The sequence below is a fragment of the Pleurodeles waltl genome, chromosome 2_2 (genome assembly GCF_031143425.1).
Source record: "Pleurodeles waltl isolate 20211129_DDA chromosome 2_2, aPleWal1.hap1.20221129, whole genome shotgun sequence".
In the NCBI taxonomy this organism is placed as follows: Eukaryota; Metazoa; Chordata; class Amphibia; order Caudata; family Salamandridae; genus Pleurodeles; species Pleurodeles waltl.
Genome location: NC_090439.1, coordinates 577683396 through 577805291, shown reverse-complemented (window position 1 = coordinate 577805291; position 121896 = coordinate 577683396). Strand labels below are relative to the sequence as shown.

Below are 121896 nucleotides of genomic sequence, written 5' to 3'. Positions count from 1 at the left end.
GGCTCCACTGGTAACTGCAGGGGGTTAATGTTTGCAACAAGTGTTAAAAGTAGGCATAACATTCCTTGCAAACCCAGAGGGGTTTACTTAGAGTGAATAAACTCCCCCTCCTCCCCCCATTGACTGAGAAGTAAGGTATGTTGTAGTAATAAATTAAACCTTTATTAAGCAAAAATCCACAATTAAGATATAAAGAAGATGAGACAAATTTAACACATATAAAAATAACTTACAGGTTGAGATTAAGAGGAGAAACCAGATGCAAGTGCTGTTCTAGAGCCCAGCACCTACAACTTGTTCCAAACACAATTACTTTAAACAATGCTACTTGTGTTACACATCTTAGCTGACAAAATACAAATTAATACAAAGATGCTTTGGCTTTATCCCACTTGAATGTGGCACCGACTTTCCAGGAACAACCCTATAACACGACACCCCTTCTTTTCTCAGTTCACACTGCTCATTACACATGGGCATTTCACGATCCATTTTTGTTTCCAAAGGAGAAGTAATTGCATATCTCAAAGGTAAAAAATAATAAGCCATGGACCCACCGAGTAATGGCAAATAGTTTCTGATGTCCGAGCATTCCCACAGCCAAACCCATTTATCCACCAGGCTCAGTACTCCTTAGGAGAGTTTCCTCCTGTGGAATTCCAAACACCGACTGCAAGACTTGTGGGTCAAAATCTTAGCTGCGCTGTGATTAAGGAAAACTGGTTTATTGACCCGGAAAATCAATGTCTTATCTATAATGGGGCGTGTCAGCTTTATGGAGCCTGTGTCTGCGGATAGCGTGATTATTAAAACTAACTGTGACCAAGGACCATTGATGCATCACAAGTATATTAAAAAATTCCAGTACATATAATCCGGACTACGTGTGGCCCTTGAAGTTGTTACACGTTTATGTTCGTAAAGTTCCTATGATTTCCTTTTCTTCAAGTAGATTCCCCCCGCGCCCAGGTTTCAATGTCAACTGCAAAGCCGAAGGACAACAAGCCACTTCAGAAGTTGGTCAAGTAGGACTCTGCCAAAGCAGCCTCAAACTGGGCATCTTCATCCAGATGGGGGCTCTAAGAAAGGGTAAAACACAAAACCATGGTTTATCCAGCTGTTCACTGATACAGCAACATGGCTGCCAAGCGCCGATTAGAACAGATTTCGCAATACTCCCCAATTTCAGCGCAGGAAGGTGCACTGGAGGTAGATGTTCTATAGGACTGGCCTATCAAGCTACTAAAATCCCCAGTTACCTCAATCCTACAATATTACCATAACGCAGCATTTGATGTACTTACATTTCACTGTAAATTCATCACAGTTATACTCTCGAAAACTGTTGGCCAAGAGAAAGATCCACAGAGTAAACATTTCTTAACAAATTAGAAGTTATTTCTTGAACTTAATTATCCCTGAGATAGTCACATTTCGCTGCACCGCCATGCATCAGCCTATTCGATGCAATAATGTGGTTGTCAAGTTGCATTTTACCTCTTCACTATAATTCTGAACACTCATCACGAAAGAAAAATTAAACTCAGTGTTGCACTTTCGAGTATTGTTTTCATTCCAGAATTACTATGTATTGAATTAGCAAGTTTGAACAACCACGCCTAAACAATGAAAACATTACTACATTAGCTTTGTGCCATTATTTAGTGGCACTCAATGATCATGTGAAAATAATACACAGTGATAATCAAGCATGGTCCGAAATGCTATTTACTATTCTACCTGCAATTGTGCATCTCGAGGAGGCTGGTTGTTGTACCTTTCTCAACCTGTGGTCATTGATAACATCAACAAGTAGTAGATTTAAACCTATTTAGAAATCGGAAAAACCTAAGCCTCGGAAAACTAACTGTAGAACATTAGCTGTGTTTGTGCACGTTTGTATAAACTATTTCAACACTCGTCATTACCAAAGCATTATCTAAGCACGTTCTAATTCTAAGAAGTGTTTAAATTACACAAAAAGTCAAAAAGATTTGGCGTTTAACTCATATCGGTTACAATGTGCGAGACGTCAGAAAACACTTGGTACGCACACATCTCATGAAAGCAAATACTTTTGTTTTATTTTCTTAAACTCTATTTCAGTTGGCACTTCTTCCTCTAGCTCTAGAAGGGTTTGCTAGAATCTTGTGTCATCCCAATTAATGTGCAGCATGCAAAACAAGCATTTGCAAAGGCAAACGTCAGACCTTGAAGAACACAGACTTTGCCAATGCTGATTTTGTGCCCAACAGATGGCCATCTTTGAATAGGTTTATTGACTCAAAGCAAAATCCATTTAAAGATGGCCTACAGGAATGTGCAGGAATTTGGCCTGCATGTTCACCATTTAGAGCGGATGAAAAATACACAGTCTTGGAAAGCAGGACAGGATGTATTTGTGCCCATCCGACCTTTGAACAAGGAAGAAAAGGAAAGGAGTCTATCATCCATTCTTTTGTCTAACAGAAACCACTGTTTTTTTTCCTTCTTGGAACCTTTTCGCTTGTGGGTATCCTGAGGAGAAAGCATCATATATGCTCTTATGACCAAGATCAGAAACAGAGGCTTCACACTGGAGAAATTTTAGGTGCAATAGTCCTGCATTTGAAAGAGGAGGATCGGGGGAGGGACCAGTTTTTATAACTAGGAGGCTCTAAGCCCCTGGTCTCCTGCACCAAAATGGCAACAATATCCTTTTAGGGCCAAAGCAGAGCTTGGTAGAAAAGAACAATTTTTTACAAAAAATAATTTTGCCAACAAGTATGTACTTGCTTGGACGACCTCAGGATCAGGCTTAGGAACTGGAGTATAAATAGTTTAATTTGCGAGTAACACGCTTTTGTGCAGTCAGCTTTCTAGAAATTCACTGAAGGGCTGTAGATTGCCACAGGAGGTGGCTAATGATACCACTCCCCACTGCTGAAGTATGCTCTGTTGCACTTTTTATTCAGGAGTATAGAATAGATTCAAACTTTGTCCCATGATTAGCCTGTGCCAGAAGTATTCCCAACAGCGACTGGACCGTGTAAGTGGCATAAATGTTAAAGAAGATGGCAAACTTCATTACAGAGAACAACTCTTGCTGGCACTTCTACTAGACACCTGCAGCTTCTCGAGAAGCCTCCTCTGAGATAAATAAACCACCTTCAAGGAGTCTACCATGAACATCATCACAAAATCTCTTTCAGGGGAGCTACTGAGTAGTATCCAATTCCACATCTTGTAAACCTGCTACCCTTATTTTGGGCACTGTATGCATCACCGCATTAATGGAGGGGAATTCGGTGCATTTTCACAAGCCATGAACTGTCCCCCTCACAGGGAGTATTATCCACCTACAGTGGATGGAGAATGAAGCACTGGTGCATGAATGAGTTGCAAGATCTGTGAAAGCAGACCCCACGCTCCCAGCAAGAAAGCAGTTTTTGACAGCAAATAATTCCCCATGCAGTCTGCAGCACAACCAGAAGCCTTTCAGCCGTACCCCTTTCTGTAAAGATTTTCTATTGCCGCAGACCTGTACAAAAAACCCAACCTGATATAAATAAGAGTAGCGGGAGGATTTCAAAGACTCTTCAAACTCCACATGATCCCGTCAGTTGTTTCCAAACGTTTACTGGAATCTCGTTCCGTAAGCGTCCAGCTTGGGTAGAAAGCACTGTAGCGCCGAGGTACGAGAGCGGTGGCAACAGTGGGAAACGGTTTTGTGAAGCGAGCATAAAAACTTTCAAGTTGATCTGCTTAGAGACCAGAAGCCAATGCAGTGTGGCAATGGCAGGGGACATCTAATTTATCCTCTCCCAAAGTAGATAGAGGGTGGTTGCATGTTCAAACAAATGTGGTTTTTGAAGCAAAACTTTGGAGCAACATAGTGCCCATAACAAAAGGCAAGCAGAGCTAAAAATCCAATTGCCGACAGGCATTTTTTTTTAGGAAAAGGGGGAACAACATTAAAAACTTTCCGGGACTCATGAGGGTGTCAGAGTCAGTTTTGAATCGAATTTAAGCCACAGATCTTAACCTCCGAGATGAGAATAGGTAGGGATACCAAGGGTGTATGCCAGAAATGAGAAGACATTAGTACATAAAAACACGAGGCTCTTATGAAAGAAAAGTACTCGTTTTGTTCATTGGGGCAATTGTACAGTGGTCCCGTTTCAGAGGTCAGACTCCGATGACAAAGAGGAGCCTTTATGAATGCAGAATAAGAAACACATTCAACAGGGGTTAAAGAATAAGGGGGAAGTGTGGGGAAGACAAAGCTATATGTCCAGGAGTTTCTCTTTCAAAAAGCTTGAAGAAGGTAGATCAGCCTGAGATGAGGCTTTATTGCCTCATCCAGGGACAAGAAAGAGGTGAGTTTTTAATCTAGCCCTATAGCCCGCTGACAAGGGGGCTATACCAGTTGTTAAAATCCCTGAAGCAGAGTTATAGGCCCGAGCCACAAGCAGAGCCTTTAACGAGGGAGGGCCTTTAACAACGGTATAGCTCAAGGCAGAAGGGCTATCAGGCTAATAAAACATTTCAGCCACTAAGGATAGAATGTTGTAAATTAAAAAAGAAGAAACAAATAGAAAAATAGTAATTATAAGCCCAGAGCCACTCCATCGCCTTCAAATGGAGGTCACAACGTTCCAGTGTTCGAAAGGGCAGCATTTCCAACTTCGGTGTCGCAAAACACAAGATGGGATTCATTCATTTGCACTTTGTGATTCTCTGGCACAGATACAAGCAAATCAAACAGCAAAAGAAATCGTAATAAAAACATATTTACCATAAAGTCATCATAGTCGAACCGGTGTCTTCTGTTTAGATGGTCCAGAAGATTGCTCCTTTCCATACTGTGCTCTGCCCAGGGCAGAGACGCACAAATAGGGCATTCCTACGTGGACAGGTTAAAGATCAGCATCTGAACTGTGCAGGAGTATTAATTTGACTTTTTGTTAAAGCAATTTACATAGCTTATGAAATATGTTATGGAGAAAATGGTGAAAAAAACCGCCCATAAAGTTGCTGCAATTGACATCCTTTGTGGTATGTGGAACAATAGTCTATTTTTTGCAGTTTTATATACACAGGACAATAATTTCTTTTTGTTTGTTGTTTTTAACCTTTTTTGCAGTATATTCGCCAAAAGACACCAGAGCATTTACAGGAGTACCAAATGACTTTACACAAGGTTATTTAAGGCACGAGGATATTAAGTAATTTGCCCACAATCGCAGAAAGTCGAGTTAGGCTCATCATCGTTTGAGTGTTTCTCATAAAAACAAAATCATACACACTGTATTATGGCAAATATGGTCTTCAAATGTGTTTTGTAGGACGCTGTAAATGTATGGTCTTCAAACACGTGTCTAAAAAGCAAAAAGTCTTTGCAAAAAGTAAAATGATATAGATGTATAGAATTATGCAAAGTAAACTATTAAAGTTGTCTTATAGAACACCCAAGTTAAATACCGGCCACTTTCAGGACTTTTTTCCCCCCAATAAATAAAATTTTGCGATCGTACTCCGTGTTCATGGGGATTTGTTCTAGTCCGTGCTTATGCAAGTCAACATACTTTTCGCTCCTACAGGCACCATCATAGGTGCTTCATTGGAGGGGGTACAGATTATGTACGTGGCACATCGATTACATATCGAAATAGCTAGCAAAACAGTTTGATGTTGACGCTCGCATGCTGTTTAAAACTGTTTTCTATATTCTTAACTTTCTTGACCAAAAATATATCTTAAAATGATCTTTAAGCAGTTCCAGGAGATGTGACGTGCATTTGTGATGGGTTTGTCCTGGCGAATGATCTCTAATTTAAGGGACTAAAACATACATTGATCAGCGTAAACAGAAATTACCTGTAGCATCACCCTTGCTCAAATAATGCTTGCAAGCAGAGCGATTTAAATATCTGTTGAATATCTGCACTATGGTAGTATCGATATCTTTCAATACGCCATGCACATACCTTGGAATATGAAACGCTATCTACATTACCACTTATATTTTATGTGTATTTGTTGATAAACTTTTTCATCCAACACTTTATTTTAACTCGTTTGCAAATCTCTGATACAACCAATAAAGTGGAGATGAGAAGGGTGGTCTAAACAGAATGTGTGAAAATATGAAAATAATGGTTGGATAATTTTCCATAGGGCACCCTTTCCAATTGTCTTACTGTTAATAGAAGAAATAAAACAGAAATCCTCAGATGAATTATATTTTATCACAATACAAATGTTGCTCAAAACACTATAATAGATGGTTTCCAGTTCAATGTACAGCAATTTTATTTCACACATGAGTTTGGAATGAACAATAAGAAGCAACATTCATTATTTTCACATGAAACCAGTCGGGGGCAGATAAAATAATAAAATCATAAGATAGTACACGTGAACTTACCAATGTAGCTGCTTCGTAACTGTGTTCTCGGTTGAAATGAGCCACAAAACTTTTCCTGTCCAAGTTGCGTCGCTTGCAAACTGGGCATTCAAACAACTGACTGCAAATAAGAGTGAAGAGATCAAGTTAATGGAATAGACGTCAAAATTCAGACATAAAACCAAGCACTATAACACTGGTTAAGTCATGAATGAATAAAAAAATAAGACTCTTTAGCACATTCATTATGTACACAGCATTAATAAATACACTGAGCACAGTGGTCGGCACCAGCATTTAATGGTCAACTACGACACTTATCACAGTGTACCACATGGTGGCGCTGTCTGTTAAACTTGGAGATGAGCAAAACAGTTGTTTATTAATTCAAGGGGCCCGAAATACTTTGAATTGTCACACTTGTAAGAGTGTGATGTTCAGTCTAGGGTGACCACCCGTCCCTAAATTTCACGGTCTGCCCGTAATTTCGCCCTGCTGTCCATTGTCCATGATGAAAGCTTTAAAGGACGGCATTTGTCCGTAATTTTAGCCTTTCACTTAAAGGGCAAGGGAGGCAGGGCGAAATTACACGGAGAGGAGTTTCCCCAACTGGGCTGGATGGCAGGGGGTCTCCTGTTCTCTGAGGGAGGGAGGGGTAGACAGATAAGAAAAGGCCTTCTTGCCAGGGGGTCTCCTTCCCTAAAGACATGCAAATGTGGGCAACTGGGAAATCTGCAAATACAAAGGGGCTTGAAAACCTGCATTGACTTTACTAAAGGAGTCACTTGAAGTTTTCTGGTGGCAAAGATGTTTCTTTCAGAGAGGTATTGTAATGGTGTTCCAAGGTGAGCTGTTGAGTGTGTGGTTTTAATGGAGTGTTATACATTTTTTTATCACTAGGTATAAACTGTATATTATTCAAATCTGTATTTGAGAAGCACTTTTTATTTAACCAAAATGTATTTGCGCATTTTGTAGCAGCCTTTAATATGATGTAATTGGATTTTTCACAGTTCTTTCAGGTACCTCGGTACCTCATAGTACTAACAAACATTGGCAAAGCCAATAGGTCTCATCTACGAAAGAGTTATTGGCTTTGCTAATGTGCTTTAGCCATTAGCCATGTTATACACCAGAGTAGCTGCTGTTCAGCATGGCTTAAAGCTAGTGGCATAGTGGTGTGGAGTAGAGTGGCATAGGAGCAGTGGCGTAGAGCCCAGTGGTACAAAGTACAGTGGGGTACAGTGCAGTTGTTTAGAGTGAGTTAGCGTAGAGTGCAGTGGTTTAGAGTGCAGTGGCATGGGACAGAGTAGAGTGGCATAGAGTGCAGTGGAGTAGAGTGGCATACAATAGAGTAGCAGAGAGAGCAGTAGTGTAGAGTGGTGCAGTGGCATAGATTGCAGAGTAGACTCACATTGCAGGGAGTGCAGTGGTGTAGTGTAGAGTGGTGCAGAATAGGGCAAAGTGCTGTAGAGTGGAGTGATGCAGAGTAGAGTGGCATAGAGTGCAGTGGCATAGAATGCAGTAGTAAATAGTACATTGGTGTATAGTACGGTGGTGGAGAGTGCAACACTGCAGAGTAGAGTGTCAGTGCAGTGATGTAGAGTGGAGTAGAGTGGCACAGAGCAGTGGCGTAGAGTACAGTGGTACAGAGTAGAGGGCATTGGCGTACAGTACAGTTGTTTAGAGTGCATTGGCGCAGAGTGCAGTGGCATAGTGGCATGGGGTAGAGTTACATAGAGTGCAGTGGAGTAGAGTGGCATAAAATAGAGTAGCAGAGAGTGCAGTAATGCAGAGGGGTGCAGTGTCAGAGTGCAGAGTAGACTCATATGGCATAGAGTGTAGTGGTGTAGAGTAGAGTATAGTGCCTAGAGTGCAGTGGCATAGCGTAGAGTGGTGTAGAGTGCCAGTGCAGTGGTGTAGAGTGGTACAGAGAACAGTGGCATAGAGTACAGTGGTGCAGAGTAAAGGGCAGTGCAGTTGTTTAGAGTGCACTGGTGTATAGTGCAGTTGCATAGAGTGGAATTGGGCAGAGTAGAGTGGCATAGAATGCAGTGGAATAGAGTATATTGGTGCAAAATGCAGTAGTACAGGGCAGAGTGGTGTAGAGTATGGTGGCGGCCAGAGCAGTGTTGAAGAGTGTCAGCTTGCAGTGGTGTCGAGTGCATTGAATTAGAGTGCAGTGGTCAGAGTGGTATAGAGTACAGTGGCGTAGAATAGATTGTTTCAGAGTAGAGTGCAGTTGCATAGAGTGGAGAGGTGCAGGGTAGAGTGCAGTGGCATAGAATGCAGTGGCACAGAGTGCAGTGGCATAAAGTAGATTATTTCACAGTAGAGTGAGGTGGCTTAGAGTGGAGAAGTGCAGGTTAGAGTGGAGTTGTATAAAGTAGCATAGAGTGTGATGTCATAGAGTAAAGTAGTGTAGAGTGCCGTGGCATAGAGTGCAGAGGTGCAGAGTAGATTAGAATGATGTACAGTGTATTGATGTAGAGTGCAGGGGCATAGAGTTGAGTGCTACAGCGTAAAGTGCATTAGCATAGTGTATTAGCTTAGAGTTCAGTGGCGTACAGTGCAGCGTTGCAGAATGGCAGAGAGTGGAGTTGTGCGGATTAGATTGGTGTTGCCTAGACTAGAGTGGTATGGCGTGCAGACGAGCAGAGCGCAGTGGTGTAGAGAGGCGCAAAGTGCACTGGCTCAGAGTAGAGTAGTACATAGAAGAGTAGAGAGTCATAGTGCGAAGAAGCATAGAGAGCAGTGGCATAATGTGGAGTGGTTCCAAATGGAGAAGAGAACAGTGGCATGGAGTGGCGTAAAGTGGAGTGATACAGAGTAGGGTGCAAGTCTGATATATTCTGAAGTCTATTTAAATGTTGTCATGTGATAGAAAAAACTCTTTCCTAATCCCAGTATCCAGCAAGATTGTTGCATAAATCCTCTCACTTTGAAGTCGGAGAAAGGAAAGTAAACACTAAGTTCCCACCGAAGACAGAGCCTGACATTTGACTTTGTTCTTTGAATGCACAGCAAATATGATAAGATAAGAACAAGATTTACAGGCCTTTTTACAGAAAGGGAGCACTCTACAGGATACTGTAAATAAGGTTTTGGCAAGGGAAGGGACGAATTCAAGCTGCATAGCCTAAAACAAATAAAGCCAGCAAATTGAAAGCAACAAATTGTGAGTTACAAACCACAAGGCCAATATTAAGCAACGGGCAGAATGCATTCACAAGGAAGCACTATGAATTTACTTAAAGTGACAGCTGTGGGATACTTTGTGGGGAAAGTCCAGTATTTTATTTCTATATCTTGCAGAGGTTTGACTTCATCAATCACCCAGGTAGTATGACAAGAAGACCTGGAGTGGTTTCCATGTTGCAGGATAGGTCTGTACACCCATTCTATCAGTTTGCCACCATTCCCTATGGTACAGAGCTTCTGGCACACCTCTTGTAGGGTTAGTGCTAGGTAGCAGACATGAAATAGGGCATTTAATGATTATTTAAGGTGGTTGTAAATAATGAGTTGAACGGGGTGAAGATGGTAGTCTGCCACAAGGGTTTGGAAATTTAGTAGCTCACTGTTCAGAAACAAAGTCCCCAATTTTAAGACACCTGCAACATGCCACTGATGGAGTTGGTCTGAGCAAAGCCATCCTGTGCGAGTGGGAAGGCTTAGCAAAGGTAGTGCAGGAGATTAGGGTTTCTTCGTGTCAGTGAGTTTACAGGTTCTGACAAGGCAAGAGAAAGCCATACATGATAACCCCGGATGGTGATCCATAGAATGGTCAGTAGGAAACAATGAGCAGTGCATTAAGCCTTCCTTAAAAGTCTTTACTGATAAACCCCATCTCATGCAGGGAGGTGGGCAGAAAGCCAGTGAGCCACCCATTGGACATCCGCAGCTGAATAAAAGCATTCTAAGTCCAGAAGATCTAATCCACCGCAGTCACAGTTAGCTTTAGAGTGGAAAGAGCTCCCGATTGCGCCGCAGCGACCAAATCAGATGTGTGGCCTGTCTGAAGAAGGATTGAAGGATGAGCAGGGGAAGGTTTGCAAAATAATACTATCATTGGGGTAGCACACCATCTTCGCTAGTGCAACATGGCCTCTACAGAAAGCAGAAGAGAAGACCAAAAAGCAAACTGGGCTTGGAGAGACCGTTCGCTCTGCCGAGATTTTCATCGTGGAAATCAGTGTAAGAATGGTAGATATTAATCACTAGGTATCAAAAGGTAACTGGTTCCCAGTTCAATCTGAGATCTAATTGTATATTAAGGCGAAAACAGTGACATATGTTAAAGAAACACTAATTACATTTTAAAATGTGTAAATTTTGTTTGTGCAATTTACATCCCAAATATTTTGAAGATTCTATGTGTACTTGACACTTAGGGATAACCCAGATCTCTAGTTTGGCTTTTGCTCAATTTCAAAACCATATAAAGACATGGACTAAGCGGGCAATTGCCTTGCACAACCTTGCAAGGGGTCTGGCCCCTGCTCACCCCTCACAAGCACTAACAGCGAACCATTGCACCAGAAGAGTTTGCCAAGGTGGATGGGTGTTGATTGTTCAACCACTTGACAGTGCCCCTTCTGTTTCGCTCCTGTGTGCAGACAACTCCCCAGGTACCCAATACCTTCAAATAGTCTTGGTGGACCCATCTTGTCTGATTTTAGGAATTGTCCCACCTTGTTCTTTTCTTCTTTATTTATCCAGTTGTTAGCAACAACCCTTTGAATTAATTGCCGTGGATCTCCCATTTGATCTCGATTTCATCCTACTCTTTTATTATCTTTGATTGGTAGTCCGGGCTCCCATTTCTGAGATAAATGTAGAGTCCCAAACATACACTCTAGCGCAGTGAGACTACAGACAATTTATGGGTACATCACATCCTGTCATTAGGTGTGAGACTGTCACCCACACCATCTGCCCTGCCTCTTTAAAAAAAAATTAGGTTGAAAGTCCATGGGCGGTTGGGGTAAGCCAGATGTTTTTGTTCAATTTGTTTAAACTAGCATAAGATTAATTACCTTAATGTTTCCCAAACTGTTTGCCAGAGGTTTTGAAATGTTTAGAAACATAATCAAAATGTTGCTGTTACTTTCTCTTCAGGAAAGATCGGGTAGATTTGGGTAGGGGTGATGGCCTTGCCGTGAAGGGCATTAATTTACTACTGAACAAGGACGTAATGTGACACCTGAATGTAGCACACCAGGAGGCAATCACAAAAGGTCCACAGTGAATAAATAGTGCTACGTTAAAAAAGAGTACATAAATGCACTGACAACATAGTGAGGCATGGCCTCTCTTGCGTATGTCTGTAAAACTGACGTTTGTTCTTGAATTTTTGTCCTGAATTTTTACCCTTTGTCCTGAATTTTTGTCCTGAATTTTGACCCATTGTCCTGAATTTTTTACAGTCCTGTCCAGAATTTGCCTCAATGCCAGGTGGTCACCCTATGTTCAGTAGTTGTGTTGGTAGTGGCATTGGCAGCGCTGGAAGGGACAACATGTAGTGCAAGATGCAGTGACCTCCGGAGGAGGGCCCTGGCACTTTTTATTTTTATTTTGTTTACATATTAAGCACGGACTAAGGAGGGGGATCTTGGGAACCCTTCCACTCGGTGCTTCAGGAACCACAGTCCTCACTTGGAGCAGATTAGATAGGCCTTGTCTGAAGCAGGGCAGATGCAAAGTGACATATTTGGAAAGGCAAACATCCCTACAAGCATAGGCGGTACAGAGGAGACTCAGTTGAGTAAAATGGCTTATACTGCTTTTCCTTAATGGAGTGCCCATACTTCCCATGTGCACCCACTCCCTCAAGTAGGGGTAAACATGGGAAGACTTGGAGGTAGCTGGAACTGCCATAGAAGACATTATCCAGAAGCGACCGCAACCTCTCCATTCCAAGTAGGCAGAAACAAAACTCCTGGAGTGATTTCATCCCAGGAAGAGTTGCATAAAAAGCATACTTTGCTACGTTCTGTTTATACTCTTACATACTAAAGTTGTCAGTAAAGCCCAATCGTCTTCCACCAGGTACAGTGCGCTACTCCGACAAGTAGAAACCTGTCTTCCTTCATTGCTTCTCCGTCCAACAACGCCAAACACAATCATGCTCTGAAGGCACATCAGTAGGATGGTAGCCTGTTACAATCCCAGCATATCACTTAAGCTGCTTCACTATCACCTGTTCACGGTCAAACCAGGATCAGGACTCGGCAGAGCCACTCAGACATCTTAATCAGTATTCAGGTAGCCCAGAAGAGCATATTTTAGGAATAGAGGTTTGTTGTTGGTGAAGACAGTTATGGAACTCAGTAGCATTTATTTACTCCAGACTAGGTATCTCGAGTATGTTGTTCCATGAGATAACTGATTGAACATCTATTACTCCTACCTATTATGCAGTCTTAGCTAGGACTATATATTTTTATGCCACTAGAGAACAAGAGAAGCATGGACCTCTTTCGGAAAAGCTCCCCCAAGAAGGGGTAGTCTTAGATCCCGCATCAGCGGATTGTGGACCAAGCATATCCTCCTTTGATTTAATGGGAATTCCAAAGATCGTGTAATGTTTGATGAGTTACCCCTATTACTGTAAATTTCAAATAACTGGGATATTTGGAAATCAACTGTTTTGTCTAGTCAATAGTGTTATACAGAGTACACACTCCTTTTGATGTCACAGCTGGACTTTCTGATTAACAATTAAAAAAAATATAGGTCATACAATTCAAGTTACTTGTAAAATGTTCTCACCTCCTGCCCAATGAAAGTGTGCGTGGGTGAGCTTGTGACAGCTTTGTAGGAGAGCCGTATTCCTCCTGGTATTTCCAACATGTTGTGTAATGCTGCCGCATTCGGTAATACTTCACCTGCAAATAGAAAATCAAAAATATATAAAAAGTATGGGTGTACACCAAAGACAATTCCCTTTGCTGCTTATCAAACCAGTGGTCTTTCAAGACAGCATTTTGTAGTACTTGCATCTTATACAGTCTCAAACAAATTGGAAGTTAATCTACTCAAAACCAAAGTGTCTCCTTTGGCAGGAAAAGGCATCTGGGAATCAGCTGGTACTAGAAGAGTAGTAAACTTGTTTCAGACCAGTCTCATAAATATCTAGGGATGCATCTTGATTCCAGGGGTAGTTTTGTTAGGCACAGGAAGTAGATTTAAGTTAAAGCTGTGGCTCTGCAGGTGGCTTTTTCTAAATTATTTAAAGCTCTTAAGGGGCCGAATCGGCTCCCATTAATGGAAGTTATGAGAGAAAAGATTATTCCTTCATTGTCCTATGGTGAATAAATTTTGCTGGGTAAAGGCTCCATGCTGTTAAACAGGCTGGTCAACAATATTTACAAGAGGGTTTTTGATGTACCGCAACCTGCTTCTCCTGCGCAGGTCCGGTTGGAATTTGGGCTTTTGGATCAGCAGGCAGTAGTTGCTGGTGCCTTCTTGAAGCTTCGTCATAAGTTGCACCGGGCCAAGGTATGTAGTTTAGAGAAAGTTGTGTGACTGGAAATTAGTGAGTCTGAAGTGAAGGGGTCTCATTAACCACTTTCTGCCTGATAGTAAACAGCAATTGATAGCGAGGATCTCTGAGCCAGTAACCTCCCCCATCCTCTTTTTAAACTGGGTGTTAAAAAGACTATACAGCCTTGCTCTTATCACTCTGATCGATCTCTCCTTGCCAGATGTAAGCATGCCTGGTCAGTAATGAACTCATTTCAGCCAGGTGCTCCAGTTGGCTATCTTTCCTGCTCATACGGCATCCATCTGAAAGAGGCATTTATGGCTTTAAGGATGGGCAATTGGGTTTTTCTGAAGCATTTACCCACATGACGGTCAACTCCGGAGGAGGGTGTGATGTGTAGGGGTTGTGGCAGTTGGGAAGAAACCCTTGAACACTTTGTTTGTTTGTGTCCAGCTTGTGGAGGCCTGGTCATATCTCAAATGTAGGTCATGCAATACTACTATGGGAATGTTTTTTATTGATGTTAACCTATACAAATTATTTAGTATTTTAGTATTCATTTAATGTCTGATTTTATTAGGTCATACGTGCAGCTGGGGCTTTTTTTATTCTGTATAAACGTATTATTGATTGTTTTTCACTTTAATTGTATTGGATTTTATTATCTGTGCAATAAGCTATTCAAAACTACATGTAGTAGAATAGCTTAAAGTGGCCCTTACCCACTAAACAAAAAATGCACCGTTAGGATTCAAACTGTATGGATAACAATAGCTGTTCTGGTCAAACACATGTTAATTTGTTGTATGTTATTTCACCCTGTCACTAGGACAAGGACACAATACTGTACTAATACACTCCAGAAGGGAACCCTCCCAGTGTCACAAAATGTTAGCGAATAGAGTCTTTTATTGCAGGCAGTAATACCTTCATAGAATAATCACGTGGAACTAGACAAGCAAATCCTGCATACAGTGACACTACAAGCGAGTACCTGATAAGACGTCAGGTGTTTGTAATTAGGCACGGATATCACTAACATTCCTACCAATGATAGCGAGAGGCCTAGCTTTGTCAGTAAGAATTGGGGGGGGGGGGGGGGGGGGAGGGCAGGGGGTCAGCAGAATAACACAGGCATATAATGTCAATGTGTAACTTTTACGACAAGTTAGGCACATGAGAGGGACTTAAGGGGCAGTGGAAAGCAAGAGGGACACATATGTGTAAGAGTATTAAGTGAGAGAAAAAAGTATTTTATAAATTACACATTGTTTAAAACGTTCAACACAGAGAGAGGGAGAGAGTGTGTATGCGTTTGTGTGTGTGATTGTAAAACTTCCTGGTGAAACCCGGCAGACCTTAACATATCTGACTGAAAGCACCTGTACTCAATTGTTTACCAGAGACTACATTAGGTGGGTGTAACACCTCCATTTCCCCTCCCCCTCCGAAGCTCCACCCTGGATAACAGCGGCTTACGTGCACATACATCCTGTTATTTGTTTTTCCCCTCCAAACAGCAAGCCATACTACAAACCTACACTCTTTCAGCGAGGAGCAACCAATAGCAGCGTGCAAGCATTCTGCAATTCACTATGGCACCTCGCCACGTTTATAAAACACTATATAAAATGCAACTACAATTCCATCAACACCAGTTAAGCACGGCCTAAGTGCAACAACATGATATTACTTTTATGGGCTGCTGCTGGCTCCAAAAAGGTCCCCTAAACACGTTTTTTCTATTTTTAGGACTAATGACCTTGAAATAGAATCTTTTAGCTGAAAGACTTAAGTTTTCGTCAGCTTGCACGTTTCTTGACCATACCTGTTGCCCACAGCACTTGCAGCGGCCGTAGCACTTCCTCATATCTTCATCAATGCTGGCGGCTCTCTGAGGGGTGGCAATCTCTCGGTGAGAGATTTTACCACGGCAAAGCGGACAAACGGCCCCGGCTTTCATGGCCGTCTGGAAGCACTTCTTGCAAAACCTAGCAGCAACAGCGTAAACCAATGGCTCCATGTTAACAATGATTAAATATTGATAGACATTAGCCCCTACAACCCAACAAAATTTAGAGTGCATGTTACATTACACATACTGCAATTAAGAGCATTGGATGCCAAATTAACCTTAAAAAAAAGTTAATAAAATATAAATAAATAAAAAAACAGGGGACTGTGACAGCTGAGATCCGTTGGCATAGGTGTAATGAGGAGTTAGGGGAAGTGCTACATAGGTTGCTCCCATGTTTTTTTAACCTAATATACTCCTCCTCCCCCCTCAGAAATTAAGAGTTGTTTCCACTGGGTGCCCACGACTGAAAAAATATGTATTTTGCTGGGTTAACCTAAATATGTCAGCAGATTTCACCGTAGTTACGCTTCGGGCTCCTCATGCCCAGTCTCAACCAAGTAAGCAAACTGTGAACTTCTTTCTGACTGACTGTCAACGGTTGTTAGCTGTTTGAGATACATGACTGACAACAATTATTAATGATAAATAATTAAAATTCAAACTTTCAATCCTGAAATTGTGAGCCTGAATTAAATATTATTGAGGCCTAAGGAAAGAGTATGGCCTTCAGTAATGTGTGCTTTACGTTAGATGTGTATGTCCTTTTTCTCTTCACATCTCATCCATCTGCACATTTTCAACCTTCTTTTTCCTCTTCAGCACCTTCTTTTTCCTCTCCCCTGAATGTGAATGCACTCTCTTGCATCTCCCTCATTTTACCACCTCAAACATACTCTGTACTCATTCACATATAAGCACTTTATTTCACTTTGCTTTTGCCTTCTAAATATTTTGACTTCTATGCACCCCTTCACACACATTTACACTGAATTTAATTTGCAACTGAAATTCATGACCATTGTTCTGTGTGCTCTGCAGAGAGACCAACCCACTGTCAGGCACTTTGCTTTACCTTCAGCCACAGCACAGTGCTCTCAATCAATGCCCCTCATAAACACCTGGCACGAGTCAAAGTATGCACTATGCAAGAGTAATACAATGCCCAGAAACACAGCATGATGAAATAGCTAACTCTTGGGAAATGTGACATTCAGTAAAACGTGAAGTAAGAGGAACTAAATAGCTAACACATTACACATTTAAACATTCATTGTCCCATATGAATCCACGTTTGTGCGTTAATGTGATGAAAATGAAGATGGGGCCAGTTTTAACACCATACAGGAGATAAGTGCCTTTAATGTGAGCACATATTTCTCCACCTGCACTTGACTCGGATATTTGGATCCATTTCGCAAGGGAGCAAGAACCCTGCACATCTTTAGGAACAATGTCACGAGGAATAAATACAGCAGCTTCACTTCCAAAGGAGCCAGCGATCTGCAGCCACAGTCTGGGGTGTCACATAGGGGGATGGTGTAGCGTGACAAGGGGACTCCATACAATAAAAAGAACACAAGATTAGCATTATAACACTTATAGTTACCGAAAACAAGGCACTAAATCACACGTGCTTGCATCCACTCCTACTGCATGACGAATGAGGAAAGGTTGGGATCTATGCCTATGAATGACCGATGGCAGCCTTCACACAGGGATGAAGACTCAGACGTCCAAAATCATGGTGCTAAAAGCGACACTGGCCTATGGTGGATACTTTTATAGACCACAATGGAAATTAAGGGCTTTAGAGCAGTCAGCCCTGCGTCACAGTGTAGACGTTTATTTACTGCCTGGCTTCAGTCTCGTGGTTCAAAGTGGGGAGGACGGGGCAGGCAGCCCAGACTTAAATGCATCGATTTGTTTGGAGATATGATCAGATCTCTAAAGAAATCACTCTATTTAATATTTTTTAATATGACTGTGTAGGAATTTCAGAGGGGTGCAGCCCCTCCACCCTAAAAGAGAAACTGCCCCTGCTGGAGGGAGCCCTCCCCCCCTACCTGGGCCCATTCAGGAGTCTGCAGCCCATGCACAGTATACTGTACTTAGGGAGCCCCTGGAGCTCACCCCACACACTGTAGGGACTGCAGGGGCTTTGTTACGCCACTGGACAAAGCGAGCCTCTGGCTAAATTTAGGCTGTAAGCAGATGCACCATTGCAGCACACCTAGCGACAGCATCAATTACACAGTTTAGTGAAGAACATGGGTAATGTTCTGCTCCTACTCCCGGGGAGGAAGTCTCCTTGTCCTAAGTTTCCCACCCTGGCCCTTTTTTAATAAGAACTTACAAGAAACTAGGAAGTACATTTCAAGGCACAAAGAACAATTCGGCTTAGAGAAAGAAACCAATAATCAGTGCTACTTTATAGCATAGGCAAAACCATGTGCTTTGATGACCACCCAGGCAACTGAGGTGGGCAAGCCAACAAATTAACAGGGGGAACAGAGTCATAGCCAGGTCATGCCAGGGCCTGACTTGGGTCTTGGAGTCAGTTATACAAGCCGAGCTCATAAAATGTTTGCTATGTAAATCATACAACAAACATGTAAAAGGTCACAGTAAGTACAAAATTCAGTAAAGTGCATTTCTTTAACATGTGGAAGATTTGACAATATCACTGTGTAGCACTGCACTGAGAAGTACTAATCAAAAATGATCGTTTTTAACATGGACTTTTAAACATTAATCATTCCAGCCCCCGTCCATACACTGGGGCAACAGTGCCATTAGTGAACCAAGAGGCATGACAGTTGGCATGTAAACCCTGTTTATGGTTCATATTATAGAGCAACTTTGTAGTCTATTAGATCAAAACAATAGGTTTTTGTATTTTGAGTTCATGTATTTAAAATTGCGTTCATATGTGATAAGGGCTAAAGGAATGTTTGTAAAATATGTGTCTAGGATCACTTGATTTAGACGGATTAAGCCAGAAAGCTTGGATCTATACACATTTTCTGGTTTCACTTTAAAAATAAATAAAAAAACAGCCACTAAGTGGGTATTTGTCTCTTATGTTAATGTTTTGTTTTAATATCTTTGTGAATTTTCCTGTAGTTTTTCTAAAGAGCAATCTTGGCCTGACTGTATTGCATCGCTTTCATAAGCGCCAGCTACATTACAGCTACATTACCCAAAGTCGCATCCAAGTTTTTTTTTTGGGGGGCACAGGAAAGGTCAAGTGACTTTCCCAGATTCACAGGATGTTAAGCAGGCACCGAGACTCTAATCTGGTTCCACAGTTCCAAGGCGGCAGCTCTGGCAGTAATGCCACATTTGGGTAGAGTGAGGAAGATAGGCTTAAGCCACATGAAGGCTCAGCTCGTTATGAGCTCAAAAGGACCTGGAGCTGAGCCAGAGCCAGTCTTCAGGCTCAAACCTTAATTGAGCTTCCAGCGGCTCGCGCACCTCTAGTAGGGAAATCCTCATCAACAAGTTCGAACGCAGGATTCGGGCAAATGTATTTAGGCCTTACAAATAACCCTTTTCCATCTTCTCTCTAGCCACCCCCCTCACCGCCAGTCTCCAGGAACCGCGAAGGAATAAGTTAGCTTAGCTCAGACTGAAAAGTGCACCATTGGACCAGTATAAATATTTATAATTGATAATAATATATCCAGCTTTTAACTATTGTCATCTACCAAACCTACTAGTTTCTATATGGCACCTCCAATGCAACACCCGGCTCACAAAAGGAGCAGCTATATCTAGCTGCAATGCTGCGCCACTCAAAACCAAAAACTTAAAATAAATAAATCTGCTTTCACAGAGCAGTGGATGACTAACTGGGTGACACCTATGCAGAACTGTAGCGTACTGCAGTCTAGGCTACACATCTTAAAAATAACACCATAAAGACGTCCAAAATCAACAGGCAGCATTGGTGGACCACTCGCTGACCCTAGAATGAGTGTCGGCAGCTTACTGCAACTACAAGTCGCAGTCACACGCATTTAACTTCAGCAAGTCACTATCGTTACATGCAGGATTCCAAATATATGCCTGTCTGTTGAGAAAGAGTGATAATCCACTTACTCTAGGATGGTTTACTGAGATGGGAATCATAAGGTTTTAGAGACTTCCTGCTGAAGAAGGAATTAGTCAGGAAACTTTTCTGAGGAGACAGTTCTTGTCAAAGTCAGAGGACTTGGACAAATAAGACATCTGCATCCGTCAACAAAATCTGACCTTTGGAGCAAGATTGGAGGAGAGTCTAGTTGTGCTAGTCCTTAACTGTAGATCCATGGGTATGTCCCTGGTAGGTATTGGTATACAAGATACAGTATTTGGAACTAAACTTTGCCTTCCAGTTGAGCTTCAGCAGTACCTTGGTCATTTACTGATTCCCTCCCCCTCCCTTTCTTTTGTAAACACTCACGAAATACTCCTGGAGACTGGGAGCTGGCAAAGACAAAGGGAGGCCTCTGAGTGCGCCTAACTGGAAGAAAACTACTTTGCTCACAGCAACCATTTTTTATAAAGAAGCTAAGATCTCCTAAGTGGTATGTTCCCAAGTACTCTTCCAATGCGGTCAAGGAAGCAAGGGCTAAGTGTTAGGAATGGAGTCTAAACGTTCAGACCATGCGATTCAGGCTTCAGTGGGTGCTCACTGAGAGCAGTTTTATTGTATTGCAAATTATATGTTATGCCCCTATTTGGGGCTCTGAATGGTTTACCAACATGGGCATCATACTAACTTGTGTTAGGTGCATGGTTGGATGTGTGCAGTCTATCTTTTGCTCCACATGGGAAGTGTTTTGGTCCTACATGATATCCACCAATGTGCAGCTATCCTGTTATGTAGCACTGCACTTTTCAGAGTTATGGATTAAGTAGTATGAGTGGCACATGCACTTCATGGTTCTCAGTAAGCTGACACAATTGAACAACTCTGCAGGTCTCTTTATAGTATTTCTTAAGATCATGGTCCATTTAGCTTGTTACTGCTCTAGGATGTTCCTTCTTAGAAGTTCTGTATAAAGATTATGGTCCTGAGAAGGCAGAGAATGGAGGAAGGTATGGAGGTCACTCCTGTACATCCATTCATTTTATGACACCAAGTATTTGCACAATGCCAGTAAATAGTGTTGAAGCGTGCAGACTGTTGGGTAGATCTACGGATACAGGATAGGAGGAAAGATTCATGAGTGGCATTGTATAAAACTCCACTGGTATAGTGGAGGATCTATGGAGGAAATGCACAGGTGGCTTCTATTGTTGCAGACACGAAGGCTGTAGGTCTGACTGCCTGACACAAGGGAATACAGTTCAGTGTAAGCTCTCATGATTTTCCGCTGCAGCGTGTAGTTGCTCACTTTAGCAAGTATAATCACTTCCAAGCTCTTCCACATTTGCTTCAAATGGTACCCATTTTCTAACGTCTAGTGATAGGCCCCAACAGAAGAGGCTACTCTATCTTACATTAATGAGCCTGACAATAACCGTTCGGGGGAAACATCCTCAGAACTTTGACTCTCTGGACATTAAGACATTCATTGCAGAGGCTTTCTGAAAACACAATACTCCAGCAAGAAAAATGAATGGACTCACAGAGTGTGCTGTTCTGCAGGAAACACAAGAGACTGCAACTCTCCATAACCCAGTAAGAACAAAGATGGCCGCAGTCACTTTGCCTTGCTACAGAGTCCAGAGACCCAGACAGTGAGGATATGGGATATTAAGGGAATGGGGATGGGCTGTGCCAGTTACCATAATGCGAAGGGGTACATGCTCAGTGGCCATATGGGGGCGGAAGAGTAAAGCGGGATGGTCCCAAGTGGGTGCTGCAGCACCTTCTACCAACCTGTGGACCTATATGTTGGCGGATACGTGTTACAAGACCAAGGAGTTTAACACAACAGAGGAATAGTAAATCCAATCAAGACGACAACTGGAAAAGACATTCAGCAGTCTGTGTGGGATCCGCCACCCTGACAGATGAGGAACAGGGATTTGGGAGAAAAAAAAAAATGTGGGCTTATTCCCAGCACCTGAAAGGTGCCGACTGATACTTCTGCAGTTATCATGCAGAAAACAACATGAAACTCAACATCCAAACAAGCGAATTGCACTATGATCATTTTCTCCAGTAGGGCTACCCACACTGCAAATGAACAACCCGCCGAGAATAGCAGGTCTTAAGCCTGACGGATGGTCGACCGGTGCTCCTAGAACATACATGATGAGCTGGATCCCACAGGTCGGAGGTTGCCCTCCTTTTAGGCGAACTCAGTAGAGCAATGGAGCATGACAAGTACTAACTGAAGATAATGCGGTATAAAGAGAGGAAATGATCAACACTGCCAGCTATATAGAAGCTGAAAGATGCTTGGGTGAAAATGGTCACCTTCCAGGATTATGCATTGTCTTAGATTACCTGCTTGGAAGATCAGGTGAAGGCTACTGGGATGGTGGTGATTAATCGGACCATGGGGATTTGTGTAATCCTTCATCTGAAGGGAGAGAGAGTCACGGGGTCTGCTGTAGAAGTGATAAAGACAACAAGAACACTGACCAGATGATATGGGACTGGGGCTCAATGTAGGAGAAATATCCTGTTGACACTGAATGAAAATGCATCTAAAAAAACATCACTTTGAAAGCAGCAGGGAAAAAGATTTTTCACAAGGGACATAGGGCCCAAGAGAAATGTCCTTATCAGAGTACAGTCATGTAACTTCATGTTTTGCGCCATTCAAATTATATTACGCTACATCGTGAAAACAGGCACCATTCACATTGCAAGCTTTGTGCAAGCGCACAGGAGCCATGCGAAAGACCAGAACGCAAGTGGTTATTTGCAGCGCTTGTTTTTTCGTCACTCTTATTAGCATCAAATGCATACTCGGGTCCACAGTGAATTCAAGGATGCATTTCGTGATAAAAATACAGGAACAAATGCCGGGTTTGCATTTCGATTAATTATGCATAATTTACGCAACTGCACACAAGTAAATTACGGATGGTTCGCACACATAAATTCTCTTCTCTGATCCAAGTGTGATCACAATCTGATGCTGGCAGAAGACGCAGGACCTTTTAAATTTAAAAAAAATAAAAATAAAGACTTAGATGGGAAGCTGTAGTTCAGTTCCCTGTATGTCAGAGGGTGGTCGGTAAGGGTAAGATGTTGATGCTTACACAAGTAGAGGCAGTAGTGTTCATTAAACACCTAAGCCCTACTTGGGAGAGATCCGTGCTTAATTTGAACCAGTGGATTGCGGTGCGGGACACCGGCACTTCTGAGGTCCCGCCACTTATTTTTCTACCGCAAGCATTTACTGCGAGCAAAAGACACATATGGGAAAGACAGAGGTAGAGAAAAGCTAAAACGTTTCACAAAGGGAGAAAGCAAAAAGCTGCAAGTGTGAGCTGAATGGGCAGGGAGTGGTTGTAAACGGATTAACGAGGTCCGAGATGACTTCAGGATCACGCTGCCTCAGTATTCCGTGTTTGCACATTTAATTGCTGCAGCCGCGTGTTTCAGAGGAGACCTTTGGGCACCGGCTCGTTTTTATTTACAATTTAAGCACTGGGAGAGATGAGGGAAGACTTCTGGAAGAAATGTCGTGTTTAACATGGCTGTTAACCCTGGTGGAGTTTAGGCGTCTACAAACGTCACGGCATACAAATTACAAGCCGATATCACAGTTTGGTAATGGGGTCGCACCAAAATTGCTCTCAGAAAGCGGGAGGAGTACACAAACTAAAAATCACGCTGTTACATGGGCCACATGTGAATAGAGAGCACCTCCTCACATACTTGGCTTGCCCTTGGCAATAAAGTTAATGGCTCTTTTAAAAGGTAAAATTCTAAATATTGAAGGATGTCTAAGTTTTCCCCACATCCCCTCCACATTATGTGACCATTCCCTAAGAACAACTGTAGGCTTTGCCTCTATTCACACCCCCAACGAGGCCTTTACGGTCCTTGAATTAATCCTGCATTTAATTCCTGCCCCTACTTGTTCGGCCTCCCAGTTTAAGTCCAGGAATGGGTGCTAGAACCAGCCTATCTTTAACAGAAGGCTTAGGGTTCGGAAATAGCAGCACCACGTTATAAGCGGTTCTTTCAATTAAGTCTGAAGAGATCTTTTGTAGAGTATGACTATTATGTTCTTTTTTCTTTCCACGTAAAGAGCAAAATAGTTCATTACTATTCTAATGTCGAAGTACTGCCCCACTACTTAATACGTCCCCCCCAGGCCCCCCTTTCTCCTTGGTGTCCTATGACGTTACTGACCTTCGCTTATCCCCTCAGGCTTCATCTACCCACTTCTGCCACACTAAGGGTTTCCCACCTTGAAGAGCAGGAAGGAAAATGTAAAGCAGAGAGGGAGCAACAACACCGAGTTCACTTAATACGAATCACCATTCAAACATCTTCTGCTACCCTCAATATATACCAACTAAATAGCTAGCTTGCCCGGACTTTCCAAGGATCAAAAAGTGTTTCAAAGTTTGGTCACACACCATCCAGAGACATAGCGGTATATTTTGTGCATCATAGGAAGTTGAGACCATCATACATTAGAACCCAAGTGCCTGTAGGCCCAGCAGATACAATCAAGTCATTGTTGTTCCAGGGTCTAAACACTTCCCCTGACGCCCCCTCCACCGGGGAATGGTTGGCCAGACTCAATAGGAGTTCCTTTGGTAGACCAAAATTAACTAATTTAAGTTAAGAAACCTTAGTAATAGGTGGCGATACCGACTTTCAGAGACAATTCTTAAGGGAAGAATGCTAGTCTGAGTACTGCAAGTTGGGGTGTAGAGTCACAGTATGAGGGACCAGAAAATAGTAAAGGTCCTAGGGTAGAAACTATGGTAGAGGGCATGAGTTGAGGGGTGGGAGGAGAGAGGAGAGGCACAAGGTGTAGCAGGAATAGTAGTGGTAGTGGGTGTGAGCTGAAGTGCTAGGGCACAGAATAAGGTACAATGGTATGGGTAGGGATGGAGAAACACTAGAGGCACTGGGACATAGGCAGAAATGGAGGTGGTTGGGAAACAATACAAATATATAAGTAGGACTATGGGGATAGACGAGGACTGAGGTACTAGGATATAGGCTGGAGGAAGAGGTTTTAAGTAAAGGTAACAAAAGAATTGCTAGAAACTGGTACAAGGGTATAGGCAGACTGTATATCAGCCAGCGACAGGTACAAAGCTACAGGTGCGTATAGAGCAAGGGTCTTCAAACTGGGGGGCCTCAAGTGATCCCTGGGGATGGAGGGGCACCAGGCCCTGGCCAAAAGAAGCATTATGCCGACAACAGTGCTTTGCTTGAAGCAGAAAAAACAGTTATTGCATTTTAAAAAGGTAACAGAACTTAACTGCAATGTTTAAATATGTCTAGACATATTTAAACACTATCGAAAATACAATAACAATGAAAAATTCTGGAGGGGGTGCACGATTTGTTTTCCCCACTGGCAGGGGCGTAGCATAACATTTTTTGAAAACCACTGGTGCAGAAGGTGTTGGGGGACGAGAATGTCCCCTCCATGGCATTCAGTTGTTTCCACGGCCCTGCGTGCCCATCTGAAAGTATATGGTATGGTTTTTTTTTGTAGGATTTTGCCCCACCCTAACGCTAATTTAAAGCTGTCTGACACGTTACTAGTGCTAGACTATTCCTGGACACACTGGGGACACACTAAGAACTACTGTCCCCGTCATGGTTTTGTCCCTGTGGTGCAGCAATGGCAGGATACCCTGTTTTCTAGTAATCATAACATGACTATACCTTATTAAATCATCATTACCAAAGTGAAACCTTACTGGCTTGCGTGTAAATTTTCACTATTAACTATGAACCAATATCCTAGCGCTGAGATCCAGGGCACATGGTTCAATGTATGTGATGAGTGAATTACATATTGCATGATGATATGGGTAAACCAGAGTAGCACAGGCCTGGGGGGTTCCATTTTGGAAACCCTTCCTGTTGCTATGCACAGGATGGTGGTGAAGCTTCTTTCCAAAGCAGTGGAAGTGTGTTGCTGACTGTAAAGCGAGCCTAGACACTGATGTTGGCAAAGATGAGGCAGGCTCCCCCTTAGAAATTCAATTAGATCCTTTGATATAGAGAGCTGTCGATTAGTCTTCCTGGAGATTGCCATATGAAGGATGGTAGAAGTTAAGGGTGGGACTGGAGTGAAGGGAGTTTTGAATAAAGTGCCAGCCATTTGTGTCTCTGCTTGATCAGTCAGGTGTGACTAGGATAGTGCACTACAGACTGCTCACACCTCTTTGTGCCTCTACTGCAGGTGCCCCAACATGGAGACTATGCTGCTGTGAGAAGAAGCACTAAAAACAGAGGCTGAGTTTGGAATACCGCAGAAACAGGTGCCTAAAACCGGTTCTGAAAATACCAACTGCAAACACTTCCCATGTCTGCTGTACCTCTTAGAGAGCAGGTGCTCTGACTCATGTTCCAGGTCCAAGATCCATTTAAGCAAGGAGGGAGTGCTCCACAGAGTATCCAAATGACTACTGAACAACTGGAGCTGGTGTCTGCCTGATAGCCCACTCACCAAAACCAGTGGTGGTGAGTAATCCGACCCGTGGGATGGTGGGGGGGGGGTACACCTACATGCACACTCACTCAACCATGCATTCATTAGCGTGCACATATACAACCACCATTCACAAGCACACACAAATACATATACATTCATACATGCACACCAAACATAAAAAAATAAAATAAAAAAAACACCTTAGACTACAGCCATGATCTTGGGTGGAGAAAGGGAAGCATCCAAGGTTCCTGGAGGGTTGTGACTGCTACCAGAGTCAGCCAATGAGGGGAGGCAGCAGTTGCTTACTTGTCACAGAGTGGTATGGGGCCAGTGAGAGTTGCTAACCCCACTCTGTGATGAGGTGGCACTGACTGGCCCCAGCCCTCGTCCCTTCAAGGACTAAAAATGTCATGAGGTGCGGGCCTTTTTGCACTTTGCCAGAATGAGGAGTTACGCCCACAAGGGTGTGAAATTCTCAGGCAGCAAAGTCCATTCTGGCAGACGGTTGGTTGCCTGTGCATTTAGTATATGTATAGTGTCTGGGTGCCTGACCTAAACATAGAGTGTCAGGCTCCCTTTTGCACAGCCTGACAGACACTCTTTGTTTATGCAAAAAGGTGTTTGGGGGGGGGGGGGCGGGCTTAGGAGGCCCGTCTGCCCTTAAGGATAGGCCCCTGCTGCCCAGAGGCGAGCAGAACTGAAGTAAGCCCTGCTTTTCTCGGTCCTGTAATGATTAAAGAATCCTACCTCAATGAACAGGGAAGGAGTGAGCTAGTGCTGCAGGGGAGCAGACTACTGGTGTGGACAAAAGTAGCTGGCCCCACTCCGATGGTCCATGCACCACAGAATGAAGAAGTCCGAATGGTGTGTTCCTGAATCAGAATCAGTCACTGATTCAAAGTTGAGGACCCATTGCAGTGGTGGAGTAAGCCAGAGGGAATCCAGTTGTCATCCCTGCAGTCGCAGTGATGGCATTGACGAAAGGAGTGGCATTGAACAGCAGCACTAGTTTGTATGCCAATAGCGATTGCGGTTGTTGGTGTAACTGTAGCACTTGCCAACAGACTAAACAGGTGTTTATTCTTCATTCACACCACGCGCACGCCGCATTTCGGTTCTCCCTGCCTCTCGGGACCGGGAGAGGTCAGGTGTTTGGGCTTATCAGGGCCCCGCAACACACCATTCTTAAGACTTCGGATGGTTGGTATATACAGTCCTCTCATCATATAGGACCCCCGCTTCCTGCTCATTAAGAGACATCATTGGACATATTAATTTAAGCCATCTATATGCCTTGAAAAAGTCCTGCTGGACGAAACACGTGTTGGCTGTCTCTGAACATTGATGTGTTTATGTTTCTCAACATAAGGAAATAAATAATTCTGTATTTTTCTTCACTGTGGACTCATTACTCGGAGTGCCCTGGTTTTTTTTGCTTTCATATCGTTTATACAGCACGGCACAGAGGAGGCATATTCGTAGCCTTCCTTGTTCTGTGCACTTTAGTACCCGTGGTGGTTGGGTATTTATACCAGGCTGGCACCCTTCTCATGACTTTGCCTCTTCTACATGGACATTGTTGTTTCTGTTTCAGATGTGCAATCTGCAAGCATCAACAACTTTTTCAGTAATCTTCACCAGACTAAACATGTGGTCAGGCTGAACACTTACCAATTGTGTGCAGCACAGACTACACCACACTGTAGAATTTGCTACCTTGAGGCACTTCATTTGGCAACGATCTGACCCATGTACTACTGCAAAAAGTGCCTCAAAGCTGCCACGTCGCTGCCTGGGTACATGTGCTTAGAACAAAGGCTGCATCATTGCTTCAACCCAGGGAGGCCCAGTGACTCAGCATGATCCACCATTCCAGAAGAAGTAGGCCAGCTGTAACTGCAGTGCCCACCTGCTGCCAACACAGTCCGGTCTGGAAGAGAGCCTTCTTCCAAAGACAGATGCCACTGCCTCCAGGACAGTGTTGCGATTAGTACCTGTCCATCCTGAAGAGGGTAGCAATGGGACTCTACCAAGTGCCGGCAAGCCTCCAACGAACATGGATCAAGCAGGAGGCCGAGCAGAGGCGTGTAGCAGTTCAAAGACCATGAGACAGATTAAATGCTAATGCAGCGCTAAACAGACCAATAACTAAAGAGGGAAAAACACTGCACTTGCATTTCTACATCTGAAAGCTCCTGGTACACGAGTGTGGCAGACGGGAGGGGTAGTGTCTTTCCAGCTGTATTAGCCTACATCTGCATATCTAGCATTTGAAACATTCTTGGTGAATGTGTAGAATTGGGACTTCGAGTATAAAGTACTTATCCTGTTGTGCTGCTGGGGGGTCTGTTGAGCTCTGAGCTGACTGAACCCCCACACTAGCCTTCCAGAGAAGCCTGCAATTGTTTACCATTACAGTCACTGAAAGTCAACTGCTGAAGGGGCTCTACTTGGCCCAGTTAGCAGAGCTATAGTAGAACAGACCCATGGAAGGATGTTGCCCAGAAGCCCCTACCTGCTCCGTGGACCCCTGAATGGGGTCTGAACGAAGATAAAAAGTAAAGACAGCATTACCTGGATGTAATCAAGGATAAGGGGTAGAGTTGAGGAACACAGAATAGGCAGTTCAGTTCTAGAGGTATAGGTACAGAGGTGTAAGTGGTGAAGTAGGAAGAGGGTATAGGCAGTGGTAGATGTAATAGGGTGTATATAGTGCAGAGGTAGGTGGGTATAGGCAGATGAAGAGGACAAGGGTAGAGGGGAAAAAAATGCAGGAGAGAAGTATGTCCAGTGTAGGAAAGTAACCTCTTTTTGGCATGGTTATCCCCACTTTTCATCTGTTATCAGTATGTTTTGACTGTGTTCAATGGGGTCCTGCTAACCAGGACGCCAGTGACTGTGCTCTCTCCCTTAGAGTTTGGTTGTGGCCCAAGCAAACACCCCACATTTGGCATACTGGTGCACCCTTATAACTAGTATATGGTACCCACGTACCCAGTGCATTGGTGCATGAGGGTTTCCCCATGGGCTGCAGCATGTATTATGTAAAACGGGTCTGCAGGCCTGCCATTGTAGCCTGCTTGGAACGGTGCATGCACCCTTTCACTTCAGGTCACTAAGTCATCCCTATGGTAGGCCCTCCTCACCCAGAGGGCAGGGTGCAGGTACCGGCGTGTGAAGGCACCCCTGCATGAGCAGAGGTACCCCGACAAACTCAACCTCCATTTTCCTGGACTGCGTGAGTGCGGGACACCATTTTACACGTGTACAGGACATAGGTCACTCCCTATGTTAAACTACGTAAAGTTAACTCCGAACCTGGGCACGTTTGGTATCAAACATTTCAGAATCTTACCCCAATACTGTTGCCAGTATTAGCTATATGATTTCACGCACTCTGAGGGCTCCTTAAAGGATTCCCAGCAATGCTCCTTTCCAGCTTTCTGGTATTTCCAGACAGCACACGCTGCAGCAGCCCCTCAGAGGGTTTCTGCCCTCCTGCTGCTTGACCAGCTCAAGCCCAGGAGTGCAGATGAAAGTATTTTCATTGGGGGAATTGGGGGGGGGGGGGGGGGGGGGGGAGAGAGACAATCTCTATCTCTTCCTTCGGAAATAGGTGTTACATGACTTGGGTGGGGTAGCCTCCCCAACCCACTGGTATGCTTTGAAGGGCACATCTGGTGCCCTCCGTGCATAAACCAGTCTGCACCAGTCCCTGAATCGGTGCGAACCTGGACAATGGGAAAGGGAGTAACCACTCCCCTGTCCATCACCACCCCAGGGTGGTGCCCAGAACACCTCTAGATGGCCCCTTGATTCTGCCATCTTGAATCCAAAGTGGGCAGAGGCCTCTGACAGCATCTGAGTGGCCAGGTCAGGCAGGTGACCTCATAGCCTCCTCCTGATAGGGGGTCACATGGCTAGGTGACCAATCCCCTTTCTAGGGCTATTTAGGGTCACTCTCTTGGGTGGGTCCTAGATTCGACATGCAGGACTCCAGGACTCCTCAGCAACATTTACTTTAACTTCTGGCCATTGGTACCGCAAATGGACGCCATAGGAACCTACGATCTGCTGCTACAGCGACGACTCTGCTCTGAAACATTGTTTCTCTGGCTCCTTCCAGCAACTTCAACATTTCCCTGGCTGTGCATCCTCTGAGGGAAGCAAGTCTTCAGTCTGCACAAGAAGCAAGAAGGAATCTCCCTTGGAGTAAAGTGCAACAACGACTGGCTGCTTGGATCTCCTCTCTTCCTGGGCTGTGTGGATCCTGCATCACAGTTGGTGGTCTGGTGTGGTCCCATTAGTCCTCGGACAGCAGTCCAACTTTGGTGAAGGTAAGCCCTTGCCTTCCCACTCAGGATAGTAACCCTATGCACTGTGTCTCTTGCATCAACCAAGGCTTGTTGGTATCTCCTCTGAGGAATCTTCAGGCTCTGTGTAACCCCAGCCCCCAGCAACATCCCCTGCAACGCACAGCCCCGCGTGCTTCTCCTGCGATGTGGGACCCCTCCTTAGGTGTGCTGCATGGGCCTCTCTGCGACTCCTGGTCTCCTTGTCTGTGGGGGGCGGGGGGCTCTTCTTTGGACTCTCTGCACTGCTGAGGGTCACCTGGCACTCCATGTGTTGAGTTCCCCTGGACCTTGCTGGTCGCCTGCAGCTCCACTTTTCCAAAAACCACAACATTTGCTTTTGCCAAGGCTTGTTGGTGTTTTTTGTCCGCACCACAGACTGACTGCAATCCTTCATCCGGCATGGGACGTCAACTGCATCACCCAGGACTCTTCATCTGCTCCAGTGCTGTATTTCCGACTGTCTTCTTCTGACCGTCAACCAACTCCTGCATCCACAGACAGGTGGGTAGTGGCTCCCACCACCACCAGATTCTCCAACGTAAACTGAACTTGGTCGCCTTCTTTTCCAAGGTCTTCCTTTTTCAGGATCTACCTTTGTTTTCTTGCAGTCTTATCTGGGTCTTGAATATCCTTTTCTGAAGTCCTTTGGGTGGGTTTGGGTAGAACCACTAACTTACCCCTTCTCTCCTTGTCGCTGGGAGGCACACTGGTACTTACCTTGTGGGTTTCCTAGGCCCTCCAGCTCCCCTCTACCAATTCCACTTCCTTGGGTGAGGGCCTGACTTTCACATTCCACGTTCTTAGCATTTGGTTTGGCCCCCCAGGCCTTCAGTATTGCCTATTGCTTTTCACTGTTTTCTGCTGCTTTCTATGCCAATTTCAGATTGCTACTGTACATACAATAGTGTGTTTAGTTACCTCCTATTGGAGGATTGCCTATCCAGCCCGGCTTCTAGACAATCCCTACACTTCACTAGTAAGGGACAGGTGGACCTGGTAAAAGGTGATAATACCATAGGTACTCAACACACACCAGGCCAGCTTCCTTCATTGGTGGTGCAGCAGTAGGATAAGCACTTGCAATTGCCTTACCACTCTGTCACTTGGTACTTTCCACAGGAAAGACCACTTGCTAACCAGGGGTACCCACTGTACTTAGTATCAGGGATCAAGTCCTCTAAAGGTTAGGTAAGCTAGGGGTTTGGCAAAGCCCTTGCTCCAAACTTCTGTAGGGAGACTAAGTTAGAGTAGCTAGGAACACCTACACCACTCTAACTACACACGATGTCTTCAGTAGAGAACACATATCAGGTTCTTGACTCACAATATTTGGCTCTCATATTTCAAGAGTGGAGGGAGTCGTGTTCAGATAGAAAACTGAAGACAGGTAGGAACCCTAACAAGAACCTGCCTCTGGGCCTGCTTCTATAGGCTGACCGGGACAATGCTAGCAGCCAGGAGGAGGAGGAAGATGATGCAGGGTCTGACCACCCCGTGCTAAAAAGAAGAGTGTCCCAAGGAGGATCAGATAGCACCTACGAAACCCCCCAGCCCTGTTGGAAGCACTACTGGTAGTGGAAGAGGAATCCATACAAGTAGGCCCTCCTTTGTGTCCAGTGGGTTGGCTGACAAGGTGACTAAGAATAGGGACAGATCCTCCTCTGCCCACTCTCATATCGCCTCAGTATCCGAGGGGACACACTGATCAACTTCAGGTGAGGACTCCCTAGATAGAAAACTCAGACAACTGAGACTGGAGGAGGCCAGGCTGAGGCAGCAACAGCTAGCCCTAGATAGGGAGGCCTTGGCAGTGGGGAGAAGAGAAAGAGAGCGAGAGGAGAAAGAGAGCAAGAGAAAAGAAAGAGGAGAAAGAGAGCAAGAGGAAAAGAAAGAGGAAAAGAAAGAAAGAGAGAAAGAAAGAGAGAGAGAAAGAAAAAGAGAGAAAGAGAGAGAAAGAAAGAAAAAAGAGAAAGAAAGAGAAAAAAGAGAAAGAAAGAAAAAGAGAAAGAAAAGAGAGAAAGAAAGAAATAAAAGAGAGAAATAAAAGAGAGAAAGAAAGAGAAAGAGAATGAGAAAGAGAATGAATGGTGGCAGCAGTGTTATGGAGCCTAGGGTCAGGGAGGGCTCTGGACTCCAGAAACTTAAACAAGATGGTCCCCCTTACAAGGCAGGGGATGACATGTACAAGAGGGCCACTGCTTTGGAGAGGGCCTGTAAGGTACAGAGGTTCCCCCACAGGCATTGGGCTGCTACCTTGAGGCTCTCCTTCTCCAACATGGGTAGGGACAGACTCCTAACTGTCAGAGAAGAGGATGCAGACAACCATGCAGTTCTCAAAACAGCACTTTTAGATGGGTTTGGTCTAACCACTGAAAAATACAGAATAAAGGACCTGGAAGGCTGGTTGCATGGAAGCAAAGTCAGTGATTATCAGGGCTTGTGCAACCTCATCTTGAGAGAACAAATTTTGAATAACAGAGTGTCTGATTTGTTGCATCAGTACCTGGTGTACTCTGATCTGACCTCGCCCCAAGAATTGTTAAAGAAGGCAGACAAATGGGTCCAAACCAGGGTTAACAGAAGGGCTCACATGGGGGAACACAAGAAAAAGGAATCAGGTAAGTACCAGGACAAGGGTGTGGACAAAGACAAATTCAAGGAGTCTTCATCAGGCCCACAAAACGCTTCTGGGGGTGGGACTAAATCCTCTTTCTCCAATTTAAAAAATCCATGGTGCTATTTATGTAAAAAAATGTCCACAAGACACCTCCTGCCTTAAGAAAGGCACCAAGCCAACCACCACTACAAACCCCACTTCTACTTCTGGTGTCCCTAGCAATAGCAGTAGTGGTGGGACTACTAACAGCAGTCAGTCTAAGGGTGTAGCTGGGCTCACTGTTGGGACTGTAGTGGGGTCTGGTTTAGTGAGAGAGATCACTGAGGTAGTTTTAGTCTCTGAGGGGGCATTGACCTTGCCACCCTTGCTGCCGGTCCCCTTAACACGGGTAAGTACGGGTAGCAGCCCTTAAACAAAATGGTGCTGAGGCAGAGGACTACAGGGACACATGTACCAGCATCCCCATGGTGACTGAAAAACATGGTGTCTCCTGAGCAACACCTACTTGGTCATCAGTACCAAGTGACTGATGCTCATAACACTGTGTGCCACCCCAAGGCAGTTGTTGATTTCAGCTGGTCCTAAATATGTTGTAGTGTACACAGACCTACCTATAGAGTGTCTACAAGGGAACGACTTGGAGACTTCAGCTTGGGCTGAAGTGGAGTTGGAGGTCCATGCAACAATGCTGGGCATCCCAGGGCATGTTTGCCATTAGAAGAGCACAGGCCAAAAAGCAGACCGATCAGAGATACTTGGAGCTTAGAATAATGGCCAAAGACCTTCCCAAACCCAAGAGTAGAAAGAGCAAGAAAGTGCCCACTACTCCAGCCTCCAGAGAGGATTCAACCCCAGAGGAGAAAGAATCCACTCCCTTGGTAGCACCTACACCAGAGGAGCTCTGCAGTACAGAGAATTTCTGTTAACCCTAGCACATGACGTTCCCCTGGCAGGTCACTTGGGGCAAAATAAAACTTGGGAGAGGCTGGTCCCTCACTTTCACTGGCCCCACATGTCATAAGACACAAAGTAGTTTTGTCGTTCATGTGCCACCTGTCAAGCCAGTAGCAAGACGGGTGGCACCCCAAGGGCCCCTTTAATTTCACTTCCAGTGGTTTGGGTACCCTTTGATAGGGTTGGGGTGGATATTGTTGGCCCCCTAGACCCTCCCACATCCTCTGGGAACAGACTCATACTGGTGGTGGTGGACAATGCCACCAGGTACCCAGAAGCTATTCCCTCTTAGGACAGCTCCTGCAGTGGCCAAAGGCCTTCTTGGAATCTTTTCAAGGGTGGACTACAGCCCATTTGAACTTCTGTTTGGGCACCCTGTTAGGGGTCCTCTTGCACTTGTAAGAGAAGGCTGGAAGCAACCTCTCAAGCAAAACAATAGTGGACTATGTGCTCGGTCTCAGATCAAGGATGGCTGAGTATATGAATAATGACACTAAAAACCTTCAGGCCAGCCAAGAGTTGTAAATACAATGGCATGGCCAGAAGGCTGTACTGACTGTATACCAGCCAGGACAGAATGTGTGGGTCCTAGATCCTGTGGCTGCCAGGGCACTCCAGGCCAAGTGGAGTGGTCCCCACGCAGTAGTAGAGAAAAAGGGTGCGGTTACCTACCTGGTAGACCTGGGAACTCCCAGAAGCCCCCTCAGGGTGCTTCATGAGAACCACCTAAAACCCTTCTCTGAAATGACTGATATGACTCTGCTCATGGCCACTGATGAGGGACAGGAAGAGGAAAGTGACCTTCTCCCTGACCTCTTCTCCCACACTGCCGCTAATGGCTCAGTTGATGGGGTATCCTTTCAGACTGCCTCTCCGAGTCACAAAAAGAAGAGTGCAGGAATACCATGGGACAGTTCTTAGAACTGTTCTCATGTACACCTGGTCAAACCACTTGGTGTGAGCAAACTACTGACACAGGGGACAGTTTACCAATCAAATGTAGAATTTACAGGCAACCTGACCATGTCAGAGACTGCATCAGGTCTAAACTTCAGAAGATGCTAGATCTGGGAGTCACTGAGCCCTCAGACAGCCCTTGGGCTAGTCCTATGGTTCTGGTCCCAAAACCTAATTCTCAGAATGGCAAGAGAGAAATTAGGTTTTGTTTTGATTATAGAGGGCTCGATACTTACAAAAACAGATGCTCATTCTATCCCTAGGGTAGATGAGCTAATAGATACACTGGCATCTGCCAAGTATATAAGCACCCTTGATTTAACTGCTGGCTATTAGCAGATTAAATTATCAAAGGACGCAAAGCAAAAAACAGCATTTTCAACCATTGGTGGGCACGATCACTTTGTAATGATGCCCTATGGGCTGACAAATGCACCTGCCACATTTCAGAGGCTCTTAAATATAGTTCTCCAATGATTAGAAGACTATATTGCAGCTTATCTTGATTATATAGCTGCCTTTAGGTCCATTCTGGAGGATCCCACGATCCACCTGTGGAATGTTTTGGAGGCTCTGCAGAAAACAGGCCTCACTATCAAGGCCTCCAAGTGCCAGATAGGGCAGGGGAAGATTGTATATCTGTTCCACCTGGTAGGTGGTGGCCAGATTCAGCCACTGCAGGGGAAGATCCAAATCATTTTGGATTGGACTACCCCCTACTAACCAGACCCAGGTTAGAGCCTTTTTTAGGCCTCACTGGGTACTACAGGAGGTTTATTAAGAACTATGGCTCCATTGTAGCCCTTCTTAATGACCTCACCTCAAAAAGGATGCCCAAGAAGGTTTTATGGACAGCTAGCTGCCAAAAAGCTTTTGAGGATCTGAAACAGGCCATATGCTCTGCACCTGTTGTAAGAAGCCCCACCACTCCAAGAAGTTCATAGTTCAGACTGCCGCTTCAGAGGTAGGGGTTGGGGGAGTCTTATCACAACTTAATACAGAGGGGCAGGGTCAACCTGTAGCTTTTAGAAGCAGAAGGCTGAGCCCCAGGGAAAACTGTTTATCAGCCATAGAAAGGGAGGCCTTTGCTCTGGTTTGGGTTGTGAAGAGGCTGATGCCATACTTGTTTGGCACTCACTCACTTGTTCAAACAGACCACAAGCTCCTTCTATGGTTAAAACAAATGAAAGGTGAAAATCCCAAACTTTTGTTGTGGTCCATTTCCCCACATGGAATGGAACATACAGTGGAACATAGACCTGGGAGTAACCACTCCAATGCAGATGGACTCTCCCGATATTTCCACTTAGATAATGAAGACTCATCTGGACAGCGTTCACCTTATTGTTCTTTGTCGGGGTGGGGGGGGGGTATGTAGGAAAGGACCCCTTTTTGGCATGGTTACCCCCCGCCCCCCACTTATTGCCTGCTGTCAGTATGGTTTGACAGTGTTCACTGTGATCCTGCTAATCATGACTCCAGTGACTGTGCTCTCTCCCTTTAAATTTGGTTACTTGGACCACAAACCCCACAGTTGGCATACTGGAGCCCCCATACAAGTCCTTAGTGGGTTCCCCCAAGGGCTGCATCATGTATTATGCCACCCACGGGAGCCCATTTAAAATGTGTCTGCAGGCCTGCCATTGCCTCCTTCATGAAAGGGTGCATGCACCCTTTCACTTCAGGTCACTGCACCAGGCCACTGTAAGACACCCCTATGGTAGGCCCTCCTAGCCCAGAGGGCAGGGTGCAGGTACTCCAGCTCCATTTTCCTGGACTTCCTGAGTGCAGGACGCCATTTTAGACATGTACTGGACATAGGTCACTACATAATGGTAACTCAGAACCTGGGCATGTTTGGTATCAAACATGTTGGAATCATTCCCAAATACTGTTTCCAGTATTGGTTGTATGATTCCATGCACTCTGAGGGCTCCTTAGAGGACCCCCAGTATTGTTCCTAACAGCTTCCTGGGATTTCCAGGCAGCCCATGCTGCTACCACCCCTCAGATGGGCCTCCTGCTGTTTGACCGGCCCAGGAAGGCAGAACAAAGGATTTCCTTTGGGAGGGGAGGAGAAGGGAGGGGGGGGGCACCCTCGCACCCTCCCCCTTTGGAAATAGGTGTTACATAGCTTGGGAAGGGTAGCCTCCCCAAGCCACCGTTATGCTTTGAAGGGCACATTTGGTGCCCTCCTTCCATAAACCAGTCTGCACCGGTTCAGGGAACTCCAGCCCTTGCTCTGGCGCGAAATCAGACAATGGAAAGGGGAGCAACCACTCTCCTGTCCATCATCACCCCAGGGGTGGTACTCAGAGCTCTTTCAGAGGGCCCCTTGATTCTGCCATCTTGAATCCAAGGTGGGCAGAGGCCTCTTGGAGCATCTGAGTGGCCAGGTCAGGCAGGTGTGGTTATAGCCCCCTCCTGATAGGTGGTCACCTGGATAGGTGACGAGTTCCCCTTCCAGGCCCATTTTGGGTCTCCCTCTTGGGTGGGCCCTTAGCTTCAACATGCAAGACTCCAGCAGAACTTCTCTGAAATGTTTACTTCGACTTCTGCCCACTGGAACCGCAACTGGACTCCACAGGAACAGCTACAGCGACTACTCTGCTCTGCAACATTGTTCCGCCAGGTTCCTTCCAGCAACTGCAACATTTCTCCAGCAGTGCATCCTCCAAGGGCAGCAAGTCTTCTGTCTGCACCAAGAGGGAAGAAGGAATCTCCCTTGGAGTGAAGGAGTAACTGCCCTGCATCCGCAGGCACAAACTGCAACGACGACCAGCTGTGTGGATCTCCTCTCATCCTGAGTTGCGTAGACCCTGCATCACTGGTGGTCTGGAGTGGTCCCATTGGTCCTCTCTTCCAGCTGTCCAACTTTGGTGAAGGTAGGACCTTGCTTTCCCACGCAGGACAGTACCCCTATGGACTGCGTCTCCTGCAGCTACCCAGGGGATGTTGGCATCTCCTCCAAGGGATCTTCAGGCTCCGCGTAGCCCCAGCCCCCAGCACTCTCCCCAGCCCCAACACTCTCCCCTGTGACACAGCCCCCTGCGTGCTTCTCCTGCGACGTGGGACCTCTCCTCTGATGTGCTGTGTGGGCCTTTCTGCGACTCCTGGGCTCCTTGTTTTTGGGTCTTCTGTGGAGGCCACCTCTTCTTCTTTGGACTCTGCACTTCTGAGAATCCCCTGGGACTCACCCCGTGGGTTGAGTCCCCCTGGACCTTGCTGGTCCCCGGCAGCTCTACTTTTCCACCAACCGCAACATTTGCCTTTGCCAAGGCTTTTTGGTGGTTTTTCCACACCACAGTCTGACTACAATCCTTCATCCGATGTGAGACGTCGACTGCATCACCCAGAACTCTTCATCTGCTCCAGGGCTGCATTGCTTACTGTCTTCTTTTCACCATTAACCAACTCCTGCATCCACAGATGGGTGGGTAGTGGCTCCTGCCACCACCAGAAACTCCAACGTAAACTAGACTTGACCCCCCCTCCTTTTTCAGGTCTTCCTCTTCCAGGATCCACCTTTGGTTTCTTGCAGTCTTGTCTGGGTCTTGCAATATCCTTCTCTGAAGTCCTTTGGGTTCGTTCGGGTAGAACCAGTAACTTACCCCTTCTCTCCTAGTCGCTGGGAGGCACACTGGTACTTACCTTGTGGGTTTCCTAGTTACTCCAGCTCCCCTCTACCAATTCCACTTCCTTGGGTAGGGCTCAGACTTTTGCATTCAACTTTTAGTATATAGTTTGGTCCCCCCAGGCCTTCAGTATTGCCTACTCCTTTTCACTGTTTTTTATTGCTTTTTATGCCAATTTCTGATTGCTACTGTACATACAATGGTGTGCTGACTTACCTCCTATTGGAGGATTGCCTATCTAGTATTTTAGTATTTGTGTCACTAAAATAAAGTACCTTTATTTTTCTAAAACCATGTGGTTCTTTCATGTGTCTAAGTGCTGTGTGCCTACAGTGGTATTGTATAAGCTTTGCTTGTCTCCTAGATAAGTCTTGGCTGCTCATCCACAGCTACCTCTAGAGAGCCTGGCTTCTAGACACTGCCTACACTTCACTAATAGGTGAGACCTGGACCTGGTAAAAGGTGAAGCTACCATAGGTACCCACCACATTCCAGGCCAGCTTCCTACAACCAAGGTATAGAATGAGCCATGAAAAGTATTTAAAATAAAGGTAGATGGAGAAGAACAAGACAATAGGAAGAGATGTTAAAAGTGAAACTAGGGATCTATGTGATGGCGGGAGCAAGCTTTTCCCGAACAGATCTCTCTCTCTCTTTTTTTTCAGGATTACACAAAAACTGGCACTAAAATAAGATAAGTACTGGAAAGACTTATCTTAGCTCTTAAAAGCGTAGTTAAAAAAGCCAAGCTTAATTATTTTTTTTAAAAACCGATTAAGATTATCCCAAAAAATTAACAGACACATTTACTAGCAACTCTGTCACTGTCCTGTAGAGTCACTGATGCAGGGCTCTCGCAGCAGGTACTGAAGACATGTCAAAAGGATGTCCTTTCCTGTTTGCACTCTCTCACCTACTCCAGCTCTAGGCATTTTCTTAGTTCTCAAAATCCAGGCCTACCTGGCCAATGTGTGGTTGTGTAATCCTTTTCAGAAAATTGTTTGTGATCCACTTGTTTTGAGGAAGGCCTTTTTCATTAATCGAAAAAGCAGTGCTGCCTCGACTAATTTTGAAGTGCAAGCTGGTGGAGGGGATGTTGCAGCAGTTGATATTGCTCACTCAACACAGGCAATGTGGCGATTGGAATTGTTAACAGTTTTATAGTTCAGCAATACTGGCCTATTCATCTGTACAGCTGTAGGGGTGCTAATTTATGAACTACCTACTATCAGTCACTGTCAACGTATGCCTGGCCAATTGTCATGTGAGGAGCATGTTTGCAATAGAAGAGCTGCATGTGAATGCATAAACCGGGTCTGTCAAGGGATGCAAGCTCCTGTTCCTCACCCTCTACCTGTGTTGGTGGAGATCACTTGTTAATGTTGTTGGGGTTCTGTCTAGAACCAGTACATACCCATGCCTTTACCAATCCAAAATAGTCTGTAACTGGGGCTTTCTTCTATAGAAGGGGGAAAAAGAAAAAGGCACAACAAAGCAAGACGAAAAATCTGTTGAGAGAGGAAGAACTTACATAAGAAGCAGAATGCTTAGGCATCCAACTATGGACATAAAATTAGGGAAAATGTCAGCCCCATTGAGCAGTAACTGATACATCATCTGTTTGTTTTGGAAACTGCATCAGCCCAGGGCACATGCGGTGCCAGTCAAAGAACTTTGCTGGGATTCAATCTTCTCATCTAGATGGATAGAAACCCTGCATATCTTATGACTCTAGTTTCTGTGAATAATGGGAGAAGGAGGTGCTTAGCTGCCTATAATAAAATTCATTGTCCTGCACACTGGAAGATCCACGCATAACCCAACGTGTGTGTGTAGGCTAACTAGATTAACTGAGACTGCCAATGGGCCACAAAATCCCCTCTGCCATACTGGCCAGAAAGCAATGCAAAGACAAATCCAGCAGACAAGCATTGCCAGTATTGTGGACCTGTAGACAAGCAGCACCGCACTGGAATTGCTGCTTCATTACCAAAAAGGGTTCAGGACAGTCCCAGAAAGAAATCGATGCCTCTAGCCTTCACACCCTCATTCGGGTGGTAGAGCCCATTGGTAAGAACTGGCTGCCATAAATCCAGAACCATATGACCCATCTTCATAACAAATACTGCCGAGGAGAGGTCATTCGAATGCCAGGTTCGTCACCAAACTTACAATTGATTGCCGTAGGCTCCAATATGTGCCCTAAATCCCATCAATTCCTACACCACAGAAAAATCTTGAACATAATCGGCCAGCTGAAACTCTGGTCTATAAAAATGTCTCATTACATCAATGCCCCACAAGTTCAAACACAGATCTTTACTAGTTTTAAAAACATATACTGTGTCCTTTCTAAACAGAATTTACATGACCAGCACTCTTGGCACCACGAAAGTCTTCCTTTGACCCCAGTGCTTGACTCAGCTCGATGGATATTTAAGGTCCAGTGTGAGAGATGGTAGCTCACGAAGAAGAGCAAAATCTTCACTACCCATTCGTCATGCAAGTGTAACCTTTTCAGAAGTTGCTACGAGCACTGCACTAACGCTAACAGTCTTCTCTAATACAGGAGGGAAACCCCCCCTGGGAAGATGTAAATTTTGTTTATTAGCTCATTCCTCTCTATCAGTTTTTATATCAATTGGTATTTATTCCTCTTCCATCATTTTAAGGTGTTTCTCCTTTGGTGAGAGAAAGTGTGTTATACTCCAGATAGTGCCTGTCAGTCTAGTCATCTTCTGGACTACAGCTTGTTTTCTTTTTTCCAGTGTCCATGTTGCAAGCCACAAAATATCATTTTTGTTGCTTTTAATAGACTACTTATAAATTGCCCCAACACACAGAGGTCCAACTTACGTCCCTATGATGAACATGGCTTTCCCCAGCTACTATGTAACGAGTCCTCTAGAGAGCAGATAGACGAGAGAAAGCGATTCTGTAAGCACTGGGTGAGGATCCCTCATTACTTTAAGATGAGCCAGCTCCCACGTCATGTTCTTACCACTCACAGGTGGAGGTTTGCTTTTATGAAGTAAATACTAGTTCCTTTCTTTCCATTTTTATGTCATTGTTCTATTAACATAAACCCTTCAGACCTGTAGCTTCCATATTAAGCTTAAACCTCCCTGCTCATTTTTCCCCAATCACAAATAAGCTTTAAATCCATAAAAATACAACCCTACTCGACTACTTTGTTTAGTAGGACTTTCCTCAGATTTGCCAAGACGGACATTAAAAAAAAGTTAGAATTCCACAAGACAATGGGCAGCGATAAAATAAAGTGGCATTTGCTTTTCAAAGCCTAAATACATTGCTAGAGAGACAAAGCGAAAAGCAGCACTAGACTGGCTATTTACACCGACGCAGAGCGAGACACCCAGCAGTTATCAGAGCGTTGGAAAAAACAAAAGGAGACCATATTCTGGAGCGCAGTTGAACTCAAGAAATGGCGTCAATTTGAAAACTGATGGTTGACTTAAAAACATTTTTGGTAAAGCGAAAAGCAGACGATATTAGCAAATATGTTACATATCAAACTCCTTAAAGTTTAAGAAGTTATCACCAGTCATGGTTTTTGTGGAATTGAGTTGCCAGTGACAAAGACCTCAGGAACACAAAACAGGATAAGCTAGCACGCAAACGTTATTCCTGTTCAAAATTGCTCTCAATATCTTTGCATGGGAGAAAAGGACTATTTAATTAAAATTAAATGCTGGCGCAGCAATGCATCTCTCAGTGCTATAGTCACAAGCAGGCCTTTCAGACATGATTGTGGAGGATGGTCAGCAATAAAAAAAAAAAAAAAAAAAAAAAAAAAAAAAAGAAGAAGAACGGTAAACAGAGTGGGGCAGAATGCATGGCAAAGCTGCACAGTACAAGGGCAGTGGGGCCACAATAGCCAGGAAGTCAGAATATCTAGAGCAAAACCAACATAACGTAGACCAGTAAATTCAACTTTCAAAAAACACAAATACAGCTCTATTGAACTACACTTTCATTGCTTCTCATTCCGTTGGTTTGAAAATGGCTAACGTTATTGTCATTAGGTGTGTCAACATCACTAGATGTGTAGTGTGGCAAGACTTGAGACTCCATTCAATTTGCATATGCAAATAGGCATTCCCAAAGTTCCAACCGGGCAATGAATTGAAGGCCAATTGGTGGATCTGTTAGAACATCATAATCTCTCATTAAAACATTTTCCAAAGAAACCTCATGCACATAACTTACAGAAGATTTTCAGCATTCTTTATTTAAGGTATGACTTTTTTAATCGTTCATGGATGCACCCCATTAGCTTGGCTCCTTTAGGAGAGGCAATCAGTCAAGATGTAGATCAGTTTAAAATGTGTCATATGAGCACATCTGGCCTGTTCAAATCAATGAAACACTGTGCAGAGTCACAGGGAAGTAAGCTAGTCAATGCTCCAGTCTAACAGTAGAAGACAAAAAGCCACAAAAAACAGCAAACAGATTTAGCAAATTAAATTGATACTTCACAGGTATCTATTTACTTACACATGATCACAAGCTACAGTCTTCACGGGAGTCTGAAATACTTCCTGACATATAGGGCAGTAAAAATCTTCATCTGGACGACAAGACAGTGATTGAGATGCGGTGGCCATCTTGATAAGTTTGAAAAAAATGTCTGCAATTCAAGCAAAAGAACAAACGTTTTCTTCTACAGTTAATTTTGATGCAAACTGCAGAACTGGAGCCACTTGCAATATGAAAAGCTTAGATTATTGAACATGACTATAGATAGATACAACATTTAGTACAATTAGGGTTATTATAGTATGGTCCATGCTGAGACCCTTACGTTTTTAAACCCCCTTGAACCCCAGCTCAATGGTGTCAACAACTGCTAAGACACCAGATCCAAATTTGCTGGCAGAGCTGTGTGCAGGGACATTATATTTGCTGTACACCGGTTTCAGCCATCTTGGTACCGTTGGGTTATTCCATCAAAACCACAAAGTTAAGTGACATCACAGACCTGTTGATCCTGGTGAAGGGTTATTACAATTAGTCGTAAACAATCTTTATTAAACAGTCTTTATTGAATGTGGAGACTGATGTGTACCTATAAATAATGATTGAAACAAGAGAATGGCTCTTATTTTTTAACCATTACTAGACAAACTGATAACTTTTGTTGGGGTTGTAAAACTGTACAGGGAGGTCTGAGCAGTGCCACAAGTCAATTAAACGCCATTGCTGGCAGTGAAAGAAAGAAAAGAGGCAATGAGAAGATATAATTTTCTGTCAATACAGTGTTTTCTAAATTGTGCAAAGTAAGAATATGTGGCAAGGGAAATTGAGTCATTTGCAGAACAGAACTCTCAAAATAATGTTTCCACAAAGCATTCATATGGGTGTTGCTTAAAAAAAAAAAAAAAAGTTGCCATGTTCTCTCTCTCTCTCGTCTTCCAAATTTGATGACACTGAAAGATTCAGTTGCGTAACTGTCAATTTGTCCATTCCTCATCTTGTGATGGGATGTACATAGTGCCACTTACTTATCAAAGAGTGAGAAAGGTATATGGAAACTAGACACCTACATATCAAACTAGACTGAAGTGTGGTATCAGTAAAGGATCACTGCACAATAGCTATACAATCTTAAGGAAAAATATGCCAAGATTCTTAAGATGTATATGTATTTTCAATACAGGTTATGTGAAATAACTAAGTAAAGTTATAGTAAGTTTACTCTACCCACCAAAACGCAAGTACATTATAGCGAAAATTCAAGCAAAAGCTTGGCTTTAACTAGAAAATAGCCCTCGCCTGCCAACCCCCAGGGCATTGCAAGTGCTGAAGCAGATGTCTTAATTAGAAATTTGTAATTAATGTTTACGTATTTTGAATGACTTGTGTAGAAAAATGAATAACGTAGAAAAAAATAATGTGCACGTTTGAAAATGTGACCTTGAATGACCACCAGTATTATAAAATGTACTAAATTATGATTAATATGTACGAAATATTGAAAATGTATTAGATTAATGTAGTAATATGTCATATTAAGGGTTATGAATTATGTTTTTGCATATTAATTGTAGGCCTTAACTTAGCGAGTGTCTTGGCCTAGTTTTTTAAGGTGCATGCAGAAGCTGTATTTCTTAGTGTTTAATACAAAATGCTGACAGAATGAACTAACTGTGAAATGCTCATTGTTTTAATAAAATGCTTAGCAGAAACTTTCTATGGATTAGACGGACAGGATATGAGTTCCCTAGTAACGTATCCAATTGTGTGTAATGTGAATGAGATGTACTTTCCCAGAACGCAAACAATGAAGACACTGACTGGAGACGAAGATGCAACAAAATTGATACCCGACGAGCTAAATGAGAACATCGTAAGGCGAACCAATCAAAAACATGTGAACTGTGAAATATTAAAATTCATAGATTTGGTATATGGACAGCATTGGACAGAGTAATAACGTATGATTAAATGACCAACTGGAAATTGGGGGATAGTTTGGGGAACTTTGATATAACAACGTGACAGAGGAGACCAGATTTAGATTAGACCTAATTCAGATACTGTGATATTGAGAAGAGGAGATTTGAGATGCTGTCTCTGAGTGCCTGATGTTTTGCTGATCGACTGATGACCTGAGGACAAAGACTGATTCTGCTTGCTGACCCATTCTGTGGATAGGTAGATATGACATTATGGGGGCGTGGCCTAGAAAGATGGCCAAAGGGACGTGCTCCGAGTGAGCTCCGCTGTCCCGGCCCGGTCCTGCAGTTCTCTGGGTGTTTGGAGCCCACCCCATCGGCGAGGTTGAGCGCCCTGAGAGTAGCATTCTGGTTGCGGTTTCGGGCTCTTCGTCCCCGGATTACTCCCTCGTGGAGGGCCCACATCGGGCTGCGAGGATTTCGGCTGAGCGGGAGCAGGAGAGGCTGCTCCGCGTACCCCATTGTTTGGTTCTCTGCCCTATTCCTGGGGGCTACGGCTGTTCTACCGGCCCCCTGGACGTGTAATTGAGGGCCTGCGTCACCAGGGTGCAGGTTATTTTGCCGCTTGGTTGGGGCAGCGGCTTGGTGTGCGTGGGCCTCCTGCTGAGTTAAGGAGGAGTCCGAAACACGGGGGCTCGATCCAGTTGGGGGCCCAATCGGCTCTGGATCAGCACGGATTGGCAGCGCAGAGAGGGTGCTTGGCTGGCATCATCGGAGGAGCAGCCCGGGCTCTGCCCGGTGGACTGCGCTGCAGCCCTGATGAGGAGGGCTGGGGTGCCTTGTTGGTGAGCTGGCCTGGAGGCGTGCAGTTTTTGGCCTGACTGTGGACCCATCGGAGTGTGGAAGTGTCCGCCCTGCTGTGTGGAGCTTCTGTGGGGCGGTCAGACCTTCTGAACCTGGGGCGCCCTGTGTGCTGTGGCTGCATGGTCACTTGCTGTGAATCTTCAGGGACTTGACGATTGGACTGCTCTGTTTAGGAGTGTGGCCCTGGACAGTGCACTATCGCCACCCTCTGAGTCAGGTACAGTGGTGTTGCATTCTATTGTCTGCAAGTGGTTGGTGAGATGGGGCGGCACTGGCAAACCACTACCTCACAAGGGAATACTATGGAGCAATATACTTCACCTGCCCAGTTGCCGAAGCGCCAAACTCCTATGGGGGGGTCCTGAGGAGGTTCGGGAAACTCCGCCCCAGCGGAAGAACCTTCTTGCGCTGAACTACTGACTGCAAAACAGGGCTCCTGTGTGGTCCTCAACAGGAAAATCGAAGCTGTGGTGGTGAACCTTCTTCGGACAGACCTTCACAAGGTTTCTGATAAGGTCAAAGTGACAGAGGGGTCTATTGTGGACTTACAAACGGAGGTAAGCACTTTGCGCAAGCAGATGGCACAGGTTACTTCCACAGTTGGGATTTTGGAGGCGAGGTTGGAGGACTCGGAGGGCAGATCCCATAGGAACAAAGTGCGCCTCCTTGGGTTTCCGGAACGAGCAGAGGGCTCCTCCACGGAGGGCTTTGTGGAGCAATGGATTACAGATGTGCTGAAACCTGAGGGTTTGACTAGGGTGTTTGTGGTGGAGCGAGCGCACAGGGCTTTGGTCGCCCCTCCTAGGCCTGGAGTGCTTCCGAGGGCCATCATCGCGTGCCTCTAGAACTATAAAGATAGGGACTGTATCCTACGGGCTGCTCGAAAAAACTGACAGGGCTGTGTTAGAAAATTGCAAGATCTCCATCTATCTGGACTACACAAAAAGTCCAGACCTCCAGAAAGGGTTTTTTGGACGTGAAGACTACACTGCGCGCCATGAACATCAGATATATGTTATTATGCCCAGCACGTCTGAAGATGCTTTCCGGGGGCAAGTCGCACTTTTTCAAACATCCTGAGGAGGTTTGGCGATGGTTGGAGGTATGGGACAAGGCTGGCATGGGACGCTCTGTGCGGTCTACTAAGGGGGCTGCTCGTGCTTCTGGTGTGGATGATATGGACTGGAGGAGGCGCAGGGAGAGCCAGACACGCATCTCTACGCAGAGGGGTGACAACTCCAAAGGCAGAGTTGAAATTCAACAGGACGGTACCATGGCTGTTGTGGCTCCTGAGATGTCTGTTGAGAGCATTGAGCCATCGGATGCACGAGTGGCATTGATTTCTGTTGACACTTGATATTGTTCACTCCTGGTTGGTGTGGCATAATTGGGAGCACTGGGGGGGTTTGGGTTTGTGTTGAGGGGCACGCTCTGTATGGTCTGGGGTTCCGGGCACTGTATGGAGCTGATCAATAAGATGGGGGGGGGGGGGGGGAGGGGGCTGTTCTGTTCCTGAATTATAACTGATAAGGGTCCTTGGCACAGTGACCTCTGTTTACAGGATGGGGGGGTGGTTACTTCCACTGTTGTGGAAGGGATTGGGACATTGGGGATTAGGCTGTTGTCCTGGCAGCATACATACATATGGATCTACAGTATGTTTTGATGTATCTGTTTTACTGTTTATCCAGGGTGGGTTTAGGGGGTTGGGGTTAGTTAGTTTGTGCATGTTTGCATATGTTCGTTGGTTACATTAGAAGAGCATGGATGTGTGCGAGATATGATGTACGGACTTGCATTGCTTTTTGTAATCTGGAGGGGGGAGGAGAGGCAAAGGGGATGGAGTTTTTGCACCACTCACATGAGAAGGCAGATGAACACACTGACATGGAATGTCAGGGGGTTGAAAAACTATACTGTGCGTTACAGGGTGCACTCTTTTCTAAGGCGACACAAGATTCATATAGCCTGTCTCCAGGAGACGCACATAACTGAGTCGCCGCCGCAAAAACTGGCTAAGAAGTGGCTAAGAAGTGGTGGGGCAGGTGTTCTCCTCGTCCTTCTCCTCCTATGCAAGGGGTGTGATGGTTTGGATTGCGCTGGGTGTCACATTTACACATATCTATAGCAAAGCGGATGTATATGGGAGCTATATACTTGTACAGGGCACACTGGATGGACTACCACTTACTATTCTCAACACTTATGCACCTAATATAGACAACCAAGCTTTTTTTGACAATATCCCGGAAGTGCTGGGGGAGGGTGTTGGTGACCCCCTAATATGGATGGTGAAAGGGATCGATATCCAACTATAATGTGCACCAAGCCTTTGATGGGGAGGTCTCTCACAGAGGTTATGCATAATTTAGGGCTCTGGAATGGATGGCGGGAACTGCACCCAGTGAGCAAGGAGTATACTCGTCACTCTAAGACGTATAATACATATAGTCGTCTGGACCGTTTCCTACTGGGTGGATTAACTCATTCAGAGGTGAGGGGCATCAAACATCTAGGGAGGTTTTTAATCAGATCATACACCGGTGTTGCTGCAAATGATGTGGGGATCTGATACGGAGGTGATGCGCAGGTGGGGCATGCCCAAAAATTTCCTGACGGATGCGTGCTGTCGTGAGAAAATGGAGGTGGCTCTTGGAGACTATATGGAACTCAATTGGGGGGGGGGGGAGGGGGTGTGACAGACTCTTGGGGAGTGGAATGTGAAGCCCTGAAGGCCGTTTTGAGAGTGGTTTGTATAGGCACTGTCTATGGTGTACGCAAGCAAATGGAACAGGGGCTGTCCAGATCTGAGGGGGAACTGGAGGCGATGCAACAGAGTGGCATTAACAAGGGAGGTAGAACAAGAGCAGCGTAGATTGTATAAGAAGGTTAATAGCTGCTGGGAGACTTTGGGCAAGGTCACACTTAGATCATATAGGCAGTGCCTTCATAGGGAGGGAGATAAGTCTGGTAAATTACTAGCGTGGATCCTCAAGCGGGAAGTTGAACCTCCTCCCATTTTACGTATCAGGAATGCTGACGGTGCGCAGATCACTAATCGGAGGGATATTTTTCAGGTTTTAGTGGAGCGCTTGCGGAGCGTCTCCAGCGCTGGGGTCTCTGGGCTACCTGTCTCGGACTCTGATTTATAAGGGTTTCTGCAGCGGATGTGTCTGCCACGGCTAGTCGGAACACAGGGAGAGTCTAGACGCTGAAATAACAGTGGAGGAAGTGACGGCGGCAGTGGAGGCACTATCGAAATCTAAATCTCCGGGCAGGGATGGATTCCTGATTGAGCTGTACCACACGATTTCTTCTCAGGTGAGGGAGCGGTTGTTGAAGGTGTCGGAGGAGGCTCGGTGCAGGGTATACTTCCGGAAACCATGTGTCAAGGATTTGTCTGCCTGATGATTAAGCCTGGCGGGGACCATTGTGACCCCTCCTCTTATCACCCGCTTACCATTCTGAGTAGCGATATAAAGATTCTATGTAAAATACTGGCCACTCGGCTACGTGGAGTGATTCGGGCTTGGTGCAGGACGATCAATGCGGTTTCATACCTGGTCGTACCACGACTTATAATTTACGTTGTCTAGCATGTGTCATGCATGAAACTATGGGGGCTGGGGAAGACTTAGCGCTGCGTCATTGGACCTAGAGAAGGCGTTTGACACGGTTGAATGAGGCTACTTACTGGCGGTGTTGTGGGGGAATGGGATTTGGCCCTCATTTTTGTTCTTGGGTCCGTTTGCTGTACACTGCACCTACTGCACACATCCGGGTGGGCAGGGAGCTCTCAGACTCCTGGGTAATCGGTAGGGGTACCAGGCAGGGTTGCCCTCTATCACCACTTTTTTGCATTGGCAGTGGAGCCACTGACAGTTTGGCTTTGTGGGGAGCTGGAATCCTGGGACGTACAGGTGGGACGGGTCTCTCTGTATACTGATGATGCGCTGTTATATCTATGGGAGCCAGGGGTTTTTGTGCCTCTCTTGTTCCAGTTACTGGAGGAATTCGGGGTTATGTCTGGTCTTCGGGTAAACAGGAAGAAGTCGCTACTATTTCCCTTATGGTCCTTATGTGGTGCCCCATTGGAGGATTTGCAGGGGGTGGGGCTCATGTGGGAGATCGAATGTTTTAGATACCTGTGTATCTGGGTCACTCATACGGTGGAGGAGTTTTTGAAGCATAATGTTGAGTGGGTGGTGACCGGGCTGGAGCGCTCCGTGACATTTTGGAATAGGCTACCTCTCTCACTTATGGGGAGGGCGGCAGTGGCCAAGATGGTGTTCTTGGCTGGGTAGTTTGTTGATCTCATTGGTTTGGGCTGGGCGTAGTAAAGTGGCGTTGTCCACACTGCAGAGGGAAATGGCAGACGGAGGGTTGGCTATCCCCAATATTAGGCATTATTATCATGCAGCACACCTACAACATGCTGCAAAGTAGATGACTCCATCTGATAACTGGGAGAAGCGACTTTTTTCGGGTATGATGGGAGGAGAGGAGTTGATGCATGCATTGATGACTGGAGGTCGATCGGAGACTGCTGTTCCTTACTTGGTTAGAACTACTACATGGATTTTAAGAAAGTGATTTGCCGCGCTTCATTTGAAAGGGAATTGAAGATCTGGGATTTAGCCCCTTTCAGGAATATGGATACTTTAATGTCTATGGATGCATGGAGAGTGGGAGGTTGCCTAGTGGTGGGTGACTTATATCCTAATGGGGAGTTTATCTCCTTTCAGGAGGCGCGAGATACGTTTGGACTGAGCTCTGGTCAGTTTTTGCAGTATGCCAAGATGGAGAGCGTGGCTCCAGAGGTTTGGTCTGGATTTCCGGTGGCCCCTCCTACATCACAAGTGATGAACGGATTGATAAACTGGGGGGAGGAGTCTCACTTGATTAGCCTGTTTTATAAAGCGCTTCGGGGGTGGGGGGGTAAATCAGCCGGGTTTGCAGTGTGTGTCGCGTAGAGCATGGAATCGAGAACTGGAAGATCTTTTGGAGGACACGGACTGGGATATGGCTCTATCGTTGGTGTGCATGCTCTCCTGTAATAATAGATTTAAGCTTTTACATTTTAACTTTGTTTATCGTGTATATCTTACTCCTGCCCGTCTTAATAAGACTGACCAGACAAAAGTGGTTGAGTGTCCTAGATGTGAGGAGATAGGTACTTCATTTCTCCACTTGGCTTAGCCCTGTAGGGAGGTGCTGCACTTCTGGCGGGAGGTGATCCGGAAAACAGATAGGGTCACAGGATTGGGACTCAAAGCGACACCTTTGACCTGTCTTTTAGGGGTGATGTGTAGATCAAAGGGCAAGCGTATCCCATGCAGATTTGCACAGCTTGCTTTGGTACTAGCTAAGCGTAGGGTGGCTCTAGGCTGGATGAGTGTTTGGAGCCCTTCCATTCCTTATTGGACCCGAGATGTACTGGAGTGGGGCGCCTCTGAAGAGCAAAATATGAGAATGATGCGTAGGGAGGATATAATGGCCTGGAGGGGCATTATTGGAACGCTTCACAGGGTTTCTGACCATAGCACTGATGAGGAGGGCTGACTCATGGGGTGTTGTGTGGTTTGGAAGATGTGACAACCAACTGTGGTGTAATTGTGCTGTTATGCCTATGGCATAACAAGGAATTGGTTACTCGGCGAATCCTCTGTAAGGGAGTTTGGGGGTTTCCACTGTTTTAATACTTGGTTTTGCTCAGTTTGTTGTCTATTATATACCTCATCTTCTACTCTGGGGTTCTGTAGATAATGTGATGTCTTGCAATAATATGCGCAGAACTGTTTTTTTATCTTCTTTTGTTGTTCTGTCTAACAAAAATTAATAAAACAGTTAAAATATTTTTTTTAATGACAACATGACTGATTTGCATATTCATGCCTTTTCTTTCTAGGTACCAATTGCGCAGGCTTAATACTTTTCTTTAGGTAGATGTTTTCCAAATTTGTGTACTTAATTGTTTTGCATGAAGCCCCACATGCTTATGCTAATCTGGGTTAGTTGAGGTTATTCACATGACTGAGTAATTGAAGACACAAATGGTTGACAAACTAATTTGCTGAACTTAATGGACACCATAGCCTTGCTCAAATGGGTTTTACTAATGTTTTGTGTTGTTACCTTAGAATGTCTTGATTCAAGCTTTGATTAGATCAGGTTTTCTGCGACATGTTGATTAACCAGCATTATTAAAATTAGTTTGATTTGAGTTGATAATTAAGATTCATGACTTTAGTATTGTTAATATAAGGGAAATAAAACTTACTAAACTTATAATTAAAGGTGTGGTTATTCATGGCTGAAGAGTCATGGTGTGTGAAATTTACTGACTCCATTGATTGTTGATTCGACTAACGTTTATTGATTATTGTGCACTGATTTTGGCTCTGTACTGAAAACTATGATAAGAACACCCTGAATGAATCAAAAGGTTCATCGACCTTTACGATTCCCCTTGTAAGTTTACTTATTAAGGATCGACGCACTTACACAAGTATACTCAGACACCAAAGTCCTGTCATTTACAGCAAGGAAAACTAACTGTAAATTAATTGACATCTGCAGTAAAACAAGGAAGGGAGAGGAAGTCTTCTTATATATTTTACAAATATACTCAGTCCATTATTATAAAAAAACGGCAAACTTCTCCACAGGATTAATAAAGTAGCGTAATTCTAGCCTCCAACATATACACATCACTTACATACAATCATATGTAACCTATATACTTACATGTTTAATTTCATTAATCTGCGTGAAACACTTGAAAAAAAATTGTAGAACTTGGCCATTTTAAAAATCGCTAAGAGTTCAGTTGTAGTTGTATTAGGTTATACACTAATGTAACCATGGTTTGTGCATATGGTTACTAATGGCTAATAGTCCATATTGATTTTGAGTTACCTTAGTTGGACATTAGGCCATAGCTGAACATGTTTGCTCTAAACACTACCAATATGCTGCTTTCTCTCCTCTGGAGGTGTGTTATGTTCCTAGTTCGCTTGCGAAAAGGCTTATTTTTGTGCACTAGAGGGATATTGAGGCTGGAGGAAAAAGGAGTTGTTGAAGGCAAAGGAGGACAACCGTGAAAAGGGCCCCTGTATCCAACGTATCAGGAAGACGCAACACTCAAGGACAAGCAGATGTGTATCTAATTGTGTGAATGTGGGAATTTAGGGTGCGAGCTGTGACTCAACAAATACAGTTAGCGGATTGACTCCTCATGGTGGGAATGAAATATGGATGTTTTGGAACTTTCAGCTATGCTCTTAATTAGTGTTTCATAGACTTTACCCTGCCTTTGAAAGAGAGAGCAGATCTCTCTCCCTGGTAGCTTTTTCTCTGAGAGGAAAGCTTCATGCGGAACACTAATTTCCTTCGAACTTCAACTTAAGATCAAAATCATGCTGACACTTTCAAGATGTCCTCTTTAGAAGTTTCCCCCGCTCATGGCAAGCTTCAAATAGGGAAAGTTTTCTCATGGACTTCTAATCTGGGTGATCTGTTTCCTCTATTAGTGGTTGTTACTGCATTGTACTGTAATATACGGAGATGTAGAATACTGGAACATTTGTATGATTTGGCTGTTTGGATATATTTTCTAACTTGCTAAATTTGCTTACTTATGTTTGGACATTTACTCAAAATAAGCCTTAAAAGGATGACACAATTGTTTCTCAGCTGTTATTTTGATGCTGCATTGATTTCACAGAAACTGAAATGCATTTCTAATGTTAGCTTCCCCACAACGCTTCAAGTCAACCATCAAAGGTCCATATGACCATTGTCAATATTTGATGATTTTATTAACATATTGAGGTGTAAGCACCACACACCATCACTAATAATGTTAAAAAGTGAAAAAACAGATCACATAAGGGCCTACTTCAAAAGTACGTCACGGCAGACTAATCTCACTTGCAAACACATGGCTCATTGGATTTCCTCCATAACAGAACAGATTCACAAGTGGATTTCCTTACCAAAATAATTCAAGCTACAACAATGAAGCATGCTAAGAAACTTTGTAGATAACGGTTTAGGTTTTCTGTACGAAGCAAAAAAGGGTTGTAAATATTTCAAGTGGAGAAGGACTTATCCATATGACATAAAATAACTAAACATTCAGCAAAAAAGTACTCATTCAAACTAGGATTTGGAGGAGTCAGGCAGGTTTTTCATCCCATTATCAAAGAATTCTAGAATCCTTTTGCTACTTTGCAAGTTATCCCATCAATATGAATACTCTGTGACAATCTAACAATATGCATAAAACTAAGGCCACCCACACACACACACCTAACCAAAAAACATCAATTCAGAACTAAAGGCACTTTCCAAATAAACAGAATACATTTTGATTCCTCCACTTTGGCTGTTAATGTATTGGTGCCATAAGGCCTATTAAGTTTTATTTTCCAAGTAAGACTCCAATGTACGTACCTCCTAGGTAGCAGCAATAATATAAGATTTAATATGCAGCTGCTGGAAATGGGGTTACTAGTTGCCACAATTTCTGTTACAGTGAGGTCACAAGCAAACCCCAAATTAACCTGTGCTTAACCCTCTGGTACTTTGGCACAAAGCAATCTCGCGTAACTTAGAAGCAATGTGTAAAGTATTTGTGCAGCTCTTGAAAGAGTGATACAGGTAAAAACACATAAAAATACCACACCAATGTAGGTAAATAGGATACAATTTAATACATTAATTGAAAGGAAAACAAAAATCCAATTAGTAGAACCGGAGATATGCAGTTTTAAACATTTCAGGAAAGTGAAGCACCTGAAAGCACAAAGAGCCACTCGTGGCCATCTGTTCATTCGAGACCAGGTGAAAGCCAAGAGTTCACGCAGTTTGTGATGGAGCGTGAGCTGATAAAGAGACCAGGTTAGTCCAGCTGAAAGTTACCTTCAAAAGTGAAATGCGAAAGTTCTGTTCATGGTGGAGGGGGCCACGAGTAGCAGGGAGTAGTGTTGAGGCAGTTGGCGCTGTACTGCGAAGACCCTGTTTGGCATCGCGGATGGTAGTTGCTAGAGTTTTGATCCGGCATCACTGTGAGCGGTCAATGCTTTAGCACAAAGTGCAGACCTTGCATGGCTGGGCATTGCTTTAAGTTGCTGTTGTGAAGATCTTGGCATGAACAAGCCCATTCAGTCACAAAGTGCCCAAAACCTCAAAATGCAATTTTCTTTTTTAAAAGAACAACACTCAATTGATGCCCTATACCTCATCCTGCCAGCTACTATTCCCCTTTGCCTCACTGTCTGAGAGGAAGACCAGCTGCCAGCTACATCTAGTCATGTGATCCAGGACAGGCTGCAAGCATCAAATGGTTAGGAAAAGAAAATCCCAACTCTCTAAAAGTGTTATTTCCTGAATTGTGAAATAAAATACAACTTTACCATTAAGAGGGTTTTACATTACAATTCTTTAGACACCAACGTCAATGTACCAACCTGCTCCCAATTGAAAGTGAGCACTTACTAAATGTAATACGGCAACACAATGTTATCCTGTGGTGCAGGTATGAAACTAAATTTAAGGGTTCTTCACTACCAGGACATGCAAAAGTTAAAAGTATATATCCAACTTTTCATATACAATGCACCTTGCCATATGGGTGCCTACTGTAGGGATGACATTTATTAAAAGCTAAAGGTTTAGACCTTGTAAAAGGTTTGTTTTGCTAGGTCAAAGTGAAATTGCAGTTTAAACCTGCACACACAGGCTGCAATGGGAGATCTGGCAGATGTTCAATCAGTTATACAGGCCCACTAGCACCATTTTAATTTACAAGCCCTGGGTACAGGTAGTACAGTTTACTAGGGACTTACAAGTAAATTAAATGTTCCAATTGGGTGTAAGACAATTTGCCCATGTTTAAAAGACAAAGCACATGCACTTTAGCACTGGTTGGCAGTTGTAAAGTGTGCAGAGTCCTAAAAGCCAAAACTAACGGGTTCAAAAAATAAGAGGATGAAGGCACAAAGTTTGGGGATGACCCTGCAACAAGGGCCACATCCAACATGTTTTATTCAATTCTTGGGACTTTTTCCAAAGCTCAAAGTAGTACATTGTGTGAGTTGCAGCAATAAGGTGAGATAGATCTCTATATCCAAATTCCTTATGGTCTAAGTGCTGCGATAGACGAAAACCCTAGTACGGTCTAGAGGGAGGCACTGGCCTATCTGTGTTGCAACATACAATGGAAACCATAGTACCATCTAGGGGGGCGGCACTGGTCTACTCAACAGCAATAAGTATTGCAAGCAAATTATAAGGGCAATGCTAAGGCTAGCTTAGCGAGTAGAGAGGGTGGTTGGGGCACCATGAAAGTGAAGAACCCATGCGTTATAATCTGAATCCCACCCCACAAATTCATCACTGCATAAACAAATTGCAAGGGAGATCTGTTTGTTTTTTTGCAGGGAGGCAAACAATGCTTCTCAGTGTTGCACACTTTAATGGAAAACTGAAATTTGTTATGAGATTAAAAAAATCAATTTTTAAAATTGCATTCATCGTGAGCGGTTTGAAGTCAATACACAGTCCACTTCATCCATTCTCATTTCTCACAATGGATCCAATTCAGTAAGTTCACATCTCAAATGAAAGATCATTCCAACACAAGCACACCTATCAAACTGCTGGGAGAGGAGCAATTAAGGAGACAAACTATGGTTCCTGTTCATTTAAGCACTAGAGAAGATCTTTGCCTTTGTGGATATTGATCATACAAATTACGAAATGGGCAGTGGTATAACACAAAATGACAGCACCCAACCATGTAGAATGTGTTGAGGAACCTTGAAGTCTATCATGGCTCACAGATATTCATTGGCTTTGGGTTGAATGAGGGCCTCCATGAAGGGCTGAAGGGTCCCCCTGCATCCCAAGGGCTGCAGGAGCCTTTGTTACACCCGAGATATGTTAAGTATTAACCTATCACAGAAGTGTTTGTGACAGAGGGTGACGAGTTATCTTACTAATTTGCAACATTTGTGTATCACACCTGAATTAGCTACCATGCTAAATTAAATTCAATATTACTTTATGAATGGGCTTCCTCAATGGGAAAGGCTTACAGCCTTCCAGTAACATCTGGGACCATATTACATAACGTTCCCAAGGGTGCAACTGATATTCGTGCCCGCTACCTTTTTCTTTGTCACACTATGGTATTATAGAAAGGCAGCACTTGCAGTCCTTCTATAATATAAATTGCGCTGGTACAAAATTTGTACTGGTGCAGCCACAATGGGGCATTCTCATATTTGCATGAGGGCAGGACGCCACACAAAGCATTGGGAAAGCATTGTCTTACCACTAATGCCGTATTACAGACATGGATCAAGAGGTAAATCAGCAGTCGAGAAAATGTGTGCAAGTGCAGTAACAAAGGTGAATTCCATCCTTTGCAGGGGAACATGTCCCCCCGCAAATGAGGGAACAAAGCCCTTCCTTTTTCCCCCCTGCATGATATTACTGACATAAATACAGGATTTGTAAAGCACCCCAAATCACTAGTGAGGGTTCAAAGGCACTGAATATGTAGGGCACAAGGACATTAAGTGATTTGCACACAATCACAGGATGTTGAGCAAACGCCGAGGCCCGTACCTCTTTCCCTGAGCTCCGAAATCGGCAGCTCAGGCCCTTACACCACGCCCTCTCCTCTGACATGAACACAGTGTAGTGTTCTTCAAATGTTTGTTTCAAGCCCCCCCCACCCCTTAGCAAATTATTAAGACGTCGGGCCCTGCACCTAACTTCTATAGTAGGGACGGAAGGGTTGGCAGGCCTACGTGGATGGAGATGGTGGACATGGAGGGTGTAGAAATCCTTTTATGACTTTTCTTCACCACATAACATACACCAGATGTCAACGATTTAAAAGCACAAATGCATCACATGAATATAGAAAATGATTAAAACTGGAGTGGAGTGGGCAAAACAGCCATAGGCACTAGTGGAATCACACCTGCTGCACTAAAAGGGCTACTGCCTTGCAAGCAGGCTATTTCCTCTGCCTCTTTTGCCCAATATTGGGAACGAAGGCCGAAAGCCATGTTGCTTCTCTTTCAAGAGGAAAATAAAATCTCCATATATCTCTCCCATCCATTTCCCCATGGCCTTCCTTGATCAACAATGATGCAGGAAGGGTGTCCAGGGCCCTAATGTTAAAAAGAAAATGGGCACCAACTCCTTTTTTTGAGTTCAGAAAACCAATTTGCCACGGTCCATTTTCTCCCTTCATCGAGAATGCACAGTTTACTGTCAAGTAGTGGGTTATCAATAGGGGTATGGACCAGTTTACCCCAAATCAGTAATAGAAATCCAAGAAAATAGAGAACCCACTTTTAAAATATCAGTCATAATAATATCTCAGTTCAGAATAAGAAATGATGCATCAAATCTGCACGTTCTATTTGGGTGAATTTATTAATCTCGTACAATTAAGATTTCTTGGGAAATACAGAGAAAGACAGCTGACACGTGCTTTGCCCCCTTGCAGTGGGTTCACCTGCGGCTTTTTCAAGGCTGCATATAAATAGCGGTCAGATCAAGTAATGGAGCCGTCGGAATTGATAAATTAAGATGTAAGTGAAGAAACTAACGAGATATAATCCATTAGTTCAGGATGATGAATAAAAGAAGAAGAGTATTAAGTAGTGATCATTATCCAAACGATAGTCCCCTAGCCGTACCCAATACTGTGAAAGAGACAGTAAATAAGTGTTCGTGTCAGTTGATATCCAAGATGCATGCTCATAAAAATTGTGACGTTCGTAGAAACGAGATTGGTGCTGGCACAAACAGACTAAAGTTGCTATCCCATTAGTGTTTTAAATATTAATTAGGATTAGTTAATAATATCTAATAGTAATTATAGTAAAGTGGCATCATACCATAAATTGTTCATTAGAAAAAGTAAATTTTTTATATCAATACAGTTAATCTGAGCAGAAACAGTGTATCCTAAATACACATTTTCCTAATTGTTAAATGATTGCACATATAGATAATAGATGTAGCATAACCTTATGATAAAATAATTTTGTATACATATCGAACATTTCAGAAGATGTACAATTTACCCATACCAACAAGATGGAAGAGCATGAGTATACTGTTATAATAAATCAGATCCTATAACAGGGACTCAGAGAGGGGCTGATTTTGTCAAGTTAATTATAACAACTAGATAAGGAGCTCATTCTTATATATTCACAAAGCAAGCAAAAGGAAGTACTTTTTACCCTGTACCATTCGGTTATGTAAAAGAAAGAGGTCTCAAAGCACACTCCCTGTCAGATTAGGATAAATACATCATGTGTGGCATGTTTGTTTACCTATACAAACGGTATCATTGGTCTACAAGCAAATTTAGAGACTAATACATATTTGTCTCGATACATGTATATAGGTCTGGGACCCGTTTTTAAGGGTGGGATTGAAAAAGCATCAAGAGACTGAGGTATAAACAATATGCAATGTGTTTAAATCGATGATACGTATAGGAAATCAAATGTATGGGAAATAAGCGAGAAAAATAATAAATCAACTCGCCCTTATAGATGTATTATAGAATGCCCCAGGACAGATCTCTTACCTGCCTTATAGTGAAGAAAGTCTCAGGATTAATCCTGTGGTCGATTACGCAGCGTCCTAGGCGGGCGCCATATTGGGTGAAATAGCTTTGATGGGTCCTTCCCCTATTATTATTACTAGGCAGAAGGGAACAAAGTCCCACTTCCATTTCCTTGGGCCGAATAGAACTAAAAAAAACAATGTAAAACTGCGTCTGCCATATTTTCGAACGTGTTCATCTCCGAGTTGATACCTAAGTAGAGTTGCAGCCGCTTATTGTGTAAGGAATGTACAAAAATCCTTCTTCTACTTTTAATGAAATGGTAAAACAAAAAGGTCCTATTTCTATTTGTTAAACCCCCAAAAACGGCTCAAAAGATCATACATGTTATGTCGGCCATTTTTAAAAGGTCAGGGTTACAATTAACTAACCAGGTAAAGAACCATGTATTTACTTACAACAAAAATAAAAATAAACATGGCAAAATGGATTGTAGCATTTAACTATATTCTGGCATATTATAGTAGGTGAAAATAATATTGAACGGGGAGTGACATGACTGTCAAGCTTTTGTATATATAGCATTAGTAGATGATGTTTAACCTTTAATTTGTTGTTGTATGTAAACAAAAAGGCACATATGACATCCACAGTAGACAGTTTAAGGAGGGAATGGGTAGAAGATGCAGAAGTGAAAGCAAGAGAAGGGGAATTCATGCACAGAGATGAAGAAACAAGCATTTGCAATGCAATGGGTCTCACATTTGCTTGAGTTCGAGCGATTGGCATTGTAAATTCACAACTGGACTTTTCTTGCCACATAAATTGGTAAACCCTGCCTTATAATTTGTTTTTTTCATATCAAATAATTCCAGTGACCCTGCATATAACTAAAGCACTTCCATTCAGATTCTTCCTCTATCTGCAGCCAAAAATGAAAATGTTGCTATTTAGCGTCCCAATGTAAATCTGTCAAGCTAATTCCAATAGAATACCACTTTCACCATCCCACCATCAGAGTTGCTGGCTGGCTAACAATTCCCAAAACAAGACAGCCACAGGGGAGTAACTAGAGCAAAACTAGAAGGGTCACCCAAACATATCAAATGTTCAAACAGTTAGTGTAATAAGGATGTTAAGTGGGCCTGACTCATGGTCATAATTGCAATAAGGAGATATTAATAAAACATATACAATTATCTTGTAAACCCAATAAAAACCTTTATCAGATATAAACGTTTGGCATTAGAATGCAATGCTCAGAACAGCCCTTAGAAGACACCACAATGAAAATCGCCTGTGTAAAAAAACATGGTCACGTTACAATATAGTCGAAAAAAAGGACAAAATATTGCTGTGTATTCATATTTAGCCCCTAGAAAGCATAATGTTTTACACATTTTTAGGGCTAGCAGGCCTACTGCAACGATATTACAAACTAGACCCTTAAAACACCAACTACTCTCAGCTATAGAACAAAAATTCCAGCCACGAGGGAGGTTAAAAAGACACTGAATGGAAGGAGGGTTTATTATTTTGGGGTCCCCACTAAACCAGTGTGGGGACCCAGGGATAACAGACACAGAAAAAGCAGGATGTGGTTAAAGTTTTGAAGTTGGTCCGATTGTCCTTCGACCACCACAGCCCGAGTTATGATAAAAAAATGTTTTGTAAAAAAAAAAAAAGAAAAAAAAAAAAAAAAAGCCTTTCAAAGCATTTTGGGACGACTGAGTGCAGCAAATATTGTAGTAGTATGTTGACTATAATATTCAGAACAGCCCCTAGAGAACACCACAATAAAAATATAATTTGTAAGAAATATGGTCCTGTAACCATATAATTAGCCCCGAGACGGGCAAAACAACATGAAATTAGAATGGCACAAAATCATAAAGTGCAACCATATATTTAGCCCCTAGAGGGCATAGTGCCTTGCACATTTTCAGACATAGCAGGCCTACTGTAATACTAAGGGCCTTAGGGAAAAAAAAAAATACTCCAAGCTATAAAACAAAAGTTCCCTGACATAAAAGAGCTTAAGAAAAGATGGCATGGTAGGAGAGGTAATTATTTTGAGGGCCCCACTAACTTAGTGTGGGGACCAAGAGATGATAGGAACAGAACAAGGGTGTCATGCTGAATGTTTTGGTGGTGGTCCCATTGTTCTAGGACCACCACCGCCTGAGTTATGGGCAAAAATGTTTTGAAAATGAACTCTTTCAAAGCATTATGGGTCGAGTTTTCTAGAGCGCAGTGAATATTGTACTATCGGCTCTCCCGCTGATCTGGGAAGGCTGTGAATTTCTTTTTTTTGTTTTTTTTTGTTTTTTAACAAAGCATTTATCTATTATAAGCGTTTTTTGAGAAGGCTACGGAGCGTGAAGGGGAGAGCCAAAATAAATTACTGATTAGGTAACAGTGTGAACAATGTGACCAGCGCTCCTATACCATCGATGGAGTTTGTGTTGTGAGTGTGTGTATATATATATATATATATATATGTGTAGACACACACACAAACATACACACACGTGCAGGAGATGAGCAGAAGCAGGAACCAATAAATTGTTTCTTCAATTATTTATGATTCTAGGAGGTGCATGCGAAAGGAGAGCATACCTTTCACTTCTGATTCGCAGGTTGACCTGACCTTTGCCCCAAAAACCAGGACATTTTATTTAAAATGAATAAAAGCGTCAGGACACCAGGATATTCCTCTGAAAACTGGGATTGTCCAAGGAAATCCGAGACATCTGGTCACCCTATCCTTAGATAGGCAAACTCGAGTCAGTAGAAGACTGCTGGTCTGGGAAGGAGAGTGCAGTGTATGTTGCAAGCCTCTTTTGGGACAACAGTATCAAATAATTCATATGCTGATTGTGCATTTCAAGTCTCTCGCCCGCTTTTTCTCCAACCAGCAGACATTTGTTTGAAGGCAGGACAGACACAATGCTGCATTTCTTAATCCAAGATGGGTCTGACTGTGAAGTCCTGGCCTTGACTGTTGGTATGAAAATGCTGAATGTGCCGGGGGTGGGGGATAATGGGCGTGTCATTAGCGATTGCTGTGAACCACCTGGTACTTCCTGCACAGGGCTGGCTTTAGCGCTGGTAGTGCGTGGTGCAACAGTCTATCTTGGCGACCCCTCCCTTGCCCTTCTCCACAAAATTCCTCACTACCACCCATGCATTTCATTTTTTTTTTTTTTTTTTTTTTAAAGAGTTACTCATAGTCCACTCACACTCAGTTCTGAGATCTGCATGGTACATGTTCTTTGCACCAGGAACATTAACCCTCTGTGCTTCTTTATAATGAGTCAAAACTGCCACTAGACAAAGTTCTGTCTCTCTCCAGCGGGAACGTTAATCAGCAGAGTTATTTTGACCTTTTTATTGTTTCCTGAAAACTGTTCCACACACAAGGAACTCTGCAGCACATGCTTTAAAAAACTCATAAGCTATTTTTAAATGCAGTGCCACTCCAGGTCAGCGTAAGGTGTGGATGCACCAGTCGCACCGCCCTAATGCCGGTCCTGGCCATGCACTCATTGCTGCACCCATGCAGTGCTCAGCCCTCTGTGAAATGCCTGTAGTCTCGGTGTAATGCACCCCACAGCTGAGATGCTACCCATGGGCCATGATTGTGTGCCCCAGGACTATGCCATTCAGAGCACTAGCAGTCAGTCTGTGAGCCTCTTGTTCAGGTACCCATTTACTGTGTCTCTGTGCAGTGTCCCAGTCCCCTTTGCCATACCTCTGTACCCTGTTTGGCATTCCTATGTTTTCCAGCGTAGTGCCAACCAGAGTCTCTCCAGCCACCTACAATGCACATACAGGCACTTAAGTGCAGGCACATCAACCACCTTTGTCACTGTCCCAGGTGACGAGTGCCTTACTGTTGTCATCCCTACTGCATAGGGCTTGTTTCGGAACGGTCATGTATTTGTTACAGAGAAATATCACCATCACATTGATATACCGATATTGTAGATTCACAGATTGACAATATCCCACCAGGAGTAAGATTTGTTCTCACTTAAAACAACATCCTTTGCCCCCGCTCCCTCTCACACCATGTCCCAGTACAGCTCTCTTTGTTATATTGTTATATTGACTATATAAAAAGGATGGGGGGGTGAGGTCAAAGAACTAGGTACAATACATAGTTGTATGTATATTGAGGGCCTCTTCGGAAGCAACAATATTGGTGTGGGCAGGTTGGATCTCCCAATGTACTGAACCAACCCTGACCACATGGTAGTAGTCTATTCATCCTCTGTCCCCTGCAGTCGTAATCAATCTAACATCATGTCCCATACCATAGAAACGGGACGCTTCCATAACCACCCCTCCCCCCCCCCCAAATACTCTTCCCTGAGCGAGGCCGAGCTCTCTGCCTCACCCCAACGGCACATCTCAGTTCGCCATGGCAGCATCATTAAAGGGAATGGCGATTTCCAACAGGTTATTATTTGCCATTTCACGATTAATAAAGGCAAAGTCTGCAAACCACTCCAGCGCCAGAACGCACTCTGAGGTAAAGCCCCAGTATGCAACGTTCCCGTGTATCTTAATACGCTAGCTCTGTCACCGATCGTAGTGAATCGCAGATACTTCCCAAATAAAACCTCAAGGCCTAGCATGCCCACAGGATGCGAAGAAGGACCAAGTCCTCAACATGGCAGCAGGGGAACAAGGCATGTCCTGTGAAATATGGAATTCTGTATAAAATTTGAAACGTCAATTACTGGGGATATGGGTTGCATATTTCATCATGAATGTCCTTTCCTCGTCATGGAATGGGTGGGCCAAGTCCAATATCCATTTCGCATGGAGTGGGGCCAAGGACATCTGTAGATGGGCGCGGCGGGTCTTATATAACCACCTCACCAGGTGTCTACCCGATCCCATTTTATAAAGTACTTGCACCAGAGCATGCATCTTGGGTTCTTCTCCCCCCCCCCGAACCCCACCCCCACGGTGTTGTGTGTACTGTAATATATTACTATGTGCTTGGAAAAGGATCCCAGGCAAAGGGTGCAAGATCATGAATTCTCAGTGGGGAATCAGTGTGCCCTCTTCAAATAGCTCTCCCACTATAGATATACCCTGCTCCTCCCATTGTCGAAGCCTGGATAGGGACAGTACACCCGATGGGGTGGGCAGGTCATACAGGGGATATGAAGTTGTGGTTCAAGTCAGGCGGAGCGCAGTATGCCAATAGATCAGTGCCTTGTGTATTAACAGTAGCTTACATGGGCGGCTGGTCATCCTGGTCAGCAGCACTGCATGAAGCTAGTCACTGGTTAAACGTGCCCGTGTGTAGTTTATTTCCTGAAGATGTATCCCTGCTACTTAGTATGAGAGCCTTTGCAATTGCGCCACTAGACAATACTCCTGAAAGGGCAGGGCTGCCTGACCCCCTTCATCAGTGGGTTACTGCAGTTTTTGGAGACTGATAAAACTGCGTCCCATGGACCAGATTATGTCTATTAGCAACAAGTTCAATGTTCTGAAGATCACCTGCATGATAATGATGGGGAGATTTACAAAATAATACAGCAATCTTGGCAGCCTCATCATCTTAGCTAAGGCCAAGCAACCAGCCGATAGAAGGAGGGTGACCAAGAATTTTACTTGGGCTCTCAGTGATGTTTTTGACCCCTGTAGTTTTCCATCCAACAAATCAGTGTGAGATCAGTAAATGTGAATACCTAAATATCTGAAAGTAGGCTGGGTCATGGGTACTTCAAGTGTCCTCAAGAGGACCATATCAGTGTGAGATAAGGCATCTCTGAAGGAGAATGCCTGCGATTTTGTATCGTTTACCCACAAGCCAGACATATCCCAGAATCAACGACCCTCAAATAGAGGGTCACTTCTATTTGTGTGAAGTCCAATGCTATATATGAGCAGGACGTCTATGTATAAGGAGATTGCATGTAGTTGACGTCCCCATGATATGCCCCATTCCACTCCATCTTGGCGTAATGTTTGCACTAGTGGCTCCATTGTAGGACAAATAATGGTGACAACAAGCAACCTTGACACAAGGTATTGGGTGAGGTGTCGAAATATATTCTTCAGTTTTTGTTCTGGCCGTTGGATGTGCATATAGCACATTAACCCATTTAATAAAGGCAGGTGGAAGGTTAAACTTTCCTAGTACAGAAAAAAAAAGTCTCATTCGATTGAATCAAATGCTTGCTGCAAGGTCAAAGAGGAGCAGTCTGCACTAGGAAAGAAAGCTTGTGCCATCTGCATTATTTGGTAAAGATGCCTAATGTTCAGGGAGGTGCTCCTGCGAGGTACGAATCCACATTGATCTGTATTGATGAAATTAGGGAGAAGCGGGAGTAACCTCCGTGCTAGGACCTTGCTAAGGATCTTGTAGTACGTTGTGAAGAGAGGTCTATATGAGGATAAGGCTTCAGGCGTGTGGCCTGGTTTTAATAGGTAGATATCTAGGGCCCGACTCGATGTCAGTGGCAGTTCCCCAACGTCGAGGGCAGCCTTGTACAATTCTACAAGCCATGGTGTTAATCATGTTACAAACATTGAAAAAAAAACGCAATGGGTAGCCCTTCCACCCCGGGGTTTTATTAGAGACATTCCTCTCTGATACAGGTACTGCTAGGAATAAGCGCGCCACCTTCAAGCCGGAGGAGTTGGAGGTCCCTTAAGAAAGCTTCATACAGGGCACAATAATTTTCATGGAATGCCTCACTGACTGACAATTGTGTGGAGCATTGCTTGCCAGTGGGTGAGAATACACTAAGGATTGGGTGGGGGATCTGGAGGGGTTGAATCATAGAGGCCAGAAGTGTACCAACTCTGCCCCCCTCAGCCTGTATGCTATGCTTGTAGGTAGTGTGGTTATAGGATCGCAACTGTTCTAGTGACTCAGCATGCTGTATTCTGGCTTCCTGTAGGTCTTCAGATGGACTGGGTCATTCATTACTTCCTGCTCCAGGGTACCCATGCGATCCTTGATTCAAACTAGATCTGCTAGTATTGTGTGACTGGTCCCCACCACTGTTGCTATAGACACCCCTCTCATGACAGTCTTAAATGCCTCCCATTCCACCCAGTGGTGAAGAGGCCGTGCCCTCCTCAGTAGTGAAATAGCCATCAATAGCAATGCCCAATGTGTCACTAAATACTGTGTCTTCTAGAAGGGATGGCTGCATATGCCATGGTGATACTGGAGCAGGGACCTGGCCACAGCGCAGAGCCATTTCCAGTGGCTTGTGATCACAGAAAGTCTTTCCTAAATAGGTCATGTCAGTAAAGAGCTCTCTCATATGGGAGAGACAAAGAATTTGGTCCAATGGGCCATGGAGACCAGGCGGTGCTAAAAAGAAGGAATATTCCTGCATACCTGCAATCTGTACTCTCCATACATCTACCAAGGCCCAGTGGGATATCAAATTCGTAAGGGCTTGTGCAACCGAATTAGTGTGGGGCAAAGGAGGGTGAAGGCGATCCAAGGTAACATCTAGCACAGTATTAAAGTCCCCACCTTTGAACCAAGGGATATGTGCCCAATCTGACAGTATGACTGACAGATGCTGTAGAAATACATCTTGTTTGGTATTAGGGCAGTAGACACTTCCCAAAACCACATGAACCCCACATCTAACATCAATCTCTGTGTCCTGGATCTAAAAATGGACCCCAGCATGGATCCAAAAAGCCAAACCTCTAGCAAACCCCAAGAACATTGTGGCAACCAACTTGACCTTTCCACTTCAACTGCAGTTAACCGACTCAGGTGCATAGAGATGAGTTTCTTGCAAGTAAATTATGGAAGCCTTTCGGCTGTGGAGGTGTGCCAGTATCCTATGTCTTTTGTGGGGGGAACCTAGACTCCTAACATTCCACATTAGTATCAGGTACTAATTCAATATAGACACCATACCATTACAGTTGTAGCAATCCTACTTCATTCTGCACCCGAGCAGTGACCTGATTGATATAGCAAAGTTCATGATTAAATTCACAGTAGCCGTCCACTGGCACATGGTGGGCTCGCAGACCTTTACCTGCACATGGGTGAGAGCTTGTACGTGTTCGATTCATAATCTCTCAGCTGATGGACCTTTTTAAGAGGACTCAGACGCCAAGAGAGTTAGCAATAATAAAAATTTAATTTTTATGACGCTCATGTGGCCACACAATAAGGACCAGTAATCGGTGATTCAAGTAAAGTCATTTTATTATCAATTAATAATCACTTCAGAATAAATGCATGTCAGCAGAATAATAAAAAGATACAAGATTACAGCTGGCAAGCAGAAATCTCTCAGTAGACTCAGTTTTCAGTAGGATAAGTACAAAATAATCACAGCAATACCAAAACTGAGGATTAGAAGTACGTGTTCCCTAAAGAAACTCTGATTCACTCTCCTAAACATAAATAAGTATCTAATCAAGATTCTAAGTTTAGAATAAGGATGGTTTATAGAGTGGAGTCTTAAGGAAATTTGGAAATGCGAGGAGGTATCAGCATAGTGAAGACTCCAGTAGAAGTCTTCCAGAACTGGAATAATTGTTTAGCATGAAGCTTTACACTTGAAAGAATAAAGGAAGCCGAGACGACTGTACCCCTCAAAGTCCAAGGGACTCTGCTCTAACTTCTGAGTGAATATTAGTTAAAACCAATAAAACTTCAACAATCATCTCTCTTCCCACCCCGCCAGTAAGTAATCACTTCACTTCTCGTGGTGTGCATTTGTCACATCACCCGAATTTCCCAGCCCACAGAACTTAGACAGCTACTGCAACCTTGAGCATCCCCCCGTTCCTGATTTGCAAGGAGGTTTCATCTGCTCATTGGGTCTTCATGTTTCTTGCCAAGATTTATGTTATCAGGGCTTACTACCAAAACTAATACATACAACAATACTCCTTTTTCTAGCTAATAAAATCATGAGAACACACCTGCAAAAGATAAAACACACTAACAAATGCAAAACATGTTTAAAAAAATTAAGGTCTTTAGTCAGGCTAACTTTAAACATTTGATGTGAATTTTGAATATCCTATTATACATGCACACATATAACTTTCAAAATAAAGGCAGAACATTAACAAAATAAATGTGTTACTTCTGCAAATACAACTTAAAGTGTAAATATGAATACATTAAAGCAATTTAAATGGTACAGGTATAAAGCTTCAGTTTCTCAATAATTATATTTCATTAGTGCATTTAAATGTTCACAGGTTAATATGATTTAAGGCACACAGTAAATATGTCAGAAATAAATATGAAATTGCACAATGATACTGTGCAAAGGGTTTAGTCTAAATTGTGCTATTCCATGGACAACGATCTAATGGTGCAGCAGCAGTCTCCTCACATCTCTCTACAGGTATACAATCCTGGTCCTCGCTTCCTCAAAAACTCTCTGCTTCCTCACAGAATAAACTGGTCTTTGCCAGCAGGCAGGCACAGTTGATCCAGGTTCCAGGAGAAGGTGGTCTTGGATTCCCTTGGTGATGTCCCCTCACATGGCGGGAGATTGGCAGACATTGCAAATCTTCACTTCCTGACTCAGCCCAACTGGCTGCTTGACAGATGACAATCTTCGGTCCTCAAGCTCCCCTTCTTAGAGTCCATTTCCAGACACCAAATGTGTTTTAGAGTCGGAGTCTTTGAAGTTTATACTGGGGGACAGGGCAGAAGTGCATTTCCACCCTGCCAGGGACTTTTCCATCCCAACAGTGAATTGCAAACCTCCCTCCTTTGGTGTATTGTTCCCACTACTATGCACTTGCGTGTCTTTGCCAAGTTTACAGTGCCTCCCACAGCTACCTCCTCTTGCAGTAACTTGTTACCACAGTCTAGGACATATTGTTTGGGGTCAAGGACAAGTTTTTATGCTTATTTTGTCCTTGGGACAAGTAGGCCAAACCCCTGCAGGACACACCCTTTTGGCTGCCAGTTTACAGAGAAGGCAACTGTCTCCAGCGGAGGTACTATTGTCTGTATGATAATGCTGTTCAAACTTGTATTTACGGTTCATTAATGCAAAACCTTTATTATTAGAGTGAGTGCTCTGAAAAACTGTTGTAAGGTCCACAGCACTGCGGATAGTGGTTCCAGTAAAATGAGTGTACACATGTTTGAAAAGTTTAACAATAGTAGGCTACCTATAATGCTCCCAGAACGCTCTCTGAATAGATGCAAATGTTTGAAGAAGCTTGTAAGCAAGATCGACGATTCTTTGCTTTCAAAATGAAATGTTCAGGAAAATAAATGCAAGTAGGAAAAAAATGCTTTGCTAAATTGCTGTGAAATTTGAGTCACTAGTTCTTTGGAGCATCATTTAGTAAAATGTGCAGATGCATGCTAGTATTTCAAAACAATAATAATGGAAAAATCAGTGTACCCATTTTCAACAAGATTCTGAGAAACATTAAAATAAACAAGCACTGACAAAGACAACTGATACAAAATTGGTTGTTAGTCTTTTGGTTTTGTCAATGTGAGTCTTGTTGTGAGATGTCTTTTGTAACACTTTATTTTTGTGGGACCTGCCCTCATAATCGTAACAAACATTGGCAAAAAAGCAAAAAAGGTTTGTGGGTGTCAAAAAGGCACACATTGCTGCAGCAGCTCCTGGCACTGAACAAAACTACTTACTGTGACAAAACGCTCTTTGTGAAAGAGAAGAATCCAATCACTCTCAATAAAGCCAGCCAATAAAGAGGGAAATTGAATTTTAATAAAAACAAAAAGGGCCTGATTCCGACCTTGACGGATGGGATAATCAGTCTTGAACGTGACATATATCCCACCCGTTTTATAGGATACAATGGAACTTGTAATACAGCAGGTGGGATATTTGTCACGTTTGTGACGGATTATCCACTCCGCCAAGGTCATAATCAGGCCCAAAATGTCTTGGCTAACACCAGACCTAAATCAGGGGCACAATTCTTAGTCACAAAAGTGCCCCCATGGTATATGTCTTTGCGTTAGTGGCTTTCATGAATTCACAAGAACTTACAGACATGAACCAGGAAATTATACTCCTAGAAAATATTTGTGAGCTGTATTTTAGCATGAGCAAATATGCATGTGTAGATTTGCTCATGCAGAAATCTATTGAGCGTTTACAAGTTCACTTTCCCTCCAACCTCTTTTTCCCAACCCTGGAAGAACTTCTACTTCTGCCCTTGTCAGGAGTAAATGTCCAACCATTCTTGGTATGGGAAAACATTAGAGAAGAGCTGGTGAAGATCCTTAAAACATGCATGTTAGTAGGTGTGCACAGACAGAAAAGCACTCCAGCCCTGGAACTATTACTTACTGCTTCCACCAGCCCCAGTATGTAGATCTGTGGGATGATGGCAAAATAAGGAATTTGCTATAGAACGGCTTGAAATTGCTAGTACTCAAGCCCTACTATAGTATTAGCCCTGGCATAGAGAGGCTATTATCAGAGCTTTTATATAATGAGATTGCTACAATAATGTGTCGCGGCACTACATGGCACCAAAGGGACATGTAGATTTTTTTTTTTTTTTTATTATTATTTTTTTTTAACAGGACAGGTAGATTTAAGACGCACCCTGTCACATGGACAAGTAGACTCTGTATTTAATTCCACACCCCTGCATTGTGTTTTAAGAGTGCATGGGCAGAAATTTCAGTGTCCAATGCATTGCCTGACAATCTGAAAAAGGTGAAAGTCGGAGTGAGTGGCTCGATTCCAGCCTTACTATGGAGCACCTAGTTAAACTAGAAGTAACCTGCTTTGGTGTTCCAAGACTTCTGAGAAAGGTCTTCAATTTGTTACCTTTCTTAACAATAAGACTCATTGTCCAGGCCCTTGTCATCTCCCGCCTGGACTATGGTAATGCTTTTTACCTCGGCTCTCCACGATATGCGACGAAAAGGCTTCAAACGTTTCAGAACACCACTGCTCGGCTTCTTAGGAATCGTCCTAGCAGCCAATCTGCTAAGATGGCTTTGAAATACCTCCACTGGCTTCAAGTTCAGCAGCACATTACATTTAAGGTACTATGCATTTTGCCTAGGTCGTGTCACAACTGAGGTCCTATTCTGTTGAAATCATTGGCTATCTAGTACATTCCTAGTAGATCACTTAAATCCTCTGCTGCCCATTCGCTTCGGGTTCCCAGGGTTATAAGATCTCACTGGGGAGGCTGGTCATTTTCATATCAGGCCCCCCAGACTCTGGGACTTCATTCCTTTGGAAACATACCAGCTGTCCAACGAACTGTCATTCCATAGGACCATGAAAACCTGGCTTTAAGCTTTTTAGTATTATGAGTAAGCTGACCTCTTGTGGATCTGTTCCAGCGGTGGGAGGCCTCGGGTAGCTATGAACTATACAATAACAATAGAATAGAAACTTTGTTGCAAAAGTTTTCCTGTTAAGTTTGCCCCTCCTCCCATCTAGGCAATAAAAATGGTGTTCCTTCTTTTCTGTAAATGGAATGATGAAACAGGACATAAAAATAGCCATTAGGCTAGAAAACCAAAAAGGAACACTGAGCAAACATGACCTGTATTGATTTGAAGTGATGCAAGAAGGGTCCTAAATTACACCTAGAGGACTGGCTGAAAGCTATTCTGTATCCGCAAAGCGCTGCTTGCTCAACATTAGCAGGACTGATTGGCTTTGCCAGGGCTTGCAATTTATTGCATTTAATAGATGTTGTGCTTCAAGGATAAGCACATGAAGAAATGTGTGCTACATTATGGAAAACACAAAAGAAACATCGGATACCAGCACAACTCTCATTAGAAACTTAGAGCGGGAAGTAAAGAGATTACATTTGTAAAAAGTGTTCTAAAATTGCTCCAACTTTTAGCCAGTGCAATCTGATTTTGTTAACTTCGGTAATAATAGGTCGGTTCACAAAATAATTAAATCACACTGTCCCCTGAGTGACCCGACTAATAAACAATCACTGGGCAGGTCACAATTTGCAACCTACTGTGTTTGGCTACCATAATAGGAACAAAGGTTTGTGATTTGCTTTCAGAAAAGGAATTTTGTTTTTCTTGAAAAGCAGCCAAAATTCCTGGATTCTTTAAAAATAAAAACATTTTCAGTTTTGGAAAACATCAATGAGAGCATGCAGTCGTCACTGCCGCCACTGCGTATTCCTCCTGAAGCTGCCGCCATGATTCCCTAAGGCAGAGGGGGGTCCTTTTGAACCGTTTCCCCTCAGAAAATCAATTACCACCACAATTTGGGAATCTGTAACCAGTCAATGATTTGAAACCAGAATTATGGTTGCAAACCATTTGATACATGAGGGTCCAAATTGCTATTTGAAAGATGCCAAAAACAAACACCTTCAAAATAGCAATTCAGACACCATTTCTAAACATATTTAGCGATTCTGAAAAAACTTTACGTCACTAAGGGCTAGGTGTACTAACATTAAGAATACAGATTTCCTAATGGAGACTAACTCTGAATCACAATTAGGAAACCAGTACTCCTAATGTATGAAACTCCTTTGAGTTCCATTATCGATTCCTAGTGGGTCACAAATAGACCTACCTCATGCAGATTAATGAGGTAGGTCGCAATTTGCAACCCATTAGGAATCGGAGACATCACAGGGTTGTTGGTGTGCTGGGCTCAGCAGATCACCATGTCTGTGATTGCTTTTCTTTTTAATAAAGCATTTTTTTTTTTTTTTTTTTTTAAATGCATCCCGTTTTCCTTAAAGCAAAAACAGAATGCGTTAAAAAATAAAACTTTGCAGTTTCAGGTTTTAAGAATAGGCAGTAGTCCCTTGGGGCCCCCTGTCTCCTTTGCAAATGGGATACCACCAGTTTCAAACTGGTGGTAATGTATTACTGTTTTGCAACCAGAATTCACTTGCAAAAAAATACATACCATACCGATTTGGGTGCCCTAAACAGCCCCCTTCCAAATATGGAATCACAAAAGCAAAGTGCGATTCAGTAACACGTTGCCGAATAGCATTCTGCCTTTTTTACATTTGTTATAGTAAATGCTGAAAAGACAGAAGGCCTACCCATCGCTAATGCACAGATCAGCAGAAAAAAGTGCAGAATTGTACATGGTCAAGGATAAACACAAGCCCAAACGGTTAAAGATGTCAGAATAGAGAGCAAGAACAGAGAGGGAGCCTGGAAGAAAGGCAGACACAAATTGTAGAGCTAAATATAATTAGTAACAGCAGCATGTGGAAAATGGATTTCTTTACTTGTCGTGAGGGCTACATTTTGTCAAACCTTTAATCTCCATTCTGTATATGCTACCAGCAAAATTGTATGCCTTCAGCAGCCCTGCTCATTTTCGTTTCTCACAAATGTGCTGGTTTCTTAGAATTGCTTTCGAAACTTTGCAGAGGGCCTAACCGCCCCATGCTCTCAGAAATGTTATTTCTGTGCTTGAACATCCTGTTCTTGTGGTTCAACAGTGTTACAGGAAAAGTTTTCTGGAATGTGTTTGGAAATTATGATATATGTATAATGTGGTAAAGTGGGTACTGCAATAAGACATAGGTAGAAAGGAGAAGAGGTCAGTTCCTCTTGGACAGAGATAGTCAGTCATTGACACTCTTTGGGGGGGGACCCGCGGCAGCGAAGTAAAATGCTATCTTAAAGCATACTCCGGATCCTTGTATTCTATCTTGTAAAAATGCGGCCTCTTACAAGAAGAGACTCGTAAATTTATTTAACAAACGTGGAGGCCCGTAACGGGGATTCATGGACAGAGTAGAAGGCTCTGACAGAGGAAGGAGACGGAAGACTGCAGATCGCGGGGGCCCCTGCTAAAAGACAAGTTTCTTGCAGATGCCATCTAATATCAACAACTTCCATCCCCTGTAAATAATTTCTCCCACTGAGACCCAGTGGGAGGCAGAGGAGACAATTGATCTCAAGAATACGAGGATCCAGCCCGACCTATTTGGTGAGACTGTTCTATGTAATAAAATAGCGGCTTGTAAACAGAAAAATTAAGAAGAAATATTGGATTATTTTACCAGGTTTGAAGTGTTTCGTGATCATAGTGGACAAGATATTAATTCACAGACTGGCAAACAAATGTCTGCAGATAAATTCATTAATAACTTGCAAAAGGACCTCTGTGACTATTTAAATAAATGAAAATAAATGGCCAACTAAGAGCCCATCAGAACTCCTCTTTATGGCCACATAATATAAAAATGTGTTCAAAAACAAGAAAGAGGTTTGTGATAATAAAAAAAGCGTTAATGCAACAGGCTTTCCCTAATCAGGCCCAAGGTACAGGACAGATGGAGAGGGCAAGAGGACGTGGACGGTGGGTTCCCAGAAGACAAGCAAATACTCCTGTGCAACAGGGAATGAGAGTCATAGGATATAAATCCTGTGCAAGAAACAAGAAGGGCATTGGAAAGACACTTGTCCAGAACTACAAAATTCTGGGCAAGGAATACAGAGAGGAATGGGTAATAGGAGAAGACAGGGAGGAAGAGGTGGACCATCTAGACAAGATTTTGCTGCACATTCTCAACAACAGATGCGCACTAATTACTTTGATACAACGCACATGGACAGATCATTTGTGGTAGATGACCAAATCGACAATATGGAGTAGGGATGCCCACGAGAGGGAGAAGGGAGATTGGCAATTCCAGTAGATCAGCGGGGACCGTATGTAGACATGCAGGTGTGGTGGAGAGCAGTTTTCTTTGTTAGACATTGGAGCTATTCACACCTCCGGCAACAACATCCATCTTCCTGGGGCTCCCCTCTCTGGGTCTATTAACACTTGTTAGACTTTTCATCCTTGGTGTGGTTTCCCTTAACTTTTTGCCTCGGTTTCAAAGGTTGTTGATGTATGCTGGACTCTGATTTTGCTGTTTTTGTTACTCTGGGCACTTCGCCACTGCTAACCAGTGGCAAAATGCAAGTGCTCCTATACAAAATATGTATGTAATTGGTTCATCCATAATTGGCATATTTGATTTACTGGTAAGTCCTTAGTACAGTGCATTAGAGGTGCCCAGGGCCTGTAAATCAAATGCTACTAGTGGGCATGCAGCACTGGTTGTGCCACCCACCATAGTAGCTCTGTAAGCATGGCTAAGACCTGCGCCTGCAGTTTTAAACTGTAAATTCGACTTGGCAAGTGGCCTAAACCTTCCCTTTTCTTTCATGTCAGGCACCCCTAAGGTATGCCCTAGGTAGCCCCAACGGCAGGGTGCAGTGTATGGTTAAGGTAGGACATATAGTAATGTGTTTTATATGTCCGAACAGTGAAATACTGCTAAATTCATTTTTTCTTACTGTTGCAAGGCCTGTCCCTCTCATAGGTTAATATGCTTGGACAGTGGGTAATCTGACTGCCGACCAATTACCCCATTTCTAACAACACTTAACTTGGATTTGCTGGAATGCCCATACGAAGTCCCATATCAATCCTTTGGATGTTACTATTGAACCTTACCGTTTTCCCCAGTCATTGATTTTCACTAAAGCCTATGACGAACATTTGTTAGGGTTGGGTTTGCTAAAGAAAGTGCAGGCTCATTTATTGTTCTCCTGATGGAGTATATGTGACAATTGTTAATACTTCAATTTCAAAGAGTTACCTTGTTCTTTTCACATCTAATTTACCCCAGCAGTTGTCACATATAGATCCGTCTCTTTGAGCTACAGGAAAAAAAGATTTGGGTTTCATAAACATAGAACCAGTCATGATACGTGTTAAAGACGACACATCCTTACCCTGCATACCACACGTTATCCCCTGAAGCTGAGGAAGGACTTTTTTCCGTAATACAGGACCTCATTGATAAGGGTATTGTGAAGGAGAGTTATGGTAGTCCCTGTAATAGACCCATACTTCCCGTCATCACGAAACGTCCTACTGGACAACAGACAGAATATAGATGGGTTATTGACCTGCGAGTTATTAACAAGTTAATAGTACCACAATACCCAGTTGTACACCAGATGTCACTACACTGTTCCCATGATTCCACCCACTACCAAATGTGTCCCTGTAATAGATTTAAAGATTGTTTACTTTAGTTTATCAATAGCGTTCTAAAAAGCAAATTGGACACTTTAAAATTACCAGATGGCAATGTTCTTTTACAATACACTGATAAACTCCTCATTGCATCTGACACACTTGAAGAATGTGAACAGGCCACATAAGAATTGGGGTCACATTTAGCCACACATGGAAAAAAGGTCTCCCTATCCAAGTTGCAATATTGTCAACAGGAGGTATCCTATTTATGTACCTCCTGTCAAGGGGGGGGGGGGGAAGGGGGCATTAGCCTAGACTCACAAAGAATATCAATAATTTGCAACTTACACAAATACAGAAACATGTTCGAGGTTTTATAGGTATTATCTCATATTGCAGACAATGGATACCTAATTATTCCCTCTTGGGGAAACCTTTGGTTGCCCTCACTCTCACAGATGTATATGTACCAACCACTTGGAATGAAGAATGTGAAAGAGCCTTCTGTGGACTGGAAAAGGCTTTGTGTAATACACCTGTGTTAGGCACCCCATATTATCAGAAACCATTTACCCTACGTGTACATGAAAACAAAGGTTGCAGTTTTGTATTATTGACAGTACCACGGAGACAAAAACAGACCATGCGCTTAATTTTCTTCCAGCTTAGACCCAGTAGCACGAGCAATGCCACGTTGTCTCAGGACTGTAACAGCAGCGGCGACAACAGTAAAACAGAGTGAAGGATATGTACTTGGACACCCATTAACAGTTATGGTACCCTATGCTGTAGATGTCTTACTGAATAAAACACAGACAAAACATTTGACAAATGCTTGGTTAACAGGGTACAAACTCACTTTGTTTTCTCCGCATATCAATACGGAGATGTCATGATTTGAACCCAGCAACTATGTTACCTTAACCTAATGAAGAAGTGATACCAGAAGAAAAACATTACTGTATTATCAGAAAAGAACAAGAAACCAAAGCTAAGTGGACCTCACTGACAAACCATTGGAAGAGTGGGATGGCGAATTGTATATAGATGGTTCCTGCTCAAAATTATCTGATGGGACCACCGTGGCAGCCTATGCTGTTACTACGTTACAGACTAAAGTTGAGAACAACAAGATACTTTACAACTGTGCGCAAACCATGGAATTGATAGCCTTGACATTAACAGGAGAATTGAGTGATAGTTTAAAGGTTAATGTGTACACTGACGCTTTTGGTGTAGTACATTCTTTTGGTAGATTGTGAAAGGAGAGGGGGTTTATGATATCTAATGGAACACAAATACGTCATGGTGAACTCATTTTAGGGTTGTTAAATGTTTTAACGTTACCTGAGAAATTGGCTGGACAGTTAAAAATACTGCACAAGATGAATACAGTACCATGTATGTGACCGGGGCAGTTAGATGGTTACCAGAAGTTGGCATGATGAGCCAGACAATAGACTGTGTAAGGGATATTCAGGACGCAGCTACTCCGGAGGAACTTCCTGAGTGGTACATTTGTGCCACCTTAGATAGTGAGGGATGTTGGGTAGACAAGACAAAGAAAAGAAGATGGATGTTACCTAATGTTTATGTGAATGCCCTAGTTTCCTCAGCACATGTATCTGCACACATTAGCGCTCAAGGAATAGTGGATACATTGGATCGAGTATAGCATAACAAGAACATACCAAAATATGCACGCTCTCATGTACAAAAGGTGCACCATATGCCAGACATACAATGTAGGAGAAGGCACTCTTGTCCCTAAAGGAAATTTTGCACCACCGGATTTGCCGTTCGAAGTCCTGTAAATGGATTTTGTAGAAAGGAAACCAGTGAACAAGAAAAGGTATATGTTGGTGGTAATATATACCTTGTGTAGTTAACTAAACAATTGGGTTCTATCCATGAACAGGTCAAAGAGGCACTGCCAGGAGACTTGAGGGCTCTGGACACTTCATCAAGCCAGGATATTGGATCTTTGTAAGGAATTTCCAAAGGAAAAGGAGCCTTGAACACAGGTGAAAGGTGCCCCTGCAAGTTCTTCTGGCCACTCAGACTGCTGTGAAAAGGTGATGGGAAGAAGAATTGGATTCATTCATCACACGTAAAAAAGTGCCCTTTGCCTTATGAACAGTGGGTATTAGACAATTGCCTTGATAACAAGTTCCGTACACAGAGCCAAGAACGATTTATCGGCACGAACGGGGATGCTGCTGAGTTAAAGGAAAAACTAACCGTTCACTAATGACACAGACATCCAAACGCATGGTGCCATTACCGTTTAATTTAACCAGAGACGGTAGGATAATGCTAATAACCAAATAATTAATTTGACCTGATGGTTTGACACAACATGAGGCTTTGTTGACTTAATGAAGTGGAGCAAGTGTCCTTCGACTGTCCTGAAGAGGCCACAAGTTTAAAGGCCGAAACGCGTCGACATTTTCCTTGTGTGATCAAGGGTGTATAAATAACGAACAGAACGTATAAATATTGTATAAGCACCAGATAAACACCTTAAAAGAGTTTTAGGTGTGTGTAGAGGAGTGCTAACCCATTGGTCACCCTAAGTAGACAGGATCACAATGAGAATTGTACCAGAGTGACCTGGATGAGTTATTTCGTTGGCCATTTTCTTTTTGATGTGTTTTGTTTATGTTTAGTTGTAAATACTTGTATAGTACATTTTATGTTATAATTCCTTGATTTGACTTGTGATAATTGGAGGTTTTTTATACATGTGCTCATGATAAAGTTTACACTGCTATTTTTGTAAATAAATAAATGTATACATATGGGGAAAGTAATTGACCCTACTAACCAAAAGTGAATTTATTGGTTGGTTGAATTAATGTTTAGATTCGTTCCTGCCTGCTATTTTTTGTGAATATGTTTTGATAACAAGACTGAGCACATTCCGTACCAAGTTCCTTTTGGGAATGGAGAAGTGATTTTTAAATGGTAAAATAAGGACACCAAAGGAACACGCTGACAAATATTCTTCACCCCTCCACTCTTTGATTCTGAGATATATGGACCTAGATAAGATTTGAGGAACAGGGTATGGTTGAACTATAAAGAGACGTAAAGGAAGAATCACTCCCAGGAGGGGCTGCACCCCATTCCGGTGGTCAAGAACGGCAACGTCCGGACCAATACATAGGCTTGCCAGATAAAGATATATGTCTTTTGTCTGCTAGAGTAGATAGGGAAAATGGCTAGGTATGACAATATCTCAGAGGAGAAAAAGGTAATTAACAAGAAAAGACGGGGTATCATAATATTTCCTGCACTGCTTTTTATTTGTTTACTCATACTGGTGACGTTTCCATTACTTGAATGGTACAAAATGTTTGCCTCATGGCAAAAAGGGTGGTTTGTGGAAAATGTATTTCTTAACTTGCCGTGAGGGCTCCATTTTGTCTAACTTTTAATCTCCATTCTGTATATGCTACGAGAAAAACTGTATGCCTTCAGAAGCCCTGTTCATTTTCGTTTCTAACAAATGTGCTGGTTTCTTAGAATTGCTCTGAAAACTTTGCAGAGGGCCTAACTGCTCCATGCTCTCAGAAATGTTATTTCTGTGCTTGAACATCCTGTTCTTGTGGTTCAACAGTGTTACAAGTAACGTTTGCTTGAACGGGTTTGGAAATTATGACGCATGTATAGTGAGGTAAAGTGGGTACCGCAATAAGACATAGGAAGAAGGGAGAATAGGTCAGCTGCTCTTGGCCAGAGAGAGTCAGTTATTGACACTCTTTAGGGGTGATCAGCTGCAGCGAAATAAAATGCTATCTTGAAGCATAATCCGAATCCTTATATTCTATCTTGTAGAAATTCAGCCTCTTGCAAGAACAGACTTGTAAATTTATTTCACAAGCAATTGAAGATCACAGCATGCATCACAGGCCGCATTGTAATACAAGTCTCTGAGAAAGAATGTAGACCACAGCAACACAAAAGAACACAGGGCTCGACCACTCGCATTGGCAAGTGTTATTTGATCAGGTGGAGCTATTTTTAATACTTACTCCTCCCTTCTGGCAAATTGACACAGAACAGGTGTTCTGTTCAGTTGAAAAGTTGAGGGGCAATAAAAGATGCCTTTAAATCTTGCTCTAATGTCACATTTGCTCTGTGTTCACAGGCAGAGAACAAAAGTCAGTTTTTCTTACAATTAATTTTCATTCTGACTACAAAGTTCCAGGACTTTGTAAGGTGAACTGTGTGACCTGCTGCATGGAGTGTAAAATAAAAGAATATGGGGTATCAGGTTTTTCGTAACACACCATATTTCAATGACCAAGTAAACTGTACAAACATTTCAAAATATATTTCAGTAGTTGTGAAAGCCCTTTTTTTAAATATTTCTGTGTGATGAAAAAATATCTTAATAGGATGAAAACAAATGAGAATACTTTACATGTTGATGTGCAAAGGATATGTTTTCTGAAACCCAATTTTCACAGCTTGTTAATACACTATATCGTTTTATCAGTAAAGCTGCAAGTTAGCGAAGAGGTTTTGGGACATTTCTTGTAAAGCTACTGTGTGTAGATGACACTATGTTATCACATCATGGTTTAGTAATATTTTTATTAAAATTGAGTGCTTAAACAAACTAAGAACCCCTCCTGCCCTAATGGCAATGTTGATAGTAAACTAAAAGAAGTCCTAGGTTATGTGGGCTAGATTCTTGTGATGCATGCAGCAAACTTTAGTCTACTTAAACAAAAGAGTTTTTTTTGTACTGGAGAAATGCATATTTGAAGGTTCAATCATATGTGAGAATTAAGAAGAAGACGACTCTATAAACTATTTGCCTAGGATCACACAATTTGAGACTCGTTTACGGGTCAAATACACTACAGTTAGGTCGAGTAAATTATTTAAGTTACTCGAACTGCAGGTCTAGTAACCTTTTTATGATTTTTTTGAGCCTTTGACCAAGATAAGCCTTTTCATTACATATTGCAGAGCAGCAGATGCAAGGAAGAGAAGTGCATATATGCTTCAGAGCATGAGACTGAAAGACAAAGTGGTTACTACTAAAAATTTATCAATAACAGATGCACTTCAGTCACATTTTTGTAATGTGTGGTTAGATGTTTTTGGCAGAAACTATTGCTTCTTGCTCAAATTATTCGAGACAATAATGTGCTACAGCAAGTGCTTCAATCATGCTGACGAATAATACATCACTGTGGTTTTGAGATTATATAAGACACTTATGTTGCAGTTTGAGTTTCAGATACAGAGCTGATCTGACCTCCCAGTCATATTTGATAAAACCTATACTATATTGCCAACCACACTTTTGTCGCTTCTTTATTTCTTCTCAGACATTTGGCATAGCCAGACAGGACCCCTCCCCCCACTTTCCATTCCCAGGCTGCCGAAGGAAACACTGCCTATCCAGAGTACTGCACAGATATCAGGTAAGCAGACACTGTGCTTTAAAACGAAAGTCTGCGTATTCAAAAACGTGGGTGGATTTTCCAAAGGTTGCTGTCCTAAAGGGTGAGGAGAGGTCAGGCTTCGTACCTTAAATGTTTAATTGCATGATTCGGTGCCAATTACAGTATGAATGGATAAAGAAATGCATGCATGATTTATGTTTTTTTTTTTTCTTCAGGGTGCAATATAATGTTTAGAGAAATGAAATGTAGCAATTTCCCGGTTGGACAGGAAGACTAGCTGGTGTGAATCCCCTTTGAAACAGAAGGAAGGCATAACAGGTAATAGTAGGTTACCCAAGGGACAGCTCCTGGAAGGGACAATCCTTTGGGAGTGGCCAAATGGTATCCGATTACATCCAGAGGGTTGCACTAGAAGTAGTGAGACGAACCATGTAACAGGTGTAAAGTCTGACGTGGCAAAGAGTCACTTGACCAGCGCTGGCAGGACTTACTCCGAATAATTTAGACGCAAGCTAACCAAATTCACAGATTTAAGATAGCTGGAAAGTGTCTGTAAGGAAGAGCGACCGTGGATGAGATATCAGTTAGAGAGTCTGACGTTTAGGTAAGGGGGACAACTAGATGGTTGCTGTCAATTTACTTTGCCCTGAGCTCGGTCAGGCCTGTGTTGAGAACCCGAGAAGGGCAGTAGTTGCAAGTAGATATTCCCCCATGAATAAGGAGGATGACAAAGGGTACAGTATTTCATATTCATAAGGGGCAAAATATAATGAAATGGCAGGGGTCCCCACCAGGTGTCATACAGTCTGATGTAAGCGAGGAAGTAAGGGTGTAAGATCTTTGCCATATTTTGGATATTCCAAAAGAAACCCCTAAAGTGTCCTTGAGGTAGGGAATACATAATTTCAGAAAAAAATCATGGGGAACAAAAATGAAATATCCCAAGGCAAGGGTAAAGATTAATAACAATTCTCTATGAGTGAGACGGATGATTCACTGTGGCATTGAATTAAAATTAATATTTTGATGGGTCCATGGAGAACCCCCGTACCATGTAACACCCCTCGGTTTGAAATAATAGCAGTTACTTATTACATTAGAAGCCCTCCTTGATGCATTTCTCATAAACATTCACATTCAGGAGCTTAAATAAAACATGATTGGGAGACCACATCCCAAGCACTGCAGATAGGTATTTACATGAATGATAATGTTTTAACATGTATTGTGTCAGGCACCAATCCACCCGGACCTCCCATCAATGCACTTGCCCCAGGTATGACCAAGGAAGAAGTGTTACACAGACTAGCGATAAGTATGGCTGATGTTCACCGATTTGATCTCACAACAATATATGTGAAGTCAGGTTACACTGCATGAGATTAATATGTGGTTATCACTGCCAAAGGCTAGCGATATTCATAAAGACAAATACATATCAGTTAAGGAGGCGAGGTCCAGAAGGGGCTTAGATAGTGGACAAATAAACAGGAGTTACATGTAGGAAACACACATCCTTGAGAGACAATATAGGTCCCTCTGGAATACAAGATTTAACAAAAAATATATATATATATCAAAATGCCTTCAGACAAGAAGAGGTACAAAAGTACTGTAAACAATGGTACAAAAAGGTAAAAAGGGCCACACTCAGCCATAGCCAAAGGAAAGGTTGTTAGATGAAGACATATCTGAACATACATTGACTTAAATTCACTTTAAGTATAAGAAAAAGTATAGACAGAAAAGGGAAGCCATCCTGTCATTATAGTGGGTATTCTGTGATACAAAAACAAACATGAAACCAACAGCACCTGAAGAGTCCGTGACACAGCCCCCAGAGAAGCTTTCATGAGAGAACTCCCACCTCTCATTAGGAATTATCCTATTCTGCCACCTGTAGGGTACTATCCTGTAAGATCCTATTAGAGTTAGGCCTACAGAGAAGAGACAAGGATCACAAGGAGCTGAGGTAACTACAGACCCCACCCCTGCAACTCCTCAGGCCAGTCCAGAACCAGACCGAAGAGACAGACTAATAAATGAACTGCAGCATACTGTGAGACAGGCAGAACAATCTGGAAGTCCTGACCCCCTTCGAGGGCAATGGACTACGGGTCATATTGTTCTTAGGCTGGGAGACACTTAGAGTCAGCTGAGGAATGGATAAGAGAAGAAGGATGGGAAAGGGAGGTAGAGACACCACTATATAGTGAACTCCTGACTGAGTTACAAGACACAGGAGCGGCGGAGAGCGAAGGAGAATGGAAGAAAGGCCTAACAGGGGTGTAGATGAACAGAGAACTAACCAGAAACCATATAATTTCCACCAGCATCCTATGCGGGGGTTATTGGCAGCAAGAGACACCCCAGACATGAGTAGCTGATTCTAAAAATGATTAGGTCAGATTTAGCACCCATAGGGATAATATAACAAAATGAGGGTAGTTCCTTTTGCCAACCCTTCTTGGATGAATTTGCAAGGTCCACTAAAAAAAAAAAAAAAAAAAAAGGGGGGGGGGTGGAGAAAGTCATGGGCCCGACAAGGGTTTTTCAATCTTTCGATTTAGCAACTGCAGAAGAAAGATTTATATGGCAGGGACGCGGTGACCCAGATTGGAACTACCCCTATATTCAAAAGTACCTCCCTGTCTGGGAGCGGAATGCTATAGACAAATCAAATGAAGCAATATGAAGTAACAGACCAGATTTAAGGTTAGGCCCGAGGCCTGTAAACCCTCAACCAATAACTCAGTTACCCCTCATTTTCAACCCACATATGTACCATGGCCACAGAAGGATAGAGAGAATTTAAAGAAAGCACTACCCCCACTGTCTGAGGGAGCGGGAAAACGGATAGGATGCTTTGAAAAACACACTGCTGGAGTGAACCTCGCCTTGGGTGATGTTAAAAGCTTGCAAAGTTCTTTAGTGGGAGACAAAGTAAATACCATTTTTGTCAGAGCAAGGTTCCCTCAAATAACATTGATAAATGCACAGTGGATAGGTCATTCTTCAACAATGTCCATCAATATGTCTGTGTTGCCCTCCAACGGACATACCCAGACAGATCAGATGTTGGAGTCATTATGGCAGACAGCTAAAACAGAGTGAGGAAATTGCAGAATTCATCACCAGAATGAAAGAACCATGAGTACAGGAATTAGGAAGTAACTGGAAAAACACGGGAGGAAATGCAATTTTTATTATACAACGTATTGAAACGGGGCCTGCCAACAAATATACAAGCAAGTTTAGATGGAGTAGTGGTAATAAAGGCTAAACCGTGGCCAGAAATACAAGCCCATATAATACATGATTTTAAGCAAAAACAAGAGAAGGATAAGGAGAACAGGCAGAGAGGGCCAAAGTAAGCTGGTACAACAGAAACTTAAAAAACCAAGTGCACAAGACGCACTTGTGCGCACCACCAATGGCTGTTGCAACTCCAGTAAAGGTGCAGGCAACAGGAGGGCGGCCAGCAAGTAACAGCATGAGGAGGTTTTTCGGGAGGCCAAGGGCCAGCGCAGGGAAGAAGACAAGGAGGATACAGGGTAGGGTAGCAGTGTTATTATTGTGGTAATATAGGTCATTTTGCAAAGGAATGCAGAACAAAAAAGAATGATGAGCAAGTGCAAGGATGGACTATCCTGCAGAGGCAAGATGCAATGGGCACCCCAACAAGAGAAACAGAGACCCCAGCAGGTACCTCAAGTTCAATGGACCGCACAACAGGGGCCAATACCACAGAGTGGACCCCAGGTTGAAAGGAACACTACAGGAGGACCAACACAAGTCAAGACAGAAGGATTAACAGTACAAGGAGGCAATCCCTTTCACGCACAACCCCAAATATCTAGAGGGACACCAATCAGGAGTTATACTCAATGAAAGAGCCGACAGACAACCACTATGTGTCCAATACTATCAGTAACCCATAGGACAGATGAGGAGCCCACTGTGACAGTAGCCATAGACGGTCACCCATATAGTTTTCAAATTGACAGTGGGGAAACCAAATCATGTATAAAAGAAGGAACACTACCACATTCTCACAAGTTAATGGACACAAAGGAGTTTTCTGGGGCCGTCAGCAGGGTTCCTTTTACTGAATCAGTGACCATGATTGTAGGAGACACACAAATTAAAGGACTATTGGTATATTCCTCAGACGCGCTCCAGTCAACCTTCTTGGAGGAGACCTAATGAATAAGTTGAATGTACCATCTCTTTTTTTAAAGATAGGTTGATGGTATGTTACACACCCTTATCACACCAGGTAGGATGCGGTCAGCCCGGGACATCTTGTTTGGGGTCAAGGGCAACAAGATTTCATGTTTACTTTGTCCTTGGGGCAAGTAGGCCCAACCCTCTGCAGCACAAACCCTTTGGCTGCCAGTTTACAGAGAGTGGAACTCTCTGCAGTTGAGGTAATGTGTTTCCAAAAGATAATGCTGTTTGAACTTATATTTATGGTTCATTATTTGAAAGCCTTCATTATTAGGGTGAGTGCTGTAAATCAATGTTTTAAGGTCACACTACCCTACTGACGTTGGTTCCAGTACAAAAAAAAGAGAAACTTGTACACACATGTTTGAAACGTTGAGGCTATGAGGCTAAGTATAATGCTCCCAGAATGCTCTCTGATTAGATGCAAATGTTTGCAGAAGCTTGTAAGCAAGAGAGAAGAGTCTTTGCTTTTAAAATAAAATGTTCAGAAAAAATGCTAGGGAAAAAGTTTTGCTACCATGAAATTTTAGGTACTATTTCTTTGAAGTGTCATTTAGTAAAATGTGTTGATGCATGCTAGTATTTCCCAAAAATATTTCTAATGGAAAATCAGTGTAACCATTTTCAACACGATTATGGGAAGCATGAAAATAAACAAACACTGAAAAAAGTCAACTGATCGGACATATTTTTATAAGTCTTTTAGTTTCATCAATGCGTGTCTTGTTTTGACATGGCTTTTGTAACACTTTATTGTTGTGGGAGCTACCAGGCCCTCAACATTGTAACAAACACTGGCAAAACCCCCCCAAAAGTTTTTGAACTCTAAAAGCACACGTTGCCACCAGTGGCATAACAAAGGCCCCGCAGCCGCCCTCCAGGGGACCCCTTCAGCACAGCTCCTGCCCTGAGTGAGTCTGAAGAGGGGGCTCCTCCATGTTCTTTGTAAAGGGGCACCCTCCAGTTTAGTTACGTCACTGATTGCCACTGTAGTTCCTGACACTGAACAAAACTACTTTGTGTGCCAATATGCTCCTTGTGGAAGAGCAGAATGCGATCACTCACAGTAAAGCCAGCCGATAGAGAGAGAAATAGAAGTTTAATAAAAACAAAATGTCTTTGTTAACACCAGACCTAATTAGGGACCAAGACCCACATGTAGGTAGCTTTTTGCATGTCGCAAACAGCAAATTTCGCTGTTTGCGACATGCAAAAAGCACACTGCGATGCACAAACCCAGTTTTGCGAATCGGTAACCTGGTTACCGAATCGCAAACCAGGTTTGCAACTCGCAATTAGGAAGGGGTGTTCCCTTCCTAATTGCGACTCGCAGTGCAATGTAGGGTTGTTTTGTGACCGCGGGCGCAAACCAATCGCAGTTTGCACCAATTTCAAATGGGTGCTAACCCATTCGCAAAAGGGAAGGGATCCCCATGGATGATGATTCAAGATTTCTGCCCCGGAACGATATAGTAATACAAGTTTCCAGTGGTACCAGATCAGTCAGTCCTATTTACCAACATTCCTACGGGTTCTACCCACTTTTCGGTGATTGATTTGAAAAATGCTTTTTTCAGCATTCGATTGCCCCCAGATAGTCAATATTTAACAGGTTTTACGTACAAACACAATATTGCTATAGAAGGCTTCCAAAGAGCTATTGTGTGCCCTGGAGTACCTTTAACAGGACAGTGACAAAGAATTTAAAGTTCTACAGTAAGTGGATGATGTTATGGTATGTAGCCCCACTAAAAATATATATAGAGATCACACTATTGGTCTCCTTTGCATCCTTGCAGAAAAGGGATACAATATGGACAAAGACAAATTGCAATATGTGCAGACAGAAGTCCACTATTTGTGGGCAGATTATATCCAATGACAGGAGGAGGGTGACATTTTACAGGGCAGAGAGCAACAAGAACATGCCTAAAGCCACCACCACAAAACAAATACAGTAGTACCTGGGACTCTGTATTACATGAGACAGTGTGTATTTGATTATTCCACCCTGACTGCACCACTTCTGACCGCTATAAAAGATTCCCATACCAATGATAGCAACATAAATTGGACTGATGAAAGAGAGAATTTCAGGAGCTAAAAAAAGCAAATCACAAACACTCAAGTGTTAGGTGCACCTGACTACAACAACATATTCTACCTCTTCTGTCATTGTAATGGAATGACAGTGACAGCACTACTGACTCAACTGACATCTATGGGACACAAATCAAATGCCTATCACAGTGGGCTGCTAGATCCTGTCATGAAAGATTACTACCCATGTGAGCAAGCGCCGGCTACGGCAGCTTTTGCAGTCCAGAAAAACACCACTACAGTGATGGGATCACCTTTAACACTGTAGGTAGAGCATACAACATTTGCTTTCTTACAAAGAGGCAAGAGTACCCTCACAACTGAGAGAACATCTGGATACAAAGTAATACTTTCAGTACCAGCATTGCAAGAGGTTCGCTGTCAGTTAATACAGCGACACTCTTTGCACAACAAGTTACCAACGATGAACAAGTACATGGCTGTGCTAATTACATACCAGATGAACAAAGTAAGTTTGGAGAAGACCCCACCCCAGGGAGCATGTTGCTCTTTGTTGATGGGATAAAACATTCTGGAGCAGCAGTTGTAAGAGCTGAACACAGGGGGCATCTGATACATTACAAATTAGTCAGATGCCACTACCTTCTCATTTTTCAGCAGAAGCTGCATAATTAGTGGCCACAATTGAATAATTACAGCGGGCTGAGGGACTAGAGGTCACCATTTACTCAGATTCAGCATATGCCACCACCACTGTGCATTCTAGCATTCACAGATGGGAAAGGAGGGGATTTCCTAAATCTGATTGGTCACCCGTGGTGCAGAAGGATTTATTGACAGAATTGATAAAAGTTCCAACTCTTGCATCCAAAATAGCAGTGATAAAATGTGAAGCGCACACCAATCAGCAAGACTCATCTGCAGGGGTAATGCTCTGGCAGATTGGGCAGCAAAAGAAGCAGTTAAAGCATCCCCAAATTATAATGAATATGATGAAAATACATTAGGAATGAATGACAAGCATGCAACAAGATGCTACTGAAATACCACCCCCCATTTGTAGTAAGCAATGTTCAAAAAGTCATTTAACAATCGGTTATGTAGATATTTGGATCAGCTGTTAGCTGAGGCCTCAGTCTCAATATATTTCTGCAGGCGACGATTGTAATACCGCTTTACCACACTTTCAACTCCAACAATAACGGGCTAACAGCTGATCCAAATATCTACATGACCGATTGTTAAATGACTTTTTGAACATTGCTTACTATAAATGCCTTGAGAAAGCCCTGGCCCACGCGCCTTTGGGGCGAAATACGTGTTGCCTGGCCTAATCCACATTCCTTTGGACTTATGAGTGTCTACACCTCTACTATGCATTTTTGCCCTTCCTAAATAATCAATTGGATTTGGAGCAACATTGACTCTGATGTAAGCCTTGTTTGATGTAAACCAATTGTCCTTAGAGGAAAAAAGGACTCGGAGAAGATTAATTATACTTATATAGTGGGTACCTCACCGCCTTTTGACTTACCCTTAACAATAGCACTGCAAAAGACAGATGCCCATGAGACGGCTGAGGTTTTAGGGGATGATATGAGTTATTTATCTCAGTTATTGAAGTCAGCCAAGTTCTTCTTTAAAAAGGTGTTGCGAAAGGAGAAGTGCACCACCGCAGGCTAGCAGACAGTTGGAAAACAACGGCACATCCGGAACTTTGTGAAAGAAAAAACTAAATATATGGAGGGACAAGAAGTTCAAAGGTCCTTTTTCAGCGACAATGAGTACTCCCACCGCAGTGAAAGTGGATGGCACAAAACCATGAATAGACATGTTGGATGTTCGACTGGTCCCTGCTTTGTGCCAAGCATCACCATAATCAGAGGGAGAATTAGAGGAGGAAAGAGAAACAAAATTAACAACGTCTCCCTTCAAAGTGTGAGTAGAGTGTTTTATAGAATCTGCCAGCGGACAGTTATGTATTTAAATTTTTTTCTTTTTATGTTTTATGTCGCTGGCTGCACTGCAGTGGTATTTTAGCCCATGTATAGTACTAGGTCAGTGTATCACAAGCTTGTAGTGAGCAGTATACGAGCACACAAATGTATCTCATAGTATTCATGCTAGCTTATTAGATAATTTGTGGTATCAGCACATGATGAAGATAGGCATGCAGACTGTTAATTAATCATGTTTTGTTTGTTGTTTGATTCCATACTAGTGACAGGTTACACTCGTCCAAAGAAGTACCCCCCCCCCAATATTACCCAGTGTCTATACACCTCTTTGTTTGCAGAATGCGAGCACAGATGCAGCCCCTGCATGTAAAACAGCGAACATACCTAGTAAACACCACACAATAGGAGAAAAAGTTAGTAGACATAATCAATGCCCTGACAGACCACAAAGAACTAGTAGTGAAACAGGCACAATGGCCAAGACATTGAACAAGATGAAATGTGGAGAGCTAAAATATTTCAACAGGGATTTTTTAGGGGTATCCCTACCTACACTTTTCTATAAAAACTACTCTGCGACACCTCGGCCCCAAAATTGTCATAAGAAACCATATTTCAGAGTAAATGGATCAGTATATGCTCATGGTCACTGGCACCATGGCGCTACATTTGGATGCAGGGCCCTTTCCTTATGGAAGGGATTATATTGCACCGCAAAAGTGTCAGGCAGTATGGGATAAGAACATATCTAGACTAACTTGGGTAGAAACACCCAAAACTCTTTGAGTAGGTAGAAAACCCATTATATTTGCTTTATGTTTCGGGGGAATGGAACAGTCACAGTGGGGAACAACATCAAATGCATCACCACAAGGTATGATGTTGACATGCAATGGGGCACCTCCAGTTTAATAGACTACTACTGGCATTGCGGAGAGTGTCTCTATATGCGACTGGAGAGGTCTCTGCTAATTGGTCACCGTACACACCCACCCCCTCCTTGGCGATTCCAGGAGTGGACGTTTTGAAGTTACATGACCATCCCATAAGCCGTCCAACTACCTTGTTGCACCATCGTCAGAGGCAGAAATGTGCAGATTATTTTGGAACTACAACATGGAAAAATGTATTGCAGGAGCACAGGTTGCTCAATGATGCCCAGTTGTTCTTTGGAAGCATCTTTCCATTTTGTCCAAGCAAAAGCGACTGCTGATAGTAAATGTAGAAAAGAAAGAAGGGCCACTCTTGCTAATGCACGGATCAGCGGAAATTAAAGTGCATAATTGCATGTGGTTTAAGACAAACACAAGCCCAAACTGTTTATGATGTCAGAATAGAGAGCAAGAATATGGTAGGTGCCTGGATGAAAGACACACACGAGTTGAAGTAGATAAGTATAATTAGTAACACAGCAGAAACTGAAGGTCACAGCATGCATTTCAGGCCGCATTGTAATGCACGTCTCTGAGAAAGAATGTAGAGCACAGAAATACGAGCGGACAAGATCAGCCTTTTGTTTACATATTGCAGAGCAGCAGACACATAGGAAGAAAAGTGATGATATGCTTCAGAGCATGAGACTAAGACACCGTGATTAGTTACTATTAAAAATAGATCAATAACAGGTACACTTCAGTTACATTTTTGTAAAATGTGGTTAGATGTTTTGGGCAGAAACTATTGCTTCTTGTTAAGATTATTAGAGACAACAATGTGCTAGAGCAAGGGCTTCATTTAATATGCATGCTGACAAATAATACATCACTGTGGTTTTGAAACTATATAAGACGCTGTCTGTTATGTTGCAGTTTGAGTTCAGTTCCAGAGCTTATCTGACCTCCTGGCCGTATTTGATAAAAATCTGTACAATATTGCTAACCAGAATTTTGTCACTTCTTTATTTCTTCTCCGACAACACATTGGAAAAAGCATTTTTCTGGTCATAAATGGTCCAGTGGGCCATTTGCGACCAGTAAAATGTTTTATACATCTGGCCCTAGGGTTTAGTACATTAGGAAAACCTTTTTACCAGACTCAACCCTCTGATTTACTGAATCAGAGCGTTTTCAACCAATACAAAAGGTTTGTATAAAAGGCCCTTAGCATTTACATTATGAGACTGACTTAAACTCCACGCAACACAAACAATCCAAAAAAGTAAATGGGGTTTTCCAAAATTTCATAGTATGCTTCAAAGCATGGTGCAACAGAGAAAAATGAGGGTGCAGGAATATTTTAACATTTGTTACATGAAGTTGAAAGGCAGTGTTTTAACATTTTATTTTAACGAATCTGATAGTTCCTACTTTATGCAGATGAAGTGATGTGTGCTACATGTCACGTATGTGAAATGCTGAATTTGGAGGCTGCAAGTAGAATACTATCAATTGTGCATACTCGGAAGGACCTTCACAACCAAACTTAGAAAAGAATGTGCATATTTTTATCATTCTAAAAGAGAAGCACTAAAAATGTGCGTGAAAGCATGCAAACAATAGTGAAGACTACTCAAAGCCCAGGTTACAACTGAAGCATTCAGGTTATGCTAGTATAATTAAAGTCCTACACCACATCACCCATGTACAAAGTAAACCTTTTTCTGAGTAGTAAAGATATACTTCAATGCCAGTCAAACGAAAAGCTTGGTGTAACAAAAGACAGGTAGTTGAGGGGCCTAAATAGGTTACCATTAATAAGAGCAAATTCAAGATCACGTCTTATCAAAGCATTCTACTCCATTACACAATTTCTGTTACAAACCTTTCATGCAAATTTGATAAAAGGAGCGCAGATAAACATCAGGGTGTTCACAAAGGAAGTATTTGGCCTCAGCACAAAAAACAACAATGCACGATTATATAAATATTTTTTAGTACTTGCAAGCATTTAAAACGCACAAGCCAATATTTCAAGTCGGCACAGAAAAGAAGCAATCACAGTTATCAGGGGAAAGCGTTGGTAGTGCAGGCAAACACTATGTTAAATAGAAAGTGAATATTTCAAGTGATGACAGAAAACAGATAAGCACAATTTAATTAAGAAACTTTCTAAAAAAAATGATCATTACAGCCAGCTCTGCCACCAAGTACTAGAGTGAAATTAACTAGATTTAGACAAATATCAATGTATAGAGTCAGAGTGCAGACAGTCAATGTAAAGGGTGCTAATGCTGAAGTGGACTGAATAATTTCCCTATACCTTGGGGAGGCCTAAAATCAAGCACAGTACTCTTAAACCGCTCTAATAAGATAAACAGTCTATGTTCTTGCAGGAGTGCAAATGTTCGGAAATTGGGGATTAGGTTGGGGAGGGAGGCTGGAATATTTCACATTTCTTACAGAAGATGACATGGTCACCGGGGATTTTGAGTTTAAGGCAGAGGTTCCACAGCCAGGAAAGACCTGGGAAACAACTTTGCAAATGTGTTTCTTGTTGCACCTAACTCACAACGGCCAAGCTCTGTTTGCTGGGACTGGAGTCTTAACAGTTGCAACCAGGGCAAACAATTGAAGAAAATATTTTTATTAGCACTCATGTGAGTCACAGGAAGACAAAATGCTCAGAAATACTAGGAGATTATCAAGTGATACAAAACTCTAAGCAACATGCACATAACCTGCTGCTAGAGCGTTATTTAACTTGAGGGTTTTGAAACCGGCTGGTTCTATTTCAAGTGTCCTTATTAGAATTTTTGACTGTGTAGAGTTTCTCACAGCAGACAGAACTGGATCTGGCTCCAAGCAGAAGTACCCACAATACAGACACAATGAAGTCTGATATTTCTGCACCTGGCTGCAATTAACCTTTCTCAAGCAGCAATTAGAGATAAACAAAAGGTAGGCCCGGTGTAGGAATATCTGTGTGTTGACCACTGACTTGGTGACGCACCACTTTGTACTTGGCTTAGCTGCCCACCGTCACTTTAGTGGTCACTAGTTATAGACTCCATTTTGTATTCAGCCTAGAATCCATTTTGTGTTCAGCTTAGCCTCACTGCTACGTTAGGGGTGCAAGTAGTTTTCCGTACAAACATGTTATGCAACGTGTTTTCTATTTCTGCGTGTTCTCTTTCTCACCAAAGAGCTAGCACATATTATCACCTAAGAACTAGTACATTTAATGAAGGAGTTAGGCAGTCAGCACGATAAGAATGTGCCAGACTGACGTTTATAGTGCAAGCAGGGAACGGTTTCACATTGGGAGGGGTGCCTTGGGATTCTGGCCAGGTCCCAACGCATTAGTTTCAAAGCTTACCTAAACTAGCCAGCATTTTTTAATATTTATTGTTTATGGGAGGGGTTTTTCTAGAAAGCCCATTCTCCCGTTCTTTACGATATAAAAGATGGCCCTGCTCAGCAGTCGTGAATTCCGAGACCTCGGTCACGATTTAGACGTCAAATGCCTGACACCTGTCCCGTGAGGGTGAAGATCTCTTTCTTGCAGTTGAACGGGGTCATCTTCTTGCTGGCATCAGAAAGATGAAGCATCTGACAGGCACTACGGTGATTAATTTTTATTAATTATTTGCTTAGCATTCTGTATGAATATAAAGCCATATATCAATATGATTGTTTGCATCCTTGCATGTATATATTTTCTATTTATAGATTGAAGATTCTTTATACATGGTCTTACGTTATTGTTGCACATTTTGAAAGTACACTTTTTACTATTCAAACCTTCCTTCACAAACCTTGCAAAAAGGCTATAATAAATGTCTTCTTCAGATTAAGAAGTGCATTCCAGAGAATCTTTTTGACTCCTTTCAGTGTGTATATTTTGGCTCAGTCAAAAGTAAAGCCAAACACCCGGCCTAGAAACTTCCTCCACTTGTAAAACAAAAACTACAATGCCACCCTTCACCCCTACCAGCTTCCAAACAGTAGTACTCGAAAAGCATTAATCAGCAACAAGGCTAATGGAACTGCTAGAAGTAGTCTTTTCTACATCCTCCTCGCTTCATAGTATGGGTTTCCACTTCCCAGCGACAAGGATGCAGGTAACACACTTCCACTATTTTGAGAAACTATCATCACCCCATCTTGTGCCACATCACAATTAAGGGCATCACAAATGGGCCCCACGTAGCATTCTTATTAGTAGTCAGAGCCAAACTTTAAAGGTGAACCTTAGAAGACATCCACTTAAGCATTTGCAGAATCTCCTCTATGTTTGCATTTTTTACCCATATGCTCTCTCACACAGCTATTGTCATGGGGTTACTGCTGATTTGACCTCACCCTAATATTTTCAATATTCCCCTATATATGGGTCCAGCCATCACTTTACGCTTCCAACCGTTGAGGTGATCAGCTGTTCTTTATGAATGAGTAGCCAAGCAGTAGCCTTTCAGGAAATAGGCTGTTCACTCGATTCTTATCAGAAATGCCGAATATAGCACTGTCCCCGGTTTCTTGCTACAGTTTTGCATACTCGGATTTCATGCAATTTAAAAAAAAAAAAAAAAAAGTATCTTCTGGACTCCAAATACCTTAACTTCAAACTTTCAATTATTGCCTCTCCTGCTCTTTCAGATGAACCTCTGCTTACTTTCCATCTTCTGCATGCCTCAGCTTCCTGAGCATAACTTCCTCCAAGTACCATAGTAACATGCATGCCTTCCATAACTCCCATTATTATAATTTTCCACATTGTCCACACCTCATTTCAACTATCACAACTATCCTTTAAAAGTCATATTGCTTTATCCTAGCAGGGTGATCTTTGCATTTTCTTATGTACACCCACTGCATTATATATATATATATACATATATATATATATCTGTCTGCACATTATTTAAAAATGCATGCTGCATTTAGAGTTGATTGATTGAACATGCACAACATATGTTTGCATTAATATAGTTTCACAGTCTATTATTCACATATATTGATACATGTGTGTTCTTAAATATCTATTGGCCCAAGCTGTCTCCTGCATTTTACCTGGTCATCTTCTGCCACAGCAAGTGCAGAAAGAGAGCAAAAGAGGGGAGTAAACTACAACTACTGCATAAAATGAATAAGAGGGGTGAAGCACCAATGCATGAAGGACATTAGTCCTTGTCTGCAGTCACCAACCCAGACCTAATTATCCATGGCATTCAAATACAGCATATGAAAAATACCATGCAACTGTAACCTGAGGAGCTCTTGGTGTCACCTGTGCCACGCAATCTCTCTTTGTTCAGTTCAACAAGTCAAAAGAAAGTAAGTAAATAGGCTGTCACAAGAAGGTATGTAATCAATCCTGCCAAAAAAGTGACAATGAAGAGCAGGTAGGCATCACCATGAATCACAATCCATAAACTCGATATAAAAAAAATAAAATAATAATATTAATAATTATTGTCCAAGCCTCAATTTTGAGAAAGATCCACAACAAAGTCACCCAGAGTCCCAAGCCGGATGGACAAGGTACATTTTTTTACTCTACCTACCAGTTAAGTAAAGGTACCCCATCTTCTGTGTATAAAGAAAATATGTTTTTTGACCTGTTGTCTACATTTGGGTTTGAGAAGGACTCTGGATACCCACTGTAAGTGCTGTTGCTCCTTTAAATAGGCTAATCAGAGGCAAGAGCTTAAGAACCATATAAATAACCACCTACCTTTCTGTGGGTTGCCATAGGTGCTCATCCTCCCATGGAGTTTGAAGCCTCGCTTGCAACGGTCACCATATCTGTGTGATCCCTGCTCCGGCTACTCAGACCCGAGCAAGCAGTTGAGAAACAAAAGGTTGCATTGCCTTACACTGCTCTCAAAGATACTCACCCTTGTTGAATCTGCTGGTCTATCCTCACATGAATCCTCAGCCCCCCACCCCTCCTACAGTTCTCTGTTGTGGCAGTGGATGCTAACACCTCCAACACCCCAGTTTAGGGACCCCTCCTGCTGGTCCTAGCTCTATTAACAGAACTAACAACCCCATGTGTATAAGTGTGTGAGGTGCTGAGGATGCAAGAAACCTACACTCTTCAGCGCAACTGTTGCGGCCACTAACAAACGGCAACCCGTACCACAAAAACGCATGTATACCTACCACTTCTCAACTGCTTCTTTCTGTAGAGAACTTCACATATACTGCTGAATATTCATAACATGGGTTCAGATCATCTAACCTTGAAAATATTTGTACTGTCAGGTAAGAATGGGGGGATCCTTGAACATGGTAGAGTTAGGAGAGAGGACAGGGCTTGCAGCACAGTCTGAAAAGACCCGATAAATACTGATGAAAGCTGGTATTGCCACCAAATGTTTGGGTATGATGGTCACTCTAGTTTCAGGGATTTTGCAAATCTCCAGATGGACGTCAACTGTGCAGAGCCTCCATCCCTGAGGTGGACACCTACTCTGCACATGGGGATGCCAAATCACCATGTGCACACCATGTGATATCAGCTCTACACTTGGAAACCATAAGCAGCATGCCAATATTGTGCAACACACAGTGGCACCATGTGAGTTGGCAAGTATGTTTGTCCATAATCATTTATATCCCAATATGTATAGTTCACACTTCACTCACCTTCTCCAGGAGCAGAACTTAGAATCTGAAAATTGACACCTCCAATGCTTTTTCCCCGAAAACGTCTTCAGCTGTTTACCGTGTACTTCCTAACAAACCAGACAGATTTATTCCAAGGTCGAAGGGCAGGGTCATGTTAGGCAGCATGGCAGGGGGGTAAAACTGGAACAGCTGAGAAGAAGCACTCAAGTTTAACAATGCCTTGATCCATTAAAAGTGCGGCTTTTCCTATTTTGATTCTGTTACTTCCAGTCCTGTTTAGATATATTATGAATTCAGGACTACGCGTATCATAGTAAAACGGGCGTAGCTTGGACAGGAAGTTATTTTTTTTTCGGGGAGGTCGGAGCGGTGAGATTAAGATTCTCCAACGATCACACTGGCACATAATATCAAAATACATTAGAGGACAAAATAGGGAACATGAGAGGGGATAAAGGGGCAGAGGAAAGGGAGACGAATGCGGATTAATAAGGGTACTAAGTAATAGAAAACACTTTTTTGTAAGATAATCAACATTTCTGAAGACTTTCAAAGCAGAGAAGGAGAATGTGTGTGTGTATTTTTTTGTGTGTGTATGGAAAACTTCCTCGTGAAATCGGACAAACACCTCACCATACCCGACTGAAAGCACCTGTACCCAACAATTTTCCAGAAAATACATTTATTAAGGGGGTGGTGTAAGACCAACACTCCCGATCCCCGAAGCTACGTCCCTGGAAAAAAAAACTGCTCGATGTGCGAGCTACGCGCGCACCGAGAAGCTTGAAAGCGCTTACATTGCTCATGCCTACCTACGTTCAGGAGTAGCAGTGGGTTTTGACGCGCGGGAAAATACATTTGTTAAAAAAAAAAAAAAAACATTCGGAACTCAAATACCCACTTATATTCGGAGAACCCAAAATGTAAACAGCGTAACTCCACCGACCGCATAAATGTATTTTGTAACACGGCCGGGGATCATTCCTATGGAACCTGGCGTTACAACATAAGGGAGTCACATATAAAATGTGACCAACATTTACTGCGAAAGAAATTACGACCTTCCCCACCAATCCTCCTGTAACCATATAGTCAGTCTATCAACAAACATACCGTCAGCCTTCAACCCGGAGTGCTTCTCCCAAATGCCCACCTGCAACGATTTATTCAGTATACTGCTCGCTAAGCAAGTGGGATGAGGATGAGAAGTGAGGCATGCTGGGAATTGTAGTTTAAAAACAAGTTCTCATCAGCCAACAAAATATATGTATTGAAAAGAACACGAATATTGCATGATGTGTAAAAATACACATCTCTTTTCAGAACTATATCTGTTTATGTTATTTTCACACATTCAATAACAGGTTTGCCAAATGTCCTACGAAAATTCAAGAATGCTTGCATGTCAAGTGTGTCAGCTTGAGTTTTCTTAAGCTAACAATCAAATCTTATGCCGAATTCACAGCACCCCTGAAATCACTCGAGAAAAACTTCGAGAGGACGCTACTGCACCCAAGCGAGCATTTAAAGAGACAATCGCCATCTATTTATGCGTGTTTGAGAATGGATGTTTTACTGGTAAGACAGGAAAACATAAAATATAAGGATAGCTGTCGATTGGCCCCATGCCATCAAAGTATTCTTCAGCCTGTATTTAGCCAGCTGTACGAAGCAGGATGGGAGTTGTAGTTTCAATTGACTAATTATATGCCTCAGCCTACAACTTCTAGCTGCTTAGTTCTGTTAGACAAATTCTGTCAGGACCGGAGGCGGATTATGCAGACCTTTCTTCACTCTTTATTCAACAGCAAGTTCAAAGTTCAGCAAGAAAAAACAACAAGAACTACAACTCCCTTGAGGACGTTTCCATGGCAACCAATGTCCAATCATCATGCCTTCCGACAATGTGTATAAATGTCCCTTGGCGTCATCCGTCTTCTTTCTTCACTGCTCCAGTGTCAGTTAAGTTTGCCCTTACTGCCTTGATTTTCTTGCAAATTGCTTAAACTTTACGCTGATGTGCATGTTCGTTTTGCCATTGTGAAACTGTTTTTCCTCTTGTTTCTAGGGACGCTTACTGCACACGCAGCAGGCTTTTTGCCCGAGCGCTGAGGGAGGCTACCCTTATTATTAATTTAGGGTGTTCTTCTGTCAAAGTTTTCCCTGAGTCCCATGATGCAGTCCGCGCAGGACCATGATTTTTACCCTAACATGTCCCCAGGAGAAGGTCCTTCGCAATGCGCTCTCCCTCCTGGGGTAGATGTGTTGCTCTCACAGGCTATTACCCAGGCTCTGGACCCTATTAAAAAGAGCGTGGCGCAACTTATAGAACAGGTGTCCAAAGGGTCTGGCATGTTTGGGGGGTTGGGGGCTGAGTCAAAGACTTCCAAGCTCACAGCTCCCAAGAAATCGCGCAAGCGCGACGTGGGGCACCTAGAAGACTTTGAGCGGCTCGGCAATGCCTTCTGCAAGAGTGTGTGCACGCATAAGTGCACCCCCTTCCAGGAGGGTTCTCGGCCCGGAGTGACCTGTGAAAAGCTTCACCAAATAGTGGGCCCTGATGTGGGGTCACCCAAACGCATTGTAGAGGACTCTGACAGGGATTCTTCCTCTGGGGAGAATCAAGACTCTGGCCGCCCCTGGCACCCCGGGGCCTGTATGCCAGATCCACAACAGCAGGATGACTCAGCTCTGCTATGTTTAAACCTGAGGGAATTTATCACCCTTGGTCATCGGAGTAGCGGCCGGAGCAGAAGGTAGCCGAATATGTGGCTAGTAAGATTCGTCAGCCCCTCGACAAGGAGGTGCGGGCTTGCCTAAAGGCCGAATGCCCGCGTCCTACCCTGCCAGATAGAGTGGCGGCTACTCTGGATATAGATCCGAAGATGTGTACTTTTTTTGCAAAGTACACCAAGGATCCCAAGAATGGCATTGATCGATCCTGGAGGGCTTGCCAGGACAAGCTCCTTCACGTGTTAGGTCCCCTAACACAGATCATTCAACTGCCCGAACGTGCAAAACAAACTGACACCCCCCTACCGATGGATGTCGTGGCCGGGTGGGCCCAGAGGGCAGTTTGCCTCTTGGGCAATGTTAATTGCGCCATCTCGGCTGAGAGGGGCCGGTCCTTACTTATCAAGCTAGCCCCCAAATTAGGGGAGTTATCTAGCTCTGAGGCAGGGGCAGTCGGCCAAGGTAATTTATTCGGCAATCCGTTCGTCAAGGAGTTGGACAAATTTATCGTCACCTTTTCTGCGCTGGACAAGGTGAAATCTTCTATCAAGAAGATCTTCCTGGGGAAGGTTTTTGGAGGGGCTAGACAAGCAGGGGCCGCTCCTTCGGCCGCCTTTACCAACAAGGCCCCATCTCCTACAGAAATAATGGATGGCGAGACGGTCGCCAAGGTGCCTTCTTTCCCAGTCGAGGCAGAGGGAAAGGCAGAGCAAATAGGATCGCCCGGAGAGGAGCTAATGCTCCAGGAGACCCTTCTGGTAAGGATTACCCCTTAAAAAATTGGAGGAAGGTTACGCTTGTTGAAAAACAAATGGTCACACATAACATCAGATGCCTGGGTGTTACAGACGGTGACAGGGTTTCACATCGAATTCTGGGGAACTTTAGTTCAGGAGAATATTCCAAGACCCTTAGTTTTTTTGGCAGCGGATTCCGCTCTTAGAGACTCTGAGGTCCACGACCTTCTTTGGAATGGGGCCATACGCAAGTCTGTCCTCCATCCCAGAGGTTTTGTGAGCAATCTTTTTATTGTAGAGAAGAAGGACAAGGGCTTTCGCCCGGTTATCAATCTCAGATCATTCAACAAGTGGGTGATCTACAGGCACTTAAAAATGGAGGGCATTCATATGCTCAGGGATCTCCTTTTACGGGGAGATTGGATGGTTCGTCTGGACCTCAAGGATGCTTACCTGACAGTCCCAGTTTTTTACCCTCATTGCAGGTTCCTACAATTTCTGTGGAGGGATCAGGTGTTCGAGTTCACGTCTCTCCCTTTTGGCCTGTCTTCGGCACCCTGGTCCTTTACCAAACTACTCAAACCAGTACTGGAATTTCTTCGCTCTTGAGGGATCCACCTGATCATTTACCTGGACCATCTCCTCCTCATGGATCAATCCAGGATCCAACTTATACCCATGCGAGCACGACTATTGTACTCCTCCAGGATTTGGAGTTTGTGATCAACCAGCAGAAATCAGATCTTCTGCCCTCGCAGTCGATGACTTTTCTGGGGATTCTCATAGATTCCCAATCTGCATCCCTCAGTCTCCCAAGCCCGAATATTTCCAAGATCAAGAAAGATCTAAGGAAGGTTCTGAGACACGCGACAGGATCTCACTCAGGCAATTGGCCTGCTCTCCTCCTCGATTCAGGCCATTTTTCCAGGCCCTCTTCATTACCTGGCTCTTCAGCGTCTGAAGGTGCATCACCTTCGACGCGGATTAACATATTCCAAGCTCATTTCCCTTACCCAGGAGGCGAGAACGGAGCTCCAATGGGGGCTGGACCTCATGAGAGCATGGAATGGCAGGGCCATTTTCAGAGCCTCACCAGACCTTGTCAAGAATCGCATGCCAGCCGCCAGGGATGGGGTGCCTGATGCGGGGACGCCTCGTTCGGAGGACGATGGACTCCTCGGAGCTCAGCATGCATATCAACTGTCTGGAACTCCTGGCGGGTTCGTTTGCGATCAGGTCCCTGACTCGGGACAAGGTCTCCTGTGTTGTTCTTCTTCGGATGGACAATGAGTCTGCAGTGCAGTACATAAATTGCCTAGGGGGCACACGCCCGAAAGCCCTAGCGGAGTTGGCGAATGATTTTTGGCACTTCTGCCTCCAGCACCAGATTTCGGTGATGGCAGAGTACCTCCCTGGTTCCCAGAACACCCTAGCGGACTGGAATTCCAGATTCCTTGGGGGACTCCAGTGATTGGCAGCTGGACCAAGTAGTTTTTCAAGCGCTCATGGAACGTTGGGGTCCTTGTTATGTAGATCTCTTTGCGTTCAGATGGAACACCCAACTACTGACGTACTTCAGCTGGCACCCAGACCCGGGGGCAGTGGCAGTGGATGCGTTCTTGCAGGACTGGGGATGGCATCAGGGGTATGCATTCCCTCCTTTCCCTCTGAAACAGAGACTATCAGCCCAGGTACGTCATCAGGAGGCGACAGTGGTTTTGATAACCTCTCTTTTGAGGTCACAGGTGTGGTTCCCGTCACTTCTGGAACTCTTGTACGACTTTCCAATTTGCCTCCCGGACCCTTCCTCAATTCTCTGGGATCCTGTGGGGCATTTTCATCCTCTGGTTCTTCAAGGCCACCTCACTGTGGTGGCTTGGAAGATTTCCAGACTCGCTGGCAGGACTGCCGGCTTTCACAGGACACTGAGAAATTCATCAGACAGGCATGGGCTTCAGGAACATGTAAGCGGTACAAGTCCGCATGGAATAGATGGGTTCGTTGGTGTGTGGACAGACATATCGATCCCATGGGGGCCCAGATTATGGATATCCTGAATTTTCTTGTGGAACTGGCGGAATCTGGTTTGGCTTATTGCTCCGTAAACTCCTTTAGATCAGCCATCTCGGCTGGCCATCCACCACTGCAGAACCATCCGGTTGGAGAGCACCCTTGGGTATGTAAGTTACTTAAAGGTATCAGAACCTCTAGACCTCTGGAACCCAGGTATTCTGAGCTGTGGGACGTCAATCAGGTTCTTCGACTGTTATCCTCATGGCAGGATAATCAACATCTTTCATGGAAGGAGTTGTCAGCTAAGTTGGCTATGTTATTATGTCTTATATCGAGCAAAAGGGCGTCGGATGTCAGGGCCCTGGACATCTCGGCTAGAGTTTTTTCCCCTGAGTGGGTGACTTTCACCATTTCCAGGAGGACTAAATGTAATATCAGGTCGGTAGCCTATCCAGCTTTTCCCCATGCACCAAAATTATGCGTGGTAAGATGCCTCAAGGTCTATGAGGAAGTGACGGCCGCATTTCGGCCTCCTGGAGAACGCTAATTGTTGATTTTGCTGAAGAAACCTTTTAAGGCAGTCTCCTCTCCTTCGATAGCCAGGTGGATCAGATGGATCTTTGCAGAAGCAGACATCAACGTACGAGTTTTTGGGGCACACTCCACTCGGGGTGCCATGGCCTCCAAAGCCATCCAGGTGGGTGGCAGGTTAGAGGGCATTATGAATGCTGCAGATTGATCATCAGAGTCTACTTTAAAAAAAATATATTTTAAACCTATCCATGAAGCAGCCTCTTTAGTGGTAAGTAAGCTTTAAACTTGCATAATCCTCGCCTCCGGTCCTAACATAGAATGAGAAATTTCCTAGCTCACAAGAAGGAAAGTTTCAATTCTATTAAGGACATGGAGGCGAGGATTATCTCACCCTACACAGGATGTGTGTTTCCCACCCGGGAGCTTTATGGAGGTAACATTTTGTATTGCTACATGCACTACGTGCATGTGGCAGCACTACGTGCAAGGTAAACAGTGGTGCAGGGTGTGGACCATTGGCCTCTGCTTTCATTGGCCTTCGCTTCCATTTTGGTTCACGACTCCATTTTGTCGAGTCTGGTTCGGTGCGTAAGGCACTGTTCTGTGTTTTTCCACAAGCTTCGGCAAGCTGAAGGGGTGTTTTTCTGCTCAACTTCGCTCCATCTGCCTGGTACGAAGGGCGCTATTTACATTCCACGAGCTATCAGTTAGAACAACAGGGGGATGCGCCTGTACACAAGGAGGAATGCAAGCTTCACCTTGGAGTCCTCTCCTGGGAACTTGGCCCGTTCTGAGGAGACGTCTCGAAGGGTGAACAAGGTACCGCCGATTGCACAATTTGTAAAGGAGGGGGTCTTTTTCTAGAAAAGACTCCTGGGCGTTAGTAAATACTTTAAAAGTTGGGGGCCTGGATGGGCTGGTTTAGGAACTCTCTTCTGGGTTGGACGCAACGCCAGGAGGACTGATTGTCCCGAACAGAGGCTCCCTGTGCTAGCTGATTTGGGTTCCCCAGCTTTGTGTACGGCGGAGGGATGCAGACGCTCTTTTCGGTGAAGCTTTTCAATTTATTAAGTGTATTGTGTGTGCGCGCGTAGTATGTACTTATTCTTGCAGTCATTTTCATGCTATTGAGCATTGAAGTATATTGTGTGTGCGCGCGTAATATGCACTTATTCTTGCAGTCATTTTCATGCTATTGAGCATTGAGGTATATTGTGTGTGCTTGTATTATATGCACTTACTCTTGCAATTATTCACAGAGTGCTTATATCTTTATCATTATTCTCATGTTATTCTCCTGATGTATATATATATATATATATTAGTGTGGTTTAGTTTTGCTAGCTGAGAACTTGCCCCTTAAATAAACTTGATTATTCTACTTACGAAGGTGTTTGAGAGTGATTGCTTTACATTGTGCCTTAAAATATCCTGAAGTGCATAGTTTTGATATTCTGAAGAGTAAAGCAGCACAAATTGGCGTAGTCGTTTGCAGGATTCGAAAAAAAAAAAAAAGGGGAAAATGCTTAATAAGATCAAAGCGAGCTCAAAAGCAGGTTCTCATGTAGCAAATCCAGACATAGAAATACCGGGGTGGGAAACTGCCCCGTATAAACTTTTAGCTCAGGAATGGTCACGTTGTGCTGGTTTGTGTGAAAATTGGAATGCGTGTATGTTGAATGTGGAACCTGAAGATCTTCTTATATGTTTACGGAAAGTTTAAAATTGACAAGGGAAGGGAGATTTGTGCGTTGGGGAGGCGAGGCTGGATCTTGCTTTCTGCGTACCGAAAGTTGTATGAAAAATGTTTACAGTTACAAAAAGACCACGAGCAGCTGGGGAAGGAGTTAGTAGAAGCCCGAAATTCCTCTACCATGCTAGCTTGTCAAAATAAATTATTAAGTGATAAGTTGGAAATGTACCAACTGGTTGCAGAGAGAACGGCCGTTAGCGTAGCTAAATATAAACACAAGAAACGAAGAGGGAAAGTTAATAAAAAGAAGGTGCATTTAGCTATCTCTCAGGCAGGATTAGCCTTTGACCCTGAATTTTGGGATGGAAACATCTGGGATACATCTGATTTTTCAGATGGGTCCGGGGGCGATGACTGCCAAGATGTTAGACAGGAGAAGACAGAGCGCAGGAATGTTGTCCGTGCGCAGCCCATATATCGGCGAAAGTTACAGCATAGCCCAGCTAATCCTGGAGGGGTGATGTTGGATGCCCTGGAGGATTATACACAGCAAGAACTAAGTGATGTGATAGACAGATTTCGACAGAGGTCTGGGGAAACATTGCTTACGTGGTTGGTGCGGGTGCACGATATGGGGGGCCAGGGGGTCCAATTGGATCACGGCGACGCCCCGAGGCTTTGTATGTTAAGTACAGACCCGGTTATTCAAAATGAGTTTAGAACCTATCCAGGGAATGGTCCTATGACCAATTTGTTAGAGCTAGCTGCGCAAGGGTGTGCTCAGAAGTATCCGACAGAGTCAGACTGGCCGCCTAATGATAAACCTTGGTATACTTTGAGAGATGCAGTACAGAGATTGAAGGAAGAAGGGATGAAAACGGCTATCTTTATGGGTAATGCCCATGATTTGATGAATGGAATTTTAAGTGTGTCTGTGCGAAACCGGCTGATTAGGGCCGCTCCTCCTGCATATAAGCATGTCATCATGACTTTGTTAATTAATCAGACGGGTAACCCATTGTCTTAGGTGGTAGAAGCGGTGCGTGAGTTAAGTGATTTAGGAGAATAGGCTAAGCCAGAGAGGAATTCACAGTCTGAGAATCGTACTGATAACAACAGGGTGACAAGGCGAGACATGTTTCAGGCCTTGCTGCGAGATGGGGTGACCAGGAATGAAATTGATGGGATAAGCACCAAGGACATGTGGGAAATGTACCGCAAACGCGGTTTGGATAAAAAGGAGGGGAGCAGGAAAGGGAACAAGAAGGATAACAAAGTGGTGAACCAGAGAAAGGCAGGAGGGGAGGAGCGTGAGGGTGAAAAGGGAGAGAGAGGGAGAGAACCCCACAGTAGAGAGAGATCCCCAGAGGACGGAAATTGGGAGGAAGAGCACCGAAGCGTGGAGGGAACCCGGAGCAGGGAGAGAGACCGGGAACTGACAGGTTCTGGGAAAACTCGAGGAAGAGAGTGGGAGAGGGAGCTGGTAAGCTCAGAGAGGTTGCGAAGCAGAGACAGGGAGGAGGAGTTCCCTGAGAATTACCGCAAACTGTATCCAGATTTGACTTGGGCAGACTCTGATGTGCGCAGAGTGAAAATAGATTAGGAAACAGGCCAAACTCCGGTGCAGGGATGGGCTCGCAAAGATAACAGACCTCATGTCAAAGTAGAAATTTATTGGAAACGTGGAAATGTTCAAAAAGTTCGAGCCCTCGTTGACACCGGAGCGGAGGCCACTTTGATTCATGGCAATCCAAGAAAATTCAGGGGACAGTACTTCACCATTACGGGATTGGGCGGAAAAGAAACCCCGGCAGTGCAGATAGTGGTTCCCATGAAAATAGGGGCACTTCCAAAGAGAGAATACACTGTCCTGATTGTGCCCATTCCCGAATACATTATTGGAATTGACATTTTGAAAGGGATGACCCTACATTTGGAAGATGGATGTTATCAATTTGGTTCCAAAAGATTTATATCAATAGCCGCCGCAAGGGTGGGGCTGTTGAAGATTCCTCCGGTAACACTTCCCCAAGCTACTAAGGTGATTCAAATGAAACAGTACAGAATACCGGGAGGACATGAGGAGATTAGCCAGACTATACATGATTTACTAGAGGCCGGGGTAATAGTTCCCATCACCACTGCGTGGAATAATGCCCTCTGGCCTGTTCGTAAAAGTGATAACAGTTGGAGGATTTGCATTGATTATCGCCAATTGAATAAACATACACCTCCTCTGACTGCAGCGGTCCCAGACACCATTACCTTGATTGAGAACATACAGAAACACAGTGGGACTTGGTATGCAACCATTGACATTGCCAATGCCTTCTTTACGATACCAATAGCTACTGAGAGCCAGCCTCAGCTGGCATTCCAATGGGCGGGGCGTCAGTACACCTTCTGTAGATTACCCATGGGGTATTTACATAGCCCCACTATCTGCCACCGGCTGGTGGCAGAGCATTTGGATGAAGTACCAGTGGTTCCTGGAGTGCAAATTTCTCACTATATAGATGACGTGATGATGCAGGGAGAGACGGAAGAACAGGTGCAAATTCAGCTAGACAGGGTGGTGGAACATTTGCAGAATCAAGGGTGGGAGATTAACCCCGAGAAAGTGCAGGGACCGTCTCAGAGCGTGACATTTTTGGGCATTCAATGGAATCAGGGACACAGAGAAGTGTTGCCAAAAGTGAAACAAAAGATTAAGGAATTCGCAGTACCGCGAAATCGGAAGGAAGCCCAGAGTTTTATTGGACTATTCGGGTATTGGAGACAACATATACCCCATTTGTCTCAGATTTTGGCCCCATTGTACAAAGTTACACGAAAGAAAAATGCGTTTGAATGGGGAGAGCAGGAGCAGCGCGCGTTTGAATTGTCGAAAGACGCCATTCAGCATGCTTTGGATTTGTGGCCGATTCGAGAGGGAGACATTGAGTTGAATGTGACAGTCCAGGGGCAGTATGCCAATTGGAGTTTATGGCAAAAACAAGGAAGAAAGAGGGTGCCCCTGGGATTTTGGACAAAGAAGTTACCTGAGGCAGGAGAGCGGTATACTCCCTTTGAGAAGCAGCTGCTGGCCTGCTATTGGGCCCTGGTTGATACTGAGCAAATTACACTGGGACACAATGTGATTTTAAGGCCTGAAATTCCCATCATGCAGTGGGTGATGAGTTCCCCTAAAACTCATAGAATTGGACATGCGCAAGAAGCCAGCATTATAAAATGGAAATGGTATGTCCAGGACAGGGCACGAGCGGGTCCAAAAGGGACCGCCGTTTTGCATGAGCAGGTAGCGCAGGCTCCAGTGGAGAATTCCGAAATGTTGCATGATGTACCTTCAGTGTGTGAATCCCCAGTAGGGTGGGGCCAGCCGTTCGCAGACTTGTCTGCAGATGACAAAAAACATGTGTGGTTCACAGATGGTTCAGCAAAATATATTGGAGCGAAAAGGCACTGGAAGGCAGTGTCCTATAATCCTGTTACCAAGAAGCTTTTGACAACTACAGGACAGGGAAAAAGTAGCCAGTATGCAGAGCTTTATGCCGTGTATCAGGCTTTAAAACAGGAGCTACCCGGAAAATGTCACATTTATACAGATTCCTGGTCTACCGCCAATGGGTTAGCTACCTGGCTTCCCACGTGGCATGCACATCAGTATAAAATCCATAACAAAGAGGTATGGGGGAAGGAGTTATGGCAGGAGATCTGGGAAATGTTACCTCAAAGCACCGTGACTGTCTATCATGTGGACGCTCACTGTCCAACTGATTCATTAGACCGATGGTTCAATTGTCTTGCAGACGATCGAGCCAAGATTCAAGAGGCTGAAGTGGAGGCGCAGAGTTCTGATTTGGTGGGAATGGCTAAATGGGCACACCAGAAATGCGGACATCTCGGAGAAAAGGCTACTCACAGGTGGGCTGAGATTAGAGGGATGCATCTTCCCCTAGATTTGATTAAAACAGCGATCATTAAATGTCCCATTTGTCAGCATGCACAGCACAGACCGGTCCCACAGGTGGTGAGAGGCCAGCTAGGTAGAGGTAAATTGCCAGGACAGATTTGGCAGATTGATTACATTGGACCAATGCCAGTGAGCAGAGGGTGTCAGTATGCCTGCACTGTGGTAGACACTTACTCTGGTTATCTCATAGCCTTTCCCTGCAAGCGCGCAACTCAGCAGAGCACCCTGAAAACACTAGATCTGTTGATTCTGTACTATGGAGTGCCACTCCAGATTCAAAGTGATAACGCCAGCCACTTCAAGGGCAGACTAGTGCAGGACTATTGTGCACAACGCAATATTGAGTGGATTTTTCACATACCTTACTACCCACAAGCAGCGGGACTGATTGAGAGAATGAATGGGTTGCTGAAAGAACAATTGCGTAAACTGAATGATGGGACACTGAAGGGGTGGAGGGATAATTTGTATGATGCTTTGCAAATTTTGAACAACCGACCCCTAACAAATGCCGAGACACCTCTCATGAGAATGCTGACACCTGCTTTACAGATTAATCCGTTTACAACGAGCAATACCATTGTGTATTGGGAAACAGCTCCAGGAGCTTTGGCCCCATATCGAGCTACACCAGAATCTGCAGGACTTGACTTACATGCTTTACACATGCATCGATTGAAACCTAGAGACATCACTCTGATTGAAACTGGGGTGGGAATTCAGATTCCCCCTGAGCATTACGGTCTGATCGCCCCTCGATCTGGGCTTGCCTTGAGGGGCATCCAAGTTTTAGGAGGCGTGATAGATGCAGACTACCAAGGCGAGTTGAAAGTCATTCTTTTGAACAGTGGTGACACAGACCTAGTGGTGCAACCTGGTGATCGCGTTGCCCAAATTGTCATTATGCCGGTTTATGGAGGTGTTGTTAAGAAGGGGAGCGCCCCAGCTCTTCTCACTGTGAGAGGCAAAGGAGGGTTCGGATCTACTGACAAGAACCCAGGGGCCAAAGTGTGGATTGAATCCCCAAATAACCCTCCTCAACCCGCTGATGTCATCGCCACTGGACCAGACAATATCCTGGTAGTTATGCGACCTGGTCAAGACAAATGGGAACATGTTCCCGCTGACAAATGCTATCTGCGAGAATGATAATACGTGTTTTGTCCTTTGTTCTTTTCAGATCATCCTGTGGAGTGCCTGTGCCATGAGTGTGGTGTATGGAGCCCGTTCGGGAGACTCCACCGGGGAGCGGGAGGGGCTCATAGCCCAAAAATTCAACCGTCAGCCGCAGATGCCAACGCTGCTGCATCAACCGAACAATGTTTGGATTCATCTAGCGCAGGAAGTGCTGAATATATCTCACTTCTGTATGAGTAACATGCAAAGCGTTCAAGATTTGATTACCACTTGTCTAGTGGCAGTGCCCACTCCTGCTGCTGTATTATTACACATCTTTAACAATACAAACCAGGATGGAATGGTGGATGTGAGTGACGTTCGCTCCCATCTGTCACTCTATGAGTACTGCCGTCATTGCCCGGAGGTGGGCAGGCGGTTGTGGAGGAACATGACATCTATACTCACGTTTAACATCTCAAATGGGGATGTGTGCTATTCATTGACCTGTGATCCTATGAAAATAGGTAAATGTGCTCAGCTCAAATTGGAGAAAAGAGACAAAAACTTAACTGCTGCACAACGGACGTTGTGCCACTCACGGAATGACCTAACCTGTTTGAATGTAAATAATTCGATGTTTTGCCAACATGTGGTGCCTGCTGCCAGCCACATTCAAAATGTTAAGTTGCCTAAAGGTTGGCTCTTTTCTTGTGGTAATCTTTCTTTTACTTATATTCCAGCCAATCTAACCGGAGGGCCTTGTGCCTGGTCACGCTTAGGCTTTCTCATGTTTCCTATGGATACTGCTCTACACCCTCGCTATACCAGAGACACTATTCAATTACCTACGGACTGTGATTCTGAAATTTCATTGCTGTCCAAAACAGAATATGTTAGTTTAGCTGGTTCTATCGTAGGGGTGCCAGGACTTGCAGTATATAATACCAGAGTTATTAATAAACTTGCATGTTTAGTAGTCAAGAATATTAACTATACATCAGCTGCCTTAGCTGAGCTGTTATTAGATGTACAGGGAATTAGAAGAGCTGCTTTGCAGAATCGCGCTGCTATTGATTATTTACTGCTTAAACACAACCATGGCTGCAGTGATTTTGAAGGATTATGTTGCTTCAATTTATCCGACCACTCCATATCAATCAACTCCCACATAGAGGCCCTGCATAAGTTGGTGAAGGGGGTGCAGCAGGATGTTGACAAGGGGTGGTGGGATTGGGCTTTTGGATGGCTGCCTAATTTAGGCCAACTGCGTTATATCTTTGGTGTAATCATTATCATAACAGTTATCTTAATTTCATTATGTTGTTGTATTCAGTGTGTGCCTAGCCTTCTATCTCAGTTTCGCCCAAGAGCATTGCCATTTCAGCTTATAGGATATACTTAGTTATAAGTTGGCCAAATGGTCCAAGGGTGGAAATGTATTGCTACATGCACTACGTGCATGTGGCAGCACTACGTGCAAGGTAAACAGTGGTGCAGGGTGTGGACCATTGGCCTCTGCTTTCATTGGCCTTCGCTTCCATTTTGGTTCACGACTCCATTTTGTCGAGTCTGGTTCGGTGCGTAAGGCATTGTTCTGTGTTTTTCCACAAGCTTCGGCAAGCTGAAGGGTGGGGTGTTTTTCTGCTCAACTTCGCTCCATCTGCCTGGTACGAAGGGCGCTATTTACATTCCACGAGCTATCAGTTAGAACAACAGGGGGATGCGCCTGTACACAAGGAGGAATGCAAGCTTCACCTTGGAGTCCTCTCCTGGGAACTTGGCCCGTTCTGAGGAGACGTCTCGAAGGGTGAACAAGGTACCGCTGATTGCACAATTTGTAAAGGAGGGGGTCTTTTTCTAGAAAAGACTCCTGGGCGTTAGTAAATACTATAAAAGTTGGGGGCCTGGATGGGCTGGTTTAGGAACTCTCTTCTGGGTTGGACGCAACGCCAGGAGGACTGATTGTCCCGAACAGAGGCTCCCTGTGCTAGCTGATTTGGGTTCCCCAGCTTTGTGTACGGCGGAGGGATGCAGACGCTCTTTTCAGTGAAGCTTTTCAATTTATTAAGTGTATTGTGTGTGCGCGCGTAGTATGTACTTATTCTTGCAGTCATTTTCATGCTATTGAGCATTGAAGTATATTGTGTGTGCGCGCGTAATATGCACTTATTCTTGCAGTCATTTTCATGCTATTGAGCATTGAGGTATATTGTGTGTGCTTGTATTATATGCACTTACTCTTGCAATTATTCACAGAGTGCTTATATCTTTATCATTATTCTCATGTTATTCTCCTGATGTATATATATATATATATTAGTGTGGTTTAGTTTTGCTAGCTGAGAACTTGCCCCTTAAATAAACTTGATTATTCTACTTACGAAGGTGTTTGAGAGTGATTGCTTTACATTGTGCCTTAAAATATCCTGAAGTGCATAGTTTTGATATTCTGAAGAGTAAAGCAGCACACATTTGAGGTGGTATATACATATGTAATTGCTTACAGTGCATGTATGAGTATCTTGGTTATCTTTGCTTCCTGCTTATTCATTGACTCATGTAATTAATACAGTTTAAAGACACAGTGCACTTATCAAGGATATGCTTATTTTCCTCTATGGGTTGTGTTTTGGAAAAGAGTCTTTCATTCGCTTATTGAGTGATGTTGTTTCCGTAGGATCAGAGGCATCAACAACCTGAGAATGTCTGAACTCCCTTCTGCAATGAAGTCGAGGACGGATAACGCCGACAAGGAAAATTTATACACATCGTCGGAAGGCTTGATGATTGGACATTGGTTGCCATGGGAACGTCCTCATGGGAGTTGTAGTTCTTGCTGAACTTTGAACTTGCTGTTGAATAAAGAGTGAAGAAAGATCTGCATAATCCTCACCTCCTTGTCCTTAATAGAATTTAAACTTTCCTTCTCGCTAGCTAGGTAATTTCTCATTCTATGTCAGGACCGGAGGCTCTGATTATGCTTCTCTTTCTATGCTTTAATAAATTTCAGCAGCCAATAAGAAATACTTTTTTTTATAAGAACTACAAATCTCATAACACATAACACATGAACAACCATAGAGACCAGCCCTATAGAACCTTCATGAATAAACGTCTCTTCCTCTTTCTTTGCTGCTCCACAGCCAGCTAAGTCATTTTACCTTATCGCGATCCTATATATTATTGCTAGTGGTTTTTCTTTATAATTGCGCGCTGCTGCTGCACCACTTATTTCTCTTACTGGGTAGATGCTTTGGATGCGGCTTGCCACCTGCGTCTTTAGTGGAGCAAGAGTTTCGTTTATGGGAGCAGAGACCGTGTGGCCTCGCTGCACAGTCCCCTTTTTATGTCTATAATGGCAGGACGCGCTTCGGAGTGCGTGCGACCAGGCGAGCGTTTTCCTCTTTATTGAGGGTTTGACGACTCGCGCATTCCGAATATTTCCAGCGCTATCGGACACAAGTGTGCCTCTGTGCCTACATACCCCCCTGAAGGCTCTTGCACAATACGAGGCGTTTCCCCTAAACCCCCCCTTGCCCCCACTGAATGCCCTGGCAGACTGACCTGTCAGGGTTTTAAAATTATTAGAGGCTTAGCCTCGAGCTACTTTCAGGTGCACCCTCCACAGGTGCTTTGCTCACCTGATTTGGGGTCCTATATTATAAGCTCCCCCTTTTACCCTCCCCCTTTTCACAGTGGTGATCATCATTTTACTCTGGGGCCGATTGAGTAATCCTTTGCCAACCACGTATGAAGAGTATCAAGAGGTGGATGAAAACTATTATTTTGAAGAAATTCACACTAGTTTGTTTGAACAAGATCTTATGCAGGCGCTGGATGCAGGAGTGCGCCATACCGTTAATGATGCCTCAGCTAAGGCTATAACCCCATTAAAGCATCACATTTACAGGTTTGCTCAGCAACAAGGCTGGCTTCCCCCTGCCGGGGGGATGATTGAAGGGTCCACGACACTGCCCTCTAAGGAAATTCACTCTGAGGCCTTTGAGAAACTAGCAGCTTCTTTGGCTAAAGAGCACACCTACAGGATGCCTGCAGAACCCCGTGCAGATGGGTTAGTGGAAGATTCCGAAGCGTCCTCCTCTCGAAGTTCATCCAAAGGCGACTCGCAAACAACACGCAAACGCAAGGCGAAAACCCATCATAACTCTGCTAATAAACAGGTGATGCTTTGACATTTGAACCAGGGGAAATTATCCATCCCAGATCTACTGCTTGAATACCTCCCCCTAAAGTATACAGACTATGTGAAAGATCACATTAGACAGGAGTTCGATAAGGAGGTGCACGCACGTTTACGCTCGGAATGCCCCAGACCGGATCTCCCTGACAAGGTAGCAGAGACTCCAAAAGTAGATCCATCCATGGTGACTTATCTGAAGAAGTATACAAAAGACCCTAAGAAGGAAATTGATAAAGCTTGGAAATCCTGTCAGGATAAGCTCTTAGACTTGTCAGGCCCCTTGACAAAGATCCTGGAACTGGCATGCCAAGCAAAAGAATCCAACACTCCAATAGATATGGAAACCCTTATTGGCTGGTCACAACATGTGATTGGCCTGTTCGGCAATACCAACTGTGCTATTTCAGTGAACGTCGCCCTTCTATCCTGATGAAACTGGACCCTAAATTAGCAGATCTTGCATCCTCAGAAGCGGGTCCTGCGGCTCAGGGCCTTTTATTTGGAGCCCCGTTTCTTAAAGAGCTGTCTAAATTTGTCGCCACTTTCCCCAGCTTGGATGAAGCTCAGGTTTTGATCAAGAGAGCCCTTTGCCCTCTTTTTCCCCGGGCCGGACACTTCAGGGGGCAGCGGTTATCAGAATTCAACCGGAGACAGCTTCAAAAGCCACAGGGGTAGAGGTGGCTATCAAAACCAAACCTTCTTCCCTTCAAGACGGTCCCTCAGAGGCTGCTTTCGTAGAGGAAGTTTCAAGGGTACAGCTGCTGCCATCCAGGATTCCTCTCCTGTAGGTGAGAATTATTCCCTGGGAAGAGGTTTCTTTAGGGGATCGCATTCAACTTTTCTACCACCATTGGCAAAAACTCTCAAACGATCCTTGGGTACTAGAGTCCATTCTGGGTTTTAAGATAGAATTCTTTCAGTCTCCCCATCAACCAGTTCCTCCAGCGCGCTGTATTTTTCTCAATCAGATCGGATTTTAATTCAAAAAGAAAATCTTGCTCTTCTATCAAAGAATGCGATAGAGGAAACAGATGTACATCCCGAGGGTTTGTGAGCCCCATCTTTATGGTAGACAAAAAAGGAGGCGGCTCAAGACTGGTTCTCAATTTGAAAGAATTCCACCAGTGGATTCTTTACCGGCATTTCAAAAAGGAGGGGATCCATTTACTGCGGGACATCCTTTGGATAGGAGATTGGATGGTTTGTCTAGATCTGATGGACGCATACCTGTCCATTCCTATTTTTCCTCCCCACAGATGCTTCCTCCAGTTTCGAAGGGAAGGAAAGATTTACGAATTCAAGGTTCTTCCCTTCAGTCTTTCGATGGCTCCGTGGTGTTTCACGAAGCTGATGAGACCGGTGGTGGAATGTCTGAGAGCTAGGGGTGTTAGTCTGATCATTTATCTGGACGACATAATAATTATGTCCCAGTCTCCCTAAACGGTAATGATTCACCTGGAATGGGCGATCGCTCTCCTTCAGGAGTTAGGTTTTGTTATCAACGTCCAAAAATCCATTCTAACCCCTTCACAATCTGTAGAATTCCCAGGTTTTTTGGTGGATTCATCTTTGGCTCAAGTGATTCTTCCCCAAGTGAAGGTGAGGAACATCAAGAGAGAATTGAGACTAGCCTTGTCCAAGACAAATGTATCCTTGAGGTCCCTGGCTCGTCTGGTGGGACTTCTAGCCTCTTCTATTCAAGTGATTTTTCCGGGCCCCCTGCACTACTGGTCTCTTCAACGTCTGAAGATCATGCACCTGAATAAGGGCTTGCCTTATTCCCAATCAGTTTCCTTATCAGAAGAGGTGAGAATCTAAATCTCTTGGTGGTTAACTCAGATGGAAGCATGGAATGGCAGAGCAATCTTCAGCTGTTCCCCGGGCCTAGTCATAGAGGCGGATGCCAGCCTATGGTGTTGGGGTGCTCGTTGTGGCCAAATATCCACCGGGGGTCGCTGGTCCCAGGAGGAACTTTCCCTGCATATCAATTGCCTGGAGCTCTTAGCAGGTTCCTTTGCAATTCGCAGCTTCACAGAGGGCAGAGCGAAATGTTGCATTCTACTCCAGATGGACAATGTTTCAGCGGTTCAGTATGTGAACAAATTAGGAGGAACATGTTCACATTTACTGACGGAGATTGCCAAAGACTTTTGGCATTACTGTCTCCAGAACCACATTTTGGTGACAGCAGAGTACCTTGCAGGTCAACTGAATGTGATAGTGAACTGACACTCCCGCCATTTGTGAGATGCCAGCGATTGGAGATTGCACCCTCGAGTTTTCAGAGCCGTCATGCAGAAGTGGGGTCCGTGCACTATCGATCTTTTCGCTTCACGCCTGAACACTCAACTCCCGACGTACTTCAGTTGGCGTCCGGATCCGGGAGCGAGAGCGACAGATGCTTTCGTCCAGGATTGGACTCCATTCCTCTTCTATGCATTTCCTCCATTTGTAAGGATCTCCAGGGTCCTAGCACATCTTCAGAGGCAAGAGGCAGAAATGGTGTTGAACTCCCCATATTGGAGAGCCCAACCTTGGTTCCCCATCATTATGGATCTGACCGGTGCTCCTCCCAGTCTCTTGCCCTGGTGTTGGAACCTCCTTCTGGATCCATTGGGATCTCCTCATCCTTTGAGCCTATCAGGTCAACTGTCTCTACTAGCATGGTGACTTTCAGGCAAAACTCGAGTCTCCCAGGCCTTTCGAGAAAAGCTCAGGAATTCATCAATCAATCATGGGCCCCCAACACACATAAACGTTATGCCTCAGCTTGGGGACGCTGGTGTAGTTGGGGTACTTCCCGGGGTTTCGATCCCTTTAATGCCGATTGCACCGTAATATTGAATTACCTGGCTTCTTTGGCCACCTCAGGGATGGCTTATAATTCTATTAACAATTTTCGCTCAGCAATTTCTGCCGGCCATGTCTTCATTGACGGTAGACCTGTTGGTCAGTTACCTGTTGTTTGTAAATTAATTTGGGGCATTAGGATGTTGAATCCCCTTTACCCAAATATCCGATATGTTGCCTTTTCAACCAGTTTCTTTGCCAACTCTAGCTAGATGGGTGAAATGGATCTTGTCAGAAGCTAGCATTGATGTATCCAAATTTGGCACACATTCTGTGAGAGGTGCTGTGGCATAAAAATCTTTTGCCCTTGGATCTCGTTTAGAAGACATTTTGAGCATAGCAGATTGGTCTTCTGATTCCACGTTCAAAAGGTTCTATTATAAACCTATTTTGGATGTGACATCAGTAGTAACGGCAAGACTTTAAACTAGCATAATCAGAGCCTCCGGTCCTGACATAGAATGAAAAATGTTGTAGCTTTTGCGTTTAGAATTTTCAATTCTATTAAGAACACAGAGGCGAGGATTATCCCACCCATTGTTTGAATTTTCATCATTAAGTCTTTCATGATTCCTTGTATATATTTGCATATTGATTGATGTGGTTCTTGCAATCTTTTTCCCACCCTGATATTAACATTGTATTATATCAGAAAAAAAATGTGTGATTTAACTCTGTATGTTTGTACATAAGACAGTGTTTATGGCTATATTTTTTCTTCATTCTTGGTTTAGGTCAGGAGGACAAATGATTGAATTTTTCATTGACTGGATCTCTTCTTGGGATTTCTTCCTCTTCAACTTCGCTGATGAGATCTTCTTCGCCCTGGTTCGGAAGTTTCATTGTTTATCTGGACTTGAGGTTTATTTTGTGTGACACTTATGGTATCGGTGCATTAACTGTGTCTATGTGCCAAGAAAGAGGAAGAGACGTTTATTCATGAAGGTTTTATAGGGCTGGTTTCTATGGTTGTTCATGTGTTATGGTGGGTTCATGGGATTTGTAGTTCTTATAAAAAAGTATTTCTTATTGGCTGCTGAAATTTGTTAAAGCATAGAAAGAGAAGCATAATCCTCACCTCCGTGTCCTTAATAGAACTGAAAATTCAAAACGTGATAGCTAGAAAATTTTTCAGTCACAGCTGAAAGTCAGCCTTGCGACAACTGGCATCTATTTTAAATAAATAAATATTAGTAGGTCATTCTGTCCCAGAGAAAAACAGTGATGAGATGGAGATAACTAATAAATCATTTGTTGTTAAAGCATAGAAGACATTTATGCTGTCACCAATACAACATTATTGCTTGCGAAATAACCTTCAAAGGGAAGACTTACGCTCTACACGTTTTAAAACTTAGTTGAAAAAGTTTACATTGGATTAAACTATTTTATTCATTATTAAGAACAAATAAAGAGCACAAAGAAAGTCATCGCAGTGCAACAAATGTGAAAAATTTAGATGTTTATATATATGGTACAGTTAACATGAGACTTAAAGATATACATGAGAAGGCATGATTCTAGGGTATAGCTAAAAGGGGGCACAATTAGACATAAACTTTGGGCGGTGCATGGGCCTAAGATTTTGAATGCTGAGGGCAGAGCCATCTCCAGCGACTGTTTCTTATGGGTAAGAGCAATTTAACACTGTTAAATGTTGCATTTTTAAAGCACTTTGGGTCAGTAGACCTGACAGGATATAGAATTTTATGCTTAACTTTCTGGGACAGTCATTGGCAAATGAGTAGTCCAAACCACAATTGACGTGATCCCAGACAAATAGGGAATTTATTAGTTGTTCTGCTCACACTGCGTTTACCAACATATACCTTAACAATATCTGCAAGACAGGATGTTAGACACTATTTCTGTCCTGGGCAGGATGCCTCATGTCCAGGTACAGTTAGCACATAGGGTGCAGATTTGCAATCCTTGGTAATGCATATAACCCCGAGCTCAGCTCCCATCAGATATTGTTGGTTTGATATGACTAGACACATTCTTTGCCTGAAATGCAACACACATTGGTAAAGATGTTGGTTGTATAACAAGACAAAGCACCAAAACCAGCCAAAGTCTGTAAGTATCTTTGGTGCTGCCACAGCAAGGACCAGATACCCAAACTTTAAAATTAAACAGGAACACTTGTAAGCAGAATAAAACTTAGTGCTGGCATGTCCTTATATTTCTTTTGATATTTTAATGTATAAGGGGACACATTGGAGGAGGTAGCATGGACCTTTCGACTTAGACAGTGAGAAAAGGTTTGGTCTCAAAACAACTCATCAATAAGCATTTCAATCAATGATATCACAAATTCAAATCGGGAGTCAGTAACTTGAACGCACCATGACCTATGTGGCCACAAATCACCACACCAGTGTAGTAAAGTTTAAACATTTATTTCCCCAGATTAACAATGCTAAGATCACGTAAATCAAGCACAGAAGAAAATTATAGACATATACAAATAACACTGGCTGCCCAAATCTCCCAAAGAAATGCAGCTCCCGTAAGACTAATATTATGAAACATTCAAGAATAATCGTACAAAATAACAACAATATCAAATGAATAATTGAAACAGAATACATTAAGTTATGGCAGATGAATTAATAGCAATCAATTCATTTAACAAAAAATTTGGGATGTGTGGCGACCTAATCTAGTACACTAATCAGATTGCGCATGTTTGGCTTCATGCAAGAGGAAAAATCAGGCCAAAATATAATTTGGGAAACATCTACCTATGGCGCTAACAAAAATCAGCGGTTTGCTTCCTGATGGGAAAACATAAAGCCTGCAAGAAAAACAGATACACCTTTGTCAATATACCTACTTGTCCTTAATTAGGTTTCAGCAGGCAGCGAGGGTTTTCTTCAGCAGAGCATCTTCACGGTCAGCTTCAGATGGGCAGTGACATAAGGGAATGGTTCAGTAAAAAGTGGGCATAAAGTACCTGAACCATCAATGGCAGTAAGCTAAGGTTAAGCATCAAGGACAGAACAGAAATGACTGCACAAGAATTGCAAAGCAACTTGTTAGAAATGGGGTTTTTGGTTGGCAGTCAGGTTGCCCTCTGTCCAAGCAAGAACCCTCACTCTAGTCAGGGTAAGTCACACACAATCCAAAATCAGCCTGTGCTCACCCTCCGGTAGCTTGGCACGAGCAGTCAGGCTTAACTTAGAAGGCAATGTGTAAAGCATTTGTGCAATAAATCATACAACACCATAGTATAACACCACAAAAATACACCACACAGTGTTTAGAAAAATATAGAATATTTATCTGGGTAATTGTAGGTCAAAACGATCAAAGTTGCAATACGAATTTGTAAAGATATCACTGAAAAGTGATATTAAGTGTCTTTAAGTCTTTAAAAAGCAATAAAGGGTCTTTCAAGCACAGAGTACCTGGTTTCTGGTGGGAAATCTCCTCAGAGGGCCACAGGAGAAGAGATGCGTGGAAAAAGGGGTGTGTGCGTCGATTTCTCCTCAGCACACACAGACTTGCGTCGTTCTTTTCCACGCGGGGAAGTCGGGCGTCGTTTTCCGGCGCGCAGACAGTCTCTTTTTGTGGATCGCGGGGATTACCAGATGTCCCGGGTCTGTGCGTGGATTCTCCTGCTTATTTTCCGGCTGCGCGTCGTTCTGCGGGGCTGCGCGTCGAAGTTTCGATCTCACGGTAGGCGTCGCGTTGATTTCTCCTTGGAAGTCGGGCGGCGTTGTCCTTGCGAGGCCGTGCGTCGGAAGTGTGGTCTCACGGCAGGCGTTGCGTCGATTTCTCCTTGGAAGTCGGTCGGCGTTGTCCTTGCGAGGCCGTGCGTCAAAGTTTCGCGCTCACGGTAGGCGTCGCGTCGATTTCTCCTGGAAAGTCGGGCGGCTTTGTCCTTGCGAGGTTGTGCGTCGAAGTCTCGATCGCCCCGAGGGCGTTGCGTCGATCAGCGTCGGTGTGGGGCGTTTTTCTCGCCGCGAAACAAGCTGTGCGTCGAAATTTTCGGCGCACCGAGCGTCCAAGTGAAAGGGAGAAGTCTTTTTGGTCCTGAGACTTCAAGGAACAGGAGGCAAGCTCTATCCAAGCCCTTGGAGAGCACTTTCACAGCCAGACAAGAGTTCAGCAAGGCAGCAGGGCA

At 43.6% G+C, this 121896-nt stretch overlaps 1 protein-coding gene across 1 annotated transcript; it reads right to left on the bottom strand.

Annotated features, from left to right (window-relative positions):
• Positions 1–740: 740 nt before the first annotated feature.
• On the bottom strand, positions 741–99098 carry RNF138 (ring finger protein 138). Its single transcript, XM_069218892.1, has 7 exons — positions 99025–99098; positions 43361–43493; positions 15706–15868; positions 13163–13278; positions 6410–6509; positions 4778–4885; positions 741–1079 (listed from the first exon to the last, which is right to left on the bottom strand). Exons 2-7 carry the CDS (start codon positions 43468–43470, stop codon positions 1011–1013), a joined length of 666 nt encoding a protein of 221 aa, XP_069074993.1. The 5' UTR covers positions 43471–43493; positions 99025–99098; the 3' UTR covers positions 741–1010.
• Positions 99099–121896: the final 22798 nt, after the last annotated feature.

Coding starts and splice junctions, on each gene's coding strand:
- RNF138 (XM_069218892.1), bottom strand. CDS start 43,470: ATGGCCACCGCATCTCAATCACTGTCTTGTCGTCCAGATGAAGATTTT. Junction 15,869..43,360: donor ACTGTAGCTTGTGATCATGT/GTAAGTAAATAG, acceptor TGTTGCTGCTAG/GTTTTGCAAGAAGTGCTTCC. Junction 4,886..6,409: donor GTTACGAAGCAGCTACATTG/GTAAGTTCACGT, acceptor CTGTCCACGTAG/GAATGCCCTATTTGTGCGTC.